This window comes from Phocoena sinus, chromosome 12 (genome assembly GCF_008692025.1).
Source record: "Phocoena sinus isolate mPhoSin1 chromosome 12, mPhoSin1.pri, whole genome shotgun sequence".
Lineage (NCBI taxonomy): Eukaryota > Metazoa > Chordata > Mammalia > Artiodactyla > Phocoenidae > Phocoena > Phocoena sinus.
This window is the reverse complement of record NC_045774.1, coordinates 15,581,031-15,725,209: the sequence shown is the minus strand read 5'-3', so window position 1 is coordinate 15,725,209 and position 144,179 is coordinate 15,581,031. Positions and strand designations below refer to the sequence as shown.

The following is a 144,179-nucleotide window of genomic DNA, read 5'->3' as shown; positions in this document are numbered from 1 at the left end:
CTTCCCTGGTGGCGCAGTGGTTGGGAGTCCGCCTGCCGATGCAGGGGACGCGGGTTCGTGCCCCGGTCCGGGAGGATCCCGCATGCCGTGGAGCGGCGAGGCCCGTGAGCCATGGCTGCTGAGCCTGCGTGTCCGGAGCCTGTGCTCCGCAACGGGAGAGGCCACAACAGTGAGAGGCCCGCGTACCGCAAAAAAGAAAAAAAAAAAAAAAAAAAACAAAAAAGGGTTGAAAGTGGGCTTACCATGAGTCATTCTAATTTCAGGGGAGTGTACTTGAATGCTGTTTTGTCTGCAAGGTCTGTGGTTCGTGACTCATCAATTTGCCTCCACTGCTAAGTTTTGTTTTGTTCCTTGGGTACAGACTTTCTCCTAATTCTGGTCCATAGAAGCTAGAATTTCACACCCAGGCCCCTAGGAACAGTAAGAGCAAGGTGGAATCTCCATCAGTCCTTCCTCCGACTGCTGGGAACCCAGACCTGCTGGCGTGTAAGCCCTGGGAGTGTGGGATGCTGTCAGGCCCCGTGCTCCGCCTTGCTCTTAATGCTCTCAGAAACTTCATTAGGTTCGGCTGTGCCTTCTCTCATTTTATAGATAAAGACATTGAGGAGTACAGAAGTTAAGTGTCTTACTGGTGTGTCCTTCAATCTGCAATGCCTCCCCCACTTCTGGCTGGTGAACTCCTGCCCCTCCCTTACTGCCCAGCTCTGTGTCACCTTCTCCAGGAGCCCTGCAGTTTGGGTACCCTCCTGACGCTCCTGTCATACGGCACGTGTGGTTTTCTCTCTTTCCTCCCCAGTATTCGTGCCTCTGCCTCCTGAGATGGATTGAGAGACTAGGAGCTGTGCCTATGTGACTCGTGAAATCTGTGAATAAATGAGTGAATCAGTGCATGAATGAGTAAATAATATTTTAAGAGACTAAGTCCCCAGATGAGAAATTCATTCTGGCTTATGTGTCCCTGGAATTTCTTATCCAGTCTCCTTCTTCACAGCTATTAACAGCCTTGGCCCCGTCCCAGCTGGCAGGGTTTCAACTATCACCGAGACGATATTTAGAAACTTGTTTTGACCCTGCTGGCTTCAACCCAATCAACCCTTTTGAAGTTGTTGCTCAGCCTTGTAGCTCCATGATGAAGCAGGGTCTTGTGAAGAAACACGGTTTGTGTAGGAACAGGCCAGTTTAAAGCAGCTCATCTGTTGGCAATTGTCTTTCCTTTTCCCATAATTAATTTCATACTAATTAACTCTCTGCGCTCTTTAGAGAGACAACGAATACTCTGCAGGTCGTGCTGGTCTCAGAGAAGATTTTGATGGCCCCCAAGAGTTCTCTCCTTGTGCGGGATAAAATAACTGTGACTGGAACGGGACCTCTTCTAGAAAGGCTGATAAACATCCTTACACACAGGACTTGGTTTGCAAGGTCTGTTAGGGCAGTAAAGTGACCCCTCACTGGCTGCAGTCTGGCCAGGCAGAGAAGAGCACAGCCTCTGAGACCTTACCTGTTAGCAGTGACCAGGAGGGAACATGCTGTGGAAGAGACTGGGACATGCTTTTTTTAATATATATATAAATTTATTTATTTTATTTATTTATTTTTGGCTGCATTGGGTCTCTGTTGTTGTGCGCGGGCTTTCTCTAGTTGCTGCGAGCAGGGGGCTACTCTTCGTTGCGATGCCCGGGATTCTCACTGCAGTGGCTTCTCTTGTTGCGGAGCAAGGGTTCTAGGTGCACAGGCTTCAGTAGTTGTGGCACACAGGCTCAGTAGTTGTGGCTCACAGGCTCTAGAGCACAGGCTCAGTAGTTGCGGTGCACACACGGGCTTAGCTGCTCCGTGGCATGTGGGATCTTCCCGGACCAGGGCTCGAACCCGTGTACCCTGCATTGGCAGGTGGATTCTTAACCACTGTGCCACCAGGGAAGCCCTAAAGCTAAGTTTAATAGTAGAGCTTCTCTGAAGATGATTTATAAAATTATTGTTCAATGAGTGATTTTTTTCATCTCTATATTGTCATTATCAGAAATAGGTCATTGTTGATCTTTAAAGTCTGGGTTTTGAAAAGATTTATATTGTTAAAATTTGTTTTTAAAAAGTCACTTGAGTGGCAATGGATATTAAATAACAACTGTGATTTTTTTGTTTTCTTTGTATTTCCTTTCTGATATGCAACTGGCCAGTTATTTGATTTCCAGTTGAAAACTTAGGAGAGAATGTAAGCATGAACATGGCCTCTTGGAATTAAGAAATGTTGATGAGTATACAAATTATTATCTTTTTAAATTTAAAAGTTAGGACTTCTGAGAAAAAAGTGGTCTGGACTATCTTAAGAAGGGAAGAAATATTTTACCCCACTACAATGTGTGTTTAGGAATAACTATGCTGTTTCTCCAATTCAAATTTGAGCTGCCATTTATATATATATATATATATATATATTTTTTTTTTTTTTTGGCGGTACGCGGGCCTCTCACTGTTGTGGCCTCTCCCGTTGCGGAGCACAGGCTCCGGACGCACAGGCCAAGCGGCCATGGCCCATGGGCCCAGCTGCTCCGCGGCATGTGGGATCCTCCCGGACCGGGGCACGAACCCACGTCCCCAGCATCGGCAGGCAGACTCTCAACCACTGCGCCACCAGGGAAGCCCATGCCATTCATTTTTATCAAACTACTTTCCATCTTCAGAAAGAAACAAACCTTGATGCTGTGAGTTTTTAAAAAGTTTATTCTTGTGCCTTTTTTTTTTTCTGTGAACATGTTTACATCATTCCAGGCTGGTGGGGAGGGGGGCATACATTCACTCTTCTTACAGGATGACCCCTCTTTTCATGTGTGAATGGATGAGAATGTACACATGGTCATCTGGGATTAAGGGAAATTTCTCTTGTAATGTGTTAGCTGCACTAACCATCCTCAGTGAGACCCTGTATGATATATCCAGAACAAAAGGAAAAGAAATACCGAAAGGATACACTTTTATGGAGCTTATGTATCAGAACAAGCCATTGAAAGCTCCGTGGAGAGAGTGAATCTAGTTTAAGGAGGCAAGATTCTGCCCCGGCTCCACTGTTTGTAGGGAGGGCACGTGGCCGGGGAAATCTGTACCGGATCTGCCTTTGAACTGAGCCGAGAAGAGTGAGAGTGAGGTGGAAGCTTCAGTGCCTTTCTCCTTTCCATCCTTCCCTCCCACAACCATGTCTCTCATTCACAAAGCCAAACTCCTGTTTGGGCAGCTCTTCCCATGGTCCCCAGTCGGTTCTCGTGTTGCAGGTTGGTCAGGAAACATTGTTTACTCCGTTTCTTAGGTGAGGACACAGACGTGGAAAGGTGGAGTGGTGGGCGCAGGGACATATTGGTTAGTAGGGGACCTTGGATTTGAACCCAAATCACTTGATGTCCAATGAAATGCTCTCTCTGTATTCCTTGTTACTTCTGAAGCAAATTCTCAGACTACAACCTGCACTGATTTGCTGCCTTTCCATTGTTAAACTTCCAGCAGAGTGTTAACATCTTTTGTGACCTGGTGGTTTAGAACCGTCCAGAGACTATGAAAATCTTACATTTTGTGGCCATAGGAAACCACTCACTCTAGCAAAGAGCGAGTGAAGTGCCACGATATGTCAACCAGCTTATGCTTCTCAGAGGCGGGTCAGTGTCTGGGCTGTTTGCAGGACTCTAGTAGACTTAGTGAGCCTGAGTCACCAGCGGTGGTGGGGCCGGAAGCGGAGGGGAGAGAAGGGAGTTAAAGTTATGGGACACAAACACCGTGCTCCCTTAAGCATCGTAGTGAGAGGAGTGGACCAATAAGGGCAGAGAGTCTCTCTTCCAGCTCCCTGGCTTGTGGCCTGAGCCTGCTGCCTGGATGCTTCCGCCCGGGATTCTGACTCGGATGGCGTGGCCACACAGGGAGAGTCGGGGATTACTCAACAGCAGCTGCGTGGAGCAAGGCCCAGTGGGCCTCCTTAATGGCTTCCTAAGCAGAAGACTCCTGGCGTGATCCTGGCTGCGTCTTGTTTGGCCTGGTTCCTGCAGTTTGTAAGCCCGGATCTCCAGCCCTGCCCTCTCTCCTGAGAGACTTTCTTTCAACAGACTCTTTCTGCTAAAGATGGTTTCTGTTGTTTGCAATTGAAAACCCAACTGTTGCAGCCAATAAGAGGTAGAATCAGGATTAGAACTGGGTCTGTGAGATACCCATTATTTATTCTTCTATACCCAAAAAAGGGATTGGAATCTGAGTGACTGCCAAATCTTGTCGTTTAAGCCTTCATGGGAAATACGTTTAGAAGTAGAGCAGTGATCAACTAGATCAATAAGTGGTCACACACACACACATATTCACACACACACGTATATATTCACACACACGTTTAAATTGATCAGCAAGTGTTCATGAAAAATTGCTGAAGCTTTGTGATGCTGGCATTTCCAAAGGAGGGGAGCAGAGGTAACATCCACTGGGTGGTGGTGAGCGTAAGAGGTAATCAGTGGGCTAACAGAAGTGATGTATTGGTTACCAACAGGTTTGGGAGTCAGACAGATTTGATTTCAGTCCTAGGTCTACTATTTAATATACCTTGTGTCCTTGGAAAAATTATTTCTCTTCTTTGGACCTCAGTTTCCTTATCTGTAAAACAGGGATAATAATACTCATTTCACAGAGATCCAAAGCAGCCCAAATAAGGCACCTCACACAGTGCTTGACACATGGTGAGTGCTTAGTAGATGGGAGTTATTATTTTTATTTAATTATATTGCCTAGTTTGTTTCTCACAGCAATACTGAATTTGTCCTTTCTCTTTTTTTTAGATGTTGGGGGTAGGAGTTTATTAATTAACTAATTTATTTTTGCTGTGTTGGGTCTTCGTTTCTGTGTGAGGGCTTTCTCTAGTTGTGGCAAGTGGGGACCACTCTTCATCGCCGTGCGCGGGCCTCTCACTATCGCGGCCTCTCTTGTTGCGGAGCACAGGCTCCAGACGCGCAGGCTCAGCAGTTGTGGCTCACGGGCCCAGTTGCTCCGCTGCCTGTGGGATCCTCCCGGACCGGGGCACGAACCCGTGTCCCCTGCATCGGCAGGTGGACTCTCAACCACTGCGCCACCAGGGAAGCCCCCACACAGCTCTTTATAAAAGTTCTGTCTGAGCCTAAGATGTCATGTGGGGTGTCTGTTTTCAGGTTCATGATTGAACTGTTAGTCAACAGTTAACTTGACCTATTCATCTGATCTGCCATAATACTCAAGACAAATTTGGACTTAAAAGAGGCTGTTATAAACCAAGGACCCTCAGCATCTTAGGATAAACCATGATGAAATGCCCTTGGATTGGGTTAGCCATGTCATTCCTGGGCTCCTGGCATTCAGGGGCACGAAACACTCAGGCAAGGCCCACAGCTCTGAGCATCCCCCCGAGCTCCTGATCCTGGGGATGTTCCTTGTCCTGGGGATGCTGCTCACCTTGTGCAGTGGGAACCACGGGAAGGTTTTGAGTGACATCAGTCCAGAGCAACCCACTTCACCAGCAAAGTGATGATGGCAACCATATCCACGTAGAAAATAAGTCAATCAAATCATACTCATTAATGAAGATCTAATAGTAATCCACATTGTATTCTATTACAGGAGGTCACGTGTATGAAAAAATCTTTCTCCATCTGCTTAGCAAATAACATGTACTAAGGGAATGTTAAGTTCTCTTCTCCCTTTCTTAGAGAAACTCTTTCGGTGGCTTGTAACAAATTGTCATGTGAATTAGCTTATATAATTCTCACAATGATTTTAAGAGAGGTGTGTTGTTTTTAATCTCTGCTTTCCAGAGATGGAAATCTGGAATTTGGAAAGAATTCTTCCAGGATTGTGCTGTCTGGGAACAGTAAAGCAGGGGTTCAAACCCAAATCTTTTGCCATCAGGCTTATATTCATTCATTCGGCATTTGTGGATCATCTACCGTGTGCCTGGAGCGGTGCTGGGCACCGGGGATCCGTGTCTTGGCCATAGTCCTTGCCTGCAAGGAATTCACACTGGTCAGGAAGAGTCTTTCCTTTTGGCCATCCTGTCTGAGACCGCACCATTTTTTTTTCTGGCTCTAATTAATGATCCATTCATATCCCAAGGCCAGAGGATGAATGGCTATATTCAGGTTTCCAGTTTATGGTAATTTTCTTTGGAAACCAACCAGTTTCGGGTCTCCATTTCAATCTGCCCACACACTTCACAGTTAAACTTTCAAAAATGATGTGGAATGTGGAAATATTTCTCACAAGGTCCCAAAGGGAGCCAGTGACACCCTAACTCTTTTCAGTCTGGGAAACAGGGAGGAAGATGCCCCAAAGTCTACACATGGCCAACTGTTGTGTTGTTTTTTTGTTTGAGTTTGTTTTATTATTTAAAAAAATTTTTTTTAATTGAAGTATAGTTGATCTACAATGTGCTGTTAGTCTCAGGTGTACAGCAAAGTGATTCAGTTTTATATGTATGTCTTTTTTTCAGATCCTCTTCCATAATAGGTTATTACAAAACACTGAATACAGTCCCTTGTGCTAAAGAGGAGGTCCCTGTCTCTTCCATCATATATACATAACAGTGTGTATCTGTTAATTACAAGCTCCTAATTTATCCCTTCCTCACCCCTCTCCCCTTTAATAACCATAAGTTTGTTTTCTATGTCTGTGAGTCTCTTTCTGTTTTGTAAATAAGTTCATTTGTATCATTTTTTTTAAGATTGCACATATAAGTGTTATATGGTATTTGTCTTTCTCTCACCTCACTTAGTATGATAATTTCTAAGTCCATCTGTGTCGCTGCAAATGGCATTATTTCATTCATTTTTATGGCTAAGTAATATCTCATTTTATATATAAAATAAAATATTATATATATATATCATATCTGCTTTATCCATTCATCTGTCGATGAACATTTAGGTTGCTTCCATGTCTTGGCTATTGTAAAATAGTGCTGCTATGAACATTGGGGTGCGTGTGTCTTTTCAAATTAGAATTTTCATCTTTTCCAGATATATGCCCAAGAGTAGGCTTGCTGGATCATATAGTAACTCTATTTTTAGATTTTAAGGACCCTCCATACTGTTTACCATAGTGGCTGCACCAATTTACACTCTCACCAGCAGTGTAGGAGGGTTTCCTTCTCTTCACACCCTCTCCAGCATTTATTGTTTGTAGACTTTTTGATCATGGCCGTTCTGACTGGTGTGAGCTGGTACCTCACTGTAGTTTTGATTTACGTTTCTCTAATAATGAGTGATGTTGAACATCTTCATGTGCCTATTGGCCACCTGTATGTCTTCTTTGGAGAAATGTCTATTTAGGTCTTCTGCCCATTTTTTGATTGGGTTGTTTTTTTTTTTTATGTTGAACTGTATGAGTTATTTGTATATTTTGGAAATAATCCCTTGTCAGTCACATTGTTTGCAAATATTTTCTCGCATTCCATAGGTTGCCTTTACATGTTGTTTATGGTTTCCTTTGCTGTGTGAAAGCTTTTAAGTTTAATTAGGTCCCATTTGTTTATTTTTGCTTTTATTTCCATTATTCTAGGAGACGGACCCAAATATATTGCTGTAATTTATGTCAAAGAGTATTGTGCCTATGTTTTCCTCTAGGAGTTTTATAGTACCTGGTCTCACATTTAGGTCTTTAATCCATTTTGAGTTTATTTTTCTATATAGTGTTAGAGAATGTTCTTATTTTTCTATTAAGACAGAGCTGGGTTTGGTGCTTACCCTGGAAAGAGAGACAGCTACCTCATCCGAGGCTTGCTGGCATCTCAAAGGGGTAGGGCAAAGCTGGGTTGTTTATTGAGACTTTGAAGTCTAGTTTAACGCACGTCTTTCAATGCTGTGCTCCATTAGGACTGTGTTATTGTTTTAAAACTCGAGAATTAGTGCCTTGAGAGGAAAAGGCTTAGAAAGCCCTTGTAAGGTTTGGGGCTATTGTCCAGGCCTTCCTATGGCCACATGACAACACCACGAATCCTGAGAAGTCTATGGAACGTATGGACTGAGACACCGGTGGCCTGTACGTGAGCACACGTGGCCACTTCGATTTTTCTCAGTTCACTACCACTTCCCAGTTTAGTCCAGGGACAAATCCTTCTTTTCTCCCCACCCTCCACAAGGCGGAACTTCCTGGGAGCCTCATATATATGACACAGTAATCATCGTAACAGTCATACTAGTCCCAGTAGTCCGCATTTACTTGAGCCTCACATACATGACAAAATCGTAATCATACCAGTCACGGTAATAATAATAGCCAACATTTATTCACCCCTGACTATGTGCAGGCAGCTGTGCTAAGCACTTTGTATGGACTCCTGTCACTAAGGCCCATAACAATGGTGTGAGCTGGGTACTGTTTTATTCTTGGATAATGAAACTTACCGAGGTTAACTCACTGGGATAAGGTACACAGTAGAGTTGGAGCCAGAATTCAGGCCAAGGCTATTGGAGCCCAAAGCCTCCTTGCTCTTAGGTATTATGCTATTGAAGCTCTCTCTCCTTTTAAAATGTCTTGTTCCTACGACGAATTTTTCTAAAACAACGTCCAAATGTTTGCTCACAGGGGAGAAGACTGACTCTCACCATACAACCTGGCAGGAAGTATAGCCCTTAATCCACATTTCACAGGTGAGGTGAGCCTGCCATTCTCAGGGGTGGAGGCTGCCCCCCTTTTGTGCTGTTCTGCCTGGTTTCCTGGTTTCCCTGGAAGCCTTCCAGGTAAAGAACGGTTTCCCCAGTAACTGACAGCCCACCCACTGGCCCCTCTGCCAGAGTGAACTGATTGCTTTGTGACTCTTGGTTTCTTTTTTTTTTTTTTTTTTGGTGGTATGTGGGCCTCTCACTGTTGTGGCCTCTCCCTTTGTGGAGCACAGGCTCCGGACGTGCAGGCTCAGTGGCCACGGCTCACTGGGCCCAGCCACTCCGCGGCATGTGGGATCTTCCCGGACCGGGGCACGAACCCGTGTCCCCTGCATCGGCAGGTGGACTCTCAACCACTGCGCCACCAGGGAAGCCCTACTCTTGGTTTCTTAAAGGTGTTTCTTTGGAATAGTCCCAACTGCTTTGACACATGTTCTGACAAATTAGTGGTTGAAGAGGACACTTCCTTGGGCTAGAAGGAATGAATATTCAAATAAATAAGAGAAAACCGTCAGCATAGACGGTGGCTGCTGTGGAGTGCGAGGACTTTGAGCAACTGGTTCCTTTGTTTCCCAGGCTTTGGAAAGATACAGCTAATTGTTCCTGACAGATGGAATTCTACTAGTTTGAAAAGCTTCCTAGAGAAGGAGATTCCACTGTTCTCTGTAACTGGTATGTAACAGGTGGGTAAATATTTCTAATAGTGAATTGCATTTCCCCACCTGGCAATCTGGATTAATTTCTAATTATGTTTCCTCAGGTAGGAATGGACAAAGCCTTGCCCACTTGATAGAGGGGGGTCGCACCTGTGCTGCTTTATTGTCTTAGGAATACGGGCTGCAGTGGAGGAAAGGACTCGCTGGCTTTCATGGAAGGGTGAAGGGTGAAGGGCATAAGGCTTACTTCTCCCTTCACCCTTATGCTCAAGCTCAGAAGTGGAGCTTAAGTCCTAGAGATCAGGGACCACGACCGTACAACTTCCAGAATCTCTGTAAATGTGCTGTGTTTGTTTAGCTAGTGCCTGTTTTCCCATCTTGAGAACACTTTTAAAGAAAGTCTTCCTGGGCAGCAAAAAGAGAGGAGGGAGGTAGCAGGGGGATGGTTGAATTGACTTAGGAAACTGGGGGAGAACAGCCCTGGGGCAGGGTGGGAGGGGCTGCTCTGTCAGGAGAGGATGCAGCCTGAGTCTTGGCCACCTCAACTGGCAAAGAGATTTAAGCGTGGGGAGCGATCTGGGGCCTCAGAAAGGATCGTGACATTGAGCAGTAGAAAGACCCCACTAGAGAAAATATTTGCAAACGAATCAACGGACAAAGGATTGTCCTCCAAAATGTATAAACAGCTCATGCAACTCAATATTAAAAAAACAAACAACCCAATCCAAAAATGGGCAGAAGACCTAAATAGACATTTCTCCAAAGAAGACATACAGATGGCCAAGAAGCACATGAAAAGCTGACAAGGACCTGCTGTATTAAAAAAATAAATAAAATTAAATTAAAAAAAAAAAAAAGAAAGACCCCATTAGAACTGATATGAATCTTACCAGGGTCTTTAACACATTTGTAAACTATTAGTAAAGTTCATGGCATCCTGACATAGCCCTGGTAAAATCACACCTCCTCCTGAGTGGTGGCTTTTTCATTCCTCATATTTTTGTCTGTTCTAGTCAAAGATTGTTATTTTATATGGAGGGGGCAAACTGGAGGAAGAAGAAACAGATCTCTTGAAACAAGGGGACTTTACAGGAGGAGTTTTGGGGACAGAAGCTTTCAATTTAGAAGGCAGGCAACAACAAATAAATAAGCAAAACAAACTAAGAAAGAAGGAAAAAGAAGTAGTAAAGAGAGAACACAGATACATTACTCCAATATCACGTCTTATCACATGCAATGATTACATTCTCCCATTTATTCAATAAATATTTATTACAGTCTCCCATTTATTCAATAAATATTTATTAAATACGCTACCATGATGAGGAACTACAGCGTTTGCTCTGGATGAAGCATACACAAACTAGACTTGGAGAACCCAGGGTCTGTTAGGGGAACTGAATATGTAATATAGGTAGATGGTAGTAAGTGAAAGATGGAAATCCAGAGCCGGGGCATGGGGCTCAGAGAAGGTGAGATCTAGCTCAGCAGCGACAGTACAGGAAAAGCCTGGGGAGAAGGAAGCCTGAGAGCTAGGACTTGAAGAATGGCAGACAGGATTTGGTCTTGGACCAGGGCACAGAATGAGGCAGTGCAGGGCTCAATAAGAGGAGAATGTGTGAGCTAAAGGAGGCCTGACGTGGACTGGGAGAAAATTGTGTTTGGAGGAAGTTCAGAGCCAAGACGTGGAGGTTCTTGAATTCCTTTATGTTCAGTTGAGAGTCATTGGCAGCCCTGGGCTTGTCAGTAGATGGCTGGAAGAAGTGGTGGGCAGACCGTGGGTGATGATCTGGTCTAGGGGTGACTGCAAAGCCCCTCTCCTGCACCGTTAACCTGCTTCAGGCTGCAGTGGCTGTTGCTGTGGGAAAAGAACTACGAGCGAGGGTCTTCCCTGGTGGCGCAGTGGTTGAGAGTCCGCCTGCCGATGCAGGGGACACGGGTTCGTGCCCCGGTCCGGGAAGATCCCACATGCTGCGGAGCGGCTGGGCTCGTGAGCCATGGCCGCTGAGCCTGCGCGTCTGGAGCCTGTGCTCCGCAACGGGAGAGGTCGCAACAGTGAGAGGACCGCGTACCGCAAAAAAAAAAAAAAAAAAAAAAAGAACTACGAGTGAGAAAGAAGTTATAATAGTCAAGGATGTTGCAAGGCAGTTCTCGGTTGTGATTTACTCTGAATCCTGCTAGCCCCAGCTCATGCTTCACTCTCTTTTCCTTTGGAAGGGGAACACCCCCATTTGTGGAGAGCTTGCACATGAAGCTTAGGGAATTGCCTGGCAACACGTACACTTTAAACACACACACATAGTTCCTGATATTGGGATGGCAGCTTTGCCACCCCAGTCACCCTGACTTTCCACACTGAGGATGTCTAAAGAACTAAGTGAAGAGATTTTCAGTAAATATGTGGAAAAAATACAACCCCAGATCATCGTGATCAAATCATCTGAGTACTGAAGTCTTATTCCCTCCCACCTCCCGCCGACCTCACCCCCGCCATCCCCGGTGAGCCGGCCTGTAGCTACAATAAATTCTATCCAGCAGCTGAATATGTGTGTACCTTATGGCGGTTCAGCATGCTATCATCTTATACTCGTTCTGAGGAGGGGTGGACAACACGTGTATTAGGACTGTGGTCAACCAGCCGGGGTCCCTGGCTGATGGCACCAGCTGAGCTCCCAGTGGGTAGCCAGCTCAAACTAGCCATGTGACAAGCCACAGATTTACAAAGCATTGCTGATTCTCCATAGAAATTCTCAGACATTTGGTGGCATCTGGCCAGTATCTATGCATCATAGGGAAAAGATTCAGCTCATCATTTTTTGATAACACTACAGCTATTTACTTCTGACCTTTTTTGAGCCTACCCCATGGAAGGGAGCCTCTCTCTCACTATTCCGTAATCTAATTTCCCTTTCATTACCTGAAATTATCCTGTTTATTTGTTTTTGTTTTGCTTTGTTTTTTTTTGGCTGCATTAGGTCTTCGTTGCTGCGCGCGGGCTTTCTCTAGTTGCGGCGAGCAGGGGCTACTCTTCGTTGCAGTGCACAGGCTTCTCATTGCGGTGGCTTCTCTTGTTGTGGAGCACGGGCTCTAGGTGTGTGGGCTTCAGTAGTTGCGGCACATGGGCTCAGTAGTTGTGGCTCGCGGGCTCTAGAGCACAGGCTCAGTAGTCATGGAACACGGGCTTAGTTGCGGCACACGGGCTTAGTTGCTCCACAGCATGTGGAATCTTCCCGGACCAGGGCTCGAAACAGTGTCCCCTGCATTGGTGGGCAGATTCTTAACTACTGCACCACTGGGGAAGTCTCTGTTTATTTGTTTGCTTCTTGGTTATCTGTCTCTCCTCGTGAGAATCCACTGGTCCATCTGCTCCTGCTGTGTTAATACCTGGAACAGTGGGGAACCTACATTTTCCTTCTATTTGTTGGGTCAGGCCCTCTGCATGCCCCTCCTTGGGCCTGACCTCCAAGTGTGAACACTCTTCATCAGCCCCCTTGCCCGTCATCTTATGTTAAACATTAAATAATGTAGAAGCCAGAGGTAGGGCCTACTTAAATAGGTGCTCATTAAAATGCGTGTTCATAGGTAAAAGCACTTGCCCTTTTCACTAACACCCTTTGACACTGATTTATAATTTAGTTACATAGAAGTCTCAGTCTTTAAAGAAGGATTAATTGACTTATGAATTGTGAATTCTGAAGTATGTTTCATCTTGTTTTCTAAATTTATGCTACTTCTTGGGGCTTTCCTGATGGTGCAGTGGTTAAGAATCTGTCTGCCAGTGCAGGGGACATAGGTTCAAGCCCTGGTCCGGGAAGATCCCACATGCTGTAGGGCAACTAAGCCCGTGCGCCACAACTACTGAACCTGCACTCTAGAGCTTGCGAGCCATGGCTATTGAGCCCATGTGCTGTAACTACTGAAGCCTGTGTGCCTAGAGCCCGTGCTCCGCAACAAGAGAAGCCACCACAATGAGAAGCAAGTGCACCGCAACGAAGAGTAGCCCCCGCTCGCCGCAACTAGAGAAAACCCGCACGCAACAACGAAGCCCCGATGCAGCCAAAAATGAACAAATAAATGAAGTAATTCATATTTTTAAAAATAAATAAATTTATGCTACTTCTCAATGACACAGGAAGGCAAGTAGACAAACACGCCCCTTTTTAGCCAAAGACCATCAGAAACTCATCTACAGTTGAGTGGCTTGCGTTTTTTACTCATTGCAGTGGGGAAGGACGCACACCATGGAGAATCAAGGGCATGTCATTAAGAGGGTGTGAGAAAGGAATGACAGGATTTGGGCTTGTGTTCAGCGCTATCAGGGAGAGTTTGAGGGAGGATAGTTTTTCATCACATTGGACGCTGTCAGGAAATGGGGAAATTCTATGGTTGGGTATCTTAATAATTCTTATCTAGAAGGTGGAAAGAACAGAGGAGGCTAGAGCTGTGACGGGTAAAGAAACAGCCTCCACCCATTAGCCAGGACAGGGAGATGTTGGTCGTTTTTGTCTAAGCAACGTGGTGGGTACACAGAAGTATCTGTCAAATGAAAGACTGACCTTTCTGTCACCAAGGGGTCCTGCCATGTCTCCCCCTGCCCAGAAGTCCTCTCTGTGCATCCTCAGACAGGTCAGGGCCCAGCCCAGGGCTGGTTGGTGGTCAGTCCCCCTGTTTCTGGGTTCCTACCTTACGTGCTTCTTTCCCAAAGGGCCAGTGGCTGGAGCCCCACAGGTGGGCCCCCAGAATATGTGATTACCTGGATCCCATTTCCGGAGACTTTGTGGCAGCTGCTGACTCTTAGTATGACCAGTGAGAGGAAAGAAGAAATTGACAGAGAAAGAAAAATAAAGCTCAGATGATTCTTGTGAACAAGACAAAGTGAAGGAAAAGAGGAGTCTACTTACTGGATCAGTGAATAGTGATCGGAACATTAGATGCACAAACTCCTGAAAATGACTGGAGATAACTTAACATTCTATAAAGCGGGTCATTAGGCAGTATGTATTGAATTGGTTTCCTGATAAATACATTCTGAAATCATGAGTGTTAGAATATAAAATCGAAAGCAAACCATGTTGTTGACTCTGCTGGAAGGAATTTGACCTAGGTTATAAAAACTGTCAGAATGGGCTGGTACTACATACTCCCCAAAGTATGTCATTTTCTTTGCTTTTCTCACTTAGGTGAATATTTAAAATCAGGTTGACTGTTTTATTTCTTTACTTGCTCATTTCCACTGTGTCTTAGCTTGGGTTCTGCAGAAAGAAGAGGCTGAATAAAAGTCTTATTTATGTATGAGGATCTTATTGGGGAGTGTGATCCCAGGGAAAGGAGGAAGGTTGTATTATTGAGTTGCTGGCAGCCGTGGTCATTGACTCCTTGATCACGTGGGACCACCTGAGGAGCCATATGAAATGCATCTCAGAACTGTCCATCAGGGGAAGAAAGGGGAAAGGACTGTCCATTAACTTCTGTTCCCTGTAGATCATAGGTGTGTCCTGTAAGTTGTTAACTCTCCCATCTTCCAGATTGGAGATGTGCAGGCACCATGGGTTCCTGAGGCATCCCACTCTGTAGTGTCAACAAAGAGGTTCTGGCTTGGGTGGTGAAAGCCTTAAGGTATAGGTGAAACCAACTAAGCTGTCCCAGAGCTGGTGCCCCTGTGCAGGCTGAAATAAGAGATAAGTGAGGTGGAGGGGATCCAAAATGGTAAATAAGAGTTGATGAAGCAGTGACACCACACCTGGTTATCTTTGGGGTCAATATAGTGATAGAGAATGAAAATATTTAGACATTGACCTCAGCCTTGGTTTGGGATTTTTCCTAGTAGAGATCTTAGTAGAGGATGGTCTTCTCAATATAACTGTTCAAAGCTAGGAAAGAGAATGCAAAGTTTCAGTGGTATGAAGATTTAGCAGCAGGCCTCACTTTTGAATGCCATCCAGTAGTGCTTTGCAAGGCATGTATTCTCCCAAGAGATCCTATCTATACTCTGGATATCTGTATGATTCCCAACTCTATATTTCCATCTCAGTCTCTCTTCTGAGATGAGGGTCCATTTATTTTATTCCCTTTAAGAATTCTTCCAATAAGAATTTCCAACATAACCTATCCAAGACAGAAATCAACACTGAAATCTTCCCCTCTTGCCTTCTCAGTCTTACAAATGTAACCCACAGGGTCAGAAAACTGGGCGGGAGTTACCTCTCATCTTCCCTTCCCTCCTCACAGTCCACCAGCTGTGAAATCCTGTCAACTCTACCTCCTTCTAATCTTCCAGTCTGTCCTCTCTTTCCTGTTCACTGGGGTGGCTTAGTTCAGGCCTTCATCTCCTCTTGCCGCAGCCACAAGAGTCCTCCTAACTTGTTTCTCTGCCTCTGGTCTTCTCTTCCGCCAATCCTCGGAGAAGACTTCACTGACTGCCCAGAGACTAGGGGATGACATGAGAAGTCAATGGTCTGGTGATTCTCAACCTACAGAATAAAGAAGTTGTCTAGGTGGGTCCTGAGGCTTTTCTATCAATTAACAAAATTGCTCTTCCCATTTTGGACTCCAAGTCCATCAGCAAGTGGCTCCTCTTCCCTGCCATGGTTTATCCACCTGTAATCTTCCGGGAGCTGGGCTCTTAGACGCTCAGTACTGTTCTTAACCTCCCACAAGCAAGTGTTTATGACATGCTGCAGCTGTGGCTGCATTTATGTATTCAGCGGTTGGAGGTCTGGGGGTGACTTTGGACCTACAACACAGAATCTTCACACAAATACCACAGGAAGGTGCATGTCAAGAAGACAGTCACTTTCCAGCAGTGCCTTCCTGACTCATAACCCAGCCTTGGTTTCCTGTCTCACTTGCTGGTTAGGGAGAAAAAAAAGATGATTTTTGTCAGACTCCCTGGGAGAAGAGGGAAAATTTAATTGAGTGCCTATTGGAAAGCATTATTCGAAAGTTTGAAAACTGCTGACCTAGAATAGTCCTGTACTTTATAACGTATAAACTATCCCCTAATGTTGTAGTAATAAAGATTTCCCATGGGCCAGCTGTGTCCAGTCTCGTGAGAGTCATTGTGACAGACTTAAAACATGTAAGATATATCCCTCTCAAAATGTAGGAGGCAACTTATATGCATGGACCATTAATACAAGGTCAGAGAACCAAGTGCTGAATTGTATGGGACAGAGATGGAGGCTGTTAGAGAATATTTTACAACATCCCGAAGAGTCAAGAATGGAAAAAAATCTATGAAGGAACCACCTGGGCCTTATATTGTATTTTAGAACTGCAGAACACAACATATCCGGTGTATTTGTTTGGTTTTCATAAAATAGTATGGTGAGAACATATTTGACTTGACTGGGGTTTCACTGAAAGTTTGTAAGGCACCTTTTCTTTCAATTCTAGTTACTGGTTATTTTTCTGTGATGATGAAACATGGGTACGAAGAGAGAAAAATTCAATCATCTGTTTTTTGCTTACTTTGTAGGATTGAATTTTAAACTGTTCTTTTAAATGTTGGCAGCATGTAGACTGAAACATGGCAAATGATAAGAGATTCTAATCACGGTTAATGAAAGCTATAAGGAAATAATCATGGACGTGTTGCCTTTTGTCAGTGTTTACTGTATGACATAGAGATTAATTTTATTTTAATTAGGATCATCACCGTGGCCGCCATTTCTTTAATGAATGCCAGGTTAAATCTATTACTTACTTCACAGCTGTGAATGGGTTCCATTCTTTGTTAATATTTGCATATTCCAGAGGTCAGATTTTTTTCTTTCTTTATGGAAGAGGAATTTTTCCTTTTGTTTCATGTTTAGGATATTTAACTTGTTGGTTCTGAACTGAACAGAAATAACAGTTACGATTGCTGCTTCTCAAGCTGAATGGACTCATTTGACTCAGGGTAAAACTTTCCAACAACTAACAAAAGTAATTTATTCTTAAGACACACCTTAGATGATTCCTTCAGTTGGGACAAACTCAACACATCTGTTATGGGCTGAATTGTGTCCCCACGAATTCAAATGTTGAAGCCCTAATCCTCAGTAGTTCAAAATGTGATAATCTAGAGATAGACTTTAAAGAGGTGATTAAGTTAAAATGAGGCCATTAGGCTTAGCTTTTATCCAACCTGACTGGTGTCCTTGTAGGAAGAGGAAATTTGGGTACACAAAGAGACACAAGGGATGGGCACAGAGGACAGACCATGTGAGGACCAATGAGAAGGCAGCCATCTGTAAGCCAAGGAGAAAGGCCTCAGGAAAAATCAAACCTACTGACACCTTGATCTTGGACTTCTACCCTCCATAACTGTGAGAAAATGAATCCCTATTGTGTAAGCCATCCAGTCTTTGGTATGGCAGCCCTAGCAAACTCATACAAGCTAATGCAACATCCAAAGCCAAATTTATTATTTCCCTGTTCAAAGCCATTCATTCTGCGGCAGAGACATTTACTGCTCACTGAATATCCATGTAATTCCACCTGAAAGACCTGCCCACCCACAGTCAGGAGGGGCAGTTCACTAGCTCTGGTCCGTGGGCGTCTACAATCTTAGCCCCTGTCCCAGTGACCAAGGAGGCTATTGTTCCAGATGGTGGGGTTTCCATCAGATCTCTGGGAGACTGAGCGGAGCAAAACCTCCTCCCATCCAATAGAGAGTATGTCTCCTAGGTGAGAAATAATTCATTACTGTATTAAGCCTGGGATTTGGAGGGTTTCGTTTGTTTCTTCAGCTTAACTTTGTTTATCGTGAGCAGTTCCATCCCCAACCTCTTAGTTCACCTGGAAGTGTAAACTTAGCCACATATTTGCACTCATAATTTCATAGTTTCACATCTGACTGATTATTAGTCCTTTCCATTCTACCCTTGCAACATTCCACAGACCTGCCCCTCCTTTCCATTCACAGAGCTGCCATAGTTATCTCCCTAAACAAATGATAACAATGATGACAGCGATGATTATGATGATGATGGAGGAACACTGCTCCAGGCACTGTCCTGGTGCTTTACATACATGAAGTCCTTTATTCTCATAACCTATGAAGTAGGTACTATTATCATCCCCTTTTCCCAAGGAAGAAATTGAGATACAAGGAGTTTAAGTAACTTGTTCAAGTTCACACAGCTAGTAAGCATTGGCAGAGCTGGGATTTGAGCTTGGTAATATGGTTTCCATTGCTTTCAAGTAGTGTCATGGCATTAACACCCTTCCAGTTCTAGTCCCAGCGTACCCTCTTCATCTCTTCTCCCATCAAGGACAACCCTCTACTTCTGACCACTTCCAACCCTTCACTCCAGTTACAGTCTAGATTATTTCTGTTCTCTAAACAAATCCTGCATTTGCCAACCTCTGTTTCATTGCTCAAGCTCTTCTATCCGAATTGCTCTACTGTTCATTCTCTTTGCCCCTTGGTCCTGCCTATCAACATCTTGAGTATCCTGCAATGCCCCATTTGTTTGCCACCTCTTCTGGGGAGCCTTCCTTAAGTCATCTTCATTCAGCGCTCCCATAATCCCTTGCCTCTACTTCCCTGCAGGCACTCATGTTTCACTTATTTATGTGTGTCTATTTCTCTCTCTAAAGTATAAGCTCCCTGAGCACTGGGACCATGTCTTCTTCATCTTTAGATCTCCTATGCAAGCTATGAGCACAGTACACACACACACACACACACACACACACACACACACACACACACACACACAATCTTTGGGTTATAAAACTTTTTTTAAAATTAATTTATTTTATTTATTTATGTTTGGCTGTGTTGGGTCTTCATTGCTGCGTGTGGACTTTCTCTAGTTGTGGCGAGCAGGGGCTACTCTTCGTTGCGGTGCGTGGGCTTCTCACTGCGGTGGCTTCTCTTGCTGCAGAGCATGGGCTCTAGGCGCACGGGCTTCAGTAGTTGTGGCACGTGGGCTCAGTAGTCATGGCTCGTGGGCTCTAGAGCACAGGCTCAGTAGCTGTGGCTCACAGGCTTAGTTACTCTGTGGCATGTGGGATCTTCTCAGACCAGGGCTCGAACCCGTGTCCCCTGCATTGGCAGGAGGATTCTTAACCACTGGGAAGCCCTGGGTTATAAATCTTGAATGCAATTAAGAGAAAGGAAAGTCTCCTTGAATGCTTTGCTACTTAACAAAAGATAATAATGTTAGCCCTTGTCACTTTGTCCACCAGGGCTTAGGATTCCCAATCACGCTGTGCGGAAGTGACTTTGTTAACATCAAAACGTTTTGCTTCATCCTGTCTGTGCTCCTTTCTCTGAGTTTGATGCTGTCACTTCTCATCTGTGTCATGTTAGCAAATTGTCCCTTTGGTCTTTATATTAGAACTGAATTTCACTGGGTTTCAATTATTTCTTAGCTTTGATTTATTGATTAAGAGCGGTCTTTTATCCTGGTGGCACTTTTCAAGCATGTGGTAATATATGTTCCAGTGAGCTGCAAGGAAAGAGAAGAATAGTACTCCTGCCGCTTCTCTTCCCCGCAGGTCTCACCTCTGAGCGTTTCATGAAGCCCTTAGTCCTCTTCTCTCAGGGGTGGGCAGAAAGTTGAAAGGAAAGTGGAGTTCAGTCACGTCTGCCACAAGTATTTCTGGTTCAAATGCAGGACAGATTGGGAACTTGAACACAATTGGATTTTCTGAGGATTTCAGTTCTCATTTTCCCCAAGAATGTATTTGTGTCTGTTGTCTTCTTACACAGACACATGAATTTTCCCTGGTATGGCGGCTATTCCGCAAGATGGCCTCCAGCGATCCTTGCCTCCTGCTAGCCATGCTTTTGTCCTGTCCCCTCCCACACTAAATAGGGGAGCAATCCTTTGTAAACGGTGGGCTATTGCAGAAGGGGTGGGGTGTGTCTTCCAACACTAAATTATAAAAGGCATTGTGGCTTCCACCGTGAGGCTATGGAGAGGTCCGTGTGGCAGTGAATGGGGCCTTGTGCCAACAGCCAGCGCCAACGACAGCCGTGTGAGTGAATCATCTTGAAGGAGATGCTCTATCCTCAGCCAAGCCTTGGGATGTTTGCAGCCCCAGCTTTAACTCATGAGGGACTGGAGCTGGGTCAGCCCAGCCAAGCTGCTCCCCAAGTCCTGACCTACAGAAGCTACGTGAGATGATAAAGGTTTATATTTGCTTTAAGCCGCCTAGCTTGGAGGTAATTGGTTGTGTGGCAATAAACAACATACATGACACATGGAATTTCATTTTCCTGGTTCTCTGAGAGTCCACTATCTCATGTTTTCGGTTCTAATAATATTTTTGGCGATATATAGAGTATGACTCTGCGGTTGAAGTGAAAGTCAATGGTATAAAGAAAACCCACCACGGTTTGGTCAAAGGCTCAGCATAGGGAGATTGCCTGTTTCCTGCTTCGGGTGCACCTGGACCCCTGGAATGGCCCCAAGACATGCTCCCCTTACTTGTTTCACCCCCCAAGCTCCTCTGCTCCCCGCTCCTGTCCCCTTGACCCTTCTCACAGGTGCACTATCACTGCCATCAGGACTCAGAGGCATCCGCCGACACCCAGGGCAACCTGGACCTCCACGCTCCTTCCATCTGCCAGCATCCCCACTGCTCTGATGGGGATGCCGTGACTTTGAACTTTGTTAAATATTTTCTCCGTCAACCCCAGAAGAAGAGACGGCATGCTGAGACGAGGATGCAAGCACATAATCACAGAAGAGGCCAGATCTTCTTTTGGCAACTGGAAGAGAGAGCTGAAGGTGGTGAAGTCTGCATTTCACTGGGGGAGAGAATGTGAGTCATTCAGTACTTCAACAGAACAAACCAGCCCCAGACACAGGTGACCCCTTTACCTTTATGAGCAAGTAAAACCACCGAAGGTAACTTGCACAAGACGGAGCCTCAGCTACCCACATGACAGCGTACCTCTTTGCCAAAGACAACTGGAGACAGCCACAACTGGAGTCCAGTCATGGGCTTGAAAAAAGGTGGCTTGCCCACTCCCGTCTGTTTCAGAAGGGGCCTCCGGCTGTCTGGGGCTATCTACACTGCCGGCCTGAGACACTGAACACTTCCCCCTCCTCCCCATATTCCTCCCTCTACCCTCCTCCTTCTCTATCCTCTTCCACACGGGCACAATGATAAAGTCCATCTTTACCATTCTAAACAGTGCGTTTAAGGCACTTCATTATTTAATGGAAATTCTGCATTGCTTTACAGGCCAGGAGTATGGAAAACATTTGTAAAATTCTGTAAGGATGAATCCTCAAAACTGAAGCAAATATATATTAAGTGTATACATGTTTCCTGTAAAATGTTTAAGAACACAAGTCATCTCTAACGAATATTTGCTGCGGATCCATACAATTTAGAGAGAAGTGAAAGTTAAAATCTACATGGTTAATGTATTCAGTGTTCAAAACCATACCGGATAATTTAGGCAAGAAAATATACTTCATCTACTTTGATTACATCTGCAGGACACTGTAGCTGCAAATTTTCAATTGGCTCCATATCTCACGGATAGATTTTTTTGAAAGATATTCTCAATAATTCCTGCTTTAGGGACACACACAACACCTGCCACTGCCCACCTCAAATCACTTAGGGTTTTAATCTACTGACACTCATGCTCTGAACAGGTCAAAACTGGCTAAGTGCCCATGGACAGTGTGCTTGGTGGTCCGAGGCAATCCTGACAGTTTAGCGGAGCCCCCGGGGCCTAAACGACGACAGATGATTCTGGTCCTTTCAGGTCTCTTTGGAAGCTCAGGCCTTTCCTGAGCATCACGGTCAACTCCAGGCCTGCCTACGAGGGCAGGGTCAGCTGTTTGCCCCTCCAGCTCCTGCCCTCTCGTGCCCCCTTGCCCAGGGCTGGCCCACTCAGACCGGCTCCAGGTAACACAGCACATTCTGGGTTGCAGTGGTGTCCGACTGCCTTTTCCTAGTCACAATGTCAATCAGGTGCTTTACACGGTTCTCTCCCCACACACCCATAGCCAGCAAGAACTATTGCGTTAGCGAAACTTCCTGGGAACGTGGAATTCATCAAACAGAAACCCACAAAGAGAAGTCTGAGCAAATTCGACAAGTGTTTGCTCCCTTCAGGGCTGCCAGGGCAGGAAAGCACTTTGTGCTTCTTGCCCTCGGAGAGACGCTGGGGGCCGCCCAGCCAGCTGCCCCTAAATCACAATCGTGAGTCTCGTGTGGAAATGTCTGGAAGGGAATGCTGTTCTCCAGGAGGACAATCCATCAACCAGGGCCAGAAGACCATTATTGTGAGCAGTGCTTCGATGAGACTGGGCACCAGCCTGGCCAGCTCTGCGGTGGTGGGCTTGTGTCATGGTCTCCCTCCTACGGGCCTCTCTCCTCTGCCACATCCCCTCCAGTTTCCTCGTCCTCTCCTCTCATTGCCCCTGTTCCACTGGCCACACCCTTCTCACCACTGGCCCCCAACTACCGGGCCAGCTGGCTTCATCTCAGGCCAGCCTCCCCTGCCCTGTAAGACACCCCAGGCTTCACCTCCTCACCTTCTCCTCCAGGCTTGTAACCTGATAAGGTCCTGCCCTCTCATGCCCCGGTCAGAGACCACGGCACCTTCCAAAGCCTTCTCTGCTTTTGAGGGAGCACACACACATCCTACGGTGCTCTGTGCGCGTGAGTGTAACACTCACGCCTCCGTAAGGCAGCGGTGGTGACTGTCCAGGGAGAAAGCGCAGCCTTAAGGAGGGGACATGGTCATGGGCAGGTTGCTGGCACAGTTTTCTTAAATTTTTATTTAGTAGTCAACATTTTAGAATTAGGAGAATTCACATTTAAAAAATTGTATTTCTAGATTCTTTTGAAAAATTGAAGACGTGGCCATATGGGTCCTGAGTAGATCTTGGGGGACTGAAGAATCTATATGAATTTAATATGCAAATGGGGCTGCTGTACTCCCTTCCCAGGGCCCTGAGGGCTGCGGTTGGGGAAGGTCTTGCTGGTGGGGACGAGGTCCTGGGTAATTAGTGCCTGGTGAGAATTTGCAGGAATTCAGAGTCAGGATTCTCTGCTCAGAACCTGTGTGTCTGGAATGAAAAGAAGGTAAGTGACAAACTTGCAGCTGAATAAACCTGGTTTCACAATGATGCTGATGTCAACTCTTCTGACCAACTCAGAGGCTGGATTCCTCAGGAAGATGCTCAGAGGTCAGGGAAAATCAGCTCTGGGGAGGCGGAGGGTGGGTATGGATGGTGGGCTGGAGCTCAGGGACTGTGACCAGGGCAGTCACGCAGGGCCCATGCTTGGAAGGGCTGCACGGTTGGTTTAATACTCTGCGGATGTTGTCTTGGAATTAATGGTAATATTTGAACCAGGGTCCCACAGTTTCACTTTCACTAAGCAATCTCCCCAAATTACATAGCCAGTCCCTGCAGAGCTTAACCGAAACAGGAACCCCACCTCACCACGGGGATAGTTTTCAGATGAGATGTTTTAAAGAGACTTGAAATGTTGATGGATGCCCGTAGCTCTGGTGTTCTGAGCAGAGAGTGATTTCGTGTAATACTGGGCTAATCAGTGAAAATAGAGAATCCGGTCAATAGATGATAGGGCTTCCTGGAGAACGCGGGAACAACTTAACACACCGTTAAGCGAGCAGAAGACTACTGCCGTTTCAAGGAGGGTGAAGTTAACATCTTCTCTGCTTTAAGAAATTTTGCAGACTGTTGGATGGGTGGACCCAAGACAGCTAGGACCACATGTGGAGTAATGGTGGTGTGAAGCTGCAATGCCTCACAGCCTTCACGTGCAAGTAAATGCTTTGGAAACCTCTGGAGAGTAATCTACTTGGTGTCGTGGTACGAACACGGGTTGGAAAAGAATTTCCAGACATAAGGCAGAATGTAAAGGAGACAGAATTTATTAGAGGGGAGGGTTGCTGCCAGAACAGAGGGCCGACTTCCTAGTAGTCTGGGAGAGTCGAGCCCAAACATGTGCTATTGATCAGTTTTTATAACCAGAAAACAAAGGAATGGTCCGAGGTGAAAATTTCGTTTACTGATTGGTTGAAGCACATATACCTTTCTTCTATAGGGTGGGAGTGGGACAGGGCAGACGCCTTTTCTTATTTGGGACAGGTCCCGTCGCCCAGGAGGGCGTCACCCAGGTGGGCTCAGGAATTTCATAACCCTCGCAACTTGGTGGGGAGGGCAAGTAAGAGTCCGGTAGGGGGTGTAACGCTGACCGTTTTTCAGGCAGGGTTGTCGTTTGTCCTTGAAGCACCATTGTCCTTGGAGCAGCACACTCGGGCTTGCTACTTTCCTTCCTACGGAGTGCACATAAAATCAGGGTACCGCAGCATTAACTCAACCAAACTATTTCAGAATTTAAACCTCCCAAATGGAATATTTCTGCAAGTGTATTATATTAGAGTCTTTTGCTAAATATGCTAGTTCATACATGGCTCTTATAGCAATTAAAAAGTGAATTGAGGGAATTCCCTGGAGGTCCAGTGGTTGGGACTCTGTGCTTCCACTGCAGGGAGCCCGGGTTTGATCCCTGGTTGGGGAACTAAGATGCTGCAAGCCATGTGGTGAGGCCAAAAAAAAAAAGTGAATTGTTAGGTTGTTATGGGTCGAATTGTGTCCTCTCCAAGGCATTTGTTGAAGTCCTAACCCCCAGTACCTCAGAATGTGATCTTATTTAGAAATAGGGTCATTTTGGATGTAATTAGTTAAGATGAGGTCACACTGGAGTTGTTGGACCCTTAATCTAATGTGACTGGTGTCCTTATAAGAAGAGGAGAGGACACAGACACACAGGTGAGGCAGCCGTGTGATAGTGAGGAAGGCAGAGGTGAAGTGCTACAGCTGCTGGACGGCGAATGTCAAGGCTTGGCGGCTGTCCCAGAACTGGGGAGAGGCCCGGAACGCCGCTTCCCTGCAGATGGCATGGGGCCTGTGGCTCTGTGTCTCTCGATTTTGAACTTCTCCTCTGGAACTCTGAGAGAATACATTTCTGTTGTTTCAAGCCACCCAGTTTGTGGTATTTTTTTTTACAGCAGCCTTAGGAAACTAACCTAGACTATATAGGTATTCTTCAATTATATATTTTTTCTTTTTGGGTAACTCTAGTTCTTCCTAGATATCTAGATTTAGAATTTTAAAAAAAGAGGCACTCCATGTTTTTTGATATCTGGATCTCATTTTTTTTTTAAAGGAATTTTGTCTTTTTAAAATTTATTTATGGCTGTGTTGGCTCTTCATTTCTGTGCCAGGGCTTTCTCTAGTTGCGTCAAGCAGGGGCCACTCTTCATTGCGGTGCGCGGGCCTCTCACTATCGCGGCCAATCTTGTTGCGGAGCACAGGCTCCGGACGCGCAGGCTCAGCGGCCATGGCTCACGGGCCCAGCTGCTCCGCGGCATGTGGGATCTTCCCGGACCGGGGCACGAACCCGTGTCCCCTGCATTGGCAGGTGGACTCTTGACCACTGCGCCGCCAGGGAAGCCCTGGATCTCATTTTAAGCTCCACAAATGTTGGCCTCACAAGTAAACTTCGGTGTTTTTAGTGTGTGCTGTACTGCTTAGTACTATAATACTAAGAGGGGATTCTAGTCTGTGAGTGTTACATTGACATAAGTAGCTGTCATGAATGAGTGTGTAACTATTACAATGAATCTGCAGGAATCCTCGAATGTAATCACAGGTAGCGGCATTTTTGTCTCTCCTTGTCCTTAAGTTTCCCTGTGGGCCTGGTCCTGTCTCTGTTCAAGGTGAAAGAACTAGAAGCTTTTCTGTTTATCTGCACTTTTTCTGGTCACTTTCAGTTAACCAGTCCCAACCTAGTAATTAATATGCTCAGGTTGGTATAGTATAAAAGCTTGAACTTTCTCTAAAGCTTCCTTCCTTTCTGTTCATCCATCCAGGATTGATATGTGAGCACAGAATGAACTTCTGTAGTGGTGGAGCCGATACACATTTTGGGCCTTTGCCATAGCAGTGAGCTACTCTAATGAACGCACTCTGCGTTACTGGTACAGAAGCAGGTGCACAAGTGAAGCGTGCAGCTCACAGGCCAGATGGAAATAAGTGCCACATAAAATCCATGCATGGTATTTATTTCCCAGAAAAGTGATGCACTGATTAAAGTTTTTCTGAATCGCTTCAAGATATCATTTAGTGCTAGTAAAGATAGGCTAACTAGCTACAGTCTGGGACGTGTCCTGGGGGTGATCTAAGGAGCCTATAAATAAACATGATCCATGTATCACCTCGGCCACATCAGGTAAATGATCCTCACCAGCAAAACTCCCTCATTCCCATTCTAATATCTCACATGCACTCAGAAAATTTACTAAAGCCTCCAGGAGTTTGGCAAAAGGAAGTCATCAGTCTTGACCTTGCAGACGGAATAATCGCTGCTGTCCTCTTGCTTGTCTGTGTAAAATTTAACTTCAATTCTGGCTTTTCTAACCATGTCCAGGGGGAATTGTGACATCGGAAGAAAGAGCTATTTAAGCAAACAAATAGTTCAGCTTTTAAAATAAGCTAAAGGAATTTATTTACAAACACTAGAATTCCTCCTTCGGAAGACAAGCCAGAACTCTAGGTCCTACCCAATGAACACACCGTGATTCACACCTTGGTCATAGGGTGTTATATCTGAAAGGATTCTCTATACCTGCCTGACTTGGGGGAGAGAGAGTTGAGTAAGCGAGAGTTTCCGGAGGCTGAACAGCGCTTTATGGAGGAGGCTGTGCAGTGTCCGAATCTCAGGTTTGGAAGAACGTGAGTGGGCCGTGACCCGGAAGAGCTTTCCCGGTAGCGGCTCAGTGGTGCTTCTTTGTCTCAGTGTGATGGCCAGATGTGGCACTCGCATGCAGTGGTTACTTCATAAATGTTTGCTGGAGGAATGACTCCTAATGAAAGGCTGCACTGTGTAGGGGGCTACACTGGCTGGCTCTGCCCCTTACTCGCTGTGTGACTTCGGCAAGTTACTTAGCCTCTCTGTTTCCATTGCCTCATCTGCCAAATGATGAGTCGTGAGGATTAAACAGTTAGTAGATGTAAAAGAAGTGATTGTGATAGTAGCTGGCACATAGTAGGGTTATATAAGTGTTGCTGTTGTTATTACAGAAGAAGTATGAATATTCTCCTTGAACATTGACCTTCAGAATGTTGAAGTGGTTCTCAGCATTTCTCTCTTAATAAGCTCAGTAGAAGAGTATAGAAGCGTTACAGCGTATCGAGATGATGTTTTCATGTCCAAGTAGCATTTGGTATGTAAATATCTTTATTTTTTTTTTAAAAAATGAACATATGTAGTCATGTACTTATTCGTTCAACTTACTGTTTGCTAATCCCCTGCCTGGTACTGGGGAAGCCAAGCTAGCATGGTAAGCCAGATCATTCTTTGTTTTTCTTCTGAGATTTTATGATCTAAATCCTGTTGGTGAAAAACCACTTTTTCCCAGTCTCACAAAATTTCTGAAACTACTTTGACTTTATATCTTAGATATTTACACTTACATAAGCTGGTCCTGTCCTGCAGGACCCTTTTTCAGCATTCTTTGGCTTACTAACAAAGCTTCCATTAATGAAGAAATCAACTGACATTCAGTGTATTTGTATAAAAATGAATAATTCCACTTTTGAAAAAAGATCAGATTTATTTGAAACAGACATTTGAAAAAAGTTCTAAATGTGTTATCTTGTATTCATGTCCCTTTTCCCCCCCATGAAGTGAAAAACAGATAACATTTCAACATAGTAGGAGAGTGGGGGATTGTAGGAGCTGATAACTAGAATGTGGGTGCCGAGGCTCTGAGTCCTGGGTGGTGCCTCCAACAAGGCTGGCAGTAGGCTGACAGGAGGTGTCACTCCCTCTTCTGGGTATGGACAACACTAGTGCCTGGTGGTGTTCTCCCCTGTAGAGCCTGGACACCACCTAACAGCCCAAATCCAAGCAGAGCAGTAAGTGGCCCCCCAGAAGCAATATGAACTGCCATTTGAGATGAAACTTATTTTCACCCCGAGTCTGCAGGAGACTGTGGTTAGCAGCCAGGTACACACTTAAGGCACCGTATTAGTACCTAGCATTGGGGTAACACAGTACTACAAACTGGGTGGCTTAAACGACAGAAATGTATTCTCTCCCAGCTCTGGAGGCTCCAAGTCCAACCATCAAGGTGTGGCAGGGCCATGCTCTCTCTGAAGGCTCTGGGTGAGGATGCTTCCTTGCCTCTTCTAGCTTCTGGTGGTTCCTGGCATTCCTTGGTTTTATAGGTGCAATCCTGAGATCTTTGCCTGTGTCCTCACATGACGTTCTCTGGCTCTCTTCACACTGTCTTCCTCTGTGTATGTCTGTGCCGCTGTGTCTCTTTTCCTCATAGAAGGACAACAATCATGTTGGACTAGGGGCCCACACTACTTCAGTATGATTTCATCCATTACCTCTGCAATGATCTTATTTCCAAGTTAAGTCACATTTGAGGTTTTAAGAAGGCTGAGAATTTGGGGGGTGGGGACACTATTCAACCTAGTACAGGCTCTTTGCCTTCTGTCATTATCACACAGCCAGTTTATCTCCATCAGTAGTTGCTGCCTTGGTCCTGGAGGATAAGAAACTGGGCTGGCTGTGGGAGAGAGGAGTGGGACACGTGACAGAAGAAAGGTCGTGAGAGGCTCTGTCCGCCAGAAAAGGGTAGCGATGGCGGACAGGGCACTTGGCATATGCACCTGGGGAAGGTGGGGACCTGAAAACTAGGAAAAGGGACACATTTCCTCCACTCACAGCTTGCTTCACAGCTGCAGATGGCCCAGCTAACCCACCATGGGTGGGGTCCGGCTTGTTCCTTGCCCAGCCTGACTGATTTTACAGGACAAAATAGGGGATACAGCACAGTCGGTAAGTTCGATTCGACCCTGTTCCCCAGAAAGTCTCCACATTTCTTGGTTCATTAGAATCATGAATTTACTAGAAGTTTTATTTTTGAAAATGATGGCCGCAGTCACAGTCGCAGTACTGAAACATCTATGGTGACAGATTTGGAAGTACCTTGAGGCTTATCTTCATTTATTATGCTCTGCAGCAGTTCTGGGCTTTTCTGTACAGAACCTCTTTCTAAGGGTTCAGACAGCCAAAGGGCATCTGTGGAATTTTTAATCATTTTCTCTTTCTGTGGGTTGGGCAGTGGGGACAGAGGAGGGTAATGCCACTTATTACTTATTCTATAGCTTATTGCCTTGCAGTCTGTACAAGGACATTATGTACACTTACTGCTTGCACAGTTTTCTGGGCTGTAACATTTTGCCGTACCAGGACATACAATGTTATAATTTGGTCTGTTTTTCAAACATGATGTATGGAACACAGTGCAATAGCTTTTCTGTTATCTTAAATATGAAAGCTGGAAAGAAATACCATTCTCTACTTTTTCAACATATTATGTTTCCTAGGATCAACATAATTCTCTACCTAGGGTTCTGACAGACCATACTCCTTCAGTTAAAAATTTTTTTTCCAGTTAGGTAATTAGATTTCTTGGTGATATCAATTTACTTATTTATACAATTCTACAACTATACCTGATCCTTTTATTATTCTATAATTGAGATATTTTTGTCTGTCCATAAAGATCCACTCTTTTTATATTTCAAAACAGTTGCCAAGTTGCTTCACCAGTTTTGAACTGCACGGTGAAATCCACACTGTGACTGAACAGCCATTTCTATAGAAAGTGACATATTTGGTGAAGCACTTATGGAGGATTGCTGATGACGATTCTGAGGTTTTTGTGAAGCAAAGCCAGAGAGAATAGTTAAGAGTGGGAAAGAACCGAAGAAGGCTGAGAACAGAAGGCAGTGTTTGGAGAGTCCCACTGTTATACTTAAGATTGTCCCCAAATGGTCCTGGGTGGTGGCCCTCCTCCCCAGCGGCACAGTGGATTCACCTGGGAACTTTTAGCACAATGTCCCGGGCTGACCCCCAGAGACTTTGACTTAATCGGTGTGGGGTGGACAAGAATCAGATTTGCATCCCATGTGTCAGGGAGCAGGGGAGACGCCGTGTAGAACTGCCAATTGATTTCAGAATATCTCAGTTCTCAGAGTAGAGAAGGGGAAAGGAAAAACTGCCTTCGTCATTTAAAAACAAAACTTGGCTACTCCAAACTTGGAACCGGACTAGAGATCTCTGTGTGGAGTGGGCTTATGGTCCTATGAGGCTTCCTGTCCCCTGAGGCTCTCTCACAATGACCCTGGGCTCCACCAAGCCTAGCTCCAGTGGAAGAAAAAGAGATGCTGTATGTCTATAACTCCGTGGCTCTGCCCTAAGCTCACAACCCTGCCCTAAAGATCCTGCACAGAATTGAGAGGAGGCTGGAACTTTCAGGTAGGATCTTACTAATGACCAGTGCAGCAGATAAAAAATAAGATCCCAGCTCCGCTACCTACAAAACCTCAGGGTGGAGGGAGGGGTCCCTTCAACTCTCACAGCTTGGTTTCTTTATCTTTCAAATGAGTGCAATCATCAGCCTTGAAGGTAGGTTGTCTGCAGGCTTGGGGGTGGGAACTTGATGAGACAGAATTTATAATAAAGTGTCTGACACGTAATAGGTGTCAGTGATGGGGAGCTTTTGGTATTATAAGACCCAAACTCTCGTAAACCTGCGTCATCTGCTCCAGAGAAGACTAGCTCAGGACCTGCCAACCTGGTTGTGGGCCCACTTCCCTGTGGAGGACACCTACAGACATAGTTAATTTAGACATCTCCACACGGTCTCATCACAAAGCCAGTGAAAAATCACTTCTCCCACCTTCCTCTGCAGCACCTAAGAAGTTCGCCTCCTTAGAAGGACCTTCTAGCTTTCCACTGGAAATTGACACTGGGAATGTCAGGCAAGGCTTCATGGACACCCAGCCCCCTTTTCCCTGGGACGATGCCCATTGTAACACAACACAACACAACACACAATACAACACAACACAACGCAGTGATCCCAACAGTCCTGAGAGACGTATAGGAACAGGGATATGGGTTTTTAAAGGAAGGATTCTCACGCCATCCTCCGCAGCACATGGCGGGCAGAGTGCAGAGGCCAGGCAGCCTCCTCAGAAGGTGAACATCTTTCTGGGTCACTAGGATCAACTCTATTTTTAACAAAGATTTGCAGAGGAGGAAATTAAAACCAGCACCCCATTCTCTCAAGCTGGAGGGCAATGCCCCGTTATTATTGCTGTTATTACAGCTGTTAGAGTTGATAAGTCATTCATAATGACAACACAGGACATTTAGCACAGAGTCTTTTGGAGGGCAGTCCCTGAGTGGGTGCCTGTTGGTGAACTGTTCTGTTTCTGGGCCGTGGCGAGACAAGTGCAGAATGTGAGTGGATGTTTAGAAAGCTTTAGAGACGTTTGACATCGTCATGGGACGAGTACAGACTGGTGTCAGAGGACAGGGTTTGGAGCAGTCTGAGTGCTGTCAGACTTGCTTGGTGAGTCGAAGGTGACACAGCTGCAGATTACGTGTGTCCTGCAGGACCACGCCTTGGTCCACGATGACCTGGTCCGTCACCACAGATGGCCTGGGGTGGTGGTCTTTAGAATCATTCCTACTTTTGCAGATGGGAAAACAACTGCTCAGCTGAAGGCAGAGTCAGGTAAGAGGAGACTTGGAATCACAATTTGATTTCACACCTGATTCTTTAGCCACTATCTCCTAACAGCCTCAAACCAACAAGGTGTTCAAAAGCTGAAACTAAGTACTGGCAAAAAAAGGTGTGTGGGACCTTGGGAGAGCAGAGTGACAGTTATCTCCTTTGTTTACTATGGAAACTAAGTAAAAACCCAGGAGCTTCTCTGTAGAGGGGAGAAGCGTGATTTCCTTTGATTTAAAAGAACAACCACCTCCAGATTGAGCCTATACTGAGGAGAGATGAGCGAGATCTGTATTTCTGTGTATTTATATTGGAGAATCAAGAAAAAAAACGGTGTACAGCCAGAAGTGGAGATTAGTTTTACTCGTTCCCTATTTCAGGGCACCTACCATGTCGTAAGCACTGTTCTTGGTGCTGAGAATATAAACTCCATTAGCCACGCCACGTCCACGTCTTCGGGAGTTTACAATCTAGTGGAAGGGACAGATGACTTAACAGACTCCTTCTGTCGACAATGAGACACCTAGTGCTACCACGGTTTTAGGAAGTGGAGAAATTGAACAATGGAGTCCCTGCCCTCGTGAAATTTACATTCCGGCGGGAGAGTGAGTCTGTTAACAAATACATATATGCTCTTCAAGTAGTCTTAAGAATGAGAAGAAGGAAGAAAGAGATGGAGGGGAGAGAGGGTGCAGAGAGAAGGACTCCTGAGGAGGTGACACTGGAGCAGAGACTTGATCACAAAAAGGCTTGATGGGTGATGTGACAGATGGTGTCCAACGGGCAAACATGAGAGCAACATCTAGCTGAGACCAAGGAGATCTCGGAGAGTTTAGTCCACGAGGTGAGACCCGGAGATGATCCCGGAGGGGTTGAGGGGTCAGCCTGGCACCATGGGGAGCTGGGAAGGGGGTTGTAGGCACAGGCAAAAGTAGCGAGAGGGTTCTGTGTTTGGGAACTCCACGTTCAGTGAGGTATTGGGCAGAGTGAGGTGTGTATGGGTGTTTGGGTGGGATGGGGAGTGTCTGAACAGATGCTGGAGCAGAAAGCAAGGGCCAGAGCAAGAAAAGCCTGTGTGCAATGCTAAGTTGTTTGGACTTCAGCCTGAAGGGAATGGGGAATAGGGAGGGAATTTTTTTTTTTTTTTTTTTTTTTTTTTTTGCTGTACGTGGGCCTCTCACTGTTGTGGCCTCTCCCGTTGCGGAGCACAGGCTCCAGACGCGCAGGCTCAGCCACTTTGAGGCATGTGGGATCTTCCCGGACCGGGGCACGAACCCGTGTCCCCTGCATCGGCAGGCAGACTCTCAACCACTGTGCCACCAGGGAAGCCCAGGGAGGGAATTTTAAGCATTAGATATTGATCACATTTGCTTTCAGAAATCTCCCTGTGGGAGTAGTATAGAAAATGCATGGAAGGCAGGGCATGAAGACAAAGTAGGAGAGCATGGGAGAAGTCCACAGGACAGTGTGGGGACCCGAGGAGGAAGCAGGTTTGAGGTCCAGACAAACATGGGACCATTAGGATTTGCTTATTAATTGGACAAGGTGGATAAGAGACTGAGGTAGATGGTTCTCAATTTTCTAGATTGAGCAGAGAAGTGAGTGAATGGTGCTAAACAGTCCTGGCAAAGGGAAGCTAGGAAGTGAAGCAGGTCCGGCCTGGGAAGATGGTGATTTCATTTTGAATTTGTTAATTTGAGGTGACTTCAAGGCATCCACGTGGAGGTGCCAACCTCCACGTGGATGCAGTGGGTATAGGTGTTTACCTAAGTAAGCAGTGGGTATAGGTGTTTACCTCCATTTATTGGAACTGGTCAATGGGAACGCTAACTGAATCGTGCTGGGTAATGATTGGAGCAGGTTCCCTACAGAGATATTTTCCCACAGTTCTCTTCACATCCCTGGACATAGGATGTGCCTATGGCAATAATTTCTCTGCAACACTGTTGGACCTATAGTGAGTTCTCTCTGCTATGTATATGATCCCTTCATACATAACAGCAGGCGCTTTTTCCCTAGTAACTCATTTTCCATCAGAACAACCTGTGAGACAAGTGCTACTGATCATTTTATAGATGGAGAAATGGAGGCACAGAGAGGTTAAGTAACTTGCCAAGGTCACACAGTGCCTAAGTGGCAGAGTCCTGATTCAATCCAGGCACTTGGGATCTGAGGCTTGTGCTGGTAACCATTACCATATACTTGTCTTGAGGCTGGAGGCTCTACCAATCCCTGATGACCTTCGATCTTTACCATCCAGGCCCTCCACCATTTCCTGAGGGAGTGTGGAGGTCCAGCAAAGGCCCATCTTCATGTCCAGAATATTTTTCTTTAGTTCTTCTGTGGCATTGCCAGGAGGATCACACGTATGTTCTGTATCAGCCATTTGGGGTCAAAATTGTTGACCAGAACACTTAAGTTAAGAATGACAGAAAAAGAGTGCCAGGGGAATAAATAACCAGCCATGAAGAGTCCTGGCACTCGTAGGCATGGTTCTGGCCAATAGCAGTACTTTTCCAGTTCTGGGCTGCAACCCTTCAGTGGGTTTAGTAGACTGTGAACAGCATTCTTTAAAAATAATAGAACAGAATAGAATAGGACATGTCAGAGTGTATTACATGTAATATGGGTAAGTTATGTGTGTGGATATCTATTTAGGTCATGCCAGAAATGTATTTCTTATTGTGGTTTGTAGTAAAAAAATCTTACTGTGCTGACCATCCATGACCAAAACAATATTCACTGTACTGTTTTGCTTTCTAATGAATTGAGATGGGTGTATATTTGCGTACTTTAACTATAAACGTATTTGCATGCGTGGTCACTAAAGGTGACCTGAAGATCAGACCTGATCTGAAGCTCGGACCAGGAATCCGCTGGAGGTCATGATTTGAGGAGTCTGTGGCAGGTAGATGGTAGGTTGTCAAACTGGAATCTTCATCAGGAGACAAAGTCACCTGGAGTGAGCATGTGAATTAACAAAGAGGAGCTGACAGTAGAAACTTAAGGCAGAGATGTAGGAAAAGGAGTTCACTGGAATCACTGTGATGGAATACACAGAGGTGGGAGCAAAACCAGGAGGGTGTTGGCAAAAAGAGGTTCAAGATTGTCAGATGTGGCGGGAGGTCAAGGCAGATAAGAGCTGAAAAAGCACAGACCGAATTGAGCAACATGGAGTTCGGGGGGAGACCTCGGTTGGCAGTGGTGGCAGCGACACTGCAGAGGGAGGAGCGTGAGAGGGGAAGACAGAGACCTGGGGCAATGGACCACTCTTCCAGAACACTGGACGGTGAAAGGGGGAGGGCAGGAGGCCTTTGGCTGGACAGGGGATAACTGGCTACTCTCGAAACAAATTTGACCTTAGTTTTACAGAAAGAGACAAACTATTCCACAGGCTAGGCTTACAAGAAGGCGCAGGGATACTTAATCTTTGTTAGAAGGGAAGAGCTGAAGCTATGGATTTCCCCCCCTGCTTTTCATCATCTCTGAACAGTCAGGTAAGAACTTCTGTTAATCGCCTAGACAAAATTTTAGAATTGTGACACTGACTGTTATTGGCTCTGGTTATATAGGCAAGTAGTGGCTAAGTTTATTTTGGAATTACGATTCCAAATTGTAGTACGTGATACAATCAAAGGTCCAGAATTAGGAAGGAAAAAAAAAGGGGTGGCGGCAGGGTGGGGAGAAGAGACAGTAGCCAGAGGAAAACTACCCTGATATACTGTTAACAACATCGCCGCTCTCACTCCGTCCGTAAAGAGTAACGAAATAATGGACTGTACTCTGCAAAGTGAAAATACTGTGAGCAACTGATAGAATCCTCAGATGATGGAAGCTCATCTCTTGTGTTCTAGAAAACTCTCAGACCATTTAATTCACTAAAACCTATTCATTGTTTTTGATTAACTACCATTTAAAAAAACTTGTTTGCAGTAGAAATGAAGGGGTTTGCCCTGGACAAATTTACATTTTAATCTTAGAGATGAGAAATATCTTTGGTTTTGCTGAATTTAAATATTCATCTGTGTAAACGGTTTCTGGCCCGAGAATAATTCCCTTGTTCCCAAATATTTTGTCTTCAGTATTTGAAATCTGCAAAAACGGTAATTCTATTCTCCGTCAAGATTTGAACATTGAGTTTTGATTATTCAGACACTGAGGGGTGTGTGTGTGTGTGTGTGTGTGTGTGTGTGTGTGTGTGTGTGTATTTGTGGCAAGAATGGGGCTGTGGAGTTCACTTCAAATGTAAATTATATCCTGGGTGGAGCTATTGAATTTATAGGAAGAGGAACTCTTGTTTACTTCAACTCATAATTCCAAGTCAAGGTGACTCATTTGGGCATCTGAAGGTCAGTGTACCCCTGGAAAGAGCCTGACTCTTCCCTGGCTATTTTTCTACAAGTTAGGATGCCTAAAACTCTAAATTTCTTCTTATATGTACTTAGTACTTGTCATTTTTGAAGTCATATAAGTGAAAGCTGAATTTTAAGCATAAAGGAAGAAATCTTATGCAGTGAGAAAAAAACTGACATAAGAAATTCTCAGAAAGGACTTTGTGAATTTCTACAAATCCTTTGAAGTTATTATTGAATGACTGAATTCATTGTCCAAAGACTCAAAGTAAGGAGTTGGAATTTTCCACTCTTTGCCACACTCCTGGAAACCAGGCACAGTTTTCAAAATAATTGGTATGGCCAGTCCCCAACACCAGAATGAGGCCAAGATTTTATATAGTTTCTCCTTCATTAACTACAATTTTAGCTGTTTTTTGGTTTTGTTTTTTGGTTAGTCCAGCTGGTTAAAGCAGGTGCTAGGTAACTTGGATAAGTGCTGGATGTCTAGAGGGGGTGATGTGGAGAACTGTCATCCGTCTCTAGGAGTGGGCTTCCCTGGTGGCACAGTGGTTAAGGATCTGCCTGCCAATGCAGGGGACATGGGTTCGAGCCCTGGTCCGGGAAGATCCCACATGCCACAGAGCAACTAAGCCCGTGCACCACAACTACTGAGCCCACGCACCACAACTACTGAAGCCCGAACGCCTAGAGCCCGTGCTCTGCAACAAGAGAGGCCACCACAATGAGAAGCCCACGCACCGCAACGAAGAGTAGCCCCTGCTCGCCACAACTAGAGAAAGTCTGTGCACAGCAGCGAAGACCCAATGCAGTCAAAAATAAGTAAATAAATAAATTTATTAAACAAAAAAAATCTCTAGGGGCCAATCAGGGTAGTTTTGTCTCCCTTCTCCATGAAAGGTTGGGTGGGAAACCTACCACCTTAAGGACTGCTGGCCTCTTCCAGGGGGCAGGGATTTTTAGCCTTGACCCTCTCTAATTACAAGAAGAGTCCAAGACGCACACCAGCCACCTTATTTCACACAATCCCCACTAGATCTTTCCTTTCACTCTTCAAGGCCAGACCTGTCCCGATGATGCACATTAGGCATGGAACACTTGGGAAAATCCCTTTGCAGTCATGTTCTGGCTGGAAAACCCCAAGTGAAGGAATAAAGCAGACACAAATCTGGATAGAGCAGACCAGGGCACCAGCCAGAAGAGTCAGGACAAAGCTGCTGGCTACTTTTATTTTCAGTGTCTTTATCGCTGTGAGTTTAGGAGCCCACCCAGAATCCTCTCCATCATAGAAAGTGTTCAGAGGAAATTGACTTGATTCTTTATCTCTGAGAAACCTACTTGAGTAGCTGCCAGTAACCTTTACCAGGTTTTTAAAAAGTTCATAAAAGCTACTTACTTGTGTTTGAACATCTTTTGCGGTTTCTTCCAGTTGCCTGAACAGAAATGTATTGTTATGTACAACAGAAACATATTAGTGTCTCCCTATAATTTTACACACATACACATGCAGTTTTCTGTTTAGAACTTTCCTCCCCATCTCCTTGCCCTAAACCGCATAGTAAGCTCATTCATTTGTAACACTTCTTGGCTGCCTGATGTTTTAAAAGTAGTCAGTCAGTGCTGTTACTTTTCTAGCTTCAAAAACGTTGTTTGGAAATGGTATTAAGAAAGCTGGCTACGCAGGGAATACAATACTAGAAATGTAAGACCAGTAACCAGCACTGACTTTTAGAGAAGTATTGCTGTCAGGGATATCCCCAGTCCCTTGCCCAAGAGACATCAAGCCTTCTGCCCTTTTAGATACGAAGATATCTGAATGCACTGTCTTTGAGGTAACAAGACACTGTCTGGTCTGAAGAGAATTTCTCAGGCGCGGTGATTGCCTGATGGCACAAACATCGCCTCGTCAGTTTTTCTCACTCTCCGAGAGAGGAAGTGGCACGGATAGGAACGGGTGTTTGGAGCGGCGGGATGGGCCCGGGAGGGGAGGAGACACAGCCCCGCCCTCAGAGGAGACGGCAGGGAGAGGGGAAACCTCTGTGAGGAACCTGCGCCTCGGCCCCTTCCCGCGTCCCCTGCCCCAGGCGGTCGCCAGCGCAGTCCCCGGCAGCGCCGGCCGAGGCGGCGGGAGAAGCGCAATCCCCGTGTCCTGCAGGGCAGCACACGGTCACCCGCGCAGAGGACCTGGCCCCAGACCCACGCCGGTCGCCCGTGCGTGTCTGCGCGCCCACACCCCCTTCGCCGCGCGCAACTCCCACGCCCCGGGCCCGCTGCCTGCCGGGCGCCGGATCCGCCTCCGGGGCTGGACCCAGAGGGTCCTCGGCTGAGTCCCTAGGGCTGCGGCCCTCGCCCTCCCTCCTCCCCGCCCTCCCCCGCCCGCGCTCCTCCCGGTCGCCGCGGCTCCTCCTCCAGAGCTCCCCGCGAGCCGGCGGCGGCGCGGAGCAGGTGCTGACGAAGCCCGCGCATGCCGCTGCCCGGCCCCAAGGCGGGTAGCGGCGCCGGGCGCTCCGCCCGCCCCCTCCTCCGGGCCTCACTCGGTCTCCGGCGCGCACGGGGACATGTCGGTGGCGACGGGCAGCAGTGAGGCGGCCGGTGGGGCCGCCGGCGGCGGCGGCGCGCGGGTTTTCTTCCAGAGCCCCCGGGGCGGCGCCGGCGGCAGCCCAGGCTCGAGCAGCGGTTCGGGCTCCTCCCGGGAGGACTCGGCGCCCGTGGCCACGGCATCCGCTGCCGGGCACGTTCAGCAGCAGCAGCGGCGCCACCAGCAGGGAAAAGTGACAGTGAAATACGATCGCAAAGAGCTTCGGAAGCGGCTCGTGCTAGAGGAGTGGATCGTGGAGCAGCTGGGACAGCTTTACGGCTGCGAGGTACCTGGACGCGGGACTGGGAGGGTCGGGGGCCTCCCTGGCCCCGCTGCGCAAACACAGGAATTCTCCAGGGCTCTGGCCCCCTGGCGCGCACCGCCCTGGCTCCTGGGGACCCAGGGCTGGGAGCGAGGCGCGGCGTGTTCTCTCTCCAGAGTGCCCTCTGGTGCCGGGGCGTAGCGATGGGGAAGCCCCTCCTGGGTTCAGCTGCCGGGTGCCCGGAGAGCTGGGGGCCCCCTTGATGGCCGTGCCGAGGGCTGGGTCTTGCTCAGCGCGCTGCGTTTCTGCCAGCCCCGGGCTCCTCTCGGCTCCAGCTGCAGCTCCCCGAAGTGGGGCTCGGAGGGGATCACCCGGGCCGCTCGCAAACCCACGAGAACAGCGCTCACTGCTGGGACCCTGGCAGACCCGGTTTCTGTGGAGGGGGAGCAGGAAAAAGACTGAAAGCTTCTTAACGGAGAGGAGAGGTTCTGGGGATCTTAGAGACCACCTCGGTTTCTGAAATATACAACAAAATCATAAGCTGAAAGCTTTCCCTTTTCTAGCCAGCCCCGACGCACGTCTCCATAATTCGGCCTTGCATTACCAAAGCTGCACACGTTGGGCTTTGTTGAAGCAGCTTTCTTTCTTCCTGCCCAGTTTCAGTTACTCCCGTTGACGGGCGCAGAATGAAAGCCTTGGGCAACCTGGAAGGGTGCCTGGGTGGAAGGAAGGGAGCCTGCGGGTGGTGTGCGGGATGCCCGGAATCGCCCAGCTCCCCCTCCGCCACGACATTTACTTCCCACAGTTCAGGGGCTAAGCTTATACGCAAATCTGACTGCCGCGTCAGGAGAAATAGTTGATGTAAGGAGAAATATTTAGAATAAGCTGTAACAAAAGTATGGCAGAAAAATGACCGAAGCCAAAATGATCGCCCATGAGAGTCTTTAATAACAGTATTTGTAAATGAAGTATTCTACTTCTCTTAAGGGAGTGGAGTTTGGAAAGGGTGGAAGAATGAAGAGGGTTAATAATTAAGGATATGGTTTCTAAGTTAAAGCTAGGTTTGTGTCTATAGGGCTGTTACCCTCTACAGCAAAAATGAAAGCCAGATGAACCCACTGGCTTTTCCTCTGGTTTAGATTTCACACATTTTATGGCCTATTGTGAATACATATTTTCCTTAACATTCTCATCGCGCAAGGAAACAGCATTCTCATTACAGACTCCTGATGAATGATTGTGATATAATGAAGCTTGACTATATGACTAATGGGCTTGTAAAAATATATTGTTTCTCCAGCCCAGCTCTTATAAAAAGCCATTTTAATTGCATAAATAAAACTGGCCAAAATAGGAAGTGTTTATGGGTTTTTTTTAAAATAGGAAGTTGGCAAAACTCTTTAAAGAAACAATGTATTTGATTTAGATGGGATTACTGTGGGATGGATGGATGTGCTCAGTCTTGCCTCTGTAGAATCCAATTACTTTTCACTTATTTCATACTGGTCTTTATACTCCATTTTGGGTTTGGAGAAGATTTGGGTTAATAGAGAAACTGTTGTTGAAATTAACAATGATTTAGCAATGTTCTTTTTATGGGAGACTAAATAGATGTAGCTTGGTAAAGAGTTCCAGCCTCTCATCAGGTTGGCAAATCATATATTTTAAAGGTTCTTCTGAATAATTGGAAAAAAATGAAAGACTGAATGCTCACTGTATTAAACATGTAGGTTAGGTACCTATTTTAAAGGGTAAATATGACCTTGAATCTTTTCCTTGTACTTCTCCCGTTTCAGACCTCAGCGTATAGCAAATAGCTAGAGAGTTGAGAGGTTTTGTGGTGAAATGACACAAGATACTATAGGCTGCGCGCATGTCATTAAAATGGGGCAAATATTCCTCTTCAAGTTGTTCTGTCATTTTAGGTTGAAGAAACATAAGTCATTGAAAGGGCTGTTGGCAATTTGTAAATACTACATTGATGCTACACCTTCGTTGAATAATAAAAAGCCTGTGGATAAGTAGCCACGTAAGGGATTGTCTTCTGCCATCTATTTTTCCACTGTTAGGGCTCTATTTTTAGCTTCATTTCTCTGGTCTGGTAGCCTTTCCTTGCTGATAGCTTCAAGTATTTCAGCCTCTGGTTTGTGAATCGAGAAGGACCTACCTGGCTTGTAGCTCTGACTCTCATGAATATGAAGGTTAGGAAATGTCCTTTTTTACACTTAAAATTGGTAATGTCTCCAAATGTTTAGCCCGTGAAATTGACACGGAAAGCCAGCTTGCCAGACTTCGAACCAGCCAGAGGCCTGAGCTATCTGCCACGTTGGGGGTCTTCCAGATGAACGTGTATTTAATTACAGAAGAACTTGCATCAGGCAGGTCAGCAGTTATATGACTTGTCCTTTTCAGAATAGAAAATAGTGGTCTTTTAAGAGTGGCATAAAGTATGATATTTAAAATTAGAAAGGAATGGGAGAGAAGAAATACACAGAATAGCTTCTTGGCTATGGTTTTATCTAGAAGTTTGCAGTGGTTTTATACAGAGAATAATACAAAGAGAGAATTTATGGAGTACTTATATTATGCACCGTGTGTTGTTCCAGGCACTGATTCAGTTAGTCATTACAACAACCCATATGAAGAGAGTGCTGTTATCGTCTCTGTTTTACTGATGAGGAAACTGAGACACAGAGGGATTAAGAGGCTTTCCCAAGTTCACATAGCTGGTGAATGTCACTGGGTGAGGCGGGGTAAGAACCCAGCAGTGTGGCTCTGGTCCATGTTCTAAGCACCAAGCCTGCTTATAACTCTGCAGGGTCCTGTGCAAGAGAACAGATGGAGGCCCTCATAGCATGTGTCAAAATGTTTAAAAGTTACGAATCTGGCTAATGAGCATTTATATATATTCTGTCATCCTACCTTGGCAAAGATATCTTCATAGCGGCCTGGAAAGCTAGGCTTGAGCTTTGAATTCTCAGATTTCCCAGAGCTCATAGCTGGTTGTGAGAATCTTCCCCTGGGCCAGGACCTGCTTCCCTCGGTTCTTCCCTCGGTTCTTCACCTGTGATACCTTCAATGAGGTAAAGGGCATCGTGTCCACTTGCATGTCCAGTCTGTCCACACCCTTTGTCCCCCCCCCCCCAACTGTGCCTCTGGCTCCAACCAGTGGCAAAGTCCCCCTTTGGGAGTCCAGACCTGGAAGGAGCCTGTTCATGCCCCGGAAGTCTCCTGGTATTTCATCAGGGAATTCTGGGGACAGAGTGTAGGCTAAAACCAGATGGAGGGATACCTGCTCTGGATGGGTAAGTCCACCTGGTCCCAGGAACTCTGCAGGAAGATGAGTGGGGCCCAGGGCTGTGGCCCTCCTACACAGTCTAAGGGTGGTATTGTTAAACACCACATCGTACATAAGCAGAAACTAACACAACACTGTAAAGCAACTATACACCAATAAAAAGTAATAACCCCCGTCCCCCACATCATACAGCCTTTTGGTTACATAAATAAATGTCTTTATAGATTCTAAAATGATTATTTACGTTTGTAGTTATTTTCCATTTCATCTTCTCGTACAGTTAGTTACATTTTCGCCTAGGAATTCGCTTATAACAGAACTGCTAGGTTAAATCTACATCCACAGGTAAGAATTTCCGTTTTAAGACATTTTCATATCTCTCCCAAACCCTGATAGTTGTTAAGAGCATTTGAAATCTGGCATAGTGTCTACTTTGACGAGTATTGCAAGAGGACTTAACTGGATAAGTCATGTCAATTTTTCCCATCTTGCCCAGCATCAAGATAACATCTGTACTTCCAGTTTTGCAGTTTGATTTGCTTTGGAAATAAGAGCCTGTTGTTAACCTCGGATTACTGAAACGCCCGCAGCAGCCTAGCCATGAACAGACTTGTACACTGAGAGTATCTCCTGGGTTATCCTGAATGTCCATTTAGGGGGCCTTTCCTTTTGCTGTGGCGTCTACATTTTAAAAAATGGTTTCTAGCACATTACACTTCTTCATCTTCCCTTACTCCTTATGTGCGGGTAAGGGAACCCACACATACACAAGTTGCAGTGTTTCTTTCCCTTGCCAATCATCCTCATTCTGTAAGTCAGTGGTTCTCAGATTTTTTTGATTGTGGCCCTAGAAAGAAACACTCTTGCTGCCTGATACATACACTGACACATGGATGGATGAAAACAGAGATTCACAAAGCGCCACTTAATGTTACCATGTACGTGAAAGAAAAATCACAACGTTAATATAAAATATGACTTTATTAATGTTGAAATACAATATTCTGTTCTATTTACTTTACCACAATTGCTGGTTGTGACCCTCTAAATTGATTTCATAACACATTTTGGGGTTGTAACCTGCCATTAAAAAAATACTGCTCCTGAAGGGGAAAAGCTTAAACATATATAAGATAATTAGCTAAAATTTATTGAGTGCTTTCTGTGTATCAGGTATGGTTCATGGAATCTTAGTAACAACCTCTGATATTCCCATTTCATGGATGTGGAAACTGAAGCACAGAGAAGTCAAGAAGTTGCCCCAGGCCCCTCATCTGGGACACAGCAGAGCAGGGCTGTGTCCAGAAAGTCAGCTGTACCTTAATCACTGCTTCCTGAGGTGGGGCAGTGCCTGGCACCTTCTTGAACCCCTGTAGGTTTTCTACTCCCCTGATGCAGCTGTTGTAACTTCTGAGTTGACTGATGTTGCATGTTGGGGGACTCCAGTGTCCGTGGATTTGTTCTCGGATCAGGCCTCCTGTTTTTAGTTCAGGTCGTTGCTTTGTTCTCGATTCCTACTCTGCAACACCAAATTGGCCTGCTTTGTTGCTTTGTTAGTCCCTCAGCTGGAAGGTAGAAAGTGCTGTCTAGAAGATGGTTTGTGGATTATGTGGTGAATCCCCATTTGTGTAGGTATTTGAGAATGAATAGACTTTTAAACCAAACTGCTTAAAAAAAAAAAACTCCATAAACTCAATCTGTAAAATATTAAGGAATAAATTAAACATGTTAAAAGTCCATGAATAAAAGAATTCTAAATTGCCAAAGGATGAAATGAAAACTGTACTTAACAGGTTTCCCTTTGGAACAATGGTTAGGGAAATTTGGTGTGGAGGCAGTGATTAAAAGAGTAAATACTTCGAAGCGAGGTGAACCTGAAAGGTACATTGGCCCCAGCATTTAGTAGTGCTTAGAGATCGGGCAATTTCCTTAACCTCTCTGAGCCCCACTTTCCCCCTGCGTTTAAGGGAATAGTCCCGGCCCCTTTGTGGTGGTGTTATGAGGACCAAATGGGTCAGACCGTGGAGCTGGACCTTAGTCGGTGTCGTAGTTTGAATCATAACCAGCCACTAACTGTTGGTCGTTCTCTGTGATGTGGGAGAGCAGGAGGGGGGAAGAAAAAAGAAGTATTCATACCTATTTGGTGGTAGAATTTGGAGACGGATGTGAGGTCAGAGGCTTTGGTGTATTTTTGAACTTGAACATGGGCAAATATTCGCTCTGTCATTCCCTTTTTTCTAGAGTCTTCCTCATTCTGGAAGTTCCTGTGGATTTTCATATATGTGGAGAGAAGTTAGGCATCAACAATTTGAAGGCAAGATTGGTCTTAATTTTCTTTGTCTGTGTTCCTTGTAGGGCACAGTTCTTCGGCCCTTAAGCATTTATTTGAGTGAATGAAAAAGGGTCAACCTTCCAAAAACCTTTTAAAAGTCGTTGATCTTTTAGTACCGGCTTATTTGGTGGTGCTCCTTTATCATACTCATGGCTATGGAAAAAAACTGATGCAGGGTTTGGTTACAATCATCTATATCAAGCTCTTGCATCATTACTGTTTTATTTCAGTATTTTGGGATATACACCTACCTCCATTGACCTATTTGCTCAAAAGAGGAATTTAAAGACAGTAGTCGCAGCTAATTGATTTTTAAGCTTACACTGAGAGAATTCTTTTGAAAATTGAATCTTCCTCATGTCTCCCGTCCACTCTTTTCCTTTGCTTCTACTGTTCCCCTTGCCACACTAGCCTACCTGCCCTTCTCACCTCTGACACCTGTTTGTTTCCAGTATCTTCCGTTTTTCTCTCACCTTTGAAACAACCTGGCTTCATAGGGTACCCTTGCCCAGCTCATAGTCTCCTCAAAGACATCATCTCTTTCTAGATGGAGGGAACAACTGAGTCTGTTTCATTTTCCATGTGGTGTGTGCACCATGTGCATAACTGCATTTTGTAGTTTACTCTCTTGTCTCCCGTTTCCTGCACTTGTCTATTTCAAACCTTCACCTGTCTTTTAAAAAATCATTATTATTATTTTTTTTAATTTTGTTTTTGGCTGTGTTGGGTCTTTGTTGCTGCACACGGGCTTTCTCTAGTTGCGGCGAGCAGGGGCTACTCTTCGTTGCAGTGTGCGGGCTTCTCATTGCGTTGGCTTCTCTTGTCGCGGAGCCCGAGCTCTAGGCGCGTGGGCTTCAGTAGTTGTGGCTTGTGGGCTCAGTAGTTGTGACTCTCGGGCTCTAGAGTGCAGGCTCAGTAGTTGTGGCACACAGGCTTAGTTGCTCCACAGCATGTGGGATCTTTCCAGACCAGGGCTTGAACCCGTGTCCTCTGCGTTGGCAGGCGGATTCTTAACCACTGCGCCACCAGGGAAGTCCCCACCTGTCTTTTCAAGGCATCCTTTCTGTTACCTGCCCTGCCCCTTGCAGCCTCCCGCTGTTCTAGCCAATCCATCCACCCTCCTGGGCACTTCCTCCTCTTAATTACCTTCCTACCTGGGCTGCTTTTCAACCTCCTCCTTTCACCCCAGCACATACACAAGTTGCAGTGTTTCTTTCCCTTACCAACAACCTCCTACCACAAAAATGCTTCCCTTTCTCAATCCTGTACTCCCTCTGGTTGCTGCCCTATCTTCTCCTTCCCTTACTATTTTTCTAGATCTTTCTCCCCCCATGACACCCACTGTTTATCCACTGCAATCTGATGTTGGCTCCTCCCATGGCTTCCCTGAGGATCTTCTTGCTTTGCAGTCCAGTGGTTTGTTTGAATCTTTTTTACTTGACCTTCTGAGGCATTAGGTGCCCTTCACCATTTCCTAGGGAAGCCTTTGAGCAGTCCTCTCCTGGCTCTCATCCTAATCTCTAGCTACCCTTCCAGCCTCCTTTCCGGCTTTTCGTCCTCTGCCCACCTCTTCAGTGCTGTCACACTGGCTCTGTCTCTGGGCCTCTGCTCTATTCTTTCTATTTTTTCCCCCACTCCTGCATACTCTTTCTGGTTGATACGAATACTCCTGTGGCTTCAGTTGCTGGCCATGTGCTGACAACTCTTCAATCTGTATATTTCGCCCTGATCTGTTTTCTGAGTACCAGACATACTCAGATGCCCCGTGGGAACCTCAACTTCAGCTGCTCTGAAACTGAGTTTCTCATTTTCCTCTGCAACCTGCCCCTCTTCCTCAGTTCCCTGGGTGAATGGTAGGCACGCTGTCCACAGGTGTCCCAGCCAAGAGTATGCTGGCCTCCTCCTCTGACCTCTCCCTGTGGGTCACATCCAGCAGTCAGGAGGTCTTGTGGACGCCTCCTTAGAGCTCTGGAATCTGATTCTTTGGCTTCTCACTGCCACCGCTTTAGTCCAGCACCATATAATTTCTCACCTGTATTATAGAAGAGACACTTTGGTCTCATGTCTCTCAAATTACTGCTCCTACTAGCACTGGTTCTACTACCAGCCCTCTACTATTGCTGCTGTTATCGCTACTTCTGCTACTCAAGTAGCTCTCGGTGGCGGGCCAGACGATTTATACATTTTATCTCCTCCAGTCGATCCTGACAGTAACTTCATGAGGTGGGCGGTATTATCTTAATTTCTTCTCGTTATAGAGGAAGAAACTGAGGTCAGAGAAGTTGTTCCTTGTGCTTGTCCAAGGTCATGCTGACTCCCAAAGTCACATAGCCTCGATGCTACCATGGCTCCCAGCAGCGGCTGCATTTATTAAGTTCTTACTACACAACCCGTCCTTCCTGAGCCCTCGTTCATCCCCTACAGTAACTCTGCAAGGGAGCTAGAGAGACTGAGGTACAGAGAGCTTGAGCGACAGGTCCCAGTCAGAGGCCACGTGATTCTCAAGTGGCAGAGGCCGGAGCGAAGCCCTGTCTCTGGTTCCTGGGCTGGGGCCTTCTCCTCTTGTCCTTCATCTCCAGCTCTCCCTCACCACGGGAGCTTCAGAGCCCCCTCCACACGGCCGTCTGGAGTGTTTCTAAAATCCTGACTGGATCTAGTCCCTCCCCACAGCCTTCAGGATACGGCCTGCGACAAGGCTCAGGGCTCCGCTCCTGCCCCCTCTCTGGTCTCATCTCCTTCCCCCACCCCACCCTTGCTTCTTAAGTTATCAACCGAGGTCCTAGTGCAGGTCAGGCAGGAACCCCTTCCCGTTTGTCTCCCTCTGCCAGAATCACCTCTCCCTCCCTCCTCCTCACCTGCCTACCTCTTACCTGCTCTCCTCCAGCAAACCTCTGTCACAGGTGTCGTCACTGGCAGGCTGGCTGATAGCCCTTTGCTGGCCTGTGCTCACCCCTGTCTCGGCACCTTTCTATAATCCTGTCTCCTGCAGCTTCTGAGGGCAAAATCTTGTGGTCCCTGCAGCCCTAGTGGCCTCTTGCATCCTGGCTGCACTCAGCGGTCCAGGACCTGGCTGTCAAGTGAGTGACGCAGAAACTGGTCCCTAGACCAGACGGCAGCACCTTCCAGTGCCGTGCATTTCAGAAATACATACCCCAAGTTAAGGGCATTAATGTCATTAGGCTCTGCCTGTATTAAAAATCTGCTCTTCTTGGGACTTCCTTGGCAGTCCAGTGGTTAAGACCCCGAGCTTCCACTGCAGGGAGCGTGGGTTTGATCCCTGGTTGGGGAACTAAGATCCCGCATGCTGCACGCAGTGCAAACAACAACAAAAAAATCTGCTCTTCTATCGTTGACCTGAAGTTTCAGTTCTTTTTCATGCTTAGGAATTACATACATGTGAGGTTTTTTTGTTTGGGTACGTGGGCCTCTCATTGTTGTGGTCTCTCCCATTGCGGAGCACAGGCTCCGGATGCGCAGGCTCAGCGGCCATGGCTCCACGGTGTGTGGGATCCTCCCAGACCGGGGCATGAACCCGTGTCCCCTGCATCGGCAGGCGGACTCTCAACCACTGCGCCATCAGGGAAGCCCCTACATGTGGTTTTTTGAAACTGTGAGCTCAGAGGACGTTATGATGGAATAAGGCACAGATGCCCGGGTGATGAAAGTCTTCAAAGGAAGTAATCACACGTTACTGCCATTCTTCTCTGTAATTTTAACTTTTCAGTATGTACAAGAATATTATTTTGTTTGCACAGTAATCGTTCATTTCTTTGGAAGTGGAGATGCTTGCTGTGCTGGGAAGGGGTGAGGGCTTTTCCATTAGAAGATAAGATTCAGAGCAACAGGCTCACACAAGTCTTGATAGAACAAGGAATGAAAGCCAGGATTCCTGCCTCTGCTTAAAAGTTTGGGCCAATAAATTCTCACCAGATTTTTCTTAGTCACCACTGGCATTTTGGAAATCTGTTCCACTGTGTAAAAGCTTAGAAAAAAGAAGAGACCAGAGTGTGAATTAGTCTGTAAAGCGTCACTTTATGGTTGAAGAAAAAATGATCACAGAAGGGCTTTTCCTTTTTGAAAGAATCCTTAGGTCAAGCTGTGGAAAGACCTGTGGAGGGAAGGAATATTCATTCATTCCAACAGATATTTACATAGATGGGGAAAGAGGAAGAAGATGCCTTCATCCATTTAAACTGTATAAGAGAAAAAGAGAAAGTAAAGGAACCCTTCCTGTTACAGGGGAAGAATGGAGGTGTCCATATGATTGGAAGCCCTTTGAGGGTGGGAACTATTTCCTGTTCACGGTTGTATTAGTGTTTTCAATACATTTATTTACCACATAGTGGTTGTGTATTTCTTCCTTTACTCAAAGCCTGTTTTCGGGAAAGGTTATCTTAAATTCATTGACATTATAATGTAAATGACTGAAAACACTTTATCGTTGGTGTTAATAGGAAGTAAGGTCTTAAGTAAGAGAAAGTCGTCACTTAATAGCTGAACTTCAGGAGTGAATACACAGGGCAGGCTGTATCATTTGTGGGCTGTGGGACCATGTTGGCATCTATGAGATCTATGACTCAAAACGTGTCCCCAATATGATGTGGTGGGAAGGGTCCTAGCCTCAGTTCTAGCAGGGCTGCCGCTTACCAGCCAGATGACCTTGGCAAGTCATTTTCACATAGGTTTTTGTTTTCAGGTTTTCTTTCCTCATTTGAAAAAAACAAAAAAGAGGGAAGTCTAGGGCTTTCAAGCTCTGATCTTTATAGAGATTCTATAATAAAGCTGACCGTGCATTGGAGAAAATGAGATTTATTAAAGAGAGGGTGATATTTAAAGCAGTAATAGAGGGTCTTTCCTCTCAAGGCAAACCTGGGACAGTTAGACTAGTTCACCAAAGGATCATCCGATTTACATAGTCATTTCAGTAGCTAAAGTGAGTGTCTCCAACCTTCCCTTGCATGATGTCTTATTCGTGATGCCACTTGGATGGGAAGGATCCAGCTGAGAAGCCTTTATAAAAAAAAAACCTCTTTTCCCCTCCAGCACTTCCTCCCCACTGTTGATTTCCAAGTTAAATTTGAAATCTAACAGTGTAGATACTCTGAGCTACCCTATCTGCCTATTGTTTGTTTATTTTTTTCCATTTAATTGGGTTAACCTTTAAGAAGAGCTGGCATATTTGACTTAAAGCTTTTAGGCATATAAGTTATAATATTGCCTGTTGGAGGCCTTTCCTCTTATTATTTGTCCATTATCTTGGCAGCTTATAATTAACTAATGGTGGTATTTATTTTAACTTGAGGAAGATTTGTGTTGAGATATAAAACGAGCATCTGAGAGAGAAAAGTGCAGCAGCTTTAGGAAATAAATTTTTAAAAAGGCAAAGAGTACAAATTAGCCTACATAAGAGTCTAAATATATCTGTACTAAACAAATTAATTTTCACTGGGGAATTTATTCCTGGAATGTCACTTTATAGTTAGTTTTAGAACATGATGGGATAGAAAAAAGAAAGTAAGATTTTTCATAGGCAGTTCCGGTAGGAAGTGAAAAGCAGAATTGATTGATCTTTATAATATTTGTTTATTTTGTTTCATGATAGAATCCATAAAGCACCATCAGATAATCCCATTCATCCACACAAAAGCTCTGTGATGTAAGTAGTTATCCTATTTTTAAAATGTGAAAATTGAGACTCAGAGGGGCTTAGTAACATGCCCACGTTGAAATTGCCAGTAAGAAGAAAAGGAAGACTCAGAGTTGGAAACAGCTCTTGGAAACCACGAACATCAGTTTCACCTTCACCCCCTGATCATTTCCATGTATTGTAGCATTTTTGACCGATACACTGGGCAAGCCTTTTCTGCTTAATTTATTTGACATATTTTCAAATATACTGCATCTTAGTTGAACAATTTACAGTATTCTGTTATTTTTTAGATGAACCATTTACAGGATTCAGCTGTTTCTTTAGAAAAATTCAAATCTATTAGTTCTCAAGTATACATCACAGTTGAGTGTGCTACTTATTTCTGATTGCCAGGTTTGCATGAGCAGTTAGTATTGGAGTCCTTATGTTCTCTATTTATCCACTTAGATGGAATTTTGAGGGAAAAAGTTGGAAACTCACTTTAAATAAGCCATTTTATCCTACATGTTTGAAAGTACCAAATATTACCTTTGACATGGCTGGAGTAAAGAAATAATGCTTCTTCTAAATAAAATGTGAAAAACCCTTAACAACATCTTTTGCTTCTCTGCCTAAGGATGTTTTTGTCCTGAGCTGCTATGGTCCACCATCTATTAATATCTTTTATGTTTTCTATGTCAGTAGTACAGCTGACAGAGCTGCTTCATTCGTTTCTGCAAATGTTAATGGAATCAAATCTGTTTCAAGCCAGGCAGGTAAGATGTTGAGTTTTCGGATTGGTAAAGTTAGCTTTTCTGCTTAGTTCTTATGAGCTAATACTCCACATTACAATTCTAACTAGTCAACTGGTTTTTCTCCTGTTTGTGATGGGGTGTGGAAGCTCTCTAACAAGTCGGAAGAAAGTGAGTCATTGATTTGGTGCTAAAACATGATTATGCTTGCTATAATGGAAACACTCTACAAATATTACAACTAAAAAAAAATAACGTACTATCTGTGGTAGACAAGGGCCTTTTGTTAAGCTAAAATATTCCATTTCTTCATCAAACCCCAGATGGTTCAGTATTTAGTAAGCTTATGCCAGAAGCACTTTATATGGATGGATGTTTAGATAGTGAAAGTGTGTGTGTGTGTGTGTATCTAGGTAAACAGACAGACCATCACCCAAACTAGCCTGAGTCTTTAAAAGCATTTAGTTGCCAGTCACATCTCAAACTTCTGCAATATTCCCATGTTAAATTTCAGAGAGGGACAGTGAGCTGCATTTAATATGTGGAAGATCCTTGGGTTGAGTTAACTCATTATTCTGAAGAAGAAGAAAATGAGGAACTAGTTTATTTATCCTTGACACCTTACTGTAAATTGCCTTGCATAAAGCAATTTAAAACAATCAAGGAGGGCAAAGAATGAGATACAGAGAACATATAAAACAGTAAAGTGAAATCCAAATTCTCAAGCCAGTCGTTATGACTAAGACACTGACCCCCTCCGCTGCCTCCGCGGGTGCAAGGCCGACCTCTGAGCAGTCCTGAAGGGCGTGAGTGTGGACCTGGCCTTCCTCCCAAGGAATTCAGGCTATCTTTTCCATTTCACTAATCGAAACAAACTGAAGTTTTTAGAGACGGCTTCTTACTGGTGATAGGAAATAGGTTGTCTCATCTCAAGATCCCTACTGGTTGGGATAACGGTTCTTTTTCCATCCTTTATGCCGGGATGGGTAGGAGTGGGCGTGGTCTTCCAGAAGGAGGAGGCAGGCTCCCCCGACCCGCCTTTATTTGCAGACTGTGTGTGAGCCGTCATTCTTGGCTTCCTTTAATTTCCCCCTTTAAATGATAGAGCCCTCTCGGGGATGTTTTGAGGGTTAATAAGGTTAAAAAATCATCCCAGGAAAAGTCAAGGATACTTATGAAAGTACTACTAGCAACATCTGTGATCTTTTTTTCCATAGTTAATTCTGCCTTGTTAATACATATATTCAAATGAAAGGTACGTCTTTTGGTCAAGAAGAGAGAAGAGGCTTTTGGAGTTTTGTATTTTTTTTGCGCTACGCGGGCCTCTCACCGTTGTGGCCTCTCCCGTTGCGGAGCACAGGCTCCGGATGCGCAGGCTCAGCGGCCATGGCTCACGGGCCCAGCCGCTCCGCGGCATGTGGGATCTTCCCGGACCGGGGCACGAACCCGTGTCCCCTGCATCGGCAGGCGGGCTCTCAACCACTGCGCCACCAGGGAAGCCCTGGAGTTTTTTTGTTTTGAATAATTTTTGGTGGAGTTTACACCTTGATTGAAAATTTTGGTCACACACCAGGTTTTGTGGATATAGAATAATCTAGTCAGTGTCCCAATGAAAAGTCTTCTTGTTGGGTTGCTTCAAGAAAATTACCTTTTTAATTCAAGAGAATTATCACATTTGAGTTAAGTGATAATGGTTAACTTGCATTCTGGATACAAATCGTTTTCATAGGATGTCTTTGTGCTTAGAAAAAAGACTGCAAAGATATAATAAAAAGTGCTTTTTAGTATCATTATGGGTACTTTCAATTTTATTTATGCTTTGTACAATGAATGTGTATTCCTTTCATAAGAGAAATCTAAGTTATCGTAAGAAAAGGCTTCCTTTCCCTTCCATGATCAGTCTGTCTCCTGTCACAGGGCTTGATAATGTTCAGAGCAACTTTTGGGGTGTTTTGCCTTCTCAGGCAGTTTTTTTTTTTTTTTTTTTTTTGCGGTACGCGGGCCTCTCACTGTAGTGGCCTCTCCCGTTGCAGAGCACAGGCTCTGGACGCGCAGGCTCAGCGGCCATGGCTTACGGGCATGTGGGATCTTCCCGGACCAGGGCACGAACCCGCGTCCCCTGCATCGGCAGGTGGACTCCCAACCACTGCGCCACCAGGGAAGCCCAGGTTTTTTTTAAATTGCAAACAATTAAGGGGAAAATGAGCCAACAAGTGTGTTCGTATTAAATGCTTTTCATTTTCAGAATAACTAGTGATAAGGCTTTTGGAAAGTAGGGTGTCTATCTTTTGGGGTGGAAAGACCATCTGTGGAGAGGACGGTGCTACCAACCACAGGACAGAAGGAAGTTTAGAAGGAAGATGGGATCACCCTTTACCTTCTCTGAGGAGCCCATCCCCATCCTCCTACGCAAAAGGGGCTTTCTTCTTCATCTTCAGCCTTTCCTTCAAGAGTCATAGAGCTGTACACTTAAGATCTGTGCATTTAATGGTATGTAAATAATGCCTCAATAAAGTGCTAGACACACAGACACAAGACTCTCTCCCCGTTTCCTCCTCTCTTTGCCCAGGTCTAACAGGGAGCTTGTCTGTACCTTTTGCCCGCATTTTATCACCTTCTGCTCCCCCCAGCCCACTGCTGTGTCGCTGTCTCTCCTCTCCACCCAGAGGGCTTATGCCCTTCAGGTTGCTGAGACCCTCGTGTCCCTCTCAGTTCTCGTCTTTTGTGTTTTTTTGTTTCTTTTTAAATAAATTTATTTATCTCAGACCATAGTTGGAATCCTGGGCATTTTCTCTCTTCTTTTTTTGTTGAATGTTTGAATTTTATTTTATTTATTTTTTTATACACCAGGTTCTTTTTAGTTATCCATTTTATACATATTAGTGTATATATGTCAATCCCAGTCTCCCAATTCATCCCACCACCCCCTCAGCAGTGTTTGCCCTGCTTTCTGAAGCCACTCTATCCATTATCCATCCATCAGCCATCTTGCCCTCCGTCCATCCTCCCATCAGCCATTGTGCCATCGATCTGTCCCTGTCTCCAATACCCATCCATCAGGCCCACTTTCTGTTGGGCCGACTTACTTTTCTTTTAACATATAAACTTTATTTTTTTAGATGGCTTGAGATTTACAGAAAAACTACAAAGACTGTACTCCATGTACTCTGTGACCAGTTTTACCTATTTACCTTAAATTACTATGGTAAATTTGTTACAATTAATGAACCAATATAGATACATGATTTTAACGAAAATCCACACTTTATTTAGCTTCCTTGGTTTTTATCCAGGGTCTTTTTTCTGTTCCAGGGTTCTGTCCAAGATACCACGTTACATTTAGTTGTTATGTCTCCTTAGATTCCTCTTGGCTATGACAGTCTTTTAGGCTCTCCTGTTTTTCATAACCTTGACAGTTGTGTGAAGTACCGTTAGGTATTTTGTAGAAATGCTCTGCAGATGGGATTTGTCTGATGTTTTTCTCATAATTAAACTGGGATTATGGGTTTTTGGGAGGAAGGCCACAGAGGTGAGGGCAGTTCTCATCACATCCTGTCAAGGGGCATCCTATCAACAGGACTTATCACTGTTGATGCTGGCCTTGACCACGTGGCTGGCGTGGTGCCTGTCAGGTTCCTTCACAGTAAAGTTACTCCCTCTCCCGCTTTCTATACTGTATTCTTTGGAAGGAAATCACTACGTGCAGTCCCTACCTAAGGAATGGGGAGTTATGCTCCAACTCCTTATATTTCTATATGATTTATATGGAATTCTTCTGCATGGGACATTTGTCTCCTCTCCCCCATCTGTTTATTTAGTCAATAATTTACTTAAATCAATATGGACTTGTGGATATTATTAGGTACTTTGGGTTAAAATTCAATGCTGCTGTATTTATTTGTTGCTCAAATTGTTTCAACTTCGGGAGCTATTTCAGTTGGCTCCTTTGTATGTTTGACATACTCCCATCATTGTGTGTGTGTGTGTGTGTGTGTGTGTTTGAATTACTTTCTGGCGCTACAAGGTGTTCAGGTCATCTGTATATTTTTGTGCCCCAGGCATAGAATCAGCCATTTCTCCAAGGAGATCTGGTTCCTTTTATTGGAGAATGGTATCAGAAACCAAGACATGGATGATAGGTGTGCTTGTTGCTACTGGGGTGTCATTGTTTCTAGGGTCTGTCAGCTGTCAGAGTAAGGAAATGTATACTAACCTGTGTATATACATATATCTGTAAATATTTCTATACGTAGCCATCAGTATCTATATTAAGTGAGACATGAGTTCAAGATGATGTCTCCAGCTCGAATCCATTACCACATGAATTATTCTAGCCTCTTTCTCTTGCCCATCTGTAAATTCTCACTCCATCAGTAAGAAACCTGAGGTTCCCACCACCTGCCATCTATTCACTTAATTGTTTGATTGTGGCGTACAGGTACAGCAGCATCGGAGCTAACCCGTACCCCTGTGGGAAACAACTTTATCAACTAGAGTGCTTACGTGCAGTTCACTTGCATTTAGTCTTACAGACTCTATTCATTTCCCGATACTTAGATCAGCACCTTTGCCCCATACCTCCTTCAGTGAGGTTGTTTCGTACATTTGTAATATAGTCAGATTGTTTTATCATGTTCTGCATTCCATTTTGGGATCCCCCAATCTCTTAAATGGTTTTTTAAAAATTTGCATACGTATTCTTTGTGCTGTAAAGTTCATGTGCCTTGACAAACACATGATGTCACGTATCCACCCTTACAGTATCATATAGAATAGTTTCATCACGCTATAAAAAACCTCCTGTGCTTTACTCATCCAACCTTCCCTACTTCCCCCTGAGCCCCTGACAACCACTGATCTTTTTACCATTGCCGTAGTTTTGCCTTTTCTAGAATGTCATACAATTGGAACCATGTAATATGTAGCCTTTTTAGACTGTCTTCTTTCACTTAGCAACATGCGTTTAAGATTCATCTATGTCTTTTCATGACTTGACAGCCCATTTCTTTTTATAGCTGAATAATATTCCATTGTTTATTGGCATGTTCCACAATTTGTCCATTCAGCTGTTGAAGGACATCTTGGTTGCTTCCAGTTTCGGGGCAATTATAAATAAACCTGGCATAAACATTTGCACACAGGCTCTTGTGTGGTTATAAATTTCAAATCATTTGGGTAAATATGCCAGATGTACTTTTAAGTGCTAGGGGTATGGTGCTAGGGAAACAGCAGTGAGCCAGAGAGGCAGAGTCCCTGTGCTCTGAAAGCAAATACACATGAGTAAAACAAAATGGTTTCAGCTTGTGAGAAGTTCTGTGAAAGAAGTAAACAGACTAATAGAATAAAGTATGAATGACTGTGCCTAGGTTGCTAGGACCAGGGATGACCTCTCTGAGGAAGTTTGTTTCATTTGAACCAGGACCTACATGGTAAGAAATGACACCAGCTGTGCAAAGATGGGAGACGGATGAGCGTTTTTCCCAGTGGGCTCAGTTAATGCTGAGACCCCTAAGGCAGGATGGGACTTGACATGGTCAAGGGACTAGGGACAGAAAAAAATGTGAGCTGAGATCACTGAGTGAGAGTACTTTAAAAAAAAAAACTTTTCCTGTATTATGCATACAGAGAACCACACATCCTAAGTGTGCGGGTTGATGAATTGTCTAGAATTGAACCCACTGCGTAGCCTCCGTCCAGATCAAGAAAGGGAACATTGCTAGCACCACAGGAGTCCCTGCTGTGCCCTCTTTCCATCATTAGCATCACCCCACCCCCCACACCCTTGCCTGCAAGGTAATCTGGTTGCTTTTTAAAATAACTTTTATGTCTGTTTCTTTTATTCAGCATTGTGTGAGATACACCCAAGTTGTTGCATGCCATTGAGATTTGTCCATTTTAGTTGCCATGTAGTGTTCCATGTATGAATACATCACAGTTGTTTGTTAATCTGTTCTGCTTTCGATGGGCATTGGGGAGGTTTCCAGTTTGGGATTATTCTGAAGTGAGCCGCTGTGAACATTATTGCACGTGTCTTTTGGTGAACATATGTCTGCATTTTTGTTGGGTTGCATACATAGTGGAGAAACTGCTGGCTTATAGGGTATACATATGTTCAGCTTTGCTAGATATTCCCAGACAATTTTCCAAAGTAACTATAGTGACTTACATTCCCACTACAGTATCTGAAAGTTCCAGTTGTTTCACATCTTTGCCAACACTTGGTATTTTCTCTTTCATTTTAACCATCTGTTAGGTATATATTGTTGTTGCATTGTGGTTTTAATTTGCATTTCTCATGAAGTTCAGTCCTCTTTCATGTTTATTGGCCCACTGGGTATCCTCTTTGTGAGGTGCCTGTTCAACTCTTTTGCCCATTAAAAAATAAAACTTTAGGTTGGGTTGTCTGTCTTACTGATTTTTGTATATCCTGGATGCTAATCTTTTATACATCCTAGATATCAGTCATTTGTCAGAAATATGTATTGTATGTATTTTCTCCCACTTTGTGAGTTGCCTTTTTTACTCTTTTAATGTTTAAGTGTTTTTAGATGAACAGAAGTTCTTAATGTTAATATTGTCCAGTTTACCAGTTTTTTTTCTTAATAGTTAGTGCCTTTTGCATCCTGTCTAAAAAATCTTTGTCTGCTCCAAGCTCATGAAGGTGTTCTCCAGTGTTATCTTTTGGACTCTTCATTGTTTTACCTTTTATAATTAGATCTGTAATCTATTTGAAATTGATGTTTGTGTATGGTATACTGCAGGGATCAAGATTTCGTTTTTTTCCGGACATCCAGTTGACCCAGCACTATTCATTGAAAAGATCATCCTCTTCCCCACTGTGCAGTAGGCACAAAACAGAGGACCTTGTATGTATGGGTCTATTATAGATTCTGTTGAGTGTGTTTTCATGCTGGATGGGGCCTTCCCGTCATGCTCACTGTACTCCATCTCCAAGTCCTGGCACAATGGCCCATGCACTGTAAATGGTCGGTAGGTATTAGCTAGTTGATGATCAGGTCTGAACTTGCCTTTTTGGCAAGAGTATGTAAAATCCCTAGGTTCAGGCTCACAGAAAAGATACTCAGATTTCATTTTAGAGAAGACTTTGCTGACTACTTAGCTATATTTCTTCAACAGGCCCAAATATGGTTTTGGAAAAGTCCTGCTGGCCACAGTCCTAGGGAAGGTCAGTTAACTTCAGACGAGTTGGTAGGGCCGCGTCTATTCAACCATCCAGTCAGCCACCCAATAAATAGCTGTTGAGGGCCTACTATGTGCCAGGTGTAAAGTAGAACTATGAAACAATGGGATTCTTTCCAGAGTTTCTGTTTTTCTTATTTATTTATTATATCCTTATTGGAGTTTAATTGCTTTACAGTGTTGTGTTAGTTTCTGCTGTACAACAAAGTGAATCAGCTATGTGTACACATATATCCCCATATCCCCTCCTTCTTGCGTCTCCCTCCCACCCTCCCTATCCCACCCCTCTAGGTGGTCACAAAGCACCGAGCTGATCTCCCTGTGCTATGAGGCGGCATCCCACTAGCTATCTATTTTACATTTGGTAGTGTATATATGTCTATGCTACTCTCTCACTTCATCCCAGCTTCCCCTTCTCCCTCCCCGTGTCCTCAAGTCCATTCTCTACGTCTGTATCTTTATTCCTGTCCTGCCACTAGGTACCGTTTTTTTAGATTCCATATATATGCGTTAGCATACAGTATTTGTTTTTCTCTTTCTGAGTTACTTCCAGAGTTTCTATTTTTGATCTTAGAACATTTGTTGTTTCTTTCTTTACAAGTTAAATGTTCAGTGTGAGGAGGGTAATTTTTAGAATTTTCTTCTGTTTCGGGGATAGCTTTGTTGTTCTATTATAGTTATTTAAAATTATTTTTGTGTGACAGTCTGGGTAAACAGGCAACAAGCCTAAGAATTAGAGCTTTTATGTTGCTATCAGAATATTTTAAAACAAAACCCTACAAAAGAAAAGAGATTAAACATTTTTTAAAATTTTTTAAAATTTTTATTTATTTTAATTTTTATTTTTTTTGCAGTACGCGGGCCTCTCTCTGTCGCGGCCTCTCCCGTTGCGGAGCACAGGCTCCGGACGCGCAGGCTCAGCGGCCATGGCTCACGGGCCCAGCCGCTCCGCGGCATGTGGGATCTTCCCGGACCAGGGCACAAACCCGTGTCCCCTGCATCAGCAGGCGGACTCTCAACCACTGCGCCACCAGGGAAGCCCCAAACATTTTTTTTAAAAGCACATTATTTCATCCAGTGAATTTAGTGAGCAGTGAAATACTTTATTTTCAGAATTTAGTGCCAGCCCAAAGAACACATTCAGAGGAATAGAGACGTGCATTTTCAGGAGGTTGGCACTGTGCCTAGGAGAAGAGTCGGTGCTGTTACCTCAGCTTGCATTGTAAGTGGGTCTCATGTTGGTGCCGCTCCTGCTACCTGTCCGTTGCGTGACCTGTCAATTGATGGCTTCTCCGTGGCCGCCATCTTGCTCCGTGTTGCTAGGGCTCTATTCATGTCCCAGGGCCCGCTCCTTGCCTCTCTCCAGGGATGTGAATGAGGAGGGCTGGGTTGGGCAGATGCCCTAAGCTGGAGCCAGCCCCCAGCATTAGCTGCTGGAAACTGGGCTTGCCCCCGCCAGCACTTCCTTGCCCACTGTTGCCTGTTTCTGGTGGTTTCCGGCGCTCAGAGCCCTTTGTTCACACTGGGAGAGGCAGCCCTGGAGCTGGGCCATGGCCGGTTCTGCCCTCTGGCTCAGGAAGAGGACAGAGACTGGCAAGAGAACAGGGTTTCCTTCCTTCAACTATCACTTACATGCAGGACTTTGACTCACTTTCTTATTTAGTGAATGTTGGCCCTTTATTTTCTCTCTCTCTTTTTTTTAGTTTGTCTCAATTGAATGTTTTTTTTTTTTTCTCCCGGACCGGGGCACGAAGCCGTGCCCCCTGCATCGGCAGGCGGACTCCCAACCACTGCGCCACCAGGGAAGCCCTGAATGTTTTTATATGCTGAGTTAAACCTCACCTATCCAGAGGCCACTCATTTGGACACAGAGAAGAACCTAAAAGAAAGCAGACTGGGAAACTTTGGGAGCTGAAGGAGCTGTCCCGGAGTGTCTGTTCTTTCTTTCTTGGAGAGGGCCTGAGGCTTTGGGGAGAGCTTGTTTCCTCCTACTTTAGCGGTGGTTCTAACAAGCTTGATTTCTCGTCTTCTTAGTTCATTCTGATTTAGAAGCAGCAAAGTAGGCTGCTAGATAGAAGTACGGGGAGAACATCTTCAAGACGGCTGACAGCCTGACGGTAGGGGGTTGACAGGGAATCTATAAAAAGCTCAGGAGATTGGAGCCATCTTCACAGAAGACAAAGAGCTCTACGCGTGTCAGTGGCCTGGAGGGTTGCAGTGCAGCGCAGTAGGATGTCTGACCTGAGTTATTAAGAGAATATTCAACTCTGTTGGTAACCTCTGCTTCAGAAGGCAGGCACGTTTAGAGCAAATTTCAGAAAAAAAAAAATTGTAAATATTGGTTATCTGGAATAATTTGCTTACACATATAGAGCCATTATTTTCCTCAGAATACTGAATCGAGAAAACAATTCTTTCTCTCTCTGTCTTCCCATCTCTCCTCCTCCTCTCTCCCCTCTTCCTCTGCTCCCCCCTCTTGCTTTCTTCCTGCCCTTTCTCTCTCCCTTTCCCCTCCCCACTCTCCTCCCCTGTCTCCCTCCTCCCACCTCCCCATCTCCCCTTACTACTTTCTCTGCACTTCCACTTTCTCTCCTCTCTCCCTATCACCTTTCCCTCCCCAACACAATACAGTTTCCCATTTCCATTGTCTTTGAAGGACACAGAGGTCCAGTGCGTTGATGGTAAATGTATAACAACCAGCTCTCAGAAGAAAACTCCCCTGATTTATAGCATTTGCCCATGTCCTTGGTGTAAACACTCCCTCCATGGTTGATTTCAGGCTACCATTGTGAAGTCACAAACTCGGAGCAGGGAATTCACCTCAAGAGCGTAGATAATAGTGAAATTAATAAAATCATTAGAAAGTGATGAGTTTTGAATATTTACTAACTTTGTTTTATATATAATTAATTTACTTGTATGTCTATAAAATTTAATTTTTAATAATGATTGTTTACTAGCTGTCTTGTAAAATTCCTGAAAAGCTACCAGTTGTCTCTGGTGAGCTGGTATAAGCCAGCTCCAGCACCCCACTGCACATAGCTAACTCCTTAGAGCTGAGAGATACTGTGTAACCTTATTTGACCATAACAAAAAACTAAACTCTGTGAAAGAATCCCAGAAGCTCAGATCTAAAAGAGACCCTAGAGATCATCTATTCCGCCCTCTCTGCCTGACACATTAATTCCATCTACAGTCGGGTAAAAGGATATTCCAGGGCTTCTGCTGCTCAGATTTCTTATGTCCCTGTACAGAACCCATAACTGACATACACATTTGAAAGTTAAGAGACTTTCTTCAGGCTCCAAACCAGGACAGTAGTTTAATCTCTTTCTCCTGTTGCTCTCTAATTTCACTCTTATGGAAGCAACGCGATTCCTGATTTCATAATTTAGCATAAGATATATTTTATTTGTAAGGATTAATTTAAAGACCACCAAACCAGGGCTTCCCTGGTGGTGCAGTGGTTGGGAGACCGCCTGCCGATGCGGGGGACGTGGGTTCGTGCCCCGGTCCGGGGCGATCCCGCGTGCCGCGGAGCGGCTGGGCCCGTGGGCCATGGCTGCCGGGCCTGCGCGTCCAGAGCCTGTGCTCCGCGACGGGAGGGGCCACAGCGGGGAGAGGCCCGCGTACCGCAAAAAAAAAAAAAAAAGACCACCAAACCATGTCATTAAGTAGAATCAATGAATGTTTATTAGCATTTATTATGTGGTAGGTGTTCAGAATCTCTCTTGTATTTTACTGAAGAATTTACTGATTCATCACTCATGTTTTAAAGGATATTCATTATATAGGTTTTATTTAACCTATATATGTTCGTTATATGGTATATTCACGCACAGGTATATATATATGATACATATATTTTGTATACATATATATTCACTCTATGCTACTTTCAACATTCAGAACTGATGGTTCAAGTTGTATAGGTAGGAAATATTTCATTCTCCCAGGCCAGTGAGACTAGTCAACTTTCTAGAAGGTCTCTCTAACCCTGGGGTGTCGGTGCTTTTGTGAGATGGTGAAGCTCTTTTGTGAAAGTGCATTTGTGTGTTTGGCAATGCAGTAGACCATACACGGCCTTCTGTACGAGGCCGCATGGAGTGGTGGGGAGAACAGTTGCAGAGCAAGGCTTGCTACAGAGCAAGGCCGACCTGAGTTATTGAGAGCCGCTGCTAGGGATATATTTTCCTTAAGAAGCCTTGGTTTATTATGGGCCTCACAATAGAAGCTTCTTGGTCTGAAGATAAAGTTCTCTGGAAATGCTATCTGACACGGCTCCTGCTGGGCAAAATTGCTGTAACAGGAAGCAGCGTGCGTGTAGGGGGATGCTCTACGTAACTGGGCTGGGGAGGTAGTTTCCTGATGAGGACCGTGAACATGGTGACTGGAGAGTATAGTCCGGCCATCCCACGTCCCTGAAAGGCCTGATTTGTACAGATCTGAGTGAGGACCTTAAGTTCTTAAACACACCAGTCTCTCCTCTCAGATTTAAGATGGCCCAGTATTCCCCTTCCCCAAACCCTCCTTCTCCCTCGTTTAGGATCCTATCCATCCTCCGAAGCGCAACTCAGATCTCGTCTCCATGATGTTTTTCATTTTAGGCAGAAATCAATCAGCTTACCCAGCACTTCTTAGCACATTTATAAGTCAATTAAAAATAAATGTGATAGCATCGCTCAGCTGGCTCTTCCTATATGCTGCCTGTGGTTTCTTATGTGTATGTGTCTTATCTTCCTAATTCTTCTGTAAGCTCCTAGAGGGTAGGAACTTTGGTTTATAGTATGTTGTGTCCTCCGAAAAGTCCAGCAGATGTTCCCTGTTTAATGGATGTGGGCACAAGGTCACGCTCTCCCATGTCAGGCTTGCGTATCTCCTTGGTCTCCCAGCAACCGTATTGCTGTCTAAGTTGGTCAATCAACTCATTACCTGAACTCCGAACCAGTACTTGCCGTGGCTTCCCTCTTTTTATTGCTGATGTGATGACTCACCCAAAAAGACCTGGAGTTTTTTTTTTTTTTTTTTTGAAATAATTTTGGATTTACAGAAGAATTGCAAAGATAGTATTCAGTTTTCCCATATCCCCATTCACCCAGCTTCCTCTAATGCCAACATCTTATCATCTGGTCCACGTACCAAAACTCAGAAATCAACATCAGTACAATACTGTTAGCTAAACTCCAGTCTTTATTCAGATTTCCTTGTTGTTGTTGTCCCACTGATGTCCTTTTTCTCTTCCAGGACCTAATCTAGAACATCCCAGTGCATTTAGTGGCATTTGTTCTTGACCCCTTCTCTCCTAGCCCAGCCATTCTTGGAGCCACCTGACCTGGCCCCTTACACCTGCCCGTCTTTCCCATTCCTGGGACAAGTGCCTGGATGCAGCTTCAGCCCCTTATCACTCACATGTGGACCCTGGCCCATTATTATCAGACTCCTGCCCCCAGTTCTCCCACCTTCTTGTGAGATGCCCAGAGATGCCAAGTGAACCATCATAAAGTGACTCTTCCCAGGCGGCTCAGATCTCTCCCTGAGGGAAAGCTGGACTCTCCACAGCCTCCTTTCTCACCTTCCAGCTTCGTCTTGCACCACATTCCAGCTTTGACCTCGGCCTCTTCTGCAGAGAAGAAGCAGCCTCCCTAACACCACTTAATGTCTCACAGTGCCTGACCTTGGCTCCTACTGTGTGCCAGGAACTGTGCTAAGCTCCTGAGATGCTTTATCTTAGTCTTCAGGACAGTACCTATGAGGGGGACCGATTAGGAAACTGAGGCACAGAGAAGGTTAAGTAACTAACTGCCCACAGTCCCACAGCTAGTATGTGGTTGAGCAGGGGTTTGGACAGGGGCTGTCTAACTCAGGACCTTAAGTTCTTAAACACACCAGTCCATCGTCTCAAATTTAAGACGGGCCAATATTACCCTTCCTCAAACCCTCCCCCTCTCTCTCAGTTAGGCTCCTATCCATCCTCCGAAGCCCAACTCAGATTCCACCTCCACGATGTTTTTCACTTTAGGCTGAAATCAATCAGCTTACACAGCACTTCTTAGTATTTATAAATCAATTGAAAATAAATGCTAAGGCATCGTTCAGTCGGCACTTCCTGTGTGCTGCCTGTGGTGTGGTTTCTTATGTGTACGTGTTTTATTTTCTTAATTCATCTGTAAGCTCCTTGAGGGTTGGAACTTTGGTTTATAGTATATTGTGTCCTCCGGAAAGTCCAGCAGATGTTCCCTGTTTGATAAATGTGTTTTAATAAGTAAGCGTGATTTCCTGGGAAGTCATGTGATAATAAATAATGAAGAGTGTGTGTGTTTTGGTCTCATTCTACCTGAAGCATACTGAGTGGCTTGAATGTGGCTAATGGTGCTGTTATGGCTTCTAATCCCCGCTGAGCAAATAATAAAACCCAAACAACAGTTAGCCTTCCCCCTATTAACTCTTTATCCTCTTAACAGACCTGTGAGGTGGGTGCTGTCACCTCTTGTTTTGTTTCCTGTCTCAAGGCAATATCTTTTGTTTTAAACTGAACTTTCTCCGTGATTGCAAGTCTTAATGCCAAAGGGATGACAGAAGAGCAACGTCCTGTTTCTGGCTGTGCTGACATTTAAAGTACCAGCTAAGGGGGGAAGCAGCCGCAAGGCACAGGGATATTAGCTCGGTGCTTTGTGACAGCCTGGAAGGGTGGGATGGGGAGAGTGGGAGGGAGGGAGACGCAAGAGGGAAGACATATGGGAACATATGTATATGTATAGCTGATTCACTTTGTTGTAAAGCAGAAACTAACACACCATTGTAAAGCAATTATACCCCAATAAAGATGTTTAAAAAAAAAAAAATAAATAAAATAAAGTACCAGCTAAGTTGAAGCTCAATAAATGTGAGGACTGCCTTAGTGCATCTGAAGGAACTGTTCTCTGATTCACGCTCTGCTTCTTTATATGGGTATTTCGGTGGATTCGTGGGTTAGTGTGCTGGGAACCAGCAGAGCTTTTACGATCATCTTCAACTAGTCCACATTCAGACAAATCCCTTTCAGGTCATAGAAGCGAGATTTTTCTTTTAAGCTGCTCTTGGGGGTGAGGCCCGTGTCAGGCAGGTCCCTGCCATCATGCAGATGCGTGGTTTCAGCAGAGGGCTTGGAGGAGTGACTGAATCAGGAGAATCCTGTTCGCTGTTGGGGGGACCCTGTGGGTGAGGCGGTGGGTTTTATACTGACTGATGAGACCCCTCAGGGAAGTGGGACGAAAGATCTGCGGGCACAGCTAGTTATTTAAGGCAGGTGCCCCCGGGCAAGCGACCTGGCCTTGCCCTTTGTGTTAGCTGGCCTGTCTCTCTACCTTCTGGTTTCCCGAGTTCATGACTCCATGTCCTGTTTGCTGCCTTCCTTTTACCAGAAATTCTAATATCCGTGTTCCCAGCCTGCAAACTGGGCCCTAGTTCCCGACAGGTGACTTGCTGGGTGGTTTTGTTGTAGATGCCCTGGGCCCTGTATTGTCCTCTGTAAGCCCAGTCTCAACAGGCAGCAGAGAGAATGCAGGCCTTTCCCCTGCACTGTGGGTTGGCCAAGAGGGAAAGGGCGTCTGCTTCAGGAGAAGCATCCCAACAGTTCCAGAGGAGCAAGGACACACCACTCTGTACCTGTCGCTTCTGTGAAGGGATCTGGGGAGAAGAGATGGAAAATGAAGTGACAGTTTGGGCCCAGGTGTGGGTCTCACTTAATGGGGCTTTCAGGCCAAGTCTATATTGGGAAGGGAACTATCTCGGCAGATAAGAAGTGAAAATCCTTGCCAATGTGACCGAGGACTGGACCCTGTCTGTTGACAATAAAGAAGGGAAACAGGGTCGTGCGAGGTGTATCCGAGGGGCTGCGGAGATGTGGTGATTCCCTTCTCCTTTCCATTCTGCATGCCTGTCTTCCTCTCCCATGGACGGAGGCAGAGGACCGATGGGGGAGAGTTACTTTAATTGGGCCGGTTGGTCCTGCATCAGAACCCAGCCGCCAGGGCTGCTCGGAGATCCTCCCAGCGAGTAGACGGGACAGACCTCATCGCCAGGGCCCTGTCTCGGGCGAGGAAGATGGGCTTCTTTGCTGTCTGTGTCCTTCTTCTTTGCACTTAGCCCTGGCCGTGGAACATTGTTCAGTTGCTTATTGGTTTAATGTTTTACCTCCATCATGAACATGCTTTCCCCACATGGCTGTGGGCTGTGACATCATTTCCCAGCGGGCTTCGTATGTGTGTCCTGGCACCCGGGGCCCTTCGCCAGCACCCACAGTTTCCCTGAGGAGGCTTCCTAGTCCGTCTGCGTCCTGGGATCAGGGGCTGGCACCACACTGGAAAGGTGTGTGGTGACCTGTCTCGGGCCCACCTGGGAGCAGTAGTGGGAGGTCTGGCGAAGGGTCTGGTCTGTCTGATAACCCAGACCATGTGGGAGGCTGGAGGAAACCCCAAGTGTGGGCAGAGGAGCATGTTGGGGGCCACGAGGACGGTGGAAGTCCTATGGGGGCTGACAGAGAGGGAGGGGCAAGACCAGCTGGAGGGTCTCAGGAGACTCCGGGCTCTGATTGGAGGGGAAGGGGGTTACAGCAGGTGAAGATTTGTTGTTCTCCTCTTATGCCTGGCCAGCCCTTGAAGTTCAGTTCTTCATGTTAGTAAATTGGTGATTGATGTAGAGACCTGCTGGAAAAGTATCTCAACCCAAGAGATGACTGTGTGAGCAAAGCACAGTCATAGACGCGTTACCACAACGGCTTGGTTTCCACTTTCCTTTTTTGGAATCAGAGTTACACCTGGCTTTCAAAATAGTCATGGTGCTACAAAACACCGTATCAGGAACACTGAAGAGGATCTCTATGCTGTTGGCTGTTGTGTTACTACGTCTGATCTGAGATGAAGAGCTGGCAGACTCTGACCTGGTGTGAGGAGATACGGAGGCATGTAGGCACGCTCCCTGAGATGGGGATTTTCAAATCTCACAGCTGACTCATTTCTTCATCCACAGAGAAGGAGGGAAGATGAGATCCGTGCTCCTCTTGGATGCCGCAGACACAGCAAGCTCTCCAGGGAAGGCCAGCCGGCTGTGCTTGTTAGCTTCCTAGACTCTCTGTCACTGTGAGTGCAGAAGTCCCTTTCAAAGCTCTGTTCTACTTCCTAAATTACCCTCCCAGCCCACTTCCTCCTGGGCAGCAGGGAGGCCTGTGGTGTCAGCTGTCCTGAGAGTGGATCCAGTGTGGGGAAGCCTGGGGAGGGGCATAGGGAGGGAAGAGACTTCCAGGCCCAGAGGCCTGCATCCTCAGTGAAGGGAACGGCCCCCCAGGGCCGAGGGTCCCAGTAAGTGTCCGGACTTGGGGGCCTGTCTTTTAAGGGGAAACAAATCCAGCAGATTTGCCCTTAATTAGAATCTGAATCCCCAAATACGCATCTCATGTTAAAACTCTATTGTTGGTTCATGAGCTATTAAAATAATGGCCATTATTCAGGACGATGATGTTATATATGTTCGATGAAACATCCTTCTGATTATTTTTTAATGTGGTTGTGATGGAACTGAAGGGTAATAGCATGCAAAGAATGAGTGAGGAAGAGGAAAGTTTGAGCACCAACTGTGCTACATAGTGACTGTGCGACCTTGGGGAAATTACTTAGCCTTTCTGTTCCTCGGTTTCCTCATCTGTAAAATTGGGGGTCACGAAAGGGATGTTGTGAGATTGAATTGAGGTGGTCCAGGTGATAAAGCATTTAGTTCAGTGTCTGGTAGATACTAGGCTCTCGGTAAATGTTTGCTGTTATAACGTTTGAGGTGGAATAGTGTAGACTGATACAAGGCTCTGGTTGTGTGACTGTGGGCAAGTAACTGAACCTCTTTCTCTGAGTCTCAGTTTCTTCATTCGTATAACGGGGAGATCAGTTCACCTATATGAAAAGGCTGTCACAAGAGCGACTGTGATAGTGTTTGGGGAAAGTGCTTTCGTGAAATATAAGTACTTTGGATACGTGGTAGTTTTTTAATTCTCCAGCATTGCATAAAGAACTCTACACATGTAGGTAAATCTCGAGAGCTCCTTAGTTTGCCTTTGCTTGTTTTCTCTGATGTAAACATTGTCACAGCCATACAAGTGATGCTTTAAGCGTGTGTCTGGAGGACATCCCTGGGGTCACTTCAGTGGGAGTCACAGAAGAAGCCATTTGTGTTAGCTCCTTGAGCACATGTGATGTGGAGATCAGAGTGACACCAGGGTGATTTTGCAGAGATTTAGGACTGTCACCAAACAGTGTGATGGGGGAAGGGGTGGGTGAGTGTGAAAACTACAGGTTTGAACTTGAAGGAAGCCTGGGTGTGGTTTTTACTGCTGAATGCTAATCCTGAACCATATCATCAGGTTTCAGAGGGGCTCTTCTTGAAATAAGAAATGACTCAGTTGGAACTTCGCTGGTGGCGCAGTGGTTAAGAATCCGTCTGCCAATGCAGGGGACACGGGTTGAAGCCCTGGTCCGGGAAGATCCCACATGCCGCAGAGCAGCTAAGCCCGTGCGCCACAACTACTGAGCCTGCGCTCTAGATCCTGCGAGCCACAGCTACTGAGCCCACGTGCCACAACTACTGAAGCCCACGTGCCTAGAGCCCACGCTCCGCAAGAGAAGCCACCGCAATGAGAAGCCCGCGCACAACGAAGAGTAGCCTCCGCTCGCCACAACTAGAGAAAGCCTGCGCACAGCAACCAAGACCCAACGCTGCCAACAATTAATTAATTAATTAATTTTATAAAAAGAAATGACTTAGTGCCAATCTGCATTGTCACTAGAAAAATTAATGTCCATGTTCTTATCGCAGTGCATCTGAAATAAGGACAGAGAGTCAGAGTTTAGGTTTATTTGGGTGAGAGCAAGGTAGACAAACTATAGCTTCTCCCTTAGGAACTAATGGTCAGATTTAAATTTAGTAGTAAATGATATATATCTTTTTTAAGGTGAAATCAACTAAGTCTGTCTTCAGAAGTGCAAGTTTTCTTCGCTCTGCTTCCTTGTCTATTTTTCTGTAAGGGGCTGACTGCTTCCGGTGAGGCTGGCAGTCGAGGAGATAGTCTTGATAGGATTGCCCAGCCCGGTGGGGAATCACCTCCTCACCTGGAGTTATCATTTGAGGGCACTTTTCGGGGAGGGGAGGCACCGGTGGGCATTTTCCCTTCCTTTCTGCTTTATGATTCAGATTGTCCTTAGAGGAGAAATGTTAACAGTATGGTAGAACCTTTAAAAAATCTTGTCTTGGGGCTTCCCTGGTGGCGCAGTGGTTGAGAGTCCGCCTGCCGATGCAGGGGACACGGGTTCGTGCCCCGGTCTGGGAGGATCCCACATGCCGCGGAGCGGCTGGGCCCGTGAGCCATGGCCGCTGAGCCTGCGCGTCCGGAGCCTGTCCTCCGCAACGGGAGAGGCCACAACAGTGAGAGGCCCGCGTAACGCATAAAAAAAAAAAAAAAAAAAAAAAAAAAAAAATCTTGTCTTGAATATTTAACTGTTAGTTATTCATGTTCTTCTCTGTTATGCCAGCTCTTCACTTTTACTCCTTCCTGTTTCCCCAGGTGTCACACTTCTCAAATTTAAAAAAGGTCTCTTACACGTAACGGTTTTCTTGCTTATACCTTAATTAGGGAAAATGTCACATAGGAGCCTAGACTTCTTGTTTCTAAACATAATAAGATGCTTTGTCCTTTGCCTTAATTGTAGCACACTGGAGAGAGAGGTTGCCCATAGTCTGTGTGAGCCATCTACCTGACAAACATGGCACACTTTGTGGGTATCTTTGTTAAGATTTTTCATTAATGTGATGATTTATTTATTTATTTGTTAAAATTCATTTATTTTTGGCTGCATTGGGTCTTCGTTGCTGCGCGCGGGCTTTCTCTAGTTGCGGTGAGTGGGGGCTACTCTTTGTTGCGGTGCGCAGACTTCTCATCCCAGTGGCTTCTCTCGTTGCAGAGCACGGGCTCTAGGCGCGTGAGCTTCAGTAGTTGTGGCTCACGGGCTCTAGAGCACAGGCTCAGTAGTTGGCGACGCACGGGCTTAGTTGCTCCGCTGCATGTGGGATCTTCCCGGACCAGGGCTCGAACCCATGTCCCCCATTGGCAGGCAGATTCTTAACCACTATGCCACCAGGGAAGTCCCGATGATTTATTTTTGATTTGGGTCTCTGACTGGTTTTCTTTTTCATTGCTCCTCTAACTTGAGACTTGAAATAAAACTACCTTGTGTGGCAAATGATTTGTCTCTTTCTTCCTTTTCTTCCATAGCAGCTCCTGGATGAAGTGGGAAATTGGATGCAGGGGTAGAATAAGAATCCGTTTTGGGGGGCTTCCCTGGTGGCGCAGTGGTTGAGAGTCCGCCTGCCGATGCAGGGGATGCGCGTTCGTGCCCCGGTCCGGGAAAATCCCACATGCCGCGGAGCGGCTGGGCCCGTGAACCATGGCCGCTGAGCCTGCGCGTCCGGAGCCTGTGCTCCGCAACGGGAGAGGCCACAACAGTGAGAGGCCCGCGTACCGGGAAAAAAAAAAAAAAGAATCCATTTTTTGGAAATGCTGAACTTGATGTGGACTATACAGCTAACTAACTTGGATGTCAACAATATTAAAGAAAAATAGAACTTAATCTTGTCATTGGATTAAATGGAACCATTTTTATCAAATTGGTTAGGGTCAGTACCAGAAGCACTGTTGGTTTAGTATGGCCAAGGGCACATATTCAACATTCAGACCTGCTGGGTTTGAATCTGGCCTGGTCACTTCCAAGCTGTGCGCCTTGGGGCAAGTTACTTAGCCTCTGTTAGCTCAACTGTAAAATGAGGATAATAAAGGTGTCTACCTACTTTATAGGGTCAGGGTGAGGATTAAATGAAATGATACATGTACGGGGCATTGTACTGTCACCAAGGAAGCACGCTGTAACTCTAGAAATTCATAAATGCCCAGTTAAAGTGCAAATATTCTGCTGGCTTGTGGATTGTCTTTTTCATAATTGCTGTGGTAACTTGGACTTTCCACATTTGAAAGGGAGTGATTTTTTCAGATGAATTATCTTGGACTATTAGCAAGCAGCTCTAGCTAATGTTAATCATGAATTTCAGTTGAGTTTTCTATGGTACAGTTAGCTACAGAATTATAAAAAGGAAAACAAGTTGGTGAAATGGGTTTATAAATTCAACTTTATCTCCACAGAATGGAAATAGAATGAAAAATAAAATGTATTTTGTCTTAGGACTTCAGGGAGGTTCAGCGTTCAGAAAAATCCTTCCCAATGTCATAGTACACGGAGAGTTATTACAAACCTATGGCGAAACATCTGAGTGTTGTTTTCTACCTTTCTAAACTGGGAAGTTTCTTGAGATGAGTGAGTAAAACATAGAAAAGTTTCAGTGATTTATGTAAAATCTCACACTGATGCAAACATTAATCAGTCTTTATTTTAAACATCTGAGAAAAGCAGAGGAGACGTGCCATGGTGTAATGCTCTCCTTTTGACCGTTCACATATTTCTCAAGTTTTGAGTAGTCACTTTGGGTGTCAGGTCAGTGATTCATCTGGCTTTTGAAGAAGGATTGGTTGTCAAAACTTGATGAGCAACTAAATCGGGCAGGTTAAATATCATTTTCTTCCTTGTCATAGATGGACTCAGAAGTTAATGTCTGGGCTCTCCATTGACTAATCTGCAGGTGTAGTCATGCATCTGAGTACAGTAAATGCTGCACCTGGTGAGCATGTATCCCAGGTACCATGTGATGCTCTCACAGCAGGGGCTCAGCACTGGGCCTGTCACGTCTTTGAGCTGAGGTAGCACTTATGTGGAGCACCGAGGGGCTGTCTTACTGACACATCCTCATGTTAGCAGGCAAGCTGCCTTCTCTTTGATGAGCACATCCAGCCACCTCCAGGTACATATGGATACCTGTTTCTTTGTCCCCTTCCCCACTGCTCTCCCTTTATGGCCACGTGCAGTGATTCGCCATTGCTTGCAATTTGGGGGATATTCCTTTTTAGGCATGTTTAGAGCTTCTCTTTGCCAAAGATATAGATAAGTGACCCCTGGTTTGCCCAGGGGGTCCACACTCGCAGTTTGTCTGCTTTCTTCATCGGATAAAAGGCTCCTGGAGTTCAGCCACTGCATGGGCTCATTAACGATTGTATCCTTGAATGTACAGTAAATAGTACCTTGCATGTGGCAGGCGCCCCAAAAGATTTGTGAATGAGTCAGTGAATGAATGAATTTATGTCTTTGAGCAAACCAAAGCTGGCCCACGTGGCCTGCCTGCGGTACAATGAAGAGGTTATGGTCTTGGCTCATCCACCGGGGGAGGGAATGACTGATTCCCTCTTCTTGCCCTTGATTCCTGGCCAGGCAGCCAGGACCTTCTCTCTGCTAACCATACCATCTGTTGTTGGATCTTGGCTATCACATTCTGTTACAGACCTTTCCCCCTTTTAATTTCATATTGTTATTAAGATAGCTAATTTCTAATGTCTGCGTTCTCACATCCCTACCTCTCAGCTTAGCTGGGTTGCTTTGGGTGAGTTATTGAACTTCTTTCCTTATCACTTTCCTTATCCATGAAATGACAACCATGGTCCCGCCCATCTGATAGGCTGGCTGCGTGGAGGAGAGGAGTTAATGGTGTGAAGTGTCAGTACTTAGAAAGTGCCTGGCAGTGGTCAGCTCTGGTCACTAACAGTCACTCTCAGTGTCGTGTGCACGTGCAGAGCTGTCTCCACCAGGCCCTGGGCCATCTCTGCTTTACTCTTGCCCCTGCCAGCTACCTCACTGGTTTCCGAACTTTGTTCAACTTGCCCTGGGGACACCCCTCACAGCCACCAGAAAATTAACTGTAGTTTTCCAGTTACAGTCCACTGTATCCCTAGCACTTAGCCCAGGGTCTGCAAGTAATGCATATCAATAAGTAACTGTTGACTGGAGGATGCTGAGGTTCCCTGCCTAGGCCCCTGCCAGGTGTGAGGCTCAGGGCCCCACAGTCTGAAGGCCTCTACTACATAACAGATCTGCAGACTCCTAGTCTGTAATAGGAAACTAATGATGATTTTTTTTTTTTTTTTTTGGTGGTACGCGGGCCTCTCACTGTTGTGGCCTCTCCCGTTGCGGAGCACAGGCTCCAGACGCGCAGCCTCAGCGGCCATGGCTCACGGGCCCAGCCGCTCCGCGGCACGTGGGATCTTCCCGGACCGGGGCACGAACCCGCGTCCCCTGCATCGGCAGGCGGACTCTCAACCACTGCGCCACCAGGGAAGCCCTGATGATGATCTTTTATTACAACAATCACTGACAAATCAGCTCAGCGTTGTCAGTCAAGATAGGTCAGGTTATGTTGCAATCAGGTGTGACCCCAAAATTTCAGTGGTCTGAAACAACAAAAGCATCATTCTCACTCATGCCATGTATCCAGTGCGGGCTGATGCGGGGGGTTGTGTTCCTCATCACCACTCAGGGGTCCAGGCTGACGGGGCTCCCTCTAGACACGTGTTTCCACGATTAGCAAAGCAGCAGATCAAGTGGCGTGTGAGACACCCATGGGCTCTTAAAGCTTCTACCAGGAAGGGCACACAGCACTTCCCCTCCCCGTTTATTGGCCAAAGCAAGTCACTTGCCACACCTAACTTCAGAGGGAGCAGCAAAGCACAGGCCCGCCCTGTACCCGGACGGAGCCACCAGAATATTTGCAACCAGAGAGATTTTGCTGAAAAATGGAGTGTTACTGTCACTAAAGGGATTGTTTCCTGCCACGTCTCTGCCCTCATATTAAATCATTATTTTATTTAGTCAAGGAGACAAATTAATCCCAGGAAGCTTGACAAATGGGGTTTTCCTTTCTGAGGGTCTTCCAAAGCTCCCCCGGAACAGTCTTCCCGTCCACGTTGAAGGAAATAACCGCTGTCTGTCTGAAGACCACATGTCCTGTGTAATCTAGAGCCGGGCCTCAAAGGGGAGTGTTTTACAAGAAAAGCCCCTCAGTTATTTTATCAGGCTGTTGCCAGGGGTTTATACAGCCTTGCATCCTGATGACTGGGTGGGCCTGTCATTGTACGGATAAGTTCCACATCCAGTAAGCCTGCTTTGATAATCTCGTAAATAACCCTTTGGGGGGGTAACCTCCCCGTGCCCAGCACTGTGCTGGGAGCTGGGGTGCTATGGTCGTGCGGTTAATAAACACAGCGATGGTGGCTTGAGAGAAGCAGCAAAGGGAAGTGTTGGGCTGAAGAATGAGGGAGGGTCAGGCAGGCTGGGCCTCTCGCAGGCGCTGACCAGGTGGTGGAGCTGTCAGCAGTCAGCCGGCCTGCAGTGGAAGGCGTGTGTGTGTGTGTGTGTGTGTGTGTGTGTGTGTGTGTGTGTGTGGTGTGTGTGTGTGGCGCACTGCAGGACAGGCTCGCAGGCCTACGTGGCTGCCTCAGGCACAAAATGAAGCTGGTAGAGTCAGATCAGGAGACCCTTGTGGGCAAACTGAGGAGTCAGAATTTTGAGTTTAGTCTGACATGGTGGAAGCAGGGGAGCAAGGTGTTCACATTCGATTTTTTTTAAAGTTATTCTTGATTTAGTCATAATTTTTTGTTTCCCATGCTTTACGTCTTGTATTGATTTATACTTCCACGACTAATGACTCTCTGCAAAATTTCTGTCTTAAACCTAAATTTTACGCTAAATAACACATTTAAACTCATCTTTTCCAGTATTTTTCACTCGCACAGAAAATTCAACAAAAAACAGAGGGAGGATATTATTCTCCCGCATAGATTCAGTCACCGTGGAGAGAGATCTGTTTATTATCAGGGTTTATTTCTCTCATTAGCTGATTGCTACCACTTGTTGTTTTGTCAAAATTTAACATTGTATGTGTGTGCTTAAAGCATTAAGTGTTTCTAATTTCAACAGATTAATCTACATACTTCTGGCTTTGCTGGTTTTATGGTGAGATAATCTATTTACTTGAATCTTTCTTCTTTTGGTAAGAGCTTAATTAGATGGTCAGACAAATGTTTATCCAGCACATTCTAAAACTATAAGTTTTGTTTCTCAATGTTTGAAGGCAGATCAGAAAACCCAGGTGGTTGCTATGTGTAGACAGTGCCAAGGTCGAGAGAGAGAGTTAGGAGGCTGGAGGGGGCCTGTAGCCTGGACCAAGGGGGTGGGGCTGGGGGGAGGGGTGGGTGCAGGTGCTCCTTGGAGGTGAGATTGACAGGACTTGCCAGTGGTTGGGTGTCATGTCTAGCAGGAAGGCGACAGTGGTCATTTGCTCAGGGCAGCTGTCCTGCGAGGCAGGGGCACCAGGGTACTGAGAAGGGAGATCAAAGGATTGGTGGTGAACAGAACAAAGGGAGCTGCCTTTGTAGGAGGTATTTTCATTTCCCTTTGTTCACTCCCTAAATTCCCCCTCCTTTGAGTTATGTTTTGTGGATCTGACTGAAATCAATCCTTGAGAGGCAGTGGGATCCCTCTCCCCCCAAAGTGCCAGAGAAAGTGACACATTTAAAATGTTTGCGTCCACGTCTCATCCCTCACCCGCTGTGCTTCTTGACGTATTTCCTTCTGTTGACACGGTGCCAGCTCAGACGGAGGTCAGAATGCAGTAGAGCAGATTGCAGTGTTCTTTCATGACTTAATTGACATCCTCGTCCCATTTTTCATGGTCACTGTTATTGGATTTGAGGGAGACTCCGGACTCTTGATTTGATAAGGAAGACACCTGCGTGTCCCTGATTGAATTTGGCAGGTGTTCTGGTCGCCTTGTGGAGGACTGAGGAAATACCCAAGTCTCATCCGCAATATGTAATCAAGCCATCTTTTACCTTGGAGGGATTCTGGTGACGGCCAGGCTATTATAAGCATAGCTCTGGGTAGAGTTTGAAAGGCGTAGACATCTTAACACCGACAACTATGGTTTGGAATCTTAATCCTGGCTGGTTCTGTACTGAATCCAACCCCCTTCTTCCTAGTCTTCTGAATCGATGGAGTCACACAGATCTGTTCTGGGCTGTAACCTCCCACTGCCCCCAACACAGACCAGCTCCTGGAAGGTGAGGGTCAAGTAGGTCACTGCCCATCAAGGCCTTCCCGGCTCTTAGCCCGGCTTTGATTCTCCATCTCACTTGCAGGTTAAAGGAGGGAAAAGATGTTTTTGGTCAGATCACCTGTGGGTCAAGCTGCCTGACGGAGGACAAATCATGGAACCTCTAGAAGTCTACATTTCCTCACTTGTTATACTAGTACCTACAATTAGGTTGAGATGAGAAGTGATTAAACTCTTGATTATAAAAGTTACAGGCACAATGCCTGGCACAGAGGTGTTGATAAATGTTAGCTATTATTATTTTGAAAAACAGAGGACTGCCTTATTTACTTTTGCACTATTTGACCAGACCTACGCCTGGGCTTTGTGATGGTTTGTGTTTTACACAGATTTCTTAGAGAAAATAAACACGTAGGCTCTAAGTCACTGATTCATAGCTGATTATGGTTCAGGACTTTGCCTTTTTATTACTAATCAGTGGATATAATAGTCTCTACTCTGGGGCTTTCCTGATTCTCAGAGGCTGTAGACCTGGTGGTTGCTAAGCGGTCTTCTGGACAGAGGCCAGTCGCCCTAAAAAGCTGCGTAATAAAATATTTTGAGCTTGGTAAACAAAGGCATCGCTCAGATATGATAAAGAATTTGAGTCAAGACTAGTCTTTTCTCTGGCCTGGGTCCACCGTTGACTTCCTCAGATTTATAGAAACTCTCATTGGTGAGCACGCACCATAAGACCAGCACAGTGTTAAGCAAAAGACGTGCGATTTAATCCTTGAAACAAGCCCAGTGAGGTAGGCTGTCTTATTCTTCTTCCCATTTTTATGGACGAGGAAGTGGAGCTGCAGAGGGGTTAGGTTGCACAGCCTATAACTGGCAGGGCTGGGACCCAAACCCTGGTCTGCTCGGCTCTAGTGTCTATGTTCTGAAATACTGTTACGGCTTGAAGGTGCAGGTGATGTTGGGTTTGAGAATGTTCCTTCGGGAGCAAATATTGAATGGAGTGTCAACAGTGTGCAAGGTGATGTGAGAGGTCCACTAAAAAGGAACCTGCTTTACTTGTGTTCAACCCTGGGTTCTGCCCCAGCACTACACCAAGGCCGTTCTTGTCAGGGAGCTGTCACGTCCACGGTGCTCAGTCGAGTGGCCCATCTCACTTGCAGGATCTGATGCAGCTGATTGGCCCCTCCTCCTTAAAACTTGTTCTTCTACATCTGGCTTCCCAGGCACCACACTCTTCCCATTCCCTTTGCTGGTCCTCCCACATCTTTCTTTTTTCTATTTAAACATCTTTATTGGAGTATAATTGCTTTACAGTGTTGTGTTAGTTTCTGCTTTATAACAAAGTGAATCACTTATATGCATACGTATATCCCCATATCCCCTCCCTCTTATGTCTCCCTCCCACTCTCCTTATCCTGACCCTCTAGATGGTCACAAAGCACCGAGCTGATCTCCCTGTGCCATGAAGCTGCTTCCCACTAGCTATTTTACAGTTGGTAGTGTATATATGTCCATGCCATTCTCTCATTTCTCCCAGCTTACCCTTCCCCCTCCCCATGTCCTCAAGTCCATTCTCTACATCTGTGTCTTTATTCCTGTCCTGCCCCTAGGTTCATCAGAACCATTTTTTTCTTTAGATTCCATGTATATGTGTTAGCATATGGTATTTGTTTTTCTCTTTCTGACTTCACTCTGTATGACAAACTCTAGGTCCATCCACCTCACTACAAATATCCCAATTTCGTTTCTTTTTATGGCTGAGTAATATTCCATTGTATATATGTGCCACATCTTCTTTATCCATTCATCTCTCGATGGACACTTAGGGTGCTTCCATGTCCTGGCTATTGTAAATAGTGCTCTAATGAACATTGTGGTACATGACTCTTTTTGAATTATGGTTTTCTCAGGGTATGTGCCCAGTAGTGGGATTGCTGGGTCATATGGTAGTTCTATTTTTAGTTTTTTTAAGGAACCTCCATACTGTTCTCCACACTGGATGTACCAATTTACATTCCCACCAGCAGTGCAAGAGGGTTCCCTTTCCTCCACACCATCTCCAGCATTTATTGTTTGTAGATTTTTTTGATGATGGCCATTCTGACTAGTGTGTGAGGTGATACCTCATTTAGTTTCAATTTGCATTTCTCTAATGATTAGTGATGTTGAGCATCCTTTCACGTGTTTGTTGGCAATCTGTATATCTTCTCTGGAGAAATGTCTGTTTAGGTCTTCTGCCCAATTTTGGATTGGGTTGTTTGTTTTTTTGATGTTGAGCTGCTTGTATATTTTGAAGATTACTCCTTTGTAAGTTGCTTCATTTGCAAATATTTTCTCCCACTCTGAGGGTTGTCTTTTCGTCTTTTTTATGGTTTCCTTTGCTGTGCAAAAGCTTTTAAGTTTCATTCGGTCCCATTTGTTTATTCTTGTTTTTATTTCCATTTCTCTAGGAGGTGGGACAAAAAGGATCTTGCTGTGATTTATGTCATAGAGTGTTCTGCCTATATTTTCCTCTAAGAGTTTTATAGTGTCTGGTCTTACATTTAGGTCTTTAATTTTGAGTTTATTTTTGTGTGTGGTGTTAGGAAGTGTTCTAATTTCATTCTTTTACATGTAGCTGTCCAATTTTCCCAGCACCACTTATTGAAGAGACTGTTTTTTCTTCATTGTATACTCTTGCCTCCTTTATCAAAGATAAGGTGATCGTATGTGCATGGGTTTATCTCTGGGCTTTCTATCCTGTTCCATTGATCTGTATTTCTGTTTTTGTGCCAGTACCATACTGTCTTGATTACTGTAGCTTTGTAGTATAGTCTGAAGTCCAGGAGCCTGATTCCTTCAGCTCCGTTTTTCTTTCTCAAGACTGTTTTGGCTATTCAGGGTCTTTTGTGTTTCCATACAAATTGAGAATTTTTTTGTTCTAGTTCTGTGAAAAATGCCAGTGGTAGTTTGATAGGGATTGCATTGAATCTGTAGATTGCTTTGGGTAGTAGAGTCATTTTCACAGTGTTGATTCTTCCAATCCAAGAACATGGTATATCTCTCCATCTATTTGTATCATCTTTAATTTCTTTCATCAGTGTCTTATAGTTTTCTGCATACAGGTCATTTGTCTCCTTAGGTAGGATTATTCCTAGGTATTTTATTCTTTTTGTTGCAGTGGTAAATGGGAGTGTTAATGGGAGTGTTAATTTCTCTTTCAGATGTTTCATCATTAGTGTATAGGAATGCAAGAGATTTCTGTGCATTAATTTTGTATCCTGCTACTTTACTAAATTCATTGATTAGCTCTAGTAGTTTTCTGGTAGCATCTTTAGGATTCTCTATGTATAGTATTCATGTCATCTGCAAACAGTGACAGTTTTACTTCTTCTTTTCCAGTTTGGATTCCTTTTATTTCTTTTTCTTCTCTGATTGCTGTGGCTAAAACTTCCAAAACTATGTTGAATAATAGTGGTGAGAGTGGGCACCTTGTCTTGTTCCTGATCTTAGAGGAAATGGTTTCAGATTTTCACCATTGAGAATGATGTTGGCTGTGGGTGTGTCATATATGGCCTTTATTATGTTGAGGTAGGTTCCCTTTATGCCTACTTTCTGGAGAGTTTTTATCATAAATGGGTGTTGAGTTCTGTCAAAAGCTTTTTCTGCATCTGTTGAGATTATCATATGGGTTTCTCCTTCAATTTGCTAATATGGTGTATCACATTGATTGATTTGCATGTATTGAAGAATCCTTGCATTCCTGGGATAAACCCCAGTTGATCGTGGTGTATGATCCTTGTAATGTGCTGCTGGATTCTGTTTGCTAGTATTTTGTTGAGGATTTTTGCATCTATGCTCATCAGAGATACTGGCCTGTAGTTTTTTTTTTTGTGTGTGACATCTTTGTCTGGTTTTGGTATCAGGGTGATGGTGGCCTCGTAGAATGAGTTTGGGAGTGTTCCTCCCTCTGCTGTATTTTGGAAGAGTTTGAGAAGGATAGGTGTTAGCTCTTCTCTAAAGGTTTGATAGAATTCACCTGTGAAGCCATCTGGTCCTGGGCTTTTGATTGTTGGAAGATATTTAATCACAGTTTCAATTTCAGTGCTTGTGATTGGTCCATTTATATTTTCTGTTTCTTCCTGGTTCAGTCTTGGAAGGTTGTGCTTTTCTAAGAATTTGTCCATTTCTTCCAGGTTGTCCATTTTATTGGCATATAGTTACTTGTAGTAATCTCTCATGATCCCTTGTATTTCTGCAGTGTCAGTTGTTACTTCTCCTTTTTCATTTCTCATTCTGTTGATTTGAGTCTTCTCCTTCTTTTTCTTGATGAGTCTGGCTAATGGTTTATCAATTTTGTTTATCTTCTTAAAGAACCAGCTTTTCGTTTTATACATCTTTGCTATTGTTTCTGTCATTTCTTTTTCATTTATTTCTGATGTGATCTTTTATGATTTTTCCTTCTGCTAACTTTGGGTTTTTTCTGTTCTTCTTACTCTAATTGCTTTAGGTGTAAGGGTTAGGTTGTTTGAGATTTTTCTTGTTCCTTGAGGTAGGATTGTATTGCTACAAACTTCCCTCTTAGAACTGCTTTTGCTGCATCCCATAGGTTTTGTGTCATCGTGTTTTCCTTGTCATTTATTTCTAGGTATTTTTTGATTTCCTCTTTGATTTCTTCAGTGATCTCTTGGTTATTTAGTAGCATATTGTTTAGCCTCCATGTGTTTGTTTTTTTTATAGTTTTTATCCTGTAGTTGATATCTAGTCTCATAGCATTGTGGTCGGAAAAGATACTTGATATGATTTCGATTTTCTTAAATTTACCAAGGCTTGATTTGTGATCCAAGATGTAGCCTATCCTGGAGAGTGTTCCATGAGCACTTGAGAAGAAAGTGTATTCTCTTATTTTTGGATGGAATGTCCTATAAATATCAATTAAATCCGTCTTGCTTAAAGTGTCATTTAACGCTTGTGTTTCCTTATTTATTTTCATGTTGGATGATCTGTCCATTGGTGAAAGTGGGGTGTTAACGTCCCCTACTATTATTGTGTTACTGTTGATTTCCCTTTTTATGGCTGTTAGCATTTGCCTTATATATTGAGGTGCTCCTATGTTGGGTGCATTAATATTTACAATTGTTATATCTTCTTCTTGGATTGATCCCTTGATCATATGTAGTGTCCTTCTTTGTCTCTTGTAATAGTCTTTATTTTAAAGTCTATTTTTTCTGATATGAGAATTGCTACTCCAGCTTTCTTTTGCTTTCCATTTGCATGGAATATCTTTTTCCATCCCCTCACTTTCAGTCTGTATGTGTCCCTAGGTCTGAAGTGGGTCTCTTGTAGACAGCATATGTATGGGTCTTGTTTTTGTATCCATTCAGCCAGTCTGTGTCTTTTGGTTGGAGCATTTACTCCATTTACATTTAAGGTAATTATCGATATGTATGTTCCTATTACCATTTTTCTTAATTGTTTTGGGTTCGTTTTTGTAGGTCTTTTCCTTCTCTTGTGTTTCCTGCCTAAAGAAGTTCCTTTAGCATTTGTTGTAAAGCTGGTTTGGTGGTGCTGAATTCCCTTAACTTTTGCTTATCTGTAAGGCTTTTAATTTCTCCGTGGAATCTGAATGAGATCCTTGCTGGGTAGAGTAATCTTTGTTGTAGGTTTTTCCCTTTCATCACTTTAAATATGTCCTGCCACTCCCTTCTGGCTTGCCGAGTTTCTGCTGAAAGATCAGCTGTTAACCTTATGGGGATTCCCTTGTATGTTATTTGTTGCTTTTCTCTTGCTGCTTTTAATATTTTTTCTTTGTATTTAAGTTTTGATAGTTTGATTAATATGTGTCTTGGCATGTTTCTCTTTGGGTTTATCCTGTATGGTACTCTCTGTGCTTCCTGGACTTCCTGGACTTGATTGACTATTTCCTTTCCCATGTTAGGGAAGTTTTCGACTATAATCTCTTCAAATATTTTCTCAGACCCTTTCTTTTTCTCTTCTTCTTCTGGGACCCCTATACTTCGAATGTTGGTGCGTTTAATGTTGTCCCAGAGGTATCCTGCTTCCTAGCAGTTATTTTCACCATTTTATCTTCCAGCTCATATATATGTTCTTCTGCCTCAGTTATCCTGTTATTGATTCCTTCTAGAGTATTTTTAATTTCAGTAATTGTGTTGTTCATCTCTGTTTGCTCTTTAGTTCTTCTAGATCCTTGTTAAATGTTTCTTGTATTTTCTCCATTCTGTTTCCGAGATTTTGGATCATCTTTACTATCGTTACTCTGAATTCTTTTTCAGGTAGGTTGCCTATTTTGTTTCATTTATTTGGTTCTGTAGGTTTTTACCTTGCTCCTTTGTCTGTAACAAATTTTTTTTTAGTTTCTCTCTTTTTTTTTTTTTTTGATGGATGGTGTTGTATTCCTGTCTTACTGGTTATTTGGCCTGAGACGTCCAGCACTGGAGTTTGCAGACAGTTGGATAGAGCTGTGTCTTGGTGCTGAGATGAGGACCTCTGGGAGGCCTCACTCTGATTGATATTCCCTGGGGTCTGAGGTTCTCTGTTAGTCCAGCAGTTTGGACTCAGAAGTTCCCACCACAGGAGCTCGGGCCCAACCTCCAGCCTGGGAACCAAGATCCCGCAAGCTTTATGGCGCAGTAAAAAAAAGAAAAAAAAAAGGAAGAAAAAAGGAGCAGTACAATACCAAAGAATAAAAAACCAAATACAATTAGACAGACAAAAAATATTTTGGAAAAATAAAACTATATTTGAAACAACTGCAACAAGGTAAAATAAAATCACAACAGAAAAAAGGAAGGGTGGGGGGAGGAAACAAGCCAAAAGGAGAGATCACTAACAAAGTAAAAAGAATAAAATAAAATTAGAAAAATAAAAGATTTATCAGGAAAAATAAAAATATAAAAGAATCAACAACAATGAATTAACAAGGTAAAACAGGACCCCAATCCAGAAGAGGAAAAAAGAAAAGAAAAAAAAAAGCCTTGGCCATGGGGGTGGAGTTTAGGCAGGGGCAGGATTTAGGGTGGGATGGGACCTAGGCGGGTGGGGAGGTGTCAGTTGAATGTGGGGCAGAGCCTAGGTGGGGCGACGTTCAAGCATGGGGTGGGGCCTCTGCTTAGGACCTGCACAGAAGAGAAGAGGCAGCACATGGAAAGGAGGGTCTTCGGAGTATGGAGTTCTGGAGCTTGGAGGCAGGGCCCTGAGGAGGGTGTGTGGGTGCGGTTTAGGCCCAGCTCTGCGTCTCTGAGTATAGAGGTGGGGCCCTGGCGGCGGAGGGGGGGGGGGTTGTAGGGGCGGGGCTTGGGCTGTGCGCAGCAGGAGGGAGGCTCGGAGGGCAGAGGATTAGGCCCGGGAGCCCAAGAGGCTTCCCGGTGCCTAAGTGGACAGGGGAAGCACTGGCCCCGTTCCCTTCATGCCCCTCCCCCACCATCTCCCCCAGGGTCAACCCTGTCCCCGCTGGACCCCTAACTGGGGGTGGGTCCCACTGGGTGTAGGAACTCGTCCCGTCCCCCAGCCACCCCTCAGGGGTGCCATCCCCGAGGTCCAGTCTTTACTTTTGCTCGCCCTTCCCTTCCTCCCGCTCCCTCAGGACCCGCATGGCTGCAGGGGGCCTTGGTGGGCAGAGGATCAGGCCCGGGATCTCAGCAGGTTCCTGGGGGCCCAAGTGGGCAGGGGAAACCTGGCCACGCTCCCTTTTGATCCTCTGCCCTCCCAGTGGTACCCCAGTTTACCCCTTCGGGCGTGGGATCCCTTCCAGTCCCCCAGCCGCCCCACAGGGTGCCAGGCCCATCCTGTCTCCACTTCTCCTCCCCCTTCACTCCCCCCACACCCCACGTCCTACCCAGTCGCTGGGGGTTCCTCCCGTCCCCTTAGGTGTCTGTGGGCCCCCACCGGTGCCTGGTATGTGCCCTAGTTGTGAGGAGATGCGAATTCCACGTCCTCCTAGTATGCCATCTTTACTCCCTGCCTTGTTATTTTTGTTGTGAGGATTTCCATATCTGAAGAATCAGCAAATTCTCCCAGACTTTGTGGTCTGGTTTTCTTCAGGGAAGACCTTCCAAACACCCTCCCACATCTTTCTAACTTCTACACGTTAGAGGTCTCAAGGATTAGCCCTCAGACCTTTTCTCTTTTCTTTCTACATTCCATTTCGTGGGGGTTCTTATTTGGTTTCATAGCTTAAAATGTCATCTATACACTTGTGAAATTTATGTCTCTAGCCTGGACCTGTCCATCAAACTTCATCCTTACATATCCAACAGCATCCTCTACATCTCCACTTAGATACCTAGAATGTGGCTGAGCCTCAGTACGTCCAGAACCAAGCTCTGACCTGTAGCTCCATCCCTCCCCCAACTGCTCTTCCAGCCCATCTTACTCATCTCAGAAATGGCAGCCCCATCCTAATGGTTCCTCAAGTCAGAAACCTCGGAGCCGTCCTCTCCTTGCATCCTGTGTTCCAGCAGTCAGCAAATCCCATTGGCTCTACCTTCAAAGGATAACCAGAGTCTGACCGCCTCTACCGTGATCTGTATCACCTACTTCTCTTGCCTGGATTATTTTAGCTCTACCTGTTCTCCTTTCTTCCTCCTTTGCCTCCTACCACTTTATTCTCAACACAGGAGCTAGAGTGATCCTGTTACTGTAAAAGTCAAATCGTGTATGTCTTTCCTCTGATCTACAGGGTCTGCATGATCTGACCCTCACCCCCACCCCGTTACCTCTCTGATCTTCCCCTTCTTTTCCCTTCACTCTTTTCCTGAACAAGCTGTGTGTGTTTCCTCTCCAGGGCTTTGCAACTTGCTGTTCCTCTGCCTGGGACATTCTTCCCCTGGACACCTACATGTTTCACTCCCTCACCTCCTTCAGCGCTTTACTCACAGTGAACCTTCCACAGTCAACATTTTTGGTGTTGGAATACCTCAACCCCTCCTATATCCCTTTCTTGCTCTAATTTTCCTTATCTCCATTTAACATTATTTTGCATACCTAAATAAGTTCCAGGAGGACAAGGATTTTGTCTATTTTGTTTCCTACTCTATTCCTAGTACCTAGAACAATGCCTTGCATATAGTAGGCACTCAATAAATATCTGAGGAATGAATTTATCTGCCAGATGTTTACTTATGGTCACTATGCACAAAGAACGGTGCTTAGAATTGGGAGGGACACAAAAATAAATTAGACTGTGTAATGCTCTCAGACTGTTCTCGATAGCATGACAGAAAAGACATGTGCATAACACCTATTTTTAGAATCATTATTTAAGTGCCATCCCGATATGAGGCTTTAAAAGAGAGAGATCTTACCCTGCCATCTGTTCTACAAGGAAGTGGTTTCAGGCACCAGAGTGGTCTTAAGCTGGGAGTGAGGTGTAGATGGGGATGGAAGAGCATTCCAGGTGTGGACGCCCATGTATGTGGAGGCGGGAGCTTTCAGACTCGATGTGCAGAATGAATCACTTGGTTTGCAGTTCCGTTTTGTCTGTTTCTAAGCTTCCCGTAGGAGATACGCCCTGGAATATTCTGAGTGCTCGGTTCCCTTTCTGCATGTCTCCTCTCTTAATCTCTTGTTTAACTGCAAAGTAAAAATCATTTGTTTAGGCTACCACTGGACAACAGGTAGGGGCCAGGCCTTGATTCATGGAGGGAAAAGCTTAGAGGTTATCAAGTCCTGTGTTTCCCAAGCTTACTGCTTATCAGAGTCATCAGTGGAGTTTTCTAAAGCCACTCCAGGCCTGCTTCATCTGCATCTCTGGAGAAAGGGCCCAAGAATCAACATTGAAAAACAGAAGGAGACTATAGTCTGGAGGAGGGATGGCGCCCTCCATCAGCCTCTTCTGGGTCATTCAGGTCTGGAATGGCCTTCCAGTGCAGCCCATTCTGGTTTTGAACAGCTGGGCTTGATAATAGCTCATTCCCCGTTTCCTTCAACTGTCGTTCCTATGATGTGGCTCCTGACACCACTGTCCTAAGCCTCCTTACCCTGCCTCTCATCCAGTTCTCTGGCAGACATTCATTGAATGCCTGATGTGGGCATGGTTTTCTTAGCTCTTTTTCCCCCAAATCCCTCTTCCATTTTGATTACCCTTCTCTTATCCCCTTCTGAGAATTTGGACACAGCTTGAGCCAAGATTTATCTTTGTATTGCACAGCTCTGTTTGTTTTCTTTTTAAAGAATGTGTACAGAAGGATACAGTCAACAGGACTTCTAAGTGGTGTGTGTAACTTAGTGATGAGAACCAAATAATGTCCCACCATAATTTACATGTCAATTACAAATCATTCTTTTTCCATTAATTAAAGGAAGAACTCTCCAATTGTCTACCAAGTAACAGTTTATTATCCTAGGATGGGTTTTTGAATGTTATTTTGAAGTGATGAGAAAACTTCTCATTTAAAATATTTTACTTTGTATAGAGTTACACCGGCCTCTCCTCATTCTGACATTACTAACCCTTTTACTTAGTAAGAAGCTGGCTACACTTGCTTCATTTCACCTTTAGCACCAACAGTTCTGGCATTTGTAAACTTGATTAAATGCCTGCCTTGGCCGACTACAAAATGTAAAAGATGCTCTTATAATTTGTTCCATAATTTAAAACCCTGTTTCATTTATTTAAACTCCTTGGCAGTAGATGTTTTCTATTCTATAACGTCTCAGTGAGTCAAGGGGAAATCCTCTTGTTTAAGTACTGATGCTTATTGAATTTAATTATTGATATTGAATTTAAAGGTGAGATCGAGGCAGTTCATAAATATGACAATAGATCCAAGCGGGTCTCTGTCTGGGTTGAATCAATCAACAAAGGCAAGAATTAGAAAAAGAACGTATGCCCACTTTCTCTTTGGACTATCTTTACTTACATACCTAGAGCAGTTACTATCTACAGCCTCTCTTATATAACCTGCATGATTATCTTATCTCCAGTTCTGGGTCAATTTCAAGAGGAAATTAAATACCCATGCGATTATATGGCTTCCTCATTCTTAACTTGAATAATCTAGAAAGTGTGTTTGATGGTAAAGCTTTAGGCCTAAGTATTTTAGTTGGGAGAAGGTTTCATTTATTCACTCAATAAAAATTTCACTGTGTGGGTATGTGGGTTGGATGCCATGTTATACATGAAGGTTACTAAAATAAATGAAGCACAGCCCCCGCCCTCCTGGAGGTCTGAGTTTGTTGAAGGAGACAGCAGTTATACATCTTGATAAGTTTTAATGTGCTAGTGACCGTGATGAGATTTAATGTGCCAATGACTGCAGAGTGCGGGCGGCTGGAGACTCCAGGTGCTAACACAGTGTCCGCTTGTGAGCAGTGGTTGCCCTGAATGGCTGGCACCCCATCTACTGATGCTCACTGGATACCGAGGGGAGAAGGCCCGAGACCCTTTGGCCTGGTCACTGTCTGGGCAGAAGAACCTGTCTCAGTGAGGGGGAAACGGGGTTCTCCTGTCCTGTGTCATAGACTCTGAGGACTATAGTCCTAGTAGACCCTCCCTTTCCAAGTAGGAATAACAACAGGGTTTTCAGAAGGGAATCATCACAATATACTGTCGTTATACCTGCTGAGGACTAGCTGGGCTGCTTCAGGCAGCCCAGAGGCTGGCAAAGATTTATGGTCATGCGGGCAACTGGGCCATTGTACATCTTCAACCCTGCTTGCCTTTGTAACAGCGGAGTTAGCTTGTTGGTGCAGAGGCCCATCGGGACTCAGATAAATCATTCAGGCAGTCGCTCACAGATAATTATGGCGTGCCCACTAGGTGTGAGGCCTTCTTCCCCCATTTGTGTCAATGTTTATTTATTTATTATTTATTTCTTTTGCGGTACGCGGGCCTCTCACTGTTGTGGCCTCTCCCGCCGCGGAGCACAGGCTCCGGACGCGCAGACTCAGCGGCCATGGCTCACGGGCCCAGCCGCTCCGCGGCATGTGGGACCTTCCCGGACCGGGGCACGAACCCGCATCCCCCGCATCGGCAGGCGGACTCTCAACCACTGCGCCACCAGGGAAGCCCTATGTCAATATTTAGCGGAGTAGGAGCAAGCATTGGACTCTTGAAACTAATTTCTGTTCTAAGGACTTTTTGAAAAAATTGGTAAGGTAGTTTTGAGTGTATCATCTTCAATCCAAATTGTTCTCTGCTCAGGACAAAATAAATAAAGCTTTGGGGAAAGATGAGACCATTCAGTACCTTTCTGGGAATAAAAACGTAGTAAATGCAAGAAATTTGCCCCCCTTGTTATTTGTCACCATTTTTTCCCTTTGAAAAATAAATCTCTAGTTCAATCCGTTCATTTGTTAAAATGAAAAAGTATGGCACCCCTGCTCCTGTTCCATCTGCCAGTGTTTGTGATCTCAGATGAGTGTCTGTTCCAGTAGCTAAAGTCACAGATGGAGGTGAGGTGACAGCCTGCTGCCTCATCCGTTGAAGTTTACTTTGTGACTGAATCAGAATAACGGAATTGGAGTTTTGGGGATTACTGGAATTGTATGTGACTTGCCCAGGGTCTAAGTTACAAAGCTGTTATCGTAAAGGGGACGCTCTATCATAATCAGGGCTGACAGCATTTATGGAAGACAGATGAGAATTCCCAGGTTTCAGGAAGGCCTGGGCGTCCTCCCCTCCCCTGCCCGCGGTGCCACATAAACCTAGTAACCTTCCATTCACCACTGACTAGGCCTTGAACTTCTGATGCTTGCTTCACCCCTTTAGTTCCCAGACACGCAGCCTGGGGAAACAATTCAAACTGTCCTAGAAGGACTGCCGAGGGGGTTACGGGGATTAGCAGCCGAACTTGCCTTCCTCCGGCCACGTACAAGTGGAGGATGGGGGAGTATTTCTGTGGGAGAGAGAAAGTCAGGAGAGGGATCCAGGGTGAAACCTCAGCCCCGCCTGAGAATTTAAACTGGACCCGCTGCAGGTTCAGTTCAGGTGAAGACTGCTTTCTATTCCCTGTCCTTTGTCTAGGAGGTTCCACTGTGGACCTCTTCTCACCAGCACCCGCTTCCAGAGGCTGCTCCAGCAGACCTGTGGCTCCGGAGGGCACTTGGCTTGCGTGTAAAAGGCACCATGTGTTTGAATTGAATTTGATGTTAACCCCGTCCCTGGGATCTGTGAAGTGAGGGAGAAGGGGGCTGGTGGCCCAAAAGTTAAAGGGCTGCTTTGTAGGTGGGCAGATTGCTGAATTCCAGGCTGTTATGGGATGTCTGGTGGTAGGTATCGCCTTCCAGCGTGGAAGCAATCTGCCTGTGACATCTGTCCCCTGACTGCCACGGTTGATGAGGTGGAGGCCCTGGGTTAGGCCCTGCTCTGGCTGCGCTGTTGTCAGATGACCTCCATCCCCCGCGGGAGGAGGGCAGCTCCTTGAGGGCTGGTGGATGGCTCAATTCCCCCTGCCGCAGCTTCCTTTATCCTGGGCATTTTCCTATGTTTAAGACCTGCACAATTACAAAAGCTATGGAAGATGGCTTTTTGGGGACTCATTTCCAAAATAGAGGCCCCGGCAGGAGTTGGGAAACACTCAGGTGATCGCAGCAGTGCCATCTGTTTGCAGAGGGTCCTGAGCAGCAGCAGTGCAGCGGCGGCCTTGGGCCTGGAGGGAACCTCCCGGGCCCCTGATTTGGTCGGGACGGGGCGGCCAGCTCCCGCTCGCTTAGCTGAGCTTTGCTGCCACGGCCAAGTGGCAGCGTGCCTTTGGGTAGCAGCCACCTGCCTCCGTCAGCATCCTCTGTGCACAGGTGTGGGTCTCCCATCTTGTTCTTGGTCTAGTCCTCAGCACCCAGCCCCTGCCCAGCCCCTGGTAGGCAACCAGTGTAGAATGAAGGTTTTGAAAGGGCTGTGGAAATCAGCCACCACGGACAAGGAAAGGCTTTTCCTTTTTTTGTTGTCACTGTCTTAGAAGACGCTCAGAACCTCCTGAAGCAGTGGTTCGCAAGCTGTAATTGGCCTCAGTTCCCCTGGGCTCCGGTTACCTGCGGGGCTTCTGAGTTCCTCCCTACACGTTAGGGTCCAGATGACCCTGAGGGGGTTGCCCGGGAATCTGCACCTCCACAGGGGGCTTCAGGGGCAGGTATTCTATGCATCATGACTTGAGAAAGAGACCTTCAAGTTTCTAGCTGAGCAGTGCTCTGGAAAAATCTCTCCAAGTGGGGAATCAACAGTTGGAGAAGGGAGCTCTTGCCCTTTCCCCCTGCTTTCATCGTGCACCTGGGGTTTCCCAACCTTTGATTTCTTTTGCCGTCCCACATTGAGTCTCCAAGGCACACTTTAAAATTCTCTTCAAGTGCACTTTAAATCTTCAGTGACGTGGTTGCAACCAGCTGACATTTTAATTGAGTACTTTTGTAGGAGAACAATAATAAACAATCACTGGACATACATTTTAAAACCATGTAAGTTTCCAAATATCAGATCTTAAAGAAACTCGATTTTAGCCCCAGGAGACTTAGCGATACATCACAACCGCACCTTCTGGTGTCAGGGTCCTAATTACTTGCTTCTACAGAGCAGCTGAGGTTTTTTTTTTTCTCAGTAACCTTGAACCCTTCTCTACCCAAGTCTCCAGACTTAGGCTTATCCTTTGCACCCTAAGGAAATCCATCCAGTTCCAGCTTCCAGCCTGGGGAGCACTCCTTTCTCACTACTGACTGGAGGGTAGTGGGCACTGGCTCAGCCCCTGGCTCCCACCCTGTGGACAAGTCCCCTCAGGTGCAGATGTAACAGACTCAGAGAACGGCAATGTCTAAATCAAAAAACCTCCATAGGATTTGTCACAGGTGAGGCCCAGGCCTCCAGTTGGCGGTTTAGCATGTTCTCTGGAAATGGTTAGTCATTCCCCGACTCGCCCTAAAACCCTGAGTCCATTTGCTTCTATCTCACAAAGGGTGTGGTCTGTGGAAATTTAGAGTTGCTTCCAGATTGCCGTGGGTGCCCCGGCCGCTTCTGATGTGCCGAGCGCCTGGAGGGCTCCCTGGCTGCTGGCCCCCCACCACTGACAAGGCTCTGCCATTCTCCCTCGCTGCTCCAAAGGTCACGGAAATCAAAGGGAGAGAGCTTTTCCCCAACAGTGCCTCATCCTGAAAGACGTAGAGCACACGTGTTGGGTCAGGTTGTCCGGGTTTGAAACTAAACCTATCAGCCCCGTTAGTCAAGACCCTGACACACTCCATCTGTAAAATAGAGATGATGATAATACCCACCTCTGGGAATTGTTCACTCTTTAAGTCAAAAAATGATTATCAGGGGTTTACTGTGTGCCAGGCCCTGTGCAAGGCGCTGCTCTATGGACTTGGAGTTTAGGGAGGGAGACCAACAGATGTAGATTTTATCTGTTGGTAAGTGCACAAAGGAGAGATACATGATGTTAGGAACGCACTTTTCAGGGGTGGGGAGGGGGACCTCGTTACAAGGGAGACCAAGGAAGTAATTGCTGAGCTAATGAGTATTGCATATCACATATGCACGCAGCATGTGCAAAGGCCCTGTGGAGGCCTAAGTGGGGAGTGTGAGGAGGAATTAAATGAGGCTGGAGAGGAGGCCAGGGGCCCGGCATCCAGAGCCTGGTAGGCTGTGTTAAGAATTTGGCTTTTAAGAACGATGGGAAACCACTAAACGTTCTCAGCAGGGCAGTGACAGATTTGTGTTCTCAAAGTTGGAAGCTATTTGGAGGGGGAATGAGAGTGGATGTGTGGAGGCCATTAAGAGAGTCCTGGAATAATTTAGGCAAGAGATGATTTAGCTTAGACTTGGAAGGTGGTAAAAGTGCAGGTTCAGGAGACAGTTAAGCCGTGGAATTGATAGACTTGGTGATGATTTGATGGTGGGGACAGAGGGAGAGGAGGGGTCAGGGGGCAAGGTATCCTTGAATAGTCACATGGCCTACACAGAGTAAGCCCTCATTAAATGTAAATTATTATGCTAATTATAAAGCAGCTCTCCCTTTGGTCTGCTGAGTTCTCATGGAAATTCTCGTTAAATGACTTTTAAGGGGGGACGAGAGGGCTGGCCTGTCTCCCTGAGGCTGGTGTTTGACCAATGGCAGTTGGGCCCATGTACCCTCTGACACCGATGTGGCCCTTTCAGCATGAAGTTGAACCCTCCAGTCAGGCCCAGCAGGCTCCTTTCAGTCTGCCCCCAGGGTCCTCATCCTACACCCTCATCCTGGTCCGTGGTGGAGCTAAGTGCCTGGATACACCTAAGTTGGCTGAATGTCATAGTTTGACTCACACTTGGGACCTTTTACACCTCCGTATACTGTAATAAGGATTCACATGGCCATTAACGGGAGGGTCAGCCTCTGACACTGCTGTGTGTTGTCATCACCAAACGATAGACTTTCTCGCTCTTTTTTAATCAGTAGACTTTATTTTTAGAACAGCTTTACATTAATAGAAAAACTGAGCGGAAAGTGCAGAACTCCCATACACCTGTCACGGTCCCCGCCCCTCCCTGTTTCCCCTGTGATTAACAACTGGTATCTAGTCTGGTATATTTGTTAAATTGATGAGCCAATATTGATACGTTATTATTAACTGAAGTCCATAGTTTACATTAGGGTTCGCTCTGTGTGTTGTACATTCTGTGGGATTTGACAGTAATGACACGGATCCACCATGACAGTTTCATACAGAGTGATTTCACTGCTCTAAAAATGCCCCGTGCTCCACCCATTCAACCCTCCTTTCCTGTGAGCCTTTGACATCCACTGATCTTTTTACTGTCTCCATGGTTTTGCCTTTTCTAGAATGTCGTACAGTATGACTTACATATACAGTATGTAGTCCTTTCAGATGGGCTTCTTTCACTTAGTGATATGCATGAAGGCTCCTGCACGTCTTCTCGTGATTTGATAGCTCCTTTCACCAAGTCTTTCGAATTCCATCTGCACCGTGGCTACTGGTCTGTACCTGGAAGTCTCCTTGTGGAAATCACAATTTCTTTTCGGTGCCTGGCGTCTCTTCCAAGTGGCATTTCCACATCATCTTCTCAGTCTTGCACTTCTCCTCACCTGTCACTCCTGAAGACATTTGGCTGATTTAGGAGCCTTCCCAAGACAGGAGCTGGAAAATGACTGGATTCAGTGTTCCATGTTCAGGACATCACAGTGACTCCATATTCCCATTGGAATGATTCAGTGAAAGTTTTGGTAGCTGGGAGAACTGCCTTCTCTAAGAATTGGGCTGTACCACACTTTGCGTTATTATTACCTTTGTGACACCCTGGGGGTAAATTGAGGGTTTCCAGCCTAAAAAGTTTTGCTTGGTCCCTAAGCAGTTCTACTGCAAAGGTGAGTGTATACCATCTTTTATCAGAAGACGTTCCTGGCCAGATCACTGCATGGATGGGAAGCGGGTCATAGCCAAGTGTGACTTCTTGGAGACAGGCTGCACGACCATTGCCTCTTGCCCTCCTTGGACGACGTCAGCCCTGTCCTTTGGCACACTACTTTATTCTTCCCCAGTGTCCTCATTCATTGCCTGCAGTCCGGGACCAATTTGAGATCATTGCTGAGTTGCCTTGTTCGTCTTATGTTTTGGAGCTGCCCGGCCCCTCCTGTCTTTTCATGGTGTCCTAAGGTCTGTGTCCTCCACTCCCTCGGTGCCCACTTGGGAGCTTATGTGAGGTGTTCCTCATGATGCCGGTGCTGCCATGGAGATGAGAGGGTCAGAGGCCAGGCAGAGGTGTCAGTCAGCCCAGGGAGCGTGAGGGTGGTGGTTGAGCATCTGCTGTAACTGGAGCCTTTAGGATGTCCTGTCCCCACTGTCCTCAGGTATGCCGTGGCTAAGAAGGTTGTCCCTGTCATCCTTATGATATGCCTTAGCCACCCCTTATTTTCAAATACCTCATTAGGGACAACCTCCCAGTTTTCTTGTCATTTTGGCATTGTTATAATGTTCATATGCAGAAATGCAGAACCAAGTGTTATTGTTTCCAGAAAGCTCTGCATCTGGGGATTTTTGCTTACATTTTCTTTTTCTTTTCTCCTCTTAATCCTTATGTCTTTTTTTTTTTTTTTTTTTTTTTTTTGCGGTACGCGGGCCTCCCAGTGCCGCGGCCTCCCCCGCTGCGGAGCACAGGCTCCAGACGCGCAGGCCCGGTGGCCATGGCTCACAGGCCCAGCCGCTCCACGGCATGTGGGATCCTCCCGGACCGGGGCACGAACCCGCGTCCCCCACATCGGCAGGCGGACCCCCAGCCACTGCGCCACCAGGGAAGCCCAGTCCTTATGTTTTTGAATAAGTTGTCAGTGTGCTAGGTCTTTACTTACCATTTTCAGGCATCAGGCATGAAAGAGTTCTTGGAAGAGACATTTACATTGAACTTTATTTATTTATTTTTAAAGAGGAATGAAGTGATAGTGTCCAGTCAACTGAGCACCTTCTGAGGTCATGTTACCATTTGCTACTTTGCACTACCTGGCCAGGCACCTTCAGGCCAGCTTCTTATCCAGCCCTGAGAATTACAGGTGTGGGAGACAGGGTTAGGGAGGTGAGTTATCTTGCCCCTCGCACGCCAGTTGTAAGGGGGAGGGACAGAATTTAAACCTGGCCCTGTCTCTCTCCAAACTCCGTGCACTGGGCCCACCACTATGTGTCCCCTGCCAGAGGGATGTCATATGTGCTGAGAAGCAGAGCCGCCTGAGGCCTGTGTGGGAACATGCAGGGTCTGACCCAGATCTCCCTGGTGTCCTTTTATCACAGAAGGATGTGGCCTCATGAGCTCCTGGGACCAAGGATGGGACGTATAACCCTTTCTGCCCCGACTCTGAGTCCTTTTTTAAAAACCCTGTTTGGAGAGTTACGATGATCTCTCCAGAGACAACCCTTTGTTCAAACGAATTGCTAAATGTTTTAGGAAGGGCAGAGATTTGGGGGTAGAGGAGGCCCCCACCCCGGCTGCCCTGTGGAAGGGGAGCGGTGTGCATGGAGGGTAGGGAAGGAAACCGGGGTGCAGCCTGGGGAGAGCCCCTCAGCGGGCTCCACGCTTTCCCAGGCAGCATCTAGGTCGTCTCCCCTAGCATTCGGCCTGGGCACCCTCGCCAGGTGCCCTCCCTCACTGCCAACGGCTCACACCCACTCTTGCACCCACCGAGCTCAACAGGGGGCCTTGAGGTCAACTCCTCGCAAAACGCTCCGGCTCAGCCCCCCTTGTTAACCTGTGCAGCTACACATAGAGGAGTTTGCCCTTTGAGGTTTGGATTAGCGGTGACCCAAATAAGAACAGAATACATTTTGTGCAGTCGCCCTGGTCTAAGCCAGTGTCATCTCTTACCCAGTTATTTCTGCGGCCTTGTAAGTGGTCCTGCCTATGCCCTCAGCCCTTTCTTCACAAAGCAGCCAGGCCGAGCCTTTGTAAAAGGTAAATCAGAGGGGATATGGGGATATATGTGTACGTATAGCTGATTCACTTTGTTATACAGCAGAAACTAACACACCATTGTAAAGCAATTATACTCCAATAAAAATGTTAAAAAAAAAAGAAAAGAAAAGAAAAGAAAAGAAAATCAGATCACGCCATGCCCCGCTCAAACCCCCAGAGGCTTCTGTCTCAGTCGGGGTCCAAGTCAGAGTCTTTACAGGGGCCCTACCCCAAGTCCACTGCAGTGACCCTGGAAACCTTGCTTCTCAGACTCACCTGGGCACCTGCTCTGTTCCCCTTCGGTGCTCTTCCCTCAGATTTCAGCACGGTCCTTCTTCAGGTTTATTCTTCATATATTTCTCTCACTACTCTGACCACCCTATTAAAATCCCAGCCATCGTATTAGCCCCTATCCTTCTCCTCTGCTGTTTTTTCTTGAAAATATTTATCACCATGTGCTACATCATATATTGTACTTAGGTGTTTATTGCCTGTCTTTCCCATCAGGGTTTTTTTTTTTTTTTAATAAATTTATCTATTTTAGTTATTTATTTTTGGCTGCATTGGGTCTTTGTTGCTGTGCGCAGGCATTCTCTAATTGTGGTGAGCGGGGGCTACTCTTCATCGCGGTGCGCAGGCTTCTCATTGCAGTGGCTTCTCTTGTTGCGGAGCACGCGCTCTAGGCGTGCGGGCTTCAGTAGCTGTGGCATGTGGGCTCAGTAGTTGTGGCACACAGGCTTAGTTGCTCCGCAGCATGTGGGATCTTCCCGGACCAGGGTTCGAACTTGTGTCCCCTGCATTGGCAGGCAGATTCTTAACCACTGCATCGCCAGGGAAGTCCCCCCCATCAGGGTTGAATCTCCGTGAGAGCAAGTATTTTTGTCACTTATTCATTCTTTATCCCCGGCGTCTAGGAAGTTTCTGGAAGATAGCAGGTCCTCAGTAAATAGATGTCCCATGGATGTTCAGGTGACCAGTGGTGTGGATCTTTAGATCTCTGAGCTGGTATTTGTTTTATATTGTTGATTGTTAGGGTGACAGTCCTCAGCTGGGCTGCTGTGACACGAGGATGTGTCCCGAGTAATTGGTTCAATGATAATAGTGAAAGGACCAAATAAAGGTAGTGAACTATCAAAAAATTAAAACATATTCTGGGTGTTTGTAAAATAACGTCAGTGGTATCACAGTGTATTTTCTTAAGCAGGAGGAAAGGGGGGCGCTCGGGACAGGGCATGCCCTGTGGCTTTTCTGCTTTCTGCTGCAGCCGTCATTTGTATGCGCTGATGCCCCAGAAATGAACCTTAGCTGTGGGGAGTGTGGTATAAAGGGGCGTCCAGACCTGCTCTCCTGGGCAGCAAGGACAGCAGCCTCTCTGCATACTGTAAGTTAAACCATCCCTTCACTTCATCATAGGATGAAGTTCAGTCAGGATATTTTAATCTTTTTAGAGGAGGACTTTGGGGGATTTTGCTGTTTGAGCAAGCTTCAGCCTTTGAAGGTTATTTAACTTCTAAAACAAGTGTGTATTAGGGTCATGTTAGTAACATGGGATGGTACCATTCGCCATTGTTGAAGTTGGAATGACCTACAGTTGTTTGCCCCATTTTAGTTCCATTTAAGGCCTCTCCTGCCCCAGCCTCTTGAAGTGGCCCAGTAGATGTGTGCCCATCAGGCAGCGGACCCCAGGCCCGTATTAAAAATAGGCTCATCTCCTCTCCCTTCTCGCAGCTTCCCAACTCTTTAAGCCTCCCCCCTCAGTCTTGATTTGTTTATGCCCTCTGGCCTTCATGGTCCACAGCTACAGGTGACTTTCCTAGTTTATTTCTTTGTTTCACTGGAGCACTTCTTCCTGAAATGGGAGGTAAACATATAAGATATTAGGCCTGATGTGTCATTAAATGTCTATAGTTTTTCTCTAACTCCTAGTCGACAGTCTGGGGCGACGTAGGCGTCCAGGTTGGAAATCGTTTCCCTTCAGGACTTTGGAATGATTGTTCCCTTGGCTTCCAGCTCACAGCGTTGCTGCTGGGAATCTTGGTGACGCTGATTCTCTGTCCTTCTGTGTGTGACCTGTTTTCCTCCTGAAAGCTTCCCAGATCTCCGCTTCGTCCCCAATGTTCTGATGTTCCACAGTGATGTGCATAGGGTAGGCTGGGCTCCTTTTTAAGTAGAAAAAATTTCTTGCAGATGCCAGGGCTGATTTAAAGGTTTAATACGATGATATTTAGATATGTGCCACTTAAAACGAAAACTCTTTATGCTATGGTTCTTCCGATTACAAAATCAAAATTGCAAATTAAACACAAAGTAACCAACCAACGGAACTCAGATGTCCAACGTGAATCACCTGGGACGGCTGATGTCATTGTTTCTGTGAGAGGAATTAGGTACAGTTGCGGGTAGCACAGAGTCCTTTGAGCGATGGCTTCAGGCTTCACTTGGTGTGAATAAGTAAGTCAGTTATGCATTAAATCTACTCTTCGGCCTTTTTCTCATTAGGTCATTAACCTAATTCTGCTTGATGATAAACACAGGGCTGATCTGATTATAGAATGGTCATCCAGACGATTCTTAGAATAAATGTGCTTGCTTATAGAAATGTTTTGAGGTTGTCATTAAAATGAAAGCATGAATTGTAAATATTTTCACAGAGAAAATAGTAATACTCACATGGTCCCTGGGAGGCAGCGTGCCTCTGTTCTTCTTAGGTTTTTCCTACACCAGTTTCCCCGTAGACCTGTGGAGGGGAGCCCTGGGGAGTGTGGGCTGTCAGAATAGGCCAGTGCCCCCCGACCCCGACCCCTGCTGCCCACGTTTCTCCCTCACTGCCACGGTGTCCACCGCACTCTAATCTCACGGTCCTTCACGTCCATATCTTGGGACAGAGATGCAGAGAACTGTGAGCCACTGTCACTTTCGGGGAGCCCTTAAGCTGTGTGTTGTGGAGCGTGAAAACCATCATCCATTTTCAAGCTGTTTTAGCATTCCTACCCCCTTCACTGTTGTGGACATCGGCGAGCATTTGTATTTTTTTAACAGCTGACGCCACACTTGACGGGGTTCGTGGTGTGAACTTTCTGGTGAGTTGGAAGTGTGTGTGAGTGTGCATGTGTGTTTTCACCGCAGGCCGTCTGTTTCGGGAGCACAATACTCGTTGCATCACTGCATCCTGGTGCCTGAGCCCCGGTGGTCGCAGGCCCGGCTGAGGTCCTGCCCGCGCGGGGCTGTGCCTCTGGCCCTCGGCGCTACCATGTGTCCCTGTGCAGTGGCGGTGTGGGGTCCCCCTTCTGCATAGGGTCGGTGGCTGCTGGAGGTGGCTTCCCTCTGAACTGCCTGTTGGTTTGTGAGTGTCTTCGAGGTCCCAGTTGTGCTCTCTGTCACTGCATGTTTCTTCAAAACCTCACGGGCTCAAAACCTGCACCTTCCTTCTACCTTTCCCTTCTCCCTCCTCCAACATCCAGTTCATCTCCAAATTCCACCCCTTTCCCTTCCTGTTTAAAATCTTTCCATTCTTGCCACCGCTGGCATCCGGGCCCTGATACCTCCCACGGGATGGCCACGTCTCAGCAGCCTCCCCTGCCCCCTCCTCATTCCCGGGGCCCTGCTGCTGGGCCGGCTCTCCCAGCATTTCCCACCCTTGCTCTGGAGCCCTCATTGGCTACAGTCTCTGCAGGCTGAGGAGAAACTGGCAGCATGAAGGCTGATGGATTTTGTTTGTCTTTCACAATATTTTAAAGAGTTGTAAACCAACTTAAAAAAAAAGATATTTTAGCATTAAAAATCTGTATTTTCAGGTTTTCTGAAAAGTTGGAAAATCTGGCAGTATAGAGCACGTGTTCCTAAAAGGTTACAATAGTTGGAAATGGAGGGTTGTTTTGTTTTGCTTTTTGCTGCCTTTCCTTGGGGCATGCTTTCTCTTGTTTGCCGCACTCCTCACTACTCCTTATAGCCCCCCACCTGCCTCAGCTCTCATTCTGGCTTTCATAGTCATTAATATTCATAGCCCAGAGCTGTCTGAGCCCCAGGCCAAGGACCTTTCTACACCCTGTACTTAGAACAGCCCTTGTATTTTGCCTTCTGTGTATAGCATTCTGCCTCTTTTGCGTGCTCTCTCCCCGTCTAAACCTATCCAAATCCTGCCGTTCCACAAGGCCAGCTTACATGCTCTCTCCTCTGTGAAACCCTCCCCGCCTGCCCCAGGAGGAAGTTTTCCCCCTCCTTAATCATAAAGCACTTTGGGTTTGTCTCTGTCTTTTGGTGCCGTTGGGTATCATTTGTTTCTATGCTTCAGCTGCCCCTGCAGAGCAGGGCCTCACGGTGTTGACACAATGCTCGCGTATGGTGGATGCTCAACGACGTACAACCAGAGAGACGCACAGACGTGGTCAAGGGCCTCGTTCTGTGGGTATCAACAGGAAGGTGAATATAGGATGCTGTTAGCTGGTGACTTACCCCGGCCACTCCTAAGAGGTTGTTTCGTTTTTGTCACCAGAGCCCCTGTTTGCAGATCTATTTTTAACGTGGGGAAATCCCCCAGAGTAGGCTGTGGGTGTAGTCACTCCCTGGTAAGTGATTTGATCTATCACCAAGGTTATTCAGTGATACTGCTTTATACAGAAGATAGAGCTCAAGAGAAGAACTGAATTTGGACTATTGCTACACTCATTAAAAATATTTGATACCAAATATACACAGGATTCTATGCTTGATACTAGATCGGTCTTTTCTGCCTACGTGTACCTCCATGGCCCCCATCTCTATGTCCTCAGTGGGGCTTTGGTTTCAGTATCGCCGACCTTCAGAACCCACCCTGCTCCACGCTCCTGGCTGAGCCTGACCTCCTCCTGGCCTCTGAGAGAAGTGGGTGGGGGTAATGAGAAGCTCATGGGTTGGGAGAAAATGCCGATGTCTAGTGATTTGCTGTAATCACTCAGCCAGTGAATACTTGTTTTGCATCAAGCCTAGCCCAGGGTTTCCCAGCCACATGCCCTTGGGGCCTGGTAGTGACCTTGCGATGCTAGCTGTTTTCTCTATTCCCGTCAAGCTCCTTTGAGAGGGGAGGAGGCTTTGCTTTGTCTGGGCCAGAGGGTGAGTGGACTCAAGGGCCGTCCCGTCCAGCGGTGTGAAAGGCCCCGTGTCTGCGCTGTCTGGCGCAGCAGTCACTCGCCACGTGTGGCAGCTGAGCCCTGAAATGTGGCTACAGAGACTGAGGAACTGGATTCTTAACTGGATTTCATCTTAGCGAATTTAAACCGAAATACAGCCCAGACCTCAAGGGTTGGGAAAAATGGGTCAGATGTGGTCAGCGCCTGCGGGAGAGCTGACAGGACACCTAATTGTAGAGGCTGCTGCGTGGGTGCGACTCTGCTATGCAAGTAAAAGCCTGTTTGACCAAAGCTGGCCGGGCTTCAAAGCTGAACGATGTTTGCAGGGAAACCCGTGGCTGTGCTGTTCTGCTGGGGGCATTGTTCGCTTATTCTTTTTTTTCCTTTCAGAACAGCAGACACAGAGCTCCCCTTAGCTGTGATTACTTGAACAGTTTCTACAACCTGCTTCTTCTGCCTGATTTCATTAAACCATGACATAAATACGTACTTGGGGCCCAAACCACGTATCAGTGCTGAACCCAAATGACGGTTTGGGGGGGAGGAGTGGGGGAACTTAGGGGGAGGCTGTATAGACTGTTACACAGATTGATACTTGTGGGTTTATCGCTTTTGCTTGGCTTTTCTTGAACAGAGTCCGCTGAAATCGGCTCTGGGTATTTTGACCTCACACGGTGGTTATTAAAGCCGCGCCAAGCCGTAGACGTAGGTGAATTAATCTTGAGCCACATTTGCTAGAATACACACACAACGTGTGCCCGGCGCTGCTCCAGAGGCTGGATTGCCGTAGCTTCAGCATTCTTTGGCCTGGGGAGGGTCCACGTGGTCCATGTGTGATTTATCCACACTGCAGCTTCCCAGCTGCAATCTGTGTTCATGGGCTGCCAGTTGTTCTGCAATCCACTGAGTTTCTTTGCTGGTGTTTCAGTTCCCACTGGTCCTTTCACTGTGGAAAGTCTGGCAGACCCTTGAGAGCTGTACCACTATTGGTGGCTCCCCAAATGACTCCCCCTCCCCCTGCAGTCTTACTTTCAGCCACAATTCCAAATATACACAAGATCGGAAGTCGGGCATAGGCCACATTGGGGCAAGAGAATGCCAGGGTGGAGGGGACGCAGTCGCCAGGGAGGCTGGTACCCATACAGGGAAGCAGTGCGCACCATCCTGCCTGAATGGAGCACAGCCTTGGGATCCTCCAGCATCCTCCCTGCTGATGGAGGCCACATCTGTACTCATCTCCCTGCTCTGCCTTGGAGGGGGCTTAAAAATGGCATCTCATTTGAAACAGCAGCTCTGTGCCAGTCTGAGAGACACACTGGCTGGATGAAAGTGTGGGATGGATGGCTTCTAGTGAAGGAGGGGAAAGCCACAGCAGCTCAGCCGGATCTAAGCGGAGGGCAGTGATGCTGTGTTCATTGCCATATGTAGATTGAGTCTCGGGGCCTGGTGCATACTGTCAAATATTCCCATAGGCAGATACACCTCCACCCCTGTAACGTTTTCCTGACATTCTCGGAAGCCAGGTGATTCTGTTTTAGTTTTACTCCTCTCCCTACTCTCCAGTAAGAAGTGTTCTTTCCTAGTTCTAAGGTCATTTGAATTTTCTAAGGAGATACGCTTTTCTTTTTTTTTTTTTTTTGCGGTACGCGGGCCTCTCACTGTTGTGGCCTCTCCCGCTGCGGAGCACAGGCTCCGGACACGCAGGCTCAGCGGCCATGGCTCACGGGCCCAGCCGCTCTGCGGCATGTGGGATCTTCCCGGACTGGGGCACGAACCCGTGTCCCCTGCATTGGCAGGCGGACTCTCAACCGCTGCGCCACCAGAAAAGCCCAGGAGATATGCTTTTCTTTTTCCCATTTTTTGTTAGTATTATTATTCAAACTTTTAAAAGAGATTTTAACCTTAATAAGACTAAGATGTTAGATTTGCCCCTCTGCTTTGGGTTCAGTTTTCCTTCTGCTTTATCTGAGCTTTCCAGTATGGACTGCATATCTCACCGTAGTAAAGAAACAAAAGTCAGCACCCCTATTTACAAGGGTTTTAGGAGCTCTGTGTCAGGAACTGGAGGCAGAGACCAATATATATATTTCTTATTATTATTCACAGTGGTGTATAATATCCCTCAGTTTCCTCAAAACACTTGAGTCGTCACTTTTGTGTTGGAGCAGGAAAGAGAATGGTTGAGCCCTATTAGTAAATGCATTTTACTAGAAAGGAAGTTCTCAGAAGGTCAGCCTTGCCCCTGAAGACCAGACAACACAGCTGGCACAGAGCGGCTAAGCCCAGGGGTCCGCACAGGTGTCCCCCACACAGGTTTCTCCATGGCTTCTGCAGACACTCCTCGGCCATCCCTGTGGCTGGGACGAGTTGGCCTGCCAGTGGCTCCTCGTGGGAAGGAGAAATGCAAAATTACAGCCCTGTCCTAAATGCGATTTTCTCTCAGCGTTCTCAGAGATGTGGGGAAGATCAGGTAACAGACAGAATGCGAGGTAGCCAAGACCTACTGTGGGTTGGAGCTGTAGATTCCAAATCAGTGAGGTCTGTCACCGCATTGCAGCTGGACTTTCCTGCCCTCTGTTATGGACTGGATGTCTTTGGCTGCAGGAATATGAAACTTGACTCATAATAATGGGGCTTTACTAGAATGTCGGTGGGCTTCAGAAGTGGTTTGACTCGGTGACGTTATCCAGAACCCTCTTTCCGTATTTCTCCCCACTCTGCCCACCGTGAGTCAGGCTCTCCCTTCGTGGTTGCACGATTGTTGCCGGCAGTTTCTAGGTTACAGGCTTCCTCAGCTGGCTCTCCAGCAGGGACGCTTCTATTGAAAGAGCTGTTCCCAGAACCCCCATTAGTCTCGGTTGAGTCTGTAACTGAGGTTGGGGTGATATTGACCCAAGAGCCCTGCCTCAGAAATGCGTGGCACACTCAGGTTTTCCCAGACCCAGAGCTAGGAAGGGAGATGCGGACCTCCCCCCCACCCCCCAAAAAAATATCAGGGAAGGGTAGATGTTGGGCAGGAAACTGCAAGTCTCACTACTCTTCCTATAATCTGCCAATCCCCCATTACATACTCAGATGTGCAGTTTTTTTGCCAGAAAGTAGAAAATTGTCATTTTTAAAATAGCATTACTTTCTACGCTTTGTGACTCATATGTCTCCTTTGCTCCCTACTCCTCCCTCGGTTCCTTTTCCCTCCTTCCCCTTCCCACCTCTTCTTCCTTTTTTCTACTGTTTCCGCCTTTCTCTCTATCTCCTACTTCCCATTCCTTCTTCTTTTCCTCCCCTTCCTCCTAGTCTCTTCTTCCCCACCCCCCTTAATTGTCAACGCATCTATGTAACTGAACTAAATTGGTTCGGTACAATGTAGTATCTCACTAAATAGAATGCTTTCACATTTGCCCCCCAGGAAGAAGAAATGCCAGATGTGGAAATTGACATTGACGATCTTCTTGATGCAGACAGTGAAGAAGAGAGAGCTTTAAAATTACGGGTGAGCAGCATTCAAAATCTAGAACCTTTGATGGATGCTTGAATCCACTTGGGTCTCCTGAGCTGGCTTGCACTGATTCTGCCCCGGGGCGGCACTCGGGCAATGGCCGCTTGCAGAGAGAAAGCAATGGGATGCTGAGTATTCACCCTCACAAACTGCATCCCTGGTGATAAGACAGGTCTTGACTATAGTCAGTTCTTAAAGCACCTTACAGATATGAGTTTCTCCAGCCTTAACTTCTTGGGAGAAAGATGGTTCTTTCTTTCCAAGAAGGATGGTTCTTTCTTTCTTCTCTCCAAAGATCTGTTTGCCAGAGAAGGAAGTGACGTCCCATAGTTATATGAGAAGGAGAGGGGCTGAGCTAGAACTGGAGTATCTAAGCTCAGGCTTCTGGTCTTGCAGTTGTGGATTATATCATTCATGGAATTAATTTCTAGATAAGATTGTTTACTGTATAATTCTGTTTAATAAAATAACCTTTATTGGAGTATGCTCACCTGATACAATGGATGTTGAGATGCCCCATGTCTCCTTTGTCCAGAGCAATAAACTATTTATTTCCCTTCCCGCAGGAAGTCAAATCTATCATTTTAAAATCTGCATTTGGGAGTTTCTAAAACCAATTAACCTTTGACCTGCCATTGTTCTTAATGTTCACTGATATTTACTGTTAATGGCTGTTAGTTATCACTGATGGCAAATGATCACTAAAGGCAAGTAAAGGGTACATTTGAATGTGTTTAATGTGTTAATAATTGCTAGTGTCTCTTGAGTGGTGAACAGTCTCAATTTAATGTTTATCTATTGTTTGTAAATTTAGCTGGGAGAAGATAGCATCCTAGTTCTGAAAGTTACAATACGAAAAACACAAAAACAAAAAACCCGCCACCAGTTCTATAAAAAATGTAATGACATAAAATTTTTTTCTTAAAAGTAAGAACTTGAAAGGGGCTTTGGCTGCCATCAGGTTACCCCCTTTGGTTCCCACGGTAGGACAACCAAAGCCTGCTGAGATGTGACAGGCTACTCTGTGGTTAAATCACAGCCAGGCTCTTACTCTCCATGTCCAGTATGATTGTCACCATCTCTTACAGGATGTCTCAACTTAAGTGTATCCAGTTCATTATTAACCACATTGGCAGCCAGAAGGATGGGTGTGTGTGTGTGTGCTTCTGTGTGTGTGTGTGTGTGTGTGTGTGTGTGTGTATTCTGAAGAGTGCAAGGCATTCCTGCAAAAGAAGGGTACAACTTTTTGTATCTTCAGAGGACCAACAAATGCTGAAATAAAGTGTGGTTCTAGGTAGTCAATATGAAAAATTGATTTACCATGTTACGCATAATACTATAAATATGAAATGACTTTTGACTTCACTTTTAAAATGATACTGAATTTTAAAATAAAACTTCTGTGTATTTCATTCTAGGAAGCTCTCGTAGACTGCTACAAACCAACAGAGGTAAACAAATTACTTTTCCTAAATGCCAAGTTTGAATTGGTTTTTATTAAATCAATTTGTCTATTTTTAAAGCTAAACCATAATAAGCGGGATGATTATGTGTACACTAAGTAGCCATTATTATCCATAAGTGAAGGGTATGTGTTTGTTTTAAATTAATTAATTTTTGGCTGCGTTGGGTCTTTGTTGCTGCGTGCGGGTTTTCTCCAGTTGCAGTGAGCGGGGGCTACTCTTGGTTTCGGTGCGCAGGCTTCTCATTGTCGTGGCTTCTCTTGTTGCGGAGCACGGGCTCTAGGCACGTGGGCTTCAGTAGTTGTGGCTCACGGGCTTCAGTAGTTGTGGCACATGGGCTTCAGTAGTTGTGGCTCGTGGGCTCTAGAGCACAGGCTCAGTAGTTGTGGCGCACAGGCTTAGTTGCTCCGGGGGGATGTGGGATCTTCCCAGACCAGGGATCAAACCGTGTCCCCTGCATTGGCAGGCGGATTCTTAACCACTGCGCCACCAGGGAAGCCCTCACGGGTTTGAATAGTACTAACTTGCTTATTTGTAAACCTCAGCACGTCTGGTTCTGGAAGACTTAAAACTAATGGAATTGGGTGTGTTGCCTGCTTTTATATAAAGGCCAAACTTCAGAGGAAATTGTGAGAGGGTTTGGAATCATTTCAGTGAAAGTTTTAGATTTATAACTGGAGAATACATTCTATTAAGTGTATAGGTATGTATTTTTTTAAAGCTTAAAGCTGATTCTGTCATTCATAATTGAGCGATTGCCTTGATTGGAAGGATAAATTTTATGGTTTGTTTGGATATTTGTCAAGTGTGTAAGTATTAATGTAAAAAACAATAGATGTTAGTTTGATTAGACCAAAGCATTTAATGTATACCCTAATGACCAAAAGCTTGAACAGTGTACAAATTAAGAATTTGATCAGTTATGAATATATTGGTAAAAGAGGTACTTTCAGTTTGTTCCTGTGATAAATCAGAGAAATTAGAAGATCCATCAGATGTTTTGTAGTCTGTTTGCAATATCAAAGCAATGATGGTAGGACTTCTGTTTTTTTGAAGTGGTATAATTACAAAGTGAGAGGAAAGCATGCTTTTAAGAGTGTGTAAAATTTAAATGAGTGTGGGGTTTTAGGGTAATTTGGTTTGAGGTCAGTTACTTATTTGAGCTTTATTCTTACAATCTCCAGTTTTCCTTTATATTGATTACATTCTGTATTCATAGAGATATTTTAATTTTAATTTTTAAAATATATATTTTTAATCAATGTAATACATATTCATAATTTTGAAAGCCGAAAATACTATTAGGCTTATGAAGAAAAAGTAGGAGTGTCTTTCCCACTCCTTGGTCCCCTTCCCTAGAGGTGTATATTTTATATTTACATACTTTATTTATATATTTTTATACAACAACAATTTTGGCTGTTTCTCTGCTATTTACTCTTTTATTCCTAAATATACATTTACTACTTTTTTTTTCACTTCTTGACTTAAGAGGAAATATGATAGATCCCTCACTCTCCACACAATTCATTTTCCCTCCATCCCCTCAATAAAGTTATGTAACAGTATTAGTTTAAGTCAGTAGTCAAGGTTCATAATATTATGATTTAAACAAATTTTTTCACTGCTAAGTCAAACAGTAAAATATGACCACTGCTCCTTTCTTGTATGGTCATTTGTTTTTCCTGGAGTTGATAACTACCTTGTCATTTATTTTTGTTTAGTGCCTATTGATATTTTTTGTTAAACTCTCCAGAATCTTTGTCAAACTTGTAATATATTTTTTTGTATGCTCCAACATACAATTACTATTCCTCCATTCCAGGCTTTCTTCCTGGAGTCCCTATGCAACAATCTGGAGAAGTTATTCTCTGGGTTTACTGAGTAGCTACTGTCCTGAAAGTTCTGTTCAGATGCTTTGTTTCTTAAATCCCAGTCTTCCTCATTTTAGTTAGAGTACATCATCCAGTAGCTTTTTGAGAAAGGATGCATAAAAGGTAAATTTTTCCATCCTTGCATATATGAAAATGTATCTTGGTCAATAGTTTGGATGATGTAGAATTCTAGAATAAAATTCATTTTTAAAACTCAGTTTTAAAGGCATTATTCTACTGTTGTATTACTTCTGTTGTTAAGAAGTCTGATGCCTTTTCCATTCTCAGACCTTTGTAGGTGACCTATTCTTTTCCCTTCAGTTAACTTTTAGGATTATCTCCATATTTTGAAATTTTACAGTGATACACTCTAGTGTGGGTCCTTTTCTATTCATATGCTGGGTACTTTGTAAGCTCTTTTATTTATTTTTTAAATTAAATTTTATTGGAATATAGTTGCTTTACAATGTTGTGTTAATTTCTACTGTACAGCAAAATGAATCAGCTATACGTATACATATATCCCCTCTCTTTTGTACTTCCTTCCTGTTTAGGTCACCACAGTGCATTAAATAGAGTTCCCTGTGCAATACAATACGTTCTCATTAGTTGTCTATTTTATACATAGTATCAATAGTGTATATGTGTCAATCCCAGTTTCCCAATTCCTCCCACCCTTGTAAACTCTTTCAGTCTGAAGATTTATGCCTTTCAGTTCTTCAAAGCTTGCCTTTTATCATTTATTACTTTTCCCCTCAGTATTCTATATTTTTGGCTCTCCTGTTATTTAGATGTTTTACCTTCTGGATCGGACCTCTAGTGTCTTATCTTTTCCCTTCTGTTTTTCATTTCCTTGATCTTTTGTTCTACTTTCTGAAAGATTTCCCTGACTTTATCTTCTAGCCATTTTACTGATATTTAAAAATTTCAGCTATCTTATTTTTAATATCTAAGAACTCTTTTTTTAAATCACTGTCTACTATTTCATTTTAGTATTTCTTCTTATATTATGGATGCACTCATTTCTTTTCTTTTCCTTTGAGAATATCAGTCAAATGTTATATTTTCTTTGTTTTTGTTCTCAAGATTATTCTGCCCTCTGCATTTTCTCAGAATCACCTTTTTTTCTGTCTGTTTTTGTCTGTCTTTAGTGATTCTGGGGAGTGTACCCATGTTTGAATGTTAGGACCCAGTACACTGATTGGAATCTGTGTGAGCACAGCTTGTCCATTGGTGGGTCTCACCATGGAGTGGCCAGGTTGCAAATCAGATTTTTTTCAGTGTGTGTGGATATGGAACAGGGGGATTCCTCATACTGTCACTATCTGGACATCTTTTTTTCTGGAGTTTTTTTTTTTTTTTTTTTTTTAAGCGTTTGATCCTGTTAACTCCTATCTGAGGGTTGATCATCCGGTTTCAGCCTTTTTGGAAGTAAGGATGGGAAGGTGGCAGAAGACCTCACCATTTAATTCTTTGAGGACTAGAACTCCTTTATTTATAGTTAGTTGGGAAGTTAATGTAAGAGTTAAAACAACCAGGTATTTGGAGAGCAGTAGCAAATTGTTGTGAAGGGTTCGACAAGCTTAGTGGGACTGTAGTCAGGAAAAGTGGTGGATTATGCTGATGAATTAACACATGATGAGGGGGTGGGGGATTGCTGCTGAGAGGAGATCCGGACTGGTGGGTATAGACGTGCCATTTACTCACTTTATCATTCCCTTTTTCTTCAGTTCTTCTGGGTGGAGAAGTTCATGTTTTGGTGTTTAGGTGAGAAAGGTTGGATATGCATGAGTTCCCCTCTCCCTCAAGGTTTTGCAGTGTCTAGGGAGAAAAGTATTTACACTCATTTACAACAGTTAGATGAAGTGCAAGGTCTTGTCCTCCTGGAACAAAAGCGTTCCTCATCCGGTCTCTGTAAGGAGGCTTATGAGATGACAGGATATGGTATTTGAATGCTCTCAGAGTTCCAAAGGGAGAAAGAAGAAAAAAAGCGCTGGAATTTACGAGTGAGCCTCTCGCGTTCCTTGTTTAGCACATGGTTTCTAGGAATGGAAATGGTGTCAAATGCTGGGGAGTTTCAGTCAAGCTCATTGATCTATTAAAGAATCATTTCAGAAAAGTTTGGGTAGTTTTGCCTTTGAGCTTACGTGCATAAGAAACAGATTTTACTGGCCCCTGGATTGTGATGATAGACATAATAGCTTGTGTTTCCCCAGAGCTCTAGAGTTCAGATTGCGGGAACAAGCATTATCTTATTTAATCTCACAACCGTCACCTGAAGTAGAGAACTCGCGTACCTTGTCTAAGACCTCATAGCAGTGAGCAGAGAGGCCAGGACTCATCCCCGAGTTTCTGACACCTGATCTTGTGCTCTTTCTTTCTATCCTGCCGGTCTTCCTAAGCTGCTTGACTCGGCAAGACCTTTAGGACATTAAAGGACTTTGTCTTATCTCAGCTAAATGCCTAACAAATTAATGATGTTCCTTTTCAAGTCGTCTTCTCTGGAGGTGCTATTTTTTTGATCAAAAGAATTTTACATACAATTATTATGCCCCTTTGAAGTTAGAAATGTAAGGAAGCCATCTTTGCGGAATCAGACACGTCTATTTATAGTCTCATCGCAGAGGCTGGGGTGGGGAGTGAGGGGTGGAAAGAAGGCTGGGCTTTGAATCAAGAGTCTTACACCAGCACCGGCAGCAAACGTGTGTGACTTTAAGCAATTTTCTCAACCTCTCCGAGCCTCCATTTCCTCCTTTATAAAAATGGAGGTAATCATGACCACCTCCCTGGGTTTTAGTAAGGGCTGTTTGCAATGATAATTCTCTTAGCCGTAACAACAACAACAATGATAATAACAGCTCAGTCATTACTGAGCACATGCCAGGCACTGATCTAATCACATGTATTAACTCATTTCACCTTCGCAACGGAGCTGTGAGGTTGGCACTATGATCGTCAGCTAGAGAATGTGAGACACAGAAGGCTGCATAATTTGCGTCAGGTGACATAGTAAATAAGTGGAGAAGTCAGGGTACATAGGAAAGCAAATAACATGGAGCTTGACACATGCTAGCTGAATCTGGTTCCATATAAGGCCGTGCTACTCCATTACATATTAAATACGCAAAATGCCCAAATTCACTGATAATGATATTCGAGTTGAAGAGCAGACTTTAAAGAAGCTGCTGATTTCACAGAAGTGATATTGTTTTGGCATGCCACTTCCTGTCACAGACTGTGGCTCCATGGTTTCATCCTGTGTGGGTCCCTGGCTAATAAGAAAGGGACTCATGTGTCCCCATGTTGATTCATATTCCAAACTGTGGACCCTTGACATTTAAATCTTTCCTGACTTAGACTCTTTAGAAAACACAGCAGTATAATTGTGGTCACCACACTTAACAGATTAGTGATTAACTAGTAAGAATGGTGTTTTAATATCACCATTAATGGTGATATTAATGGTGTTTTAATATCAACTACATCAGCAAATGCCATTTCTGATGTAGTTGATATTAAAATAGAGCTGATTTAAAGGTAGAAGAAGGATGTTTCTTCTAAAGGTAGAAAAGGAGTAATTTTGTTTTGGTTATTACTTGGATTTGAAGGATCCTAGTGGACATTGTAGAAATCAGGGAGAAGGATGTCGAGGCCAGCTAGCCAGGCTAGAGAGGAGCTTTTTTTCTTATCTCTCACTCTGACTTTGCATGGTTTCCAAATCTCAGGATCACGGAGGAGCGCTTCCATTGTACTGGGATGGTGGACAGAAAAATGCATGTAGTATATGGGCTTGAGGGCATCTCTCTTACCATCTGTTAAGGGAGTTGCCAGTTCTATCTGTAGACTTCTAGAAGCCTCTTTTTATAGTTAAAGGTGGCTGTGCCATTGCTCTCTGATAAACATCAGAGTTTTCTTTCTGATTTATTTCCTTTCTGTTATATGGAGGTCGAGGTACTACCTGTCATCTTAGCGATCAAAGCCTGTAAGTTGATATGCATCAGGGGTTCGCTCAGGATGACTCAGTCTGTGAGTAGGTGGTGAAAGGCATCTTTGAATCCCAGTAGTCAGCTGGGTCATGGAAATGTCATGCCATGTGACGGTACAGAAGAAGGACGTCTAATTATTGTTTGCACATAGGAATTGACCAGAGCTTTCAAAAAGGCTGGCCTGCTCTGTTGTTCGTCCTGTGTTGGTGGTAGGAAGGCAGATTCTCCTTCTCTGCTTTGGTGTCACAGTGACTGCATCTTACTTTTCTGACAGGCTTTGGTGATAGCCATTGTCAACTCATACTACTCACATCAGTCCTCTATCCATTTAACATCTTTATTTTCCCATTTAATATCTTAACCTGTCGTTTAAAATATTGTTCAGTTGATGTGTACATGGAAGTACTCCCAGCCCCTAATCACCGAGCCGACTGCAGCAGAGGGAAAATGTAAACTGGGAGAGGCTGGGCGAGTGACTGGAGGAGGCATGGCTTGGCATTTTGCTATGTTCTCTTTATTCATTTGCTCAACAAATGTTTATTGAAATCTGTGTGCCTGTAACTAATCTAGGGACTTAGGGTAGTGAATATGTGATTGTTAAAAACAATCTCTTAGAAGGACACAGCCAACTATGGTGAGAATTTCAATGCTCAAAGAATATTACAATAGGAATAAAAGGACAGAAATGCCAGGGTGTCAGCTTATCCCATGGTTCTCTAAGTTAGGAACCAGTTGCTTAATGGAGAGTGATTTTAGGGGATCTGTACTCTGCTAGAAAAAGCAGAAGAGGCAGGCTACATGCAGGGAAATCTACCCTTTGAAAGCTGTCACCGTCAGAACCATGTTTCTGAAAAGTGAGAATTGGGAAATTACAAAGAAAGACCCAAATCAATGAGAATGATATTCTAGTGGTTGGAGCCATTGGCGATGAGAGCCTAATTACGTCTTAGCGTAATTAGACAGGTAAATAATAAAGAGTTGGGATTTATTAGCCAGAAACATGGGAAGCTTCACCTGTGGCCCAAAGGATTTTAGTCCCAGTATGTCAGTTGCTCACACACGTTCATTAGGCCTCCTCTGACCAGGGGGAAAGAGCCAGGATGTGCTGGAGCTGCCATTTGGACACATTTTGAGTCGACATCCTGTGCTCTGTCTACTTCTCACTGCCTTTCTCTTAATTCTTACTAGGTGAGCACAAGCTCTACTTTGGAGTATTTATAAATCTGATTCTGATTGTCTTTATTGAGGAAAATCAACCCTGAAATATTAGGAAAGCTTGCCAAAGACATGTAATCATGGAGCAAAACTCTGCATTTATTTCCTGGTCTTATTCAGCATTCTGCAGTGTTAGGGAATGGTCCCCAAGACAATCCTCACTTCTGACACCAATTGCAAGTTCCAAGGTCCCCAAACCATACTCACGGTTGACAATTTGCTAGAAGGACCCACAGAACTCACTTAAAGTTGTCATACTCACAGTTAAGTTTTATTACAGTGGAAGGCTACAGATTAAAATCAGCCAAGGGGGGAGAGATGTGGGACAGAAGCCAGGAAATTCAAATGCAGAGCCTCAGGCTCTTCTCTCCCAGTGGTGTCATGGACAGTGTTGATTCCCTCAGCTGTGATGTGTGTGTTATGTACAGAGTAGCCAATGAGGGAAGCTCACCTGAGCCCGGGAGTCCAGTGTTTTTATTGGGACCTGGACACGTAGACATGGTTGACTGTGGATGTAGCTAACCTCAGTCTCCAGACCCTGGGGATATAGAGCTGATACCACATGACCTGAAGTGTGTCGTCCCCCCACGCCCCGCCACCGAAATCACACTGTTAGACTCTCTTGCATGGCCCAAGGTCCCCGAGTAAACAAAGGCACTTTTATCGGGGAGGCGTTCCAAGGATTTAGAGCTTGCCACCTGGGATTCTAGGGCAAAGACCAGACCTCCTTTAGGGCAAGGTTAAATTCTTTACTACACTCTTAGAAGCAGGATGAATAATGATAATGATGATGATAACAGTAATTGCAAGAAAACAATAGGAAAGAAGAAAGAGATACCATTATAGGAAGAGCCACAGGCATCTTGCCTTTGGGGAGGCTTCCCCCCCCCTCCGACCCCCACCCCCACAAGAAATTAATGATTGTTATTTTATAAAAGACTTGGTGGAGGAGGTACAAGCTTTAAAGGCAGTGGACCTTCAAATGGTTGGCATTTTCCAGTGATTGATTGTGATTTTATGGCCTTTTCTTTTTCCATTAAATTCAGAATGAATGATCACGTTTTAAATGCTGATCAACCCTATATTAAAAGCAGCTTTACATTCTTTTGTGTTTAGACTTAAACGGACAGAAGAAAGAAATATGAGTTAAAGACAATTTGACACATGACTTTTGGATTTCTATATCTTTAGCAAGGAGTCACAATCAAAGAAGCAAGTCTCAAACAGTTTAGAAATGGAGTTCTTTCATTTAGACAAGATTTATATATTTGTAGTAAATAATATTGTTCTTCATTGATAATGGGACCCATGATGAAAGTAGTTTCTTTAGTGATTATAAAGTGGGAGACTATAATTTTGCTGAATTTACTCCATTGATAATTTACTGTGGTTGGATTACTTATGTGGCCCTTACGTTGAGGGAATTGCAAGTGTACGGATTGTGAGAAACCCATTAGTAAGTGAAGGAAGAATTAAATGCCAGTAAGGTTGAATCTGGTGAGGGCAAATGAACTGTTCTGCTGCATATAAACCGAGGTTAGAATTTGGGTACAAAATAAATTAATCTAAGAGCAGGGGTCTGAATCTCTAGAATAGATTAATGGGACTGCTCTCACCAGCAGAACAAATTAATCTTTAATAGTGGATAGTCAAGAAAGTAAATAGAATAGTGTCAGTGGTTTTAAGTTGAAGGCGGGGAAACCAGGATGCTGTTAAGACCTTCAGGAATTCATGTTGGCAGAAGTCATTATAAGCACAGCAGGCACAAACCCTCACCCAGAGCAGATTCATAAACCTCTTTTCAGATAATGAGAAACAGGATCAGTTCTGGTGTGCCCTGTCAGCAAACGAACCTCTCTAAAGATAAACCCTCTCCCTTCCCTCCAAGAAAGCAGGGGAAGTGAAGTATTTCAGTGATGAGTGATGATGGCACTTGTGGTACTGAATAACGCCAGTGGCTGCGGGGAGCAAATCCCAGCATCACACAGGGATGGGGTCGCCCCCGAAGCTGTGTTCCTCAGGGCTGATTCACTGCGTGCCCCTTTTGGCCTCCTGTGTGACCCCGATATCCAAGCCAATGAAAGTTTACAGTGTGATTTTTAAATGCTTAGCCAGTTCTTCGGGTGAGGACATTTGCCATTTGGAACAGTTTTCAGGTGTTGCCAACACGTTTGAAAAGAGGTGCGTACTACCTACCCTTCCATTGTTCTCACGTATCTAATCTTTGTTGGATCTAGAAATTCTTCTCATAGAGCCTGGTGACTCTAGTTCACAATACTGTATCGTATGTTTGAAAGCTGGTAAGAGAGTAGATCGTAGAAGTGTTCAGCGTAAGAAAAAAATTGTAACTCTTTGTGGTGATGGATGTTAACTAGACTTACCGTCATGATTATTTCGCAGTATTTACATATGTTGAATCATTGCGTCATACTCCTGAAACTCGTATAATGCTATATGTCAGTTACATCTCAATTTAAAAAAAGAGAAATTCTTCTTTCTCCACCCGATCACTACTTCCCTGATTCCCATGTCATCTGTTGGATGTCAGGCTTTTGGAAAGAAGCGTCAGGTAGCTATGGAGAACGTGCACGAGGTGACTTGATTTGCCGTCGTTTGGCAGTGAGGCTCAGGACCTGGGGCAGATGGGCCTGTGAACGTGCATTTTTAGGAAATGACTAGTGCATTGATTGGGGTGACAAAGAGGAGGCAGCACACGGGGAAGTCGCTGACTCCCATGGATCCCAGGCTTCAGAACCCTCCCTTGCTGCTTCTCCTCACCCGGTTGGTACTCCGTGTAAGGGGTGGGTGGCATTTTTCTGGCAAGTAGGTAGAGCATCCAGCATTCTGCTGGGTGCCCTTGTTTGGAGCTTGCATGACCTACACGATCACTGTGGTTGGTGGCACCATTCACCGAGCTGCGGTTTTAAGCATTTCTTTGGAAAGTCCTTTTGTCAGGAAATACTTCCAATCGAAGGGCTACCGCATAATATCCATTTGTCTTGTTTATCTTTTCCAATGACTTGAAATGCTTGAAAGAACATGAGTGCAGTTAAATCATGCACAGAACAGCGACTTGCAGTGATACCCTGGCTTCTCCTTTTCCCCCTTTCCGTTGGACCCACCTTCCTTAACGCAGAGCAGTGTCATCACTGAGTGTAACGGATGAATCACTTCGCTTTGAGCGACTAGGGAAGGGTCCCAGACGCCTGCCTATGGTGTTAATTACAAAATGCGCATCCATCTGCCGCCTCTGGCGCAGACCCCAGCAGGCAGGAGGGGGTGGCAGCTGAAAGCCATGGGACCCAGGAGGGATCCGGGACAAGAGCTCAGAGAGAGTGTGGCCACTGCGAGGCCATGCCCTGTGCCAGCGCCACACGGCCAAAACTCCAGAGCGAGGAGGGACCTTGTGTTCTCTTGATGCTGCCAGATCCCTTCAGAAGTGTACTTTGGCTTCTTTCTCTCTTAGGAGTCTCTCTGTGAATCAGGTGGCTGCATGTCATATTAAGTCAGGTTTCCAGGGTCACTGGAAATGTTTCTTTTCTTTCTGTTGCTTCTTTGATCTCTTCTGTACGTGTGTGCGCGCACACATGCCTCCCTGACCCCTCCACCCCCAGCATCCTAGGCTCCGCTCTTCTCCAAGTGCTTCTCCTTTTCCCTGACTCTCCCAGGTGGCCTAATGTTCCAGGGCTGAAAGGAGGCCCTCTAGAACCTTCCTCCATGGTAGCTGGAGCCAGTTGATACTTTGTACAATTCCACCCTCCCCCAATGATATACGAAGATTCTTGGGTTGCCTCTCTCTGCTACTTCACTTTAATGCCTCAGCTGTATGAATTAATTGCTTCACACACACATTTCTTTACTTTGCAAACCTTTGCTGAGCACCTCCTGTGTATTAAGCTCCACGCTAGGAAAACAAAGAGGAGTTGGAGCCTTGCAACCAAGTAGGAGTGACACGTGTGCTCATGAATTAGCTTGCATGCTTTTTAACTATATAAATGATACTTTGCAAGTTTTCTCAGCCTGCTTATTGTGCCCAACGTGAGATTTGTGAGATTTGTCCATGTTGATACAGGAGGCTCTAGTTTATTCATTTTTATTGCATTCCTGTACAGTAACATTTTAAAAAGTGTGTATAGTCATCTTTATTATTAATTCATGAATACATTAGAAACCGACATGGATCTCTTTAGTAAGACATCTAGATTCTCATGGGCATCTGCTTTCCACTCCTTAGAAAATCCTCTGTTTATTTGAGAATGGTAAAAAAAGGCCAATATCTTAGTGTCATTATGACAAGTCTTCACCTCATAGGAAACCTGAAAGGGTCGCCGGGCCTCCCAGGTCCTGCGACTATACTGTCTTAGGAGACCTGCCCACACTCAAGTGTCTTCTGGAATTCCTTATAAATTTCAGTGGGCGGGCTTCCCTGGTGGCGCAGTGGTTGAGAGTCCGCCTGCCGATGCAGGGGACGCGGGTTCGTGCCCCAGTCCCGGAGGATCCCACATGCCGCGGAACGGCTGGGCCCATGAGCCATGGCCGCTGAGCCTGCGCGTCCGGAGCCTGTGCTCCGCAGAGGGAGAGGCCACAACAGTGAGAGGCCCGCGTACCGCAAAAAAAAAAAAAAAAAAAAATTTCAGCGGGCTCCTGGGCAACAGAACATTCTATTACTCTGCTGGCTTTTAAGGTGCAGTTCCAGGGTTAAATAATTGTGCCCAAACTTAACATTTTCAAACTGTCCAGGCTTATCTTCCAAAAGTAGTGTATTACTCACTTTACCAACTCTCCTTGCCAAGTAAAGGACCCCAAAGAATTAAGTGTTAACTGCAAAGAAGTTAGGCGAGGCTTCTCTTCTCTCCCCAAATCAAGTTTTTTGGAATCCCAAGAGAACGCAAGTACTGCAAATGCAGGGCAATGGTCTTTCCCGAAAAAAGCAATAACATTCTTATGTATTAATATACTATAATACACTTATCGTCTCTTCTGCTGATACTCACTTAGGCTGTCTTTGTTCACAGACAACATGATTGTGTATGTAGAAGATCCAATAGAGTGTACAGAAAAGTTACTAGAACTAATAAGTGAGTTCAGCAAGCTTGCAGGATACAAGATAAATATTTAAAAATCGATTGTATTTCTAGATACTAGCAGCAAACAATGTAAAATTGAAATAAATGCATACCAGTCACAATAACATAAATATGAAATATTGAATACTTAGGAATGAATCTGACAGGAGATGTGTAATATTTGTACACTGAAAACCACAAAATGTTGCTTAAACCAGACTTAGATGGGTGTAGAGATATACCATTTTCATGGGTGAGAAGATTCATTATTGTTAAGATGTCCGTTCTCTCCAAATTGATCTATAGATTTAATGCAGTCTCAGTGAGAACCCAGCAGGTTTTTATTGGTAGGCATTTACAAGCTAAATAACTCTAAAATTATTAAGGAAATTTAAGGGACCTAGAATAGTTTTGAAAAAGATTAATAAATTTGGCTGATTAACATTACCTGATTTTAGGACTTCTTATAAAAATCTATACTTATCAAGACGGTGGTATTGGTGTAAGGACAGACACATAAATAGATCAATGACCCAGCCATTCCACTCCTAGGTATTTACCCAAAATAAATGGAAGCATATTTCATACAAAGACTTGTACGTGATGTTTTAGCAACTTTATCTGTAATAGCCCCAAACTGGGAATAACTCAAATTTCCATCCACAGGTGAATGGGTAAACAAGTTGTGATACGTCTCTAAAGTGGCATGCCACTTGGCAGTACAAAAGAAATGAACTATTAACACATGCAACAGTATCACTGAACCTCAAAATAATTATGCTGAGCTAAAGAAGCCAGACTAAAAAGTATATAGTGTTACAATTCTGTTTATAGAAAACTCGGGAAAAATGCAAACTAATCTATAGTGACAGAAAAAAGATCAGTGTTTTCCTGGGGTAGGAGGAATAGGGAGAGGAGGGAGGGATTGCCAAGGGAAATGAAGAAACTGCTGGAGGTATTGGATGGGTCCATTATGTTCACTGTACAGATGGTATGCTCATAGTAATTTTATACTTTAAATATGTCTAATTTATGGCATAACAATTACATTTTAATAAAGCTGTTTACAGAAAAGTCCCTGGAATCCTTTTAGTGTTGAGAGCTTCTATCCCAACCATTCTACCGAAACTTCTCTCCTCCAGGACACAGTGGCCCCTTTCTTGCCTCATCCAATAGCTCTGTCTTTGACTGATTCAGCCTCTCATCAGCAATTCCTTCTGTTGGCTTTAACCGCACACTTTCTTCACAATATTGTAAATCAACTATACTTCAGTTAAAAACATTTTTTAAACATTTTAAAAATAAACTAAAACAGCACACTTTCTTGAGTTCTCCCCTATCTCATTGGTTCTTCTTTTTAAGGTGTCCTTTGCTGGCTCCGACTCTTTTGCCAGATCTCACTTGTTAGAGGGCCTCTGGCCTTGGTTTTGGCCTTTTCTTCCTCTCTGTGTACACTTTCCTCCAAAGTTTTCTCAGCTGGCTTTTGATTCCAAGTATTGTCATCTTGTGCTGTTCGATAGAATTTTCCGAGATGATGGAAAAACCCTATATCTGCATTGTCCAATGTGGTAGCCACTAGATGTATATGGTTATTGAGTATTTGAAATGTGGCTACTGTGACCAAGGAAGTGAATTTTAATTTTTATTTATTTTAATTAGTTTAAATTGAAATAGCCACCTGTGGTTAGGGGCTGCTGTATTGAATAGCCTGGGTCTAGATCATTGTGTTTACAAACTATGGGTGGTAACCATTAAGTGGTCTTGACCTGTAGTTTTTTCAAAAGATGAAATAGAATAGAAAATATCTCACATGTAGTAAAAGTTACGTTTTTACAGAAAACTTTTGTTTCCTTCTTGCATCTCTGTGTACTAGGTTGCTATAACCGTGGATAGATCACATAGAGATTTTTAGGGTTTTTTTTTTGTTTTTAGGTGAAAGCCACTGATCTAGATGCTGGTGATGCCCATATTTATGTCTTCAGCCATGAGCTGAGACCTGAAGTTACATTTATCTGACTTCTTGACACTTACCCTCAGGTACCTACTAGGCAACTCAAGTCTGTAAACTTGTTGTTTTCTTCCTCCAGTTACCCCCCATCTCAGTAATCATCACCACCCTCTGCCAGTGTTCTGCTAAGGATGAGTGACCTTCATTTCCTTTGTTCCTGTGCCTGTTCCCTGCACCTACTCCCACTCTCAGTCCAGCAGCAAGGTCTAGGTTCTGCCTCTGAAATGGATCTCAGATCTACCCATTTATTTCCATTTTGGCTTCCATGGACTTACTCTAAGCCACTGGCATCCCTTGCCTGGACCATTGCAACAGCTCCAAACCGATCTCTCTTTCACTCTTGTCTTCATAAAACTCATTCTCCACATAGCAGCCAAAGGGATCTTTTAAAACCCTAAACCAGACGATGTTGCTTCTCTACTTAAAGCCTCCAGTGGTCTTCCATTACACCGAGGATACTCCCTCGTGGCCTTACTGTGGCCTACAAGGTCCTGGTGAGCTAGCCCTCGCACCTCCAGCATGGCGCCCATCACGCTCACCTTGGCCTTTCTGTACCAGGCACACCCACTTCCTTGCTTGTTTCTCTGCAGTAACTCTGCCCACATGCCATGACCCAGACCCCAGATCTTCTTCAAGCTGGCTCTCTTTATTAATTCAAGTTTCAACTCAGAAGTCATTTCTTCAAAGGGGCAGTCCTTCTTTGACTAAAGTAGTGTCCCCAACCCAAGTCCAAGTGATCTGTTTTGGAAGTGAATGAGATATGTTGTTACTTATATAAAGTATTTTTGAGTAATATAAGCCAAGACCCATCAGTCAATATATTTTTTTTTTTTTTTGCGGTACGCGGGCCTCTCACTGTTGTGGCCTCTCCCTCTGCGGAGCACAGGCTCCGGACGCGCAGGCTCAGTGGCCATGGCTCACGGGCCCAGCCGCTCCGCGGCATGTGGGATCTTCCCGAACCGGGGCACGAACCCGCGTGCCCTGCATTGGCAGGCGGACTCTCAACCACTGCGCCACCAGGGAAGCCAATTATTTTTGATTAGAGATCCTTGAATCTTCTTTGAGAATCATCTGTGATCAACAGAATCCTTCTGTGCAAGTGGTGTTATCAAGTTTCTCTCTGAAGAATCAATATTCGTCTTGCTATTTTTTAACTTAACTGAACATCTCATTGTGCAAATTTATTGAATGGTTTAAAATATGTACAATACAGTTATATTAAGTTATAGACATATAGATTGCATTAATATAAAACTTAAAATTAGCGTTTTTCATTAATGTCAATATATCATAAATATAAGATGCATTATTTAAACTTTTTAATCACTGAGATTTATGTATGACCAATTTTTGGAGAAAATTTGAATTTGATTTAAATTACCAAATCGCTTTTCTCTTGAAGAAGAAGGGTCTGTAGTTTAGGGTACATTATTCCTTATGTGATTTTAGTCTTTATTTTTATAATGGTCTTTATGAAAAACATGTTATTAAAATAGTGCAGAAATATGACCAGAGTTAAGATAAATGATAAGGTTTGTGATTTTGACCTTTGCTTCAAAAAAAAAAAGGGAAAGGAAAACTACACTCCAGTGCTGAAATTTTCACAGCAGTCATTTGAGTAACAGATTGCAAAAACAATGAAATTAAAACTGTACGCTCAGTATCCTATGTATTGTTTAAACCACATGGTAAAGGGGGCAACAGGAAATGCATTTAACTTTACAAAATGAAAATTGAATGTAAGTGGGGAAAATACAAGTGGGGAAATTTGACATTATTTCATCCTAGAAAGTTCTTAAATTAGATAAAAGTTGTGTTCAGAAAACTAAAATAGGGTGTCATTTTACCTCCCATGTATTCCATTGTGTCCAAGTTCAGAAACAGTGGTGATTAAAATGTTTATGTCCTTTGACCTACTACTGGATAGCTCTCCAAAGGGAATAATCCAAATTGCAGAGAGAGATTTATACACAAAGATGTTAATTGTGGCATTATTTATAATTTTGAAAAGCCAGGAACCAACCAAATGTCCAGTGATGGAGGAATTAAGCAGACTGTAGAACATCCATATAATGAAGGACCGTATAACCATTAAAATTAATTTTTAAAAAGACTAATGTTGTGGGAAAAAGCCTTGACATGATGCTAAGTGAAAAAAAGATATATTTATACAGTATGATCTTAATTAGGTAAAAATAATTTCCATAGAAGAAAATATGTTAATAGTGGTTCATTCTGAAGAGTAATTTTTGCTGGTTTGTATTTTCTAGAAAAAGCACGTTATTTTTATAATAGCAAAAAGATTATTAAAAAAAGAAATCGTGGTGGCTAATAAAATATTAACTATTTAAGCAGATTGTGTTTTAGAGCTGGAGAGAAGCACAGGGATCATTTAGTCTGGGTGCTGTGACTAGGGGTTGTAATTGGTAGGCGAGATTGTCTGAGAGCTGGTTTTCAGAGGCCGTGACGGCGAGGAAGCCTCCTTAGTGTTTTTGCTCTGGGATGCCCTACTGTGCACAGTTCTGTCGTGCACTGGCTGTCCTTTGCTGATCAGAAAGTCTGACTGGCTGTCAGCTTTGCTTCAACAAATATAAAAAAGGAGGACAAAGTAATTGTTATCTAATAAACGTGACATTTGGTAGGCAAAAACTTTAATACATGAGGCAACAATGAAAGATTGCTGAGGGTTTAAAGTGGGAAGCATTCTAGGTTGTCCTTTATTTAATCTTTGGGTTTTCATCCATGAATAGTCACGACATCATTTTAGTGGGTCTCCCCCAACATTACCTTTTAAATGAAATTAGAACAGAATAGGAACGATAGGGTGCATGGCATATAGTAAGTATTCATTCTTTAAATTCTTACTTCAGGTATGTTTTTGTACGTACTGGGCTGTAAATGTAAACGTGTCTGTTTTTCTTTTCAAACTGTGATTTGTAGTCAAATAAAGTCAAGAGACTCCTACTGTGATCTAGACCAGTGGTTCTCAGGAATATTCTGAGACCAGAAGCATAGGTGTCACCTGGGAGCCAGTTAGAAATGCAAATTCTCAGGCCGCACCCCAGACCTACTGAGTCAGTAACTCTGGGAGTGGGCCCAGCACTCTTTGGTTTATATAATAAGGTCCCCCCACAACCAGTGATTCTGATGTGCACTCAAATTTGAAGACCACTGGTCTAGTCTTGCTATTTCGGGTGTGGTCCAGAGACTAACACTGGCATCGCTCGGCAACCAGTTGGAAATGCAAAATCTTCAGCCCTAACCAGACCTACTCATTCAGAGTCTACATGCTCCCCAGGCGATTTGTATGCACGGATTAAAGACTTAGTAAAGGTTGGGAGGCATTGATACAAGCCACAAAGGCCTCCAGGGGCCAAGTGGTTAATGTCAGTGAATAAAGGCAGCTTGGTTTTCTCTCTAAAGAGTACAACAGTGAGAAAGCAGGATGGTGTGAAGGTTAAGCATCTTCGTTTGTTTAAAAATGTCCCATATTGCACCAGTTGAGTTAACACGCCCAGCTAAGCTCATCAACTAAGGTTAACCGCAGTTGACATCAATGACTTCAAGCAGATTTTAAACCCAAATTTTAATAGCGTGACTCCCTCATAATAACTTCTTCTGATCTCTTAGGAATTTATCAAGGAGCTGCTCTCCCGGGTAAGAGGCATGAGGAAACTGAGCCCCCCACAGAAGAAGACTGTATAATTCCGGACGAGGTGGAGCTCTCCTGGAGACCCAAGAAGGGATTCCGACTTCACGAAGACTTTTATTAAAGAATAGTTGTCCTTATGAGCAACTTTTTTGGGGGTAGGGAGGGGTGGTATCTATTAGACATTTATTCAGGAATGTTACTTTTTTGTTGTTGTTTTTAAAGGTTTTGATGGTGTAATATTTTAATAGCAAAGACGTCACCACTCTGGTTTCAGCCCAACCAGGGATTGACAAACCAGGCAGACACACAGGGCTGGGCTGGGCCAGGCATCTTCTTGGAGAAACCAGATGTTTAGGACCTAACTATACGGGGATGATGGTTTTCTTAGACTTTTTTCTGAAGTTGTACGTTTGACTCAGAAGTTGAATTTCTCGTGCTTGTATATATCTTCAGGCAACTAAGTTAACGTGTTGATGTGAGTTTTATTTCACATTGATGGAATACACTTGTGGTCGTCCTTTCATTGGAGGTCACGGCACGTATGTTTTCACGAGGCCACTCGGTATTCTTCGCGTGAGTGCTGGAGACCTACGACGTTCACTTTATGCACCAAAGTGAAAGAATTCAGTGTATCCGTTATTTTAATGAGCTACACTACAACAATGTGGAATCGGTCAAGGGCTTAATTTATGGACTTTGTATCATTTTGTTAATCGGATGCTTTGCCAGGTTATGTACTTATTGCCTCATTTGTGGTATTATTCAAGTTTTCTGAACCCTTTCTTTGAATGTTTATTCAGATTTCTAGAGAAATGCCCACGCTACCTGAGTGGTGTTTTGCAGTGGAACAAGGAAGCGCCGCGTAGCAATTCATCCTCTGCTTTCAACCAAATACTATGTATTATTCTCTCTCCATGAAAGCAGGTCATAAGGAAGTGAGCAGATTAAGTTTCTTCCTCCTTAGAAGTAGTTCTGGTCACTTCGGTGCCCGGGCAGCATCAGACCCGGGTGGGGTGAGCTGAGTGATGAGCAGGTGTAAAAGGGAGAAAGCCTCACCTCCTCTCAAGAGAGTGGATACAGGAGCATTTGCTGGTTTGGAAGCGTGGTGGAGATTTCATTTCTGGCTTCTCTCAGTGGCGTGTGGTGAGGACTCTGGCCCTAATTGTGCACCCTGATCCCTTTGCTTGGAGCGGAGCCTGGGATGCCTACCCTGCCCCTCTCAGTTCTATACCAGATCCTTGGAGAAGGATCAAAATGCAGATGGATGTGGGCGGGGTCAAAGGTCAGAGGAGAAACTCCTGCTTTCCTCCAGGAGGTCCCCACTGCCTCCCCACAGAAACCCCCCATACTGTAAGGTGTCTCTAGGTGGCCCTGTCAGAGGACAGGGGTCAGGCATTTTATATCAAGGGTGCTCTGAACATATTTTATTTTTTAAAAGAACTATGTTTGTGAATTTTATGTACACTGGCAAGCTTTTGAAAATGTATTTAATTTTGTAATGTTTACCAATGATTTATTTACAAGCTATTTACGCAAATAAATGAAGCTGCTTACAATTCTGCTTACGTGTTTGCCTTGGAAAAAACAACATTGACGTGATGATTTCACTTTGTTAGATGCTCTGCGGACAAGGGTACCAAGCACTTGTATCTAGCTTTTCATTTTCAGGTCTTCTGTCATTTGATCCTAGACCTCACCTGAGGTGTCTCCAGATCAGGCAGTGAAAGCAAAGGGGCTGGGACACATCCCCGGCTTGAGAAGGAAACAGAAAGTGACTCTGTGCCCTTGGCCCTGCCTGCCTTCTAGTCCAACCCTCTCTCAGGCCATGCCCCTTGCATTTCACTAAAACTCCCTTTTGCCCATCTGGTGTAAATCCTCAAGATTTCAGATTACTCAGATATTCCAATTACTGTTAGAAACCCGTGCACCCTGTGAGTACAGAAAAATCAGAATTTGCAGGACTTCTGTTAGGCTTGACCAGCCCAGGTTACGGTCTTCAGAGGAAATAAGAATGAACTTTTCCTCCAAAGGCCTCTGATCCTACCACATCACACATTGCCTGCCTTTCCTCCCTGCCCTTGCTCAGGGACTGGCATCCCCTGACTCCCCTGAGCGCTCAAGCCACAAGCTTGGGGTGTGTGGAAGGTTCTCTGTATTTTTTTCCTCCAAAGCTTTGCTAAAACTATTGCCTGGGTCTGGAACACACTCTCCACCAACAGGCTCTCTCTGGAGAGCTGGATTGGACCCCTGCTAAGTGTGTGCACAGCTTCGTGGCATGTCTCCACGGTATTACTGCTGGCTGTTCACCTGTTATCTCTTCTGTTCGACTCTAGGATCCTTGAGGTTAGAACTGGGTCTTGTAAATCAAGCCCCTGGTGTTTGTCAATTGAATAAATATGATAAAAGATTCTTCAAGAAAACTCAACTGTTTCCTTCCCAGCTAGGAGAGTGATTCTTAGACCTGAGTGTACGTTTGAATCACCTGGGAAGCTTTGAAAACAGCTGATGCCTAGACCCCAGTCCTGACCAACTTAATCAGAATTTGTAGGAGCAGAGCTTAGGCATTTTTTAAGGTCCCCAGGTGGAGCGGCCCTGGGCCACTGGGTCATTCTTGTGTAGTCTGATGCACACGTCTGATCACACGGCATCCTGCTTGTGCTGTCACGGCAGGTGGCAGCTGTGACGTGAGCACATTATCTATTTCTCCTTGTGTTTTCTACTGGAGGGGAATTAAAGCACAGGACTAGGAAAATGACTCCAAAGTAGCCAACTCCTGGCCCAGTGATCACTCGAACACTGGTGAATCTAAGTTTAAACTTTACGGAGTGGTGTCCATTTACAACAATCATAATAATAGTTCCCATTTCTTGATCATTGTGCTAAGTGCTTACCTGCCTTATCTCATTAAATCTCGACATTAATCTCATGAGGTGCGTTGCATTATCCTCACTTTACAGATTAGAAAATCAACTCAGAAAGGTTAAGCAGCTTACCCGAGGTCACACAGTTACAGAGCTGAGATTCAAACCCTTTGACCATTAGGCTTATCTGCCTCTTACAGGGGTTACTCTCAGTGCCACGTACAGGAGTGAAAGCTGGGAACTCCATCTACAGTGAGCCGGGCCCCCGAGCTGGCGGGGGCGCGTGGGGAGGCTCTGTGGTCGGAGGGGTCCTCGGCCACCTGCCCGGTTCTCTCTCAGTCCTGAGAACGAAGGGCTCCCGAGCTGTAGGGCAGCCAGGCTCTGTACCGCGGCCCCTCCTCTGTTTCCGGGCTCTTATGCCTTCTCCCCTAACAAAAAGCTCCTGGGCTTGGCCTTAGCAGCTTGGCATGGAGTGCCCTTTCATCAGTGGTTACATCAGGCTCTTTCCAAGAAGACTAAATGGTTGGGAACATGAGCCCTTTTTGAGTCATGACTACCATTTCATGGAGGGGTACAGAGGAGGGGCCACAGCCAAGAGATAGCCAGCCGAGCACTAGGCCCACACCTGGAGATGCAGGTTGGGGAGCATCTGGGAGATGAGCTTGTCCCTTTCCACAGTCAGAGTGGGAGCCAGATGTTTGCCCTGTGGCTCAGTGCTGCCCTGGGCATTGCTCCACGCCCAGCCCACTGGGATTGAGCTTGTTCTTTTTGCTGCCCCTCGGGTGTTGCTCGTTGAGACGCCCAGGCCCAGAGCCACCTGTTCGTGTGACTGCTGATCGACACTCCCCTGCTCCCACCTCATTTTTGCTTCTGAGTCAAAGGTGCTGGGGTTTCCCTCTGCTTCTCGGGGACCTTCCCTGAGTGTAGGCACTTTGCAGGAGCTTCCTCCCACCCCTGTCATCCCCCTCCTTTCACCCCTGCTTTGGGCACTAGCCTCAGGACCCTTTGATGGCTCAAATGGCTTAAGGTAGCTTGGCGGGGAAGTACTGTGGGTGGGGAGGACCCCTTGTCTGTGGTCTGTCCGAAAACACAGAAGAACTCAGTGTATTTGGTAATTGGAACTTTGGGAAGGCCAGTTTCAAACTGGACACAGACAGGGGGGACCGGTGATTTTCCACATTGCTCTTTTCTTCTTCCTTGAATTTATTTCAACCCAAAGGATCCTGGAGAGTTACTACTGGGAGCTAGTGCCATTCCCTTTGGAATTCGGGACGGAACTAGCTATGTGTTTGTAACCTGCCTGTGAAAATCAGGTGGCTTCTCACGGTCTTCTGTGAGCAAGAAAGAACAGTCCAGACTTCATGGAGTTCCCTTCCACCCCGACTCAGACGCAAGGGCTGGAAATGCTTCACTTCTTAAGGGTTCTGATGCCACTGTGGTGTTGCTTGCCTGGGGATGAATTGTTTGTGTAAGACTGGACCGTTCACCTCTCGGCTGTGTGGATGTTCCCACCACAGCACAGCAGACGGGCATCTCAGTAGAGTACTGATACGAGAACGACTGCAAATTAGGTCCTGGAAATCTGTTTTTCTGGTGCTTTTATTGGCTCCATTGAATAAATAAGGCCAGATTTATCTCTGCTACATATTACCTTTGGCTTTAGGCTCTTCAAGTAGGGTGTATTAAATGACCTTGCTGGTTGGGGTTCACCTTGTTTTGGTGGATTCTAGAGGTAGGAAGTCCTATCAAACATGGGGATTTTAAAAAGGGCACTTTTAATGTTAGTGCTGTTGACTTGATCACATTTATACACACACACACACACACATATATAAATTCAGTGTTATCCTTGTAAGGAGACAGTTCTACGCAGGTCTCTCATGTTTCTGCATGTTTGTGGGCAGACATTGCCTTAGTTATGGACAAATGTTTTCAATATGTTTGTATGTGCAGCAAACAGCCTTGGAGGATAGAGATTGTTTCTCCCTCTAAAGCAAAAAGCACATGAGCTTACTGCCCATTATAAAAGATGCAGGTTCCGGGGACTTCCTTGGTGGTCCAGTGATTGAGACTCCATGCTTCCAATGCAGGGCGCGCGGGTTCGATTCCTGGTCGGGGAACTAAGGGAAGCCAGTGGGGCTGGTCCCGTCTCACTCACACACTGGCTCGTTCGGGAGGTGGGTTCCACGTCCCTGTCCTCTTCTGCTTTTTGTGGGGCGTTCCACCCATGGTTCTGAGGATCACAAGCCTTTGGTGTGGATTTAGCTTCAACAGGCTCCACTTCACAGGTCTGCTTCAACGGCCAAATCCTAATCTGTGCACACCCGGGACTGACAGAACACCTGGAGAAATACCTTTCCTCCTCCTTCCTCTCCCATCCCTTCTAGCATCTTGTTTAGGTCATCAAACAAGCAAACACGTGAAAGACAAGCATGTGAACACTGGTGTGCAAGGCAGAGCAAGGAGTGGAAGAAAAGTCCACACTTCATCATCCTGTCCCTGGGAAAAAAACCGAGGGAAGAAAGGATAAGAATGGTGCCCTGGCCGTGAACAAACCACTTTTCTGTACATTCTTCTGTTGTTTCCTAGGTGTGCAAAGAAAGAAAGTTATTGTGTTATATTTGGGCCGGGAATTTAAATTCCATAAAATATTTTATAACTTCTAGGAGGAAGCTCTTTTTTTTTTTCCTGAGCTTTTAAATAAATTTATTTATTTATTTTTGGCTGTGTTGGGTCTTCGTTTCTGTGCGAGGGCTTTCTCCAGCTGCGGCTAGTGGGGGCCACTCTTCATCGCGGTGCGTGGGCCTCTCACTGTCGCGGCCTCTCTTGTTGAGAAGCACAGGCTCCAGACGCGCAGGCTCAGTAGTTGTGGCTCACGGGCCTAGCTGCTCTGCAGCATGTGGGATCTTCCCAGACCAGGGCTCGAACCCGTGTCCCCTGCATTAGCAGACAGATTCTCAACCACTGTGCCACCAGGGAACCCAGGAGGAAGCTCTTAATTGCTCTTTTTGCTCGTGTTTTATCATGAGTCTCATTTAATCCAAGGTGCTGCTTCGTAATTTATGATCTTTATGTGGAGGAAACGTGAAAGATACTTCATAAAGCCACTCTACAAGCAGGCTGTACATTTAATGTTCGGAACAGAAATTGCCCTTACTTAAGCAGTCTCCCACCCTTCCACCTCCCTGATATCGAGAATGACTCATCCATGTATAGGATGAACCAGACAAAGCAATATTTCTAATGAGCTGCAGACCCTGAAGGCAGAAACCCTTTAAGAGTTGAAACTCCCATTTTATTGCCAACAACAGATATCATACTGAATGTTAATTCAGTGATGATCGTCTGGGGAAAAACGAGCAGAAATGAAGAGGTTTTAAACTGATAACCAATCATTAATCCAGTCAACTCCCTCAAAAACTAACTTCATTACTCAGGGGGTCATTATTTTTATGTTGTCAGAGTTTCAGTGAAAAGTCCTTGGGGGTTATTTATGAGTAATTGGGGAAGTAAATGTTGATGTCTGCCATGGATGTTTTATGACTAACTCTTCAGATCTTTATACGGGATTGGTTGAGTCTGGAAATTGCATTGGTTTTCCACCCAAGGCTTTGCAAGAGCTTTTATTTATTTATTTATTTATTGTTTCTGTTTTATTGGAGTATAGCTGCTTTACACTGCTGTGTCATTTTATGCTGTACAGCAAAGTGAATCAGTTGTATGTATACATATATCCCCTGTTTTTTTGGATTTCCTTCCCATTTAGGTCACCACAGAGCACTGAGTCGAGTTCCCTGTGATAAACAGTAGGCTCTCATAACGCAAGAGCTTTTAAATTACCTGTAGTTGTCAGATGGGATTGTCTCCTCAGGAAAGTGGATGGAGCTTGCCCACCACGCTGTGCATTTCAGGTTTTTAAAATAACGTTGCTGTCGGGCTTCCCTGGTGGCGCAGTGGTTGAGAGTCCGCCTGCCGATGCAGTGGACGCGGGTTCGTGCCCCGGTCCGCGAAGATCCCACATGCTGCAGAGCAACTAGGCCCGTGAGCCACAACTACTGAGCCTGCGCGTCTGGAGCCTGTGCTTCGCAACGGGAGAGGCCACAACAATGAGAGGCCTGCGTACCGCAAAAAAAAAAAATAATAATAATGTTGCTGCCGCCTCTGGTCTCTCCCTTTCATTTTTTTTTTTTTTGTTTCCTTTGTTTTGTTTTCTTGCGGTACGCGGGCCTCTCACTGCTGCGGCCCCTCCCGCCACGGAGCACACGCTCCGGACGCGCAGGCCCAGCGGCCACGGCTCATGGGCCCAGCCGCTCCGCGGCACGCGGGATCCTCCTGGATCGGGGCACGAACCCGCGCCCCCTGCATCGGCAGGCGGACTCCCAACCACTGCGCCACCAGGGAAGCCCTCCCCCTTTCATTTTAAATGGTGGCCCTGAGGCCAAGCTATAGTGCCGCTAATTTTATTTGTTTTTTTTATTGAAATATAGTTGATTTACGATTTTGTGTTAATTTCTGCTGTACAGCAAAGTGATTCAGTCATACATAGATATATATACACATTCTTTTTAAAATTCTTTTCCATTATGAATTATCACATGATATTGAATATAGTTCCCTTAGTGCCACTTTCATAAGAAAGACTCCTATAGGAAGCAAGCTTAGGTTATTATAAGGGGGTTAGCAGCACCTACTAGAAGAGTTTTCAGCAGCCATAGGGGGGGCCCCTGCGCCCCCGCCCTCCTCCACATCACAACCCTCCACCACATTCATCAGAGACCCAACAATCAGACATTTGTTCTCCTTCAAGTTAACCAGCACATACTCTTGGTAGGGATCTTAAACTTTAATCATCTTTGCTTTTGTCAGATTCCTTATTGAGGGGGAGGGTCTGGGTGTGTGAGGGCTGTGTATGGGCCATCACGTCTTTTGGCTCCCATCTTGTGATGTAAGCCTCCCCAAACAAAGTAAGGGCATCTCTCATAATTAAAAAATTTTAAATAGCAAAACTAAATATGCATCGAGGCAGGCCCTTCCTTGGTGCTCAATGAAGCAGTCTGTGATTCTGGTACATCGATCTGCATATTTCCTCCACAGAAATGTTCATGCAATACAAATATCATACAGAAAGGTCTAGCTCAGAACAATACCCGAGGGGCCATGAGATTGAAGTTTGCAAGGGGGTGGGTGGGGCAGGTGCGGTCTTCACTGTGATGAGGTCCACAGTGGGCCTCAAGTGGGCTCTAGGGGGTTGGCAGAGTGAAAAAAGCACTTGGATCTGTCACAGCCCAGCCTGGGGTCTTTGGGCAACTGATTCTGTCTGGGCTTCTGTTTCCTCCTCTTAAAATTAAGAATATTTGCCTTAACTATCTTGTGGAGTAGAAAGGTGCAAATGAACAATAAATGTAAAAGGTCGGGCACAGCATAAACATCGACCAGAAGCAGGGCAATTCCCTGGTGGTCCGGTGGTTAGGGCTCCGCACTCTCGCTGCTAAGGGCCCACGTTCGATCCCTGGTCAGAGAACTAAGATCCTGCAAGCCGTGAGGCGCAGCCAAAAAAAAACCAGACCATCTACCAGAAGCAAGTAAGTATGGTAAGTGTATTCATGAGATCGGAAGCTTGAGTAACTGCAAAGACATGGTGCCAATCAATCATTCAGTCAGTAGCATTAGGCTTGGAATCGGCCCCAGCTCTGCTGCTTACTATCTATGTGATTTCAGGTGCTGCCTTAAGTGTCTGCCCCTTGCTTTCTTTATCTGTAAAATTGGAAAGCAACAGGATTAGCGTTTATATGTATGTTAGCATGTATAAACATACAGCACCCTACTATTATATAATTAGAGAGATACTGCGTGTAGTTACTTAGAATACTTCTCTTGCTCGTTTTCAGTTTTAAAAATGATGATCTCTACCCTTAAGGCCCTTGCTTTTTCTCCTCCCTCTTCCTTCTTGATCTGTTCCCATCGTTGATCTGATTCTGCTCGACCACAGGTGTGAAACCAGGGGGAGTTCAGTGGAGTTGACAGCACACCTTAAGTCTTCAAGGCCACCATCAGACTCTCTAGAAGCAAGACTGGAGCACCTGCCTGTGAGGGACAAGTGTCTGTACCCCACAGTTCTCAAGCTCTCCAATTCCATAGCTAGAAGCTTGGAGGACCTGAAAGAACTTTTGATTTGATCTTTGTTGTCTGTGTATGACACTTTCTACTCCTTAGTATTGAAATGTGTTTGTATCATTTCTCCCTCTTGGGGTCATACTTGGCTGGGGGTGGAGGTGGCCATTGAATAAGTACCCTAAATCCAGTAGCCGTCCCCATGGGGGAAAATTATGGGTAGGACAATGGACGTCCATAGCTAAGTTTCAAAGAAGGAGAAATCCGTCTAACAAGGCACACATGTTTTTTTCCAGCATTTCTTGGGGCCGATGTTTTTTTAAATCAAGGACAAGGCTATGGAAAATCATCTTTAATTAAACCTGCAGTCATTCCCTCTAGGGCTTGGTACTGTGTTCACCTCTTAAATTATACACTCCAATTAGCAGAATCCTTTCTCCTAGCCCCGAGGTTTTATTTGCAGATCTCACCGTACTCTGGCAGCTCCAATCTGTTTCATTCCGTCTGGAAGCATCATCTGTACGATTTCTTCCCTGGCTGCCTTAGGCTGCATTCTTTTTCTCTCCCAGTGTGTCTTTGTTGTAAGCCCGGCTGAGACCACAGCCTGTTAAACCGCCACCCCTGCCTATCCCTACCCCACTGACTTTCACTCCTGGCTCTTCCCCAAATCAGTCTCCACCTGTTCATGTATTTAATAAAGATGCTGACCAACATTCTTTGCTGCTTTCAGAAAGAAGCTCACAGAAGTTATGTTCCCTACTTTAACCAGAAAAACCAAAGTGTAAAAGGAGTTCCAGGGGAAGAAATGGAGGAGCCTCCTTAATCAAGCATCAACCCAGCTGACATCACGCCCTAAAATGATTAGAACAAGTCACTTGATATTTTAAATCTTCATCACTTGATAAATTAATCTAAAAAGGGAACAGAGACTGTGCATTTTCTTTCATGTGATCCACACATTGACCCTAAAAGACTTCAGCTTCTTGGAATATCTATTAAGAGCTATAAATTACTGAGCTGTAATTTTAAAAAGAAATCATTACAACAAAATATTTCTAGTGTACAAAAAAATCCAAGGAACAATATCAAAATATCTATATCCGGGGAATCCCCTGGTGGTCCAGTGGTTAGGAATCCGCCTTCCAGTGCAGGGGACTCAGGTTCAATCCCTGGCTGGGAAAAAAAGATCCCATATGCTTCGGGGCAACTAAGCCCTCACGCCGCAGCGAAGAGCCCGTGTGCTGTAACTAGGACCTGAAACAGACAAATAAATAAATTAAAAAAAAAAAAGAAATATCTATATCTGTATCTATCTATATCCATGTAAATATCTATTCATCACCTATTTATCTACTAGTCATAAGCTTAAGAAGGGAAACAGATAAAACTGAAGTCCTTTTTATATGCCTCGCTGACCCATCCCTCTCTCTCTGCAGCTGTAAATATGAACCTGAATTTGGTGTGTATCCTTGCCATGCATGTCTTCATATTTTCACTACTTATGTAGGATCCATAAACAATACTACATTAAAAACTTCATGTAGGGCTTCCCTGGTGGCGCATTGGTTGAGAGTCCGCCTGTCGATGCAGGGGACACGGGTTCGTGCCCCGGTCCTGGAAGATCCCACATGCCGCAGAGCGGCTGGGCCCGTGAGCCATGGCCGCAGAGCCTGCGCGTCTGGAGCCTGTGCTCCGCAACAGGAGAGGCCTCAGCGGTGAGAGGCCCGAGTACCACAAAAAAAACAAAGCAAAACAAACAAAAAAAACAACTTCATGTAAATAGCATCGTATTCCATGTATCTGTCTGTAACCTGTGTGATAATTTGGCCACGTCATTTATTCTACAGGAGGTGTCCATTCTTTCCTGGATGGATGTTTAGGCCCCGACTTTTAGTGATTATGAGCAATGCTATGAGGCACTCGTCATTACAGGGGATCTACGCGTGTGACTGTCTTCACAGGTGAGTCTCAAAATGATCAGGCAAGTTTGGAAAACTCCAGAGCAAACTTTTCCTGTAAAGGGCCAGATCATAAAAATTTTCAGCCTTGTGGCCACAAAGCTTTTAACAGCCTCTGTCAATTCTCTCCCTACACCCCACCCTCCAACCCAACTTCTTCACAATCCTGTAAAATTATAAAAACCATTCTTAATTTGAGGGCTGTACACAGTACTCTGGCAGATTTGGGCAACTAGCTAGTGCATGGCCCTGCTCTGAGTACCACCGGGATGAGGCTACCTGTGTCTCTAAGCCTATTAGATACTGTCAAATGCTCCTGAGATGATTTTGGAGAGTCACACAATCTGTCACCTCCCCTTCTCCCTGATAGTCCATGACTCCCCCCCTCCCTCCCTCCCTCCCTCCCTCCCTTCCATCCAATATGCTACTTGCATGTTTTATCATTTTTATGGGAACCTCTTGCTTGAACTCAGATTAAAAAAAAAAAAAACTTATTCATTTATTTATTTTTGGCTGAGTGGTTCTTTGTTGCTGTGCGCGGACTTTCTCTAGCTGTGGCGAGCGGGGGCTACTCTTCGTTGTGGTGCGCGGGCCTCTCGTTACGGTGGCTTCTCTTGTTGCGGAGCACGGGCTCTAGGCGCGCAGGCTCAGTAGTTGTGGCACGCGGGCTTCAGTAGTTGTGGCACGCGGGCTCTAGAGTGCAGGGTCAGTAGTTGTGGCGCACAGGCTGAGTTGCTCCATGGCACGTGGGATCTTACAGGACCAGGGCTTGAACTCGTGTCCCCTGCATTGACAGGCGGATTCTTAACCACTGCGCCACCAGGGAAGTCTTGAACTCAAATGTTTATCAATTACCTTTGAGGAGCAGAGTGCCAGAGTCACTCTTCTCCATAAAATTCTTACAGAATGAGGCTTATCCCACTTCTGGAAACTGGTGTGTGGCCCGAGCAGGCAGTACAGTGTGGAAACGCTTCCTGCCTCTCGCTCCAGAACAGATGCCGCTTGGGGACACAGGGTGGGCCAGGCAGTGTTCACTGGACGCAGAGCCATAAATGTGCTTGGATTGCTTGGCATCCTTAATGATGCATACTAATGAGGGCTTTTAATTTTTATGATTATCTAGGGAAGAAAACATATGGGGAATGGCGGTAATCCTGGAAGACAAAGATAACAGTAACACAGAACAGTCTTGAAAATACAAAAGAAAAATATGACCCATCTTGAGGGCTGAGTGTGAAATCAATATTTGTGATGAAAAGTGTATGGTAAGGAGCTTTGAGAAAATGGAGAAATTCCAGACCACAGGCTGCAGGGCTTCAAACAAGCTCACACCAGTCACACGACACGTTTTAAGTTCGAACTATGATATTAGAGGATTGGGTTGACTCTGTTGGATTTGAGAAGAGAGCATTTTGTTCTCAGAATTAATTGGTTGGCCTGGATAAAACCTGGAAGACCAGGGAAATACTCAGTGGCCCTACAGGTGTGGTGTCGTTTGGCTTTTGGTGCCATTGGCTTAAAAAAGGAGTAGAGAGAAGGGCTTGGATGGAGGCTACTCCCCAAACACCTGAGATGGTGACTGCTGAGTGCTCTGTAATGCAGGGGCGAAGCACATGGACTCACTAGGGGGCTCCTGGAGGAACTCAGCTAAACCAGCAGCTTGGCCTCCGTGCTGTGTAGACCGGGAGGTAACTGCAGGGCGTCCCAGTGACAGGGGTGCTGCTGGGTGGTTTGGTGGCTGACTCGTCCACACCCTTCTGCACATGGCACACTCACTGGGTTCCCTGGCACTCTGCGCCCCACATCTCACGCCCTTCCCACGTGCAACCTACAAGGAGGCACCCCTCCACGGGACACCGCTCCTAACCCAGCCAAAGGCTGTGCATCTCTGAAGGCCTATTTCTGGCCCACTGGTGGGTCTAGGGGTTCCCTCCCCACCTCTCAAATCACAGGGGGCTGCTCAGCCGGAGCTCAGGGACATCCTGACCCAAGATCCCAAGGCTTCGGCCAGTAGTTTCACTGCACGGCACAGAGCAGGCACTCTGCCTGTTGGTTTTCGTGGTCACGCTCACCGCATGACCAGCCAGTAAATCGGGAGACGAGGTGTTGAGGCAAGGAATATGACTTTATTCGGAAAGCTGGACCGAGGAGATGGCGGACTGATGTCTCCAAAAAATCCTCTCATCTGGGTTTGGATGCCAGTTTCTTTTATAGAACAGAGAGGGGGAGGAGGTGGGGAAGTAACTAAAAAGGCCACAAGTCTTGCAAATATCCCCTGGAATGGCCAGCCACGGGGTGGGGATGTGTTAATTTCTTCTTTCTTGCAGCTATCCACAGGTGGACAGGGTCAGGATACTTCTCTGAACAAAGGCACTTTGGTTTAACATTCAGGCAGAGGGGTGGGGTTCCCCGAGGCAGGCCATTATGTATAGACAGTATCCGTTTAGTGAACAAAAGCAATAGGAAGCAAAGGTGAAAGAAACAGGTCCAACATGGAGTCAGGATTGGCTCTTCCCTGTTATAACGTGTCTCCTAAGGAGATTGCAGGGTTGATGGAAAATACCTTTTTTCCTCTGTCTCCATGGCAACAGAGCGCACACAGGTCCTGCCTGCCTGCCTCTGTCCTCCCCGGTGCCCCGCGGCATGTACTGATCACCTCCTGGCCCTGACTCGCGTGACCTCCAGCTGGCTCATCTACTTCATTCCCTCTGACGCCGAGCACCGTCTTTTTATTGTCCCGCTTTGAGGCCAGTTGTGCAAAGTTGGAAAGGAAAAGAAATAGTCACCTATCACCTGTAAGAAATATGCCCTTGGAATTTAATAACTGATACTGGTGTGGCATTTTGTTTAAAAAGCATTTTCATCTGTATTATTTGATGCTCATCACATCAACTCTATGAAAGAGGTGAGGCAAATATTATTATTCAAAAAAATTTTATTGCCACTTTATAAATAAGGAATTGAAAGCTTGAAGAGAATTTCTGAAGGTAATTTTTATGTCTTCCAGAAACTTCTGAAGTTTCCAGAGCTGGTATGTGATGGATCTGGGACTCATACCCAAATCTTCAACTCTTAATCTTGAGATTTTTAAACAAAACTATTGTTCCCTCAGGGTTCGCCAGAGAAACGGAACCAATAGAATACACACATACATATACACATATGCATATATCAATACAAACGTGTATGTGTGTGTATATATAATTTATTTTTTTAATTGCAGAATTATGTATTATCAATATAATATTATTATTTATTAATATTATCATATTATTATTATCTTAAGGGTTATTTTATGTGATTGTAGCAGCTGGCAAGTTTTAAAACCTTTTGGGCGGACTGGCAGGCCAGAGCTCAGATGAGAGTTAATGCTTCAGTTTTGCGGCAGAATTTCTCTTCTCCGGGAAACTTCAGTTTGTGTTCCTAAAGTCTTGAACTGATTGAATGAGGCCCAGCCACACTATCGAGCTTAATCTCCTTATTTACTATCAACTGCTTTGAGAAATTACCCACATCTACAAAATACCTTCTCAGCAACACCTAGATTACTATTTGATGAAATCACTGGGTACCACAGTCTAGCCAAGTTGACACATAAAACTAACCATCACAACTATATCATAGAAATCCCCCTAGTATAAGTCTCAATTTTGTGGTAAGCAGAAATAAGAGTTAGCACAGAGGGCTGAAAATGAGATTGAGGATTTATGCACTGGCCTATGTTCCATGGACGCTGTGTCCCCTGCAGGCAGGGTCTGCATCAAGTTCAGCTTTGCTTCCCCAGTGCCCAGAATGATGCCTGGTCATGAGAGGCCATCAGTGAATGTGGGCTGAAGGGATATATGTGAACCTTCCTTAATATTTCAGAGGCGCTGATCACGGAATTAATTTTATCTTATAAAATTGGTGGCTTCCAGGTCTTTCTAGCCATAAGAGATGTACTCTGGTGCCTGACTGCCAAGGATTGAATCACAGCATTCCCATTTACTAGCTGTACCACCTTAGGCAAGTAACTAAACCTGTCTGGCTGTCTTCCTCATTTGAAAAATGGGGGTGATAATTGTATTTACTACGTGAGATGGTTGTGCAAGTTAAATGAGTTAAGACATGTGAAGGGCTCAACTCAGTGCCTGGCACATAGAAATAGCCAGTAAATATTAGCTATTATTCCCATTATTATTTACACATCTATCGTAGACTCTTCTGCTTTGAGCCCCACATTCTTCACTTGTAGGAAGGCCAGAGTTGTACAAATTCTTCTTTCTCGAACATTTCGTAGATTCCTAGGTTACCACTGCTAATTGTACACACTGGAAGCAGCATGCTATTTAATAGTTTAAAAGATATTACCTTATGGGAGAGAGTCCCTCCAAATTAAAATAATCAAGGATAGCTTAGTGTATTAGTTTGCTAATATACTGCTAAGACGAAGTGCCACAAACTGCGTGGCTTAAACGGAAATTTATACTCTCATTGTTCATTAGGTCAGAACTTCAAGATCAAGGTGTTGGCGGGGTTGGTTTCTTCTGAGGGCTGCAGGGAGAATCTGTTCCGTGTCTCTTTCCTAGGTTCTTGTAGCTTAGCCTCAGGTGTTCCTTGGCTTGTAGAAGGCTGGCTTCTCCCTGTGTCTTTACATGGTCATTGTCTTCTTTCTATGTGTGTCTGTCTCTATGTCCAATTTTCCCCTTCTTGTAAGGACACCAGTTATACTGGGTTAGGGTCTGTCCTAATGACTTCATCTTAACTTGATCATCTGCGAAGACCCTATTTCCAAATAAGATCATATTCACAGGTACTGGGGTTAGGATTTCAATGTCTTTTGGAGGGGACACAAACCCATGACACCCAGCTTTCATACTGGGCCCAGTGAACCTGTAAACAGCTTATGCTGTGGCCTCAGGCAGTGCCCTTTAGCTGATGAGTAAATACCCAATTCCAAACAGCTCTGTGGTATGTGCTGAGGAACCCCAGCCAGAGTGCTGTTGGGGGCCATTGTGCTGTTAACATTCACTGTTGTTATACTTTAGTATCTCACTATAAACAGTCATTTAGTTGGTGGTTGTAGTGCTGAAAGATGAGTTAGAATGATTTAGAAATAAAGAGCTATGGCGGGGGCTTCCCTGGGGGCGCAGTGGTAGTGAAGTAAGTCACAAAGAGAAAGACAAATACCACATGATATGACTTATATGTGGAATCTAAAATATGACACAAATGAACCTGTCTATGAAACAGAAACAGACTCAGGGACATGAGACAGACTGGTGGTTGCCAAGGGGGAGGGGGAGGGGGGAGGACTGGAGTGGGAAATTGGGGTTAGCACATGTAAGCTCTTATATATGGAATGGATAAACAACAAGGTCCTACTAATAGCACAGAGGAATATATTCAGTATCCTATGATAAACCATAATGGAAAAGAATATTAAAAAAGAATGTATATATATGTATAACTGAATCACTTTGCTGCAGAGCAGAAGTTAACACAGCATTGTAAATCAACTATACTTCAATTAAAAAAAAAAATACACAAAGGACTTGCTCCAAATCTCCCAGAAAGACAGGAGAACGCTTAATGATGGGGAAAGGTGAAATTGCACAATGTTGATTCATTCCCCTGGGTACCTTTCTCCTTGAAGTGGAAATCAAATACCGGATAACCAGTTGTCCTGAGGCCTCCACCTTTTGAAGGTGATTGACCAAAAATCAATTGTCCAATTGAAGTCGGTCCTGCTGTTAACTGAAGGTCAAGCCTGGCAGCGCTGGTCACTAAAGACAACCGTTCATCAGCTGTTGGGAATAGTTGTCGGTACAGCTGCTCCAGGCGCTTACAGACTTTCACAAATATCCATACTGTCATCACCTTCCTTCCCACAAGACCAGACACTTCCCCTCCCACTGCACCTATCCAGGGGGATACTACCAGCCTTCTGTGAGAACAAGGCCCTGAGATGCTCATGGGCACAGACACAACTGCTGGCAGGACAGGAAAGGGAGTCAGGTGGCGCCGTGCAGGTCTAAACAAGAGCCTGTGATGGGCTGGAAGTTCAACAGAGGATGATAGTAAGAGATGCTGTTTTCTGGGGACCTACCATGTGCCAGCAAGCACACAGCATATTCCATGTATTACTTCATTTGATCCTCTCAACATTCCCGTGAGGCTGGTAATACTATCCTGTTTTACAGATAAGAAAACTGAGGCTTGGGCTTCCCTGGTAGCACAGTGGTTAAGAATCCGCCTGCCAATGCAGGGGGACATGGGATAGAGCCCTGGTCCGGGAAGATCCCACATGCCGCGGAGCAACTAAGCCCGCGCGCCACAGCTACCGAGCCCACGTGCCACAACTACTGAGGCTGCGTGCCTAAAGCCCGTGCTCCACAGCAAGAGAAGCCACCGCAATGAGAAGCCTGTGCACCACAAAGAAGAGTAGCCCCTGCTCGCCGCAACTAGAGAAAACCCGTGCGCAGCAACAAAGACCCAGTGCAGCCAAAAATAAATAAATAAATAAATTTTTTTTTTTTTTTTTAAAAGAGGGCTTCCCTGGTGGCGTAGTGGTTGAGAGTCCGCCTGCCGATGCAGGGGACACGGGTTTGTGCCCCGGTCCGGGAGGATCCCACATGCCGCGGAGCAACTAGGCCCATGAGCCACAACTCCTGAGCCTGCGCATCTGGAGCCTGTGCTCCGCAACAGGAGAGGCCACGACAATGAAGAGGCCCGCGTACCGCAAAAAAAAAAAAAAAAAAAAAAGAAGACTGAGACTCAGAGTGGTTAGAAACCTTGCCCAGGTACACAGCTAAAAGTAAGAGAGTCAGGCAGTTAGCCTAGTTGGGCTGACTTCAGAGCAAGGTCTTAACAGCATTTTAAAAACATCAAGGAGTTTATGGTCTAGAGGGAGAGACTGGCAAGCCCACAGGAATTATGATAAGGAGTATGATGGGGGCTGTGGGAACAGAGAGAGGGACCCTGAATGGAGTCTTGGCGGGGATCATGGAAGCACTTCCAGACTTGGGGGTCTGGCTATGTGTCCCCATGGCGCCCTGTGATGGTTAATTTTATGTGTCAAGTTGGCTGGGCCACAGGAAAATTAGGTCAAACATTATTCTGGGTGTTTCTGTGAAGGTGTTTTGGATGAGATTCACGTTGAAATGGGTAGACCAACTAAAGCAGATTGCCCTCCCTGCTGTGGGTGAGCCTCAGCCAGTCAGCTGAAGGCCTGAAGAGAACAAAAAAGCTGCCCCTCCCCCAAATGAGGGCGAATTCCTCCTGCCTTGGTGCTGGGACTTCAGATCTTTTTCTGCTTTTGGACTAGAATTGAAACTTTGTTTTGTCCTGGATCTTCTGCCTGCTGGCCTTCGGACTGGAACTCCACCACTGGTTGCCCTAGTACTCAAGCTTTTGGACATGGACTGGAGCTAAACCATTGGCTTTCCTGGGTCTCAGCTTGACGACTCACCCTGCAGGGCTTGAGACTTGCCCACCTTTGTGATCACATGAGCCAATTATTTATAATAAATCTCTATATCTCTATCTACACATATACACACACACATACACACACACACACACACAGTCTCCTGCCCACTGGCTCTGTTCCTCCAGAGAACCCTGAATACACACCCTGTTCTTATCCTGTCACGCCATCTCCTCCCAGCAACTTATCACTGCCTGTTTACTTATGTCCCTTCACTGGGCTATGAACTCTGGGTGGCAGGGACCAGGTCTGTTGGTTCCTTGCTGTACCCTCAGTGCCAAGTACCATCACGTAGGGAAAGAACTAGCAGAATGACCGACTGACAGGATGAATGAGGTGCTGGGACCCGAAGGAGGAGTGGGAACGAGCCGGGAGGAGGCGTCCTAGGTGGTGGGTTGGCGGCTGGAGAAGGATGTTCCAGCAGCGGTAATGGCACGGCTCAAGCATCTGGCTGAGAACGGGCACCAGGAGTCTCGGAGGTCAGTGATTTCAGCAGGGCTGGAGGCTGCAGCGCGAGGCCGGGAGGGGTGAAGCCGACAGCCATTCACAAGGGGCTTCGCACATGTGCTGAGCAGTTTGGACTTTATCGGCGCAAGGAGCCATTGAAGAGTTTGAGGATTCGGAATCTATCTTGCAGCGTGACCCTGGCCAAGGTATTAACACCACCTGGTCCTGGGTTTTGCTGTTGTTCGTTTCGTTGCTCCTTTTCATCGTTAGCGCATGAGGGAAATATCTGCCTCGAGAGGTTGTGAGGCCGCCGTGGAAGGGTCGGGCCTGTGTGAGGGGAGGCCTGCCGAGGGGGCGGACGGGGGCGGGGCCAGCGTGCCTGTGCGGAGGGGTCGCACCTCACCCTTGGCCCCTGGATGCAACTGCACCACATCCTTCTGCTCTGAGGGGGGGCGGTCAGCAGCCTGTGATGAATGAGGGTCCAGGGGCGTCAGAGAGTTACCGTGCCTGCCCTGAGTGCCCCACACGAGGGGAGTAATTTCTCTCCTGGGAGCATCTAGTTGGATAAATGGTGTCTAGGAGAGTCCCTGGGGAAGAATCACAGCAGCATGAGCGGGAGGCTCTGTGTTCAAAGCAAGGGCCGTTGAGTTCCAAGTTTAGAAAAACCTTGGATCCATCTGAGGGCCAAGTACCTCCGTGTGATGCTTTTGTGTTTATCCATGTGCTCGTAGAACATTCAGCGCAGCTGCTGACGAGCCTTTTCATTGGTCGAATGTACGACCCTCTATGGGGACATGTGGAAGGTGACTAGATTAAATAAATATTGCAAAGCCTTCCAAACCCGGTTTGCTCCCAGGTAAACTCCTGTTATAGCACTGGCTGGTTGTAACTATTGTTTTGTTTAGCCAAATGTAATTCTCAATAAGGTCTTGAAGGGAAAGGATATCAGAGTGATCCGTGGCACATGAGAGGTGCTCAATACAGATGAATGAATGCTTACACCCTCATCTGGAGATAAATATGTGGAAGTAAATATTACAAAGGCTTCCAAATCCTAGTTTGCTCCCAGAAGTATTTTACTTTTCTGGACTCAGCAGAGGAAGAGAGGCAGATCGGTTTTCCCAGCAGTGTGGTGGACAGGAAAGGATGGATAGGATTTTGTGTTTGGTCCCGGGACGATGGAAATACGGTAAGTACTTAGGAAATGCCAGTGGTTTGCACCACCTCAGCTGATGGCGATTGTGAATGGCAGGCTGGGGTCATTATTAAGAACTTGGCCTCTATTGTCACACTCATATGAGCACCAGGAGAATCCAACGTGATTCGTATCATCCGAACAGGCACTCAGGAAGTCAAACAGGTACCAGCTAGGATGGCGATGCTACCCAAGGAAGACAGGAAAAGTATTGTCTAGCTCAAGGGCAGGAGTATTTTTTCCCTTCCCTCTTTCATTTGCTTTCTTATGTAATACCCTCCCTTTTCCCTGTCTTTCTTGTCCTCTCTTCACTCTTAAACTAAGTGTACCCCGCCCTCTGCTTCCTTGATCCCTGTTTGTGCTGATCTCACTTCCGGACAGCAAGGGTGAGGGCCATGTGGATGAACAGGTGACTCACACAGCAGAGGCTGTTCACAAATCAAACGTATCTAGCGACTGCCGTGTGCTCAGTGCCTAGTCCCTTGCTCACCCACAGCAGGATAAGCAGATGGGTGACCATCACAAACTATGCAGACCCCACACGGGGAAG

At 45.2% G+C, this 144,179-nt stretch overlaps 1 protein-coding gene across 1 annotated transcript; it reads left to right on the top strand.

The window, feature by feature from the left end:
- Positions 1-38,727: 38,727 nt before the first annotated feature.
- PPP1R14C (protein phosphatase 1 regulatory inhibitor subunit 14C) lies at positions 38,728-125,145 on the top strand. The gene is made up of 4 exons (XM_032651272.1): positions 38,728-39,123; positions 104,236-104,319; positions 105,744-105,776; positions 123,568-125,145. Exons 1-4 carry the CDS (start codon positions 38,818-38,820, stop codon positions 123,640-123,642), a joined length of 498 nt encoding a protein of 165 aa, XP_032507163.1. The 5' UTR covers positions 38,728-38,817; the 3' UTR covers positions 123,643-125,145.
- The last annotated feature ends 19,034 nt before the right edge of the window (positions 125,146-144,179 follow it).

What these genes read in the sequence shown, in the direction of transcription:
- PPP1R14C (XM_032651272.1), top strand. Translation starts at nt 38,818, where the DNA reads ATGTCGGTGGCGACGGGCAGCAGTGAGGCGGCCGGTGGGGCCGCCGGC. An exon ending in GACAGCTTTACGGCTGCGAG is followed by an intron (nt 39,124 to 104,235) that starts GTACCTGGACGC and finishes TTTGCCCCCCAG; the next exon opens with GAAGAAGAAATGCCAGATGT. An exon ending in ACTGCTACAAACCAACAGAG is followed by an intron (nt 105,777 to 123,567) that starts GTAAACAAATTA and finishes CTGATCTCTTAG; the next exon opens with GAATTTATCAAGGAGCTGCT.